At 46.8% G+C, this 144,179-nt stretch overlaps 1 protein-coding gene across 2 annotated transcripts; it reads left to right on the forward strand.

Annotated features, from left to right (window-relative positions):
• The first annotated feature begins 485 nt into the window (after positions 1-485).
• LOC136614127 (keratin-associated protein 12-1-like) lies at positions 486-118,523 on the forward strand. Of its 2 annotated transcripts, none has more exons than XM_066594101.1 (6): positions 486-664; positions 47,946-48,062; positions 53,745-53,867; positions 87,214-87,336; positions 91,090-91,221; positions 118,345-118,523. In XM_066594101.1, exons 1-6 carry the CDS (start codon positions 584-586, stop codon positions 118,432-118,434), a joined length of 666 nt encoding a protein of 221 aa, XP_066450198.1. In that variant the 5' UTR covers positions 486-583; the 3' UTR covers positions 118,435-118,523. The 2 variants fall into 2 exon arrangements, with proteins under 2 accessions (XP_066450198.1, XP_066450197.1); XM_066594100.1 differs by lacking the exon at positions 118,345-118,523 and adding an exon at positions 94,804-95,001 and having other exon boundaries at positions 487-664.
• Positions 118,524-144,179: the final 25,656 nt, after the last annotated feature.

Here is a 144,179-nt window from a genome sequence, read left to right on the forward strand (position 1 = left end):
ATGGCTCTGAATGGCTGAGCAGCGCTCAAGAACCAATCAATGCAGCGCTATCCAGTGCTGCTTTGATTGGCTAAGCATCGGTCGAAGAACTAATTACGACTATCGTGCTGTGGAGGCGGGATTTTTAAATTGGCCAATCAATGCCGCTGCTCAGCACATCAGAGCTCCGGAGAGCAGCGGGAGGGACCTGGACCAAGCATGCTAGGTAAGTATGATAAGACATCCCCTGAAAATAAGACCTAGTGCCTCTTTTGGGGTAAAATAACATAAGACAGGATTTTATTTTCAGGGAAACACTGTATAAGTACACGTGGCCATTAAGCTTCACGTTTTTCTGTTTGCCCAGTACGTACATAGCCAAGAAATCTATAGACTTTAGTAAATGGATGAGGAGGCTGGATGCAGCTTGTGACAGTAAGCTCCGGGGCGTTTACCTTCTTCCTCATCATATATCTTTGCAACGTGTGACTGAGGGAACTATATATGTCCCATCTACACCCAGCATTCTTCAGTCTCCCTGTCTGCTTGCTGGCTCGCTGGGTAAACGCTCCAATCTTCTGCTGCAGCTTCCATCACTACAGATATGGCACAGCATAGCATTATGTCCATCTTGCTGTTTGTGTGCCTATCGCTCTGCTTTGAGGTCACACAGTCTCAATTTCGGGTAAAGTGAATTCTTTATATCAGATTATGTATTTTCTATGTTGTGTATTTGCATTTCTGTAGATATTTCAGGCTTCTATATGCAGCTTCTCTCTGTTAACAATAGGGGATATTTCTTGCAAAAAACCTATTTTTCATTTCTCTACTCTACCAGCTATAAACCTTCCTGAGCAGATTACCATTTCTGCATTGAGCAGATCCCTCCACTTGTAGCTGCAGGACATTACATTTGCTAATATGGTTTCAGGCAATGCTATGAGGTCTCTGGTGGAAACGTCCACTTACTGCAAGCCGTCTGCTGGTAACACTATATTATATGCTTCATCCTGTCATCCTATTCATGTGTGTATTAGTGTCCCAGTGGGAGAATTGCTGCGTGACAAGCAAAATTGTTCCTCTGATTTGGCTTACCAGATGGAGGAACAATAAGTTATGGAGAGATTACAGCATCACAATTACCCACAATGGATGTTTTGGGGCCCAAAAATTTCTTCTGAAAAAAATTATACTGGCTTGTTGAGAGTTAAACCACATCCATGGGGGGCATGATGATCTATTCACCCCCCTATAGTGTAGAATATCCCTCTATCTGTCAGATTATGCAGAAATATCTTCGTTTATTGCATGCTGATGGGGATTTTGCCATAATTTTTGATTTCGGCTGTAAATTTGTAGCTATACAAGCCCACAGTTGTCACTGGGGGCAAGTAAAGTCCAAAATGTTATGTGCAACTCTTCACTGTTAGGACTTTAAAACATAACCTTTAATAAAGCAATTAAAATTTAAAATAGTACTCATAAAGACTGACACACATAATACACAAAGAAAAATATTAATAACTCTGGAAGTGTATCTCAGAGGGTTCTTGAAAATGTAGATGCCATATATCGTGTTTTCTAGGTATAGTGCGATGCCTTAACTGGTATCTATTCGAGGCAACGAATAACCGTTTTAGGGTGATAATACACCCCCACAACGGTAGTATCTATAGTCTTGGGAAACTGATAGTGCCCAAGACCGAGATAATTTGTGCTTGGTATTAGCACCAAGAAGGCTTAATCAATATCTGGTCCTTGGTCCGACGCGTTTCGCTCAACTTGAGCTCCTCAGGGACCTCTTGTGAATATTTAATATGCCTCTCAGGATCTTAACAGCAATTGCATAATAACCAAATAGTGAGCATTCAGTTGGTCGCAGGTAAATATCTATCTTGCAGATCAGATGTTATCTGCAATGAAGTATATAATACCTCTTAATATGGTAAAGAAAATTTAAAAAAAAAAATTTTCTTTAAAAAATTTTTTTTTCTGAAAAGTTCAGAGTAAGCCATGTATCAGAGTCTCGCGTTGTGCATGAGACAGTGCTGCATGGACTTTACACACCCATGCCTTGCATCTACCTTGATAGCTTGCTGGCCCCTATATATTTACTAATTCCTATCTACCAGTGGTAACGATGTTGCCTAATAGTTTTTAGGTCACACACTGGAGAATTTCTAAGTACTATCTCTCTCCGCTAATTAGATTCTATTAGTGCCTTATTCCTAATGCTTCTCTGATTACAAGATAGCCTAAAGTATCGCACTAAGTAGCAGGTAGATCAGTAAAACAAAAAAGGATAGAGCAACAGCAAGCCAACCACCCTGATGGTGAGTGATTGGTATCAATGAGCAAAGTGAAAGGAGCTCTCTTAAATAGGAGCTAAAGTGCCCGCCTTAGAGAGGGTGTGTGTCTCCAAACTCCAATCAGGGTGCAGAGCTTGATTACTATAGGAAATGTTACCAAGGCAACCTACAATGTTTTCCTACACTGATGGTTCAATCACGATCGTGGTTACTTAGAAGTGGATCAATCATTCCCTTTATTAAGGGTGTGTTGACAGATTATGCCTCATCCAATTGCATCATCTTAGGGACTATAGATATGGTAGAATCACTTGTTCAATAAGGCCGAAGTGAGGCCGCCGGCTCCAAGGGGGAGCGTCACCAATGACGCGTTTAATCCCGCCCCTACGTGATGACAGCACTGTGATACGGCGTTGTTCTATCTGCCGGTATCCCCGCAGGCGCATTAATATATTAATCTGGAACGCAGCGTCGGCCCTGCGTGTCGCCGCTGCGTCTTCACGTTAGTCCGCGTCATTGACGTGCTTGCGCATGCGCTGTGGAGTCGATTTGATCCGTAATAGGATATCTCCCTACGCAGGCGTACTGATGTGAGTTTGCATTCATATGAGCGGCACTTCCTCAGGCATGTATATTAGATTAACCCCATCACCCCATCAGATATATTCCTCTTTGACACGATGTGGCTAGGGCGACATAACTTCACCGGTACGTATCCATATTCTAACTGCATGGCTTGCCCATTTATACTCAAGAGCTCCTCCTTTAAGTGTGTATCAACATCAAAAATATACACAAACCGCGAATTTATCAATTGTAGGAGTACAAACGTTGTATATTTGGCTACCTGCAGTTGCCCATTAAATTACGTCGGAAAGACGGTACAACAATTCCGCCGACGTATTTTAGGGCATATTGGTACAATACGGAGGAAGGAAAACACTCCGGTCGCCAATCACATGTGGGAAAAACATCAAGGAGACGAGACTCAACTGAAATTCCAAGGAATTGAGACCATTCGCACCTTTGGCCGTAAAGGTAACATCGATAGACGACTTCTCCAAAAAGAAGCGAACTGGATTTACAGATTTGATTCAATTCACCCGACTGGACTTAACGAAAACCTGTCATTCAACTGTTTTATTTGAAGAGACCATTCGTAAGGAACCGTTCCTTTCCCACTATAACTTGGGTAGCATCATTACCATCGACACTATTGTCATAGATTTGATACACTAACCGATTTACTTGTGTGGATCATCATGCGTTTATATACAAACCTCATTTAACATGCTCCAATTCTATATATTAACTATAATAATCTTGGTATTTGTACAGCGCCAACTTATTACACAGCACTTTCAGGTGATTATTGCTTATTACCCCACACCAAGCTGGGTGCTCATTTTGCCGACCTCTGAGGGATGGAGGGCTGAGTCGACCCTGAGCCGGCTGCCTAAGTCATGCGGGGATCGAACTTGCAACCTTCAGGTCGTAGGCGAGAGCTTACACTCAGCACCACACGAGGCTCATACAGCACAAGTGAGGAGAAATGGGATGTATTATATGTATCCTTACTAATATAGTATATAAATAAAATTGATGTATACTATGTGGGCTTTATGTGCCAATGATACCTGGGACAGTACTATATTTACATCCTCATAGACGCTTGTGCCCTGATGGGGTTAATCCAATATACATGCCTGAGGAAGTGCCGCTCATATGAATGCAAACTCACATCAGTACGCCTGCGTAGGGAGATATCCTATTACGGATCAAATCGACTCCACAGCGCATGCGCAAGCACGTCAATGACGCGGACTAACGTGAAGACGCAGCGGCGACGCGCAGGGCCGACGCTGCGTTCCAGATTAATATATTAATGCGCCTGCGGGGATACCGGCAGATAGAACAACGCCGTATCACAGTGCTGTCATCACGTAGGGGCGGGATTAAACGCGTCATTGGTGACGCTCCCCCTTGGAGCCGGCGGCCTCACTTCGGCCTTATTGAACAAGTGATTCTACCATATCTATAGTCCCTAAGATGATGCAATTGGATGAGGCATAATCTGTCAACACACCCTTAATAAAGGGAATGATTGATCCACTTCTAAGTAACCACGATCGTGATTGAACCATCAGTGTAGGAAAACATTGTAGGTTGCCTTGGTAACATTTCCTATAGTAATCAAGCTCTGCACCCTGATTGGAGTTTGGAGACACACACCCTCTCTAAGGCGGGCACTTTAGCTCCTATTTAAGAGAGCTCCTTTCACTTTGCTCATTGATACCAATCACTCACCATCAGGGTGGTTGGCTTGCTGTTGCTCTATCCTTTTTTGTTTTACTGATCTACCTGCTACTTAGTGCGATACTTTAGGCTATCTTGTAATCAGAGAAGCATTAGGAATAAGGCACTAATAGAATCTAATTAGCGGAGAGAGATAGTACTTAGAAATTCTCCAGTGTGTGACCTAAAAACTATTAGGCAGCATCGTTACCACTGGTAGATAGGAATTAGTAAATATATAGGGGCCAGCAAGCTATCAAGGTAGATGCAAGGCATGGGTGTGTAAAGTCCATGCAGCACTGTCTCATGCACAACGCGAGACTCTGATACATGGCTTACTCTGAACTTTTCAGAAAAAAAAATTTTTTAAAGAAAATTTTTTTTTTTTTTTTAATTTTCTTTACCATATTAAGAGGTATTATATACTTCATTGCAGATAACATCTGATCTGCAAGATATATATTTACCTGCGACCAACTGAATGCTCACTATTTGGTTATTATGCAATTGCTGTTAAGATCCTGAGAGGCATATTAAATATTCACAAGAGGTCCCTGAGGAGCTCAAGTTGAGCGAAACGCGTCGGACCAAGGACCAGATATTGATTAAGCCTTCTTGGTGCTAATACCAAGCACAAATTATCTCGGTCTTGGGCACTATCAGTTTCCCAAGACTATAGATACTACCGTTGTGGGGGTGTATTATCACCCTAAAACGGTTATTCGTTGCCTCGAATAGATACCAGTTAAGGCATCGCACTATACCTAGAAAACACGATATATGGCATCTACATTTTCAAGAACCCTCTGAGATACACTTCCAGAGTTATTAATATTTTTCTTTATGTATTATGTGTGTCAGTCTTTGTGAGTACTATTTTAAATTTTAATTGCTTTATTAAAGGTTATGTTTTCAAGTCCTAACAGTGAAGAGTTATAAAAGCCCACAGCATGCGATATTTATCATCAATCAGTATGATTATTGACCATCAGTTTGAACCGTCCTCCAGGCTTCACTATTCAGGGTGGGTTCACACGCGCGTGTTTTTTGTGCGTTCATACGCACGCACAAAAACACGCTGGTATTTACAACAATGCATTCCCTATGGTGTGTTCACATGTTCGTACTTTGCAGTTGCGTGCCTGCAAAGATAGGACATGCATGCACCATTGGAAATGCACGCATTGTTTTCAATGGAGGCACGGCTGCTGCCGCCGTCTCCATTAAAAACAATGGTCTGCCGGCTCCCTGCATTTTTTTTCAGGGAAGGGCTTTACATATAAGCTTTTCCCTGAAAATGAAACATTTTTGTGTAAAAAAACAAACAACAAAAACAAAACTTACCTCTCCGCTGCTGCCGTGACCCCTGTGGGCATGAAGAACACATCTGTGGCAGATGCAGCAGAGGAATTCTTCAATTCTCAACAGCACATGACAGCTGCGGTAGAGAATCCTGCTGCCGGCATCCCCGTCAATGGCTTTTCTGGGAAGGGATTCATAAGCTCTTCCTTGAAAAGCGATTTAAAAAAGTGTATTAAAAAAAAAAAAATCAATACTCACCTCTCTTCAGCTGCCGGGGCTCAGTCGCAACTTCTGGCGCTGTCCCCGGCTCTGTAGTTCTAAGCTATCAGCAGCTGGGAATTTAAAATCCCCAACAGCTGGTAGCTCTGATTGTGATTGGCTGAGCAGTTCAGCCAATCACAATCAGAGCTACCAGCAGGCAGAGATTTTAAATCCCCGTCTGCTGATAGCTCAAAACAGCAGTGCAGAGTCTGGGACAGCGGCAGAAGCCGCGGCTGAGCCCCGACAGTGGAGTATTATTATTTTTTTTTTTACAGTATTCATAAGCCCTTCCCTAAAAAGCCATTGAAGGCTATCGGGGCTCAGCGGCAACTTCTGCCGCTGTCCTTGACTCTATAGTTCTCAGCTATCACTGCTGTTTTGAGCTATCAGCAGCCGAGGATTTAAAATCCCTGCCTGCTGGTAGCTCTAATTGTGGTTGGCTGAGCGTTTCTGTGGTTTATCTCATCACGTCTGTCCTGCCAAGTGCAACATGTGCAAAACTAAAAACTAGGATAAGGAGACACAGATCTGATAGTGAACACGCTGGAAGGAAGAATGTATCTGCTGTTTCATCACATTTCTTTTTGGTTCATAAAGGAGATTTTTCCTCTCTACAAGTCTGCAGTATTGAAAGAGTTAACCGCCCATTATGGGGTGGAGATCATCTTCCCAAGCTTCTTGTCAGAGAGGCATATGGATGCATATTTGAACCGCCGACTGGACTTTTCATTGTTACTTTGTTTCCTTCTAATTGTATTTTGCCTCTGGGGTCATGTGTTCTTGTTCCGAGCACCCCATTGGCTGTCTATTGTGACATATGCATTACTCTCATGTGCCTTGATGGCAACATGTCTTTATACGTCACTGTATGCGATTCCCAGTCACATGATCGGCATTATTCATCATTAGTGATGAGTGAGTATACTCGCTAAGGCACATTACTCGAGGGAGTAGTGCCTTAGCAGAGTATCTCCCCGTTCGTCCCTAAAGATTCGGGGGCCGGTGGGGAGCGGCGAGGGAGAGCGGGGAGGAACGGAGGGGAGATCTCTCTCTCCCTCTCCCCCCTGCTGCCCCCTGCTCCTCGCCGCAACTCACCTGTCACCCGCGGCGGCCCCCAACTCTTTACTCGAGCGAGCAGTACCTTGGCCAAGTATCTCCCCGCTTGTCTCTAATGTGCCTTAGTGAGTATACTCGCTCGTCTCTATTCATCATGTAAAAGTAAAGAAAAAAGTGTAAATGCAGAAAAAAAAAGTTTAAGTTTCCTCTTCCGTTACGGATCATATCCATAAGGGGAGATGAAATTCCCCACTTAAGACCCTCAGATTTATCCACGGACCTTAACTTGGCATGTGCAAAAGCCGTGAATTGCCGGAGTAATTTAAAATCTCCCTGCTCCTGGTTACCAAACGTATCCAAAAGCCTGAAGATTTCATGCGGGGCCGCATTAGGCAGTAGGAAACCCTTGGTCACGTGATCGTCGCTATCCAATTGATAACAGCGGTCACGTAAAATTAAAAGAAGCTAAAGTTTCATCTCCCGACACAGATACAAACCGTGAGGAGAGGTGAAATTACTTACCCCAGGCCTCTGGTGATGTCCCCTGATGGGATCCTTATTAGAGATGAGCAAGCAGACTAGCTAAGGCTAACTACTCGAGCGAGTAGTGCCTTATTCGAGTATCTGCCCGCTCGTCTCTAAAGATTCGTCTGCCGGCGGAGGGCGGGGAGCGGCGGCGGAGAGCGGAGAAGAACAGAGGGGAGATCTCTCTCTCCCTCTCCCCCCCCCCCCCCGTTCCCCCCTGGTCACCGCCGCAAATCACCTCTCACCTGCGCCGGCAGACGAATCTTTAGCGATGAGCGGGCAGATACTCGAATAAGGCATTACTCGCTCGAGTAGTTAGCCTTAGCGAGTATGCTTACTCATCTCTAATCCTTTTAACAAACCTCTCCCCAGCTTGGATGCGACCCATTTACCCATCTGCAAAATGGCAGATGCAAGCGCAGAAGCTGGCGAGGACTCGTGAAATTTAAAATGTCCTGGCTACTGGGCCCTGGGGCAATGACCAAGGACCGCTGTGAGTGGTCTCTGATCACGTGATCGCCATTATCCAATAGATAACTAACTAATCCCCCATTCATAGTATGAGGAGGAAAATAAACCATCCTGTTTGCCATGCCCATAGACATGACCCGGGTATAACAGACTGGTTCCTTTACTTGCTGTAGCTTGAATTCATAACAATGCACCTTTCTTTGGATAAGCAGACAATTTTATTACAAGACAAAAACATTTATTTACTCATTACTAATAATCATAACCCTGAATTAATCTTCCCCTCCAATATGAGGGGAGGTCCTTGGAGTCCAGACATCTGTCACCTTCTCATTCCAACACCAAAAAGATACACAGATTAGAAATATATAAAAAATCTTTATTTACCAGTCATTTAATAATATTTCCTCGGAGGCTACAGACCCAATATTAACCAGAGATAAACCAAGGGGGATGGTGGCTATCCAGCCCCTACCCCCCCATCCCAACCAATAATTTGTGACTAAATCCAAGGACCCGCCACTGCAAACACGATATGCCCACCTCATGTTCACCATTTAGGTGAACACCATCAATCTCTCAAAAATTGCGTTGGCCTTTTTCTAAATCCACATACCTCATTTCGACTCGCCCATTTCTTGCCACAAAACTGGAAACTTCCCTATTCAGTTTAATTCACACTTTATTTAACCTGACCAAATAACCACCGACCCTGGAAATGTAGGATATCATACCGGATATCTCAAGATACCTAGCGAAAAGGCCTCTTACCTAAATTGTTCCTGCCTGCATGCAGCACCAGATTATTTGTTGCCCTGTCCAAATCCACAAAATGATGAAACTCATGCAAAACCCTCCATCACAACACTCCTTGTATTCCTATTCATCGCAACACCGCCGATCTTTCTTCAAAACCCAACTGTCTCCTTTTTGATCATACTTTTGCTCTCTCCCCACCCCAATTCACATACGAATGCCCCAGAATCTCTACTAGGGCCTGTTGCTGATCTGAAAGGGAAAACAAAGGCAACCATAGCAACATTAAAAATTCCTCTGCCCCTAAATAAACCTTACTCATTAAATTCCCAGACCACTTTATAACCACCGTGGTCTAAATATAAGATTTAAACCTTCCCGACTGCCATCTCTCACTCCTGTTAATTACATCAACACTCAGATCCCCTCTTGCAGCCTCTGTCGCCACCCCAATCCAAAAAGAATGGGGCCCAAAACTAGTACTGTCCCAGCCGAGGTGCTATGGGGCCTTTTGAAAAACCACCACAAACTGAAACCTGGATAGGAAAGACCTATGTCCTAAAAAACTGCCCCATCCTCACCCTGGCCAACTCGTCATAGTGCTTTCAACATGCAACAAGGCTCATCTATACCCTATGAACCTGTCAAATCAATACCCTTCTTCCTTTTTCTTTTAGGTCTGTCTTAGACCTTCATATAAAAGACTCGAGCTGTTCTTCCCCAACTCTCACATCCTCTGTTAGTAGTCTCCTCCCTTTTTTCTTGCTAGGCAAAACCAATTCGCCCAACCTTAATGCTCAAAAAAATGCTAACATAAAAGCCAAATAGAACAAGGCCCCCTCGAAACGCCACGCACAGATTATTTCCAATGCAACCATCACCTCTTTCAAAAACTGAAAACGACACAGGCCTACGTTTATCCTGGCTCACTTTTTTCTTTTGAAAGCCTTCTAAGGCCTATCACATCCCAAAACATCGTAAGCTTAAAACCAAGAGACAGGCTGGCCAAAAATTGATTTACCATAGCCACAGATATACCCAACATATGCACAATCCCAAACCACTACAAAACCGCACCTTCTTTATCCTTATTGGTCCTTATGTCACTTCACATCTCGACCCGCTGTTTCTACTCCCTCCACGCAACTTTGTATGCTCCCCTTGTACTCTGTCCTTTCTTCATTACTTGCTGGTCCTTTTCCCTTTCTTCACTTAAAGCATCTGGCTGCACCATGTGATGTGCCACTGCAATGCCAGCATATATGCTTGAATTTGCAGATCCCTTTTAATTTTCACTGACTCTCATTGAATTTCCAGCAGATGCCCAATTTATTCCCTCCCACTTGTCCATATTGACCCACTCACTAAGACGTGCTGCTTTGTAACAAACATAAACACTGTCACACACCATCTTTTCCTCTGCCACTGGAACATCTCCCATCTGGACTCCGAAACAGCTGCAACCTATTCTCCTCCTGGAACTGTCATCAAACTCCCTGCAGATGGAACCGATCTCTGCACTGCTGGACTGTCAAGCTTTCGTCCAGATGCTGCAAACTCGTCCCCTGGATCCTCTCTCTCTGGACTTTCATTCCCAGCATCGTTCTCAGATAGTGTACCACCGCAGCGAGGATGCTCACCGAATGGTGTATTGCCAGGTAAGCACCACCCCACACCTAATACTCCTCTCTGGTGTCAGCTCCCAGTAAATCCCCACCACTTTTAACGAGCGAGCTCTGGACCGCAGCCCAGGGCCCTGCCATCTAGTGGGATTCTTCCCAGGCATGCCTGCAGCGCTGGAAGGTGGACCAGTAGAAGGCTGGCCTGGAGGGACCGAGGATGGGCTCCCTAGATGGCATCCGTGCCTGGAAACGGTGTCAGGGCTCAACCGCAAGGTGCCAAAATCTCCTGCCTCTTCTCTCCCTCACTGCCAGCATCTTGGATGCTGTCTGTGGTCCTGAAAGGGCTTTCCCTATCTCTCTCCCCACTCTACTCTCACTCCTCTCCATCCATCTTCCTTCTCCTCCTGTTCTTCTTCTCAGCTGTCTGTGATGTTACTTAACTGCTCTTCCATTTTCCTCCTCTTCTTTTAACCCCTCCTTATTTTCCTCATTAATCCCCTTACATTCCCTCCCTGTTAAACCTGTCATGTCTGGCCTCCACTTACAGCCCTGCAGTCTTAGTTACGGCCCTTACTTTACATGAAGCTTACCTATTGGCCATGGCCAAATATCTAGGATGCCAGACAGCTGTCATCTAAAACTCAGGAGATCCTACGTTGTGGCCCAATTTTCTACCATGTTATGTTGTCCCACACAATGATAGCATACATGATACACTAAGGTCCTACGGTTCACTGGCCCTGAGTGAACATTCATGATTAGAGATGAGCGAGCGTACTCATCCGAGCTTGATGCTCGTTCGAGTATTAGGGTACTCGAGATGCTTGTTACTCGTGACGAGCACCACGCGGTGTTCGAGTCAATTCTATTTCCTTCCCTGAAAGATTTGCACCATTTTCTGGCCAATAGACATGCAGGGAAGGCATTACAACTTCCTCCTGTGACGTTCCAGCCCTATCCCACCCCCCTGCAGTGAGTGTGGGCGAGATGAAGTGACTGCCGAGTATATAAAGTGGGGCCGCCCGCGGCTCGCCACAGACTCAAGCTGGCAAAGATTAGGGACAGTGCTGCTGCTATAGGGAGAGTGTTAGTGTCTACAAGAACCCCAACGGTCTTTCTTAGGGCCACAGCTCACCTAGTGCACTAATGTTGTGGCTGCTGGGAGCAGTTTTGCACTTTTTTTTTTTTGTATATCGGGCGTGCAGCCCCATTACAGCTATAGCATTCTCAGGCTGTACTACGTAGTATAGGGGAAGTATTGGTGAGGCAGGGACAGTGGTAGTGTGGAATCCTGTCTACAACAACCCCAACGGTCCATGTTAGGGCTACCTGTGACCGTGTGCATTTAACTCCATGGTTGCTGGGAGTTGTAGTACCTCAGTATTGCACAGCAAGGCCTGCATTCAGCCTTCAGTAAAAAAAATTTCTGGGTGCAGTTAGCATAACATAAGTGCTGTCTGCCTCCAAGTGCACGCCAAGAAACCACACATTTTTTACACCGCTCTGTGTTACCCGTCAGCTGCCAGCACAGTGTACTGTGACAGACACCCATAGAGGGAAATTCCAATACACGCTCTATAGCCTGCATTGCATTAAAAAAAAAACACATTTTAAAAAGGAAATCCTTTTTACGGCTACCTGTGACCCAGTGCATTTCACTGCGTGGCCTGTGGGACTTCAGGTGCATCACAATTGCATATTGCACAGCTAGTCCTGATTGCATCCTTCCTTATAATTTATCTCTGGCTTCATTTTGCGTTATATAACCGCTGGCAGCCACCAACTGCGCGGCAATAATTCACAAACATTTTTACACAGCTCAGTGTCTGCTTGATTCTTAATCCACCATGCTGAGGGGTAGGGGTAGAGGACGTGGACGCGGTCGAGGACGCGGAGTTCCACGTGAGGGTGTGGGCATAGGCCCAGTTCCTGGTCCAGGTGAATTGCAGCAGGCTGCTGCGGGATTCGGAGAAAGGCACGTTTCTCCGGCCCCCAGCTTCATATCACAACTTTTGGGTCCACGTGGTTGACCTTTATTAAAAAATGAGCAGTGTAAGCAGGTCCTGTCGTGGATGGCAGAAAGTGCATCCAGCAATCTATCGACCACCCAGTCTTCTATGCCGTCCACTGCTGCAACTCTGAATCCTCTGGCTACAGCTCCTCCTTCCTCCCAGCGTCCTCACTCCATGAAAATGACACATTCTGAGGAGCAGGTAGACTCCCAGGAACTGTTCTCGGGCCCCAGCCCAGATTGGGCAACAATGGTTCCTCTCCCACCTGAGGAGTTTGTCGTGACCGATGCCCAACCTTTGGAAAGTTCCCGGGGTCTGAGGGATGAGGCTGGGGACTTCCGGCAACTGTTTCAAGAGCTTTCAGTGGGTGAGGAGGACAATGACGATAAGACACAGTTGTCTATCAGTGAGGCAGTAGGAAGGGCAGTAAGTCCGAGGGAGGAGCGCACAGAGGATTTGGAGGAAGAGCCGCTGAACGATGAGGTGACTGACCCCACATGGTGTGATAAGCCAACTGAGGACAGGTCTTCAGAGGGGGAGGCAATTGCAGCCACAGGACAGGTTGGAAGAAGCAGTGGGGTAGCCAGGGGTAGAGGCAGGGCCAGAGCGAATAATCCACCAGCTGTTTCCCAAAGCACCCCCTCGCGCCAAGCCACCGTGCAGAGGCCAAGGTGCTCAAAGGTTTGGCAGTTTTTCACTGAGACCACGGACGACCGATGAACAGTGGTGTGCAACCTTTGTCGTGCCAAGATCAGCCGGGGAGCCACCAGCATGCGCAGGCATATGATGGCCAAGCACCCCACAAGGTGGGACAAAGGCCGTTCACCGCCTCCGGGTTGAACCACTGCCTCTCCCCCTGGGCCCCAACCTGCCACTGAGATCCAACCCACCTCCACAACACAGGCACGAGCGTCTCCTGGCCTGGACCCACACTCTCACCTCCGCTGTCCTCGGCCCCATCCAGCAATGTGTCTCAGCACAGCGTCCAGCTGTCACTAAGAGAATCGTTGAAGCGAAAGCGCAAATATGCCGCCACGCACCCGCATGCTCAAGCTTTAAATGTCCACATAGCCAAATTGATCAGCCTGGAGATGCTCCCGTACAGGCTTGTGGAAACTGAGGCTTTCCAAAACGTGTTGGCGGTGGCCCCGCACTACTCTGTCCTCAGTCGCCACCATTTTTCACGGTGTACCCTCCCAGCCCTGCACGACCACGTCTCCCGCAACATTGTTTGCGCCCTCACCAACGCGGTTACTGGGAAGGTCCACTTAACAACAGACACGTGGACAAGCATAGCCGGGCAAGGCCACTATATCTCCCTGATGGCACATTGGGTGAATTTAGTGGCGGCTGGGACCGAGTCAAAGCCTGGGACCACTCACGTCCTACCCACCCCCAGAATTGCGGGCCCCAGATAGGTGCTGGTATCTGCGGCGGTGTATGCCACCTCCACTAAACCTTCCTCCTCCTCCTCCTCCTACACAACCTCTGCCTCGCAATCCAGATGTGTCAGGTCCTGAAAGTGATCTTCCTAGTGAGGACAGCCATGTGTTGCGTACACGTACCCTGGCACACATGGCTGACTTCATGTTAGGATGCCTTTCTCGTGACCCTCGCGTTAGATGCATTCTGGCCACAACGGATTACTGAGTTTACACACTGCTCAACCCACGGTATAAGGAGAACCTTTTCACTCTTATTCCCGAAGAGGAAAGGGCTTCGAGAGTGATGCTATACCACAGGGCCTGGTGGACAAACTGATGGTAAACTTCCCATCTGACAGCGCTAGTGGCAGAAGGCGCAGTTCCAAGGGCCAAGTAGCAGGGGAGGCGCAGAGATTAGATCAGCGCAGGCAGGGGAATACTCTCCAAGGCCTTTGCCAGCTTTATGGCTCCCCAGCAAGACTGTGTCACCACTCCCCAGTCAAGGCTGAGTTGGAGGGAGCACTGTAAAAGGATGGTGAGGGAGTACGTAGCCGATCGTACGACCTTCCTCCATGACGACTCTGCTCCGTACAACTACTGGGTGTCAAGCTGGACACGTGGCACAAACTCGCGCTTTATGCCCTGGAGGTGCTTGCTTGCCCTGCGTTTTGTCAGAGAGGGTGTTTAGTGCAGCTTGGGGAATCATCACAGATAAGCCTTACCCGCCTGTCAACTGACAGTGCCGACAGGCTTACACTCATAAAGATGAACAAAGCCTGGATTTCCCCAGACTTCTCTTCTCCACTAGCGGACAGCAGCGGTACCTAAAGATTATTTTCGCAGCAACCGCAGATAAAAGCACTCTTCTCTATCACCGGAAAAAATGGGGACCTTTACCTTTGTCAATCTGTGTATAATATTCGTCGTCCTCCTCCACCTACTCCTCCTGAAACCTCACATAATCACCCCGAATGGGCAATTTTTCTGTGGCCCAAAAGGCTCATATAACTTTTGTAAACAATATTTATACGTTTCAATTCTCATTAAAGCATCCAATTTTTATTTTAACTGGGCTGCCTCCATGCCTAGTTACAAATTAAGCCACAGTAAGCTAAGTGATTAATGGGTTTCACCTGCCCTCTGGGTTGGGCATGGGCAATTTTTCTGGGGAACATTTGTACTGTTGGTACACCAATTTTTTGGGCCCTCGCCTACAATGTAATCTAAGTAATTTTTATGATCTTCGCCTGCACTCATGGTACACCACTGTGTCTGGGGTTGGCCTACACTTTTGCTACAGAAATGTAACTCTGTTCGGCCTACCTATACTTCTGCCACAGTAATGCTAGAGGGGTCTGCCTATACTTCTGCAACAGAAACGTAACTTCGGTCTGCCGATACTTCTGCTTCTGAAATGTTACCTTGGTTTGTGTATACTGTTACTACTGTAATGTTACTAATACTGGCCTCTGCCTATACTGCTGCAACGGAAATGTTACTGGGGTCTGTCTATACTGCTACTACTACTGAAATGTTACTAACACTGGGCTCTGCCCATATTGCTTCTACGGAAATGTTACTGGGGCTTGTCTATACTGCTACTACAGAAATGTAACTAATACTCTGCTCTGCCCATACTGCTGCTACGGAAATGTTACTGGGGCCTGTCTATACTGCTACTACTAATGTTGATGAAGTAGTGGAAACAGCAGATCAAGGTGCAAAGCAATGAAGTTTCTTTATTTCTTTCCTCCCAGACAGAAAAACACGACGTTTCGACTACAAGAGTCTTTGTCAAGTATGGACAACAAGTGAACAACATACAAATATATAGTGTGTCTAATATCACATTTCCCAATCACAATAGATCACATGATAAAATTCACCTGCATTCATTGATGTCATTATGGCACACACATGCTGCGGAGTTTGTAGCTATGGTGGAGCGTTGTAGCAACCTTTCACTTCCTCTTGTGGCTATGTCGCCATGGAGACGTGTTATGCAAGACTCCTACTGGCTGGAATCTGTATGAGTCTCCTCCCATCCACCGTGACATCATCACATCACGTCTGTATAGCGTGGTCACATGACTGGAGCGTGCAGCGTCATTGGGCATATATCCTGTTCACACCCTGCTCCATAGAGCTACTACTAGACATAAACGTGTGGGCTCCTCCCCAAGGGGTGTGGCCTCCATGTGAAAAATACCATTGCATATTTTAAAACGCACAGAAAAGAGTACTGCATATCTATACATCAGAATATATTGTATAGTTGCAGTGTCATAGCTGCATGTGTGGGCTCCTCCCCAAGGGGTGTGGCCTCCACGTAAAAAATACCATAGCATATTCTTTAACTTTTAAATATCACTATCCAGAAAAAAAAAATAGATATTTGGAGGGCATCATGAATTGGCATGAGATAATCAGGTAAAAAATCAGATATAGCATATCGTGCATATATAATCATGTTAATAGGCCAGTAATGATATTCATAATACACATAGATGTCAAAGTGGCTCATCATGCATTCATCAATATTCACATGATGCTATAACATCTCCATACAAGACTACCACCAGTAATTGCATATAAATAATACACAAAAATTGGCTATTCGTTCGCATAACACTGCGATGCAGTATAGATTTCTTTAGTGCCATAACGACATCATAAATGCACTGTGAAGACATAAAAATACAAATAAGTAAGTGAATTAAAATCCATATAAATGGCATAAACAATGCAGAGAAAGCAGAACAACTACAGGAACATATGGGTATCGTATTCGTGATTTAGACCCTTTGGGGTCATTGTATCAAGTGTAAAAATCCAATATAATTCTTTCTTTAATAACATTCGTGTTCTATCACCCCCCCTTAGATGTTTCGGGTACAGAATCAATGATGCGGAATTTTAATTGGCATACCGAGTGTCCACTGTCATAAAAATGGCGTGGTACTGGCTGATCTAATTTTTTGGTGCATATCGCGCTCTTGTGGCTCGAAATTCTACTCCTCACCTCCTGTGTTGTTTGGCCGACATATTGTAGGCCACACGGGCAGGTGAGTAAGTAGATGACATGTGTCGATGAACATGTGTGACGTCCCTTGATATGAAAACTTTTCCCGGTCTGTGAAAGAAAAAATTGACTACCCTTGATCATGTTTGAGCAACTGGAACAACCCAAACATGGATAACTGCCTGTCCCGAGCGATAAAAAGGTTCTAGATGTCCGAGAGATAGTTTTTCATAAGTTGACCGTACCAATTTGTCGCGCAGACTAGTGCAGCGTTTCTATGACATAATTGGCCGTTCACGGAATGCATTCGCCTGTGGAGCTAGCTGCAATAATGGCCAATGTTTACGTAGAATGGAAGATACCTGTCTACTTCTGGTGGTAAAAGTAGAAACAAAAGGAATGCGTTCATTTTTATTAGTTCTACCTTTAGAGATTAATAGTTCATCCTGTGTGAGTACTCTTGCTCATTCCATTTTCTCAGTCACTAGCTTTGTGGGATATCCACGATCAGGAAATTTTTTACACATGTGTGTAATAGGCATCATTGGTGACTCGCATAGGCGTGTCTCCACATATGCATCATTGGTGACTCGCCTAACCCGTAGGAATTGACTCCACGGAAGCGAGTCAATTGTGGTTTTAGGATGGAAACTTCTGTACTCAAGAAGATTTTTTCGGTCAGTTGGTTTGACATAGAGATCAGAGGAGAAGCCAGTACTGGTTTTAATAATTCTTACATCCAAGAATTCTATGCTGCTGTTAGAATATTTAAGAGTAAATTGCAGCTCTGGCCTGATGCTGTTGAGTTCCTGATGAAACAGTAATTCCTCAACAGAACCAGATCAGACAACAAATATGTCATCGATGTATCGCAGCCAGGAGACCGCCTGGGGCCAATATGCAGATGTATAGACAAACAGATCTTCAAATATGCCCATATAAATATTTGCATAACTTGGAGCCATATTGGCCCCCATGGCGGTCCCCTGGCGCTGACGATAGAACCTCCCACAAAACGAAAAATAACTCCTGGTGAGTACAAATTCCAAAAGGGTCAGAACTACATGTTCACATTCAATAGATACCAATGCTGATGACATTTTTTGTCTGACTGCCTCTAAACCAAGTTCGTGAGAAATTGATGTGTAGAGAGCAGTGACATCAAGTGTGGCCAATATTGTATTCTCATGGCAAGGGATGGATCTCTATTTGGTTAGAAAATCGCTTGTATCCTTAACATAAGAGCAATTACTTGTAGAGTACTCACGCAGGATGTAATCCAAAAAGATGGAAATATGGTTAAACATGGAATTCCGTCCTGACACAATTGGACGTCCGGGAGGCTCAGTGAGATATTTGTGTATTTTAGGTAATACATATATAGTAGGTATATTTGGATGTTGTATATACAGATATTTAGATAGAGCTAAATCAATATTACCTTCACAGAGGGCCTCATTCAAAATGCTTCTCAATTCTGTCTGGTAATTATCAGTAGGATTACATGTCAATAATTCATATACAGTTGTATCATTTAACTGTCTATAGATCTCTTGTTCATACTTGACAGAATCCATCACTACCACCGCGCCGCCCTTGTCGGCCGGTTTGATAGTGATGGATCTGTCAAGTGAAAGCCCTGAAAGAGCTTGACGCTCCGCATAATTCAAATTGTTGTAGTATCGTGCATTAGTGTATGATGATCTTATTTTCTGTATATCCCGATTTACAAGATCTACGTATGTCTCAATGGCATGTACATTGTTCAGTGGCTGAAACATGCTTTTGTTATGTAGACCTGTGTCTTGTAATGTGAATGCTGCCTTGTCTGTAACTGATACAGTGGGTGCATCAACACTAGATGACGTCACATTAGAAAAATATGCTTTCAATCTTAATTTCCTATAAAACCTCCTTAAATCAAGGTCCAAAGAGAACCAATTTGTCATAGGAGTAGGGCAGAATGATAGACCTTTACATAATACCTTCATCTCAAGGGTAGTCAGAGTCCTTGATGAAATGTTCACAACCGTATTTATGTCATCGCTTGTGGAGATGGCCTCTTGTTGGTAGATCGCGTCATCATTGATTGTGGTCCTTTTGCGGGATCGGTGATGTTTATGGCCCCCTCGCCGTTGGTGCCATGGCCGTCTCTTCTTGGTTTGGAGGGTCTCGTATGGCGTGTTCCTAAAAAATTCACAGATTTCATAGATGTTTGTGAGGAATCATCTGTAGAATCTGATGTCGCAGATGTAAACCCAAATTTGTTAGTATCCATCCGATGGTTCCTTCTATTAGGTCTCCGTGTGCGTCTATTCATCGGATTGTCACAATTACGGGACATCTGCCAGTTATAGACTCTCCCTTTCTCGTAATCCTCGAGGTCCCGGTGCCATTTCGTTCTTTTTGTTACTTCAATGTCACTTTTGAATTTCTGCAATAATATATCAGTTTTAGTTGATATATCAGTCCATTCATTAACGGGCACCTTCTCTGAGATCTGTGCTTCCAATTTAGTAATATTTGCTGTACATGTAGAAACTTCCAATTGCAAAAATTCGATATTCAAGAGGATGATATCCAGTGAATAGCGATTGGATATCTCCTCAAACCATATGGTACTCATATTGTGCTGCTGACAACTTCTTGCAAAATGTTGCATTCCCTGGCATGAGGGTGGGACGCAAATGTGACCGTGACCCACGGGGAATACGATTAGATTTGAAATACTCAAAAAGTGTTGCCATATGGATATTAAGTGAAATATATCTCTTTTTCTCACCTTCCCATTCGCGGCGTAGAACATCAGTAGTTGGAATATTCAAGAAAGTACCATCATACGTCATTCCTGCAAATATCCGTGCTTGGTCTGCATTGGAGTACCAAACTGTCTGGGAGGTGCCCGGAGCACCCCCTTCCGGGTTTTCAGATTCCATAACTGTTTAGACGTTTATGTGCACGCTGATCAGGATCAACGAAATATCCAAAGGCAAAGAAGTTGTCAGCAGCACAATATGAGTACCATATGGTTTGAACAGGTATCCTGCATGCCCACTGGGTTTGGGATCCAAGCCAAGCCGCTCTTTAGTACAAATGTTGATGAAGTAGTGGAAACAGCAGATCAAGGTGCAAAGCAATGAAGTTTCTTTATTTCTTTCCTCCCAGACAGAAAACCACAACGTTTCGACTACAAGAGTCTTTGTCAAGTATGGACAACAAGTGAACAACATACAAATATATAGTGTGTCTAGTATCACATTAAACCAATCACAGTAGATCACATGATAAAATTCACCTGCATTCATTGATGTCATTATGGCACACACATGCTGCGGAGTTTGTAGCTATTTTTCACGTGGAGGCCACACCCCTTGGGGAGGAGCCCACACGTGCGGCTATGACACTGCAACTATACAATATATTCTGATGTATAGATATGCGGTACTCTTTTCTGTGTGCTTAAAGTTAAAGAATATGCTATGGTATTTTTCACGTGGAGGCCACACCCCTTGGGGAGGAGCCCACACGTGCGGCTATGACATTGCAATTATATAATATATTCCGATGTACAGATATGCGGTATTCCTTTTTGTGCGTTATGTACGCAGCAATGCCTCATATACTTGTCTTTGTGTCCACTAAAGATGTTGATTTATCTATGTAGGATCACATAGTGGGACTTGGCTCATCTCGGACACGTGACCACGTCTCACTGGCGTGGCTTGATTGCGTCATGGTGATTACTAAGAAACACTGACATTTATTTCTAGTAGTAGCTCTATGGAGCAAGGTGTGAACAGGATATGTGCCCAATGACGCTGCACGCTCCAGTCATGTGACCACGCTATACAGACGTGATGTGATGATGTCACGGTGGACGGGAGGAGACTCATACAGATTTCAGCCAGTAGTAGCCTTACATAACACGTCTCCATGGCGACATAGCCACAAGAGGAAGTGAAAGGTTGATACAATGCTCCACCATAGCTACAAACTCCGCAGCATGTGTGTGCCATAATGACATCAATGAATGCAGGTGAATTTTATCATGTGATCTACTGTGATAGGTTTAATGTGATACTAGACACACTATATATTTGTATGTTGTTCACTTGTTGTCCATACTTGATAAAGACTCTTGTAGTCGAAACGTTGTGTTTTTCTGTCTGGGAGGAAAGAAATAAAGAAACTTCATTGCTTTGCACCTTGATCTACTTCATCAACATTTGTACTAAAGAGCGGCTTGGCTTGGATCCCAAACCCAGTGGGCGTGCAGGATACCTGTTCAAACCATATGGTACTCATATTGTGCTGCTGACAACTTTTTTGCCTTTGTATACTGCTACTACTGAAATGTAACTAATACTGGGCTCTCCCTATACTGCTGCCACGGAAATGTTACTGGGGTCTGTCTATACTGCTACTACTGAAATGTTACAAATACTGGGCTCTGCCCATACTGCTTCTATGGAAATGTGTCTGGGGCCTGTCTATACTGCTACTACGGAAATGCTACTAATACTGGGCTCATTCTATACTGCTGCTACGGAAATGTTACTGGGGTCTGTCTATACTGCTACTCCTGAAATGTTACAAATACTGGGCTCTGCCCATACTGCTTCTACGGAAATGTTTCTGGGGTCTGTCTATACTGCTACTACTGAAATGTTACAAATGCTGGGCTCTGCCTATACTGCTTCTACGGAAATGTTACTGGGGCCTGTCTATACTGCTACTAGTGAAATGTTACTAATACTGGGCTCTCCCTATACTGCTGCAACGGAAATGTTAATCTTGCCTATACTGCTTCTACGGAAATGTTACAGGGGCCTGTCTATAATGCTACTACTGAAATGTTACTAATACTGGGCTCTGCCTATACTGCTTCTACGGAAATGTTACTGGGGCCTGTCTATACTGCTATTACTGAAATGTAACTAATACTTGGCTCTGCCCATACTGCTTCTATGGAAATGTTACTGGGGTCTGTCTATACTGCTACTACTGAAATGATACAAATACTGTGCTCTCACTATACTGCTGCAACGGAAATGTTAATCTGCTGCTTTGCCTATACTGCTTCTACGGAAATGTTACTGGGGCCTGTCTATACTGCTACTACTGAAATGTAACTAATACTGGGCTCTGCCCATACTGCTTCTACGGAAATGTTACTGGGGTCTGTCTGTACTGCTAATACTGAAATGTTACAAATACTGTACTCTTCCTAAATTGCTGCTACGGAAATGTTACTGGGGTCTGTCCATAGTGTTACCACTAAAATGTTACTAATACTGGGCTCTGCCTATACTGCTGCTACTGCTATGTTACAGGCTTGTGGAAACGGAGGCTTCCCAAAGACATGATGGCGGCGAGGCCACGCTACTAGGTCCCCAGTCGCGACAATTTTCCACCAACGCGGTTACTGGGAAGGTGCATATAACCACGGACACGTGGACAGGACACGTACTGCCTCAAAAACATCCCCCTCCTCCTCCTCCAACAATGAAAGCATTCTTGGCAAATGCTTTCGCAGTGGTCCGTCTGGCGGCGGTCCAAGAATTTCACCTAAACGACACATTCCGAAAACCAACTAAATAAAACAGCGGTAGTATTCCATTATCCCTAGCTGAAGCTTTCAGCCAACTGGTAGAGCAATGGTGGCTTCCAACTTGTTGGTACTGCTAAGTCCAAAGATAAGCGTACAGGTGACTAAAGAACACAGCATCCCTGCAGGGCAAGGGACAGAGTAGCAGCAGGCACTAATCCTTGGTGGAAGCAGGCCAGCTGAGAACCACATACTCCCTGAATGATTTTGGACTAATTGATGATGAGGCCTTTACTTGTGATAATCTTTGGTAATTCCTAAGAAAGATGCGTGGTAGTAGTCGGAAACTTGGATTGCTATTTGCTAACGCTTTGAAATGGACAACAGAAAACATATGAATGAAGCCTTTCCATATTTCAGCTTGAGATGAGGAGTGCAGACTTTCAGTACCTTGAATATCCTTTTCATTGCAATCAAATGCTCCTCTCTTGTCTCAGAAAATACTAGCTTTTCCATATAGGTGTTGTCAATCTGTCTATACTGTTACTACTGAAATCCCACTAATACTGGGCTCTGCCTATACTGCGGTTACGGAAATGTTACAGGGGTCTGTCGATACTGTTACTACTGAAATGTAACTGATACTGGGCTCTGCCTATACTGCAGCTACTGAAATGTTACTGATGTCTGTCTATACTGTTACTACAGAAGTGTTAATAGGGTCTCCCTAGACTTCTGCAGCATAACTGTTAGTGGGGTCTGCTTATATCTTTGCTACAAGAGTATTACAGGGGTCTGCGCATACTATGGGTGCACTAAGTGTTCCCATCGCGTTGTTCAACGTACATGGCCCCCAAAAAAATAACCCAGACTGACTAGTGCATGCAGTGTGGGCCGAAGCCTACCTGCATTTTATCTCCCGTTACCTTAGCTATTTGGGGCACTGCAATGTTATGAATAATTCACAGAAAAAGCCAAAAATCCAATACCCCTTACTCTTCAAAGCAGACACGGTCGCCATAGGCAGTATCGCCACAAGGCAAGCACAATCGCCATCGGCAAAATCGCAGTAGGACAGGCGCAACCGCCATAAGCACTACAAATATGCCGGCAGCCAGACAATGCTGTGGAGGACAAACTTGTCCATGGCAGGCTAATATGCTGTCACTCACTCAACCCACCCCCCGTCGGTGGGTTCCAGGGAGCCACCCATACTGTGGGTGCACAAAGACTTCCCATAGCGGAGTTCTACGTACCTGTGACAATGTAAATTACCCATACTGACTGGAGCATGCAGTGCGGGCCAAAGCCAACCTGCATTTCTTATCGCGTTACCTCAGCTTTAAGGGAGGCACTGCAATGGGATTTATTTATGTGCCGCCAGTGGGTTCCAGGGGCCACCACTGCTGTGGGTGCACACGGAATTCCCATAGGGGAGTTGTACCTGCCTGTGTGTATTTATAAAAAAACCCAGTCTGACTGGGGCATGCAGTGTGGGCCGAAGCCTACCTGTATTTAATCTGATGTTAGCTCTGCTGTCCGGGGCACTGCAATGGGATATATTTATGTTCCGCCAGTGGCTTCCTGGGACCCACCCATGCTGTGGGTGCACATGGAATTCCCATAGGGGAGTTGTACCTGCCTGTGTATACTTATAAAAAACCCCAGTCTGACTCGGGCCTTGCTAATGAGGGTTTGTCCGAAGTAAAAATTGTTATGGGGGGGGGGGGCACTCTTGCCGCTATTGTGGCTTAATAGTGGGACCTGGGAACCTGAGATGCAGCCCAGCATGTTGCCCCTCGCCTGCCCTATCCATTTCTTTGTCGTTTCCATCATTTTCTTGGGTTTTCCAGATTTTCACAAATATAAACCTTGGCGGAGCATGGGTCATATACAAAAATGCTCGAGTCGCCTATTGACTTCAATGGAGTTCGTTACTCGAAACGAACGCTCGAGCATCGCGGAAAGTTCGACTCGAGCAACGAGCACCCGAGCATTTTGGTGCTCGCTCATCTCTATTCATGATACATATGACATATCCAATCTCTTTTATCCATTCTTTTTCACATTGTACTAGACATAATAATAGCATAACGGTAATCCTCGTTCTTGTGCCGTATGTGGGCTAGTCAACCTCTGGGAGTGACTAGAGTAGGGCTGAAGATCTACCTCTTCCACCCATGCAAACCCTCAAATTTCAGTCATGAGTAGAATTACAAGCGTCCAGAAATATGGCCACAGCAGGGTGGAAGTGTCATCTGTGGCACCCTCCTATCGCCTGGTGAAAGTCCTAGGTCTGTTGTCTGACTCTTTGGTTGTGTACAGTCAGTTTGCAGGGGTTATAAAGGTATAATTCACGCTGCCATCAGTAAATTAACTCCTGATATAAAGCACTTGCATATAAGTGAGATTTTCATGCTGGGAAAGTATAGACCTATTAGGGCCCCTACTAAACAAAACTCCATAGGGACTTATCTAAAGGCCTGTTTACATGCAAAGATAATCTTTCAAACAATGGAAAGATTGACAGTTTCAGCGATCATTTTACATAAAGTGGTAATAGAAACTAATGTCTATTAGCAGTTTATTACCTTCATTTGAGTGTAAAAGAGCCTCCAATGGCTGTTTGCAGAGCCCAGCATGTGGGCTACACTTTGGACAAGGCTGCATTGTCTTTGCATGGGCTGCTGGCAGAATACAATGTAATCTCCAGCACCCCACAGCTTGCGGTCTTGCTTATCTCCCTCCAGCTGAAAGATGGATTTTAAGCTCACCTTAAAATAATCATTCAGCCGAAAAGTGTACGATAGAAGTGTTTACACACAATGGTTATCGCTTATATGCCATCGCTTGAACAAATTTTGAGCGATAATCATTGCGTGAAAAGGGGCTTTTATTCTTTTGAGAAACCATCATGTGGAAGCATGAATGTGGCATGTGTGAGCGGACAAGAGTACAGAATCCTGTTTTATGCAATGCAAGCCATTTGTAAGCCTTATCTCCGCACACAATGTAGATACCTAGAGGCAGAGCTACAATGGTATTACTCAAGCTGTTCATCACCCAATTCATTTGGGCTCCTATTCTTCTGGAAGGATCTATACTCTTGCAAAACATGTAAAATTTATTTTATATGCTACTAGCGTACCCGTCGCACGTTGCTGCGAAGACAGACATACATTCGTTTTTATATATCTAGATGACGGCAGCAGCGACCACTGAGATTTTGTAGGCCGCTGCTTCCCCCTTGCAGGCTGAATAAAATAGCCGTTGTGTGGAACATCCAATTTATCCGGCTGCTGTGGCTTCTTGGGAAGATAGCCTAGTACATGTTTGCCCACTTCCAACTCCAATGGAGACTGACTGTAAATGGCTGGCGTGCTCTAGTTTTTATGGTTCCAAGCTGTACGTGTCATTGCATACAGTCTATCTATCTATCTATCTATCTATCTATCTATCTATCTATCTATCTATCTATCTGGGTTATTGCATACAGTCTATCTATCTATCTATCTATCTATCTATCTATCTATCTATCTGGGTTATTGCATACAGTCTATCTATCTATCTATCTATCTATGACATCAGGAAATGAGAGAATTAGATTCCGTACGTAAAATTTGAACGCTAATTCTTTGCCGCTTTGAATTGAATAATCAAGTTGGGACCCATTAGCTTTTCCCATTTATGACATAACTAGCGTACCCGTCGCGCGTTGCTGAGAAGACAGACATACATACAATAGTTTTTATATTATCTAGATAACAACCAATCACAGCGCAGCTTTCAACTTACCTCAGCGGTATAATATATAACAAACAATCACAGCACAGCAGCTTTCATGTTACCTCAGCAGTATAATATATAGCGACCAATCACAGCACAGCTTTCATGTTACCTCAGCAGTATAAGAAATAGCAACCAATCAGAGCACAGCTTTAATTTTACCTCAGCAGTATAAGAAATTGCAACCAATCACAGCACAGCTTTCATTTTACCTCAGCATTCTCAATATCCAGGAATTGTCTTGCAAAACGTTCGGCGGATGCATCATTTTGTAGTTGAACACTCATCCCGTTGCTCGTAATGCCTTTTGCTTTTGTGCTTGAGATGGAAATCAAACGATCTTTGTCTGGGGGGCATAACTGTCGACGACGCTCGCAGGATAGATGTACTATGCCAGTAATCTTCCCAGGAGTGTACTCAACAACTTCCCATTAACTTTTCCTATTTATGACATAATCAATGCTCATGCCAAATTTCAAGTTTCTATGACATTGGGAAGCGAGAAAATTACATTCCGTACGTAAAATTTGGACGCTAATTCTTTTGCGCCTAGAATTGAATAATCGAGTTGGGACCCATTAACTTTTCTATTTATGACATAATCAATGCTAGTGTCAAATTTCGAGTTTCTATTACATTGGGAAGCAAGAGAATTCGATTCCGTACGTAAAATTTGGACGCTAATTCTTTTGCGCATAAAATTGAATAATCGAGTTGGGACCCATTAGCTTTTCCTATTTATGACATATTCAATGCTCGTGCCAAATTTCGAGTTTCTATGACATCGGGAAGCGAGAAAATTAGATTCCGTACGTAAAATTTGGACGCTAATTCTTTTGCGCATAGAATTGAATAATCGAGTTGGGACCCATTAGCGTTTCCTATTTGTGACATATTCAATGCCCGTGCCAAATTTCAAGTTTTTATGTGAGAAAATTACATTCCGTACGCAAAATTTGGACACTAATTCTTTTGCGCATAGAATTGAATAATCGAGTTGGGACCCATTAACTTTTCCTATTTATGACATAATCAATGCTCGTGCCAAATTTCAAGTTTCTATGACACCGGAAAGTGAGAAAATTAGATTCCGTACGTAAAATTTGGACGCTAATTCTTTGGCACATAGAATTGAATAATCGAGTTGGGACCCATTACCTTTGCCTATTTATGACATATTCAATGCCCGTGCCAAATTTCGAGTTTCTATGTGAGAAAATTAGATTCCGTACGTAAAATTTGGATGCTAATTCTTTTGCGCATAGAATTGAATAATGGAGTTGGGACATTAGCTTTTCCTATTTATGACATATTCAATGCTCGTGCCAAATTTCAAGTTTCTATGACACCGGAAAGTGAGAAAATTAGATTCCGTACGTAAAATTTGGACGCTAATTCTTTGGCGCATAGAATTGAATAATCGAGTTGGGACCCATTACCTTTGCCTATTTATGACATATTCAATGCCCGTGCCAAATTTCCCGTTTCTATGACACCGGAAAGTGAAAAAATTACATTCCGCACGTAAAATTTGGACGCTAATTCTTTTGCGCATAGAATTAGTATATGAGGAGGAGGTCATCTGTGTAATATATCAGTATATGAGGAGGAGGTCGTCTGTTTAATATATTAGTATATGAACAGGAGGTCTCACAATGCAGCTTTATAGAACATGTTGGGGCATGTTCAAGGGCGTCCGATGTTGATGACATCAGTGATGACATCACAATAGCAGGTGGCTTACTTATTCGATCTACGTGGGGGGGGTCGTAACTTTCGACGATGCTCGCGCGCGCGCCATTTATCGTAGGATAGTTGTACTATGCCTATAATCTTCCCAGGAGTGTACTCAACAACTTCCCAAAGTTTCATGGCGATCGGATGAATGGTGTAGTAGCGCATAAAGGACAGACAGACAGACAGACATTCAATTTTATATATATAGATCAATGCCCGTGCCAAATTTCAAGTTTCTATGACATTGGGAAGTGAGAGAATTAGATTTCGTACATAAAATTTGGACGCTAATTCTTTGGCGCTTTGAATTGAATAATCAAGTTGGGACCCATTAGCTTTTCTAATTTATGACATAATCAATGCCCGTGCCAAATTTCAAGTTTCTATGACATTGGGAAGTGAGCGAATTAAATTCCGTACATAAAATTTGGACGCTAATTCTTTTGCGCTTAGAATTGAATAATCGAGTTGGGATGAGACATAAGGCCTTGCCCATAAGCATTCTCCAACCTCCAAGAACTGAACCTACCTACCTGAATGAGATTTTGTAGGCCGCTGCTTCCCCCTTGCGGGCTGAATAAAATAGCCGTTGGGTGGAACATACAATTTATCCGGCTGCTGTGGCTTCTTAGGAAGATATCCTAGTACTTGTTTACCCACTTCCAACTCCAATGGTAATTGGCTGGCGTGCTCTAGTGGTTCCAAGCTGTAAGTGTCATAATAGAGCCTTAATGACATCACAATGCAGCTTTATAGAACATGTTGGGGCATGTTCAAGGGCGTCCGATGTTGATGACATCAGTGATGACATCACAATAGCAGGTGGCTTACTTATTCGATCTACGTGGGGGGTCGTAACTTCCGACGACGCTCGCGCGCGCGCCATTTATCATAGGATAGTTGTACTATGCCTATAATCTTCCCAGGAGTGTACTTAACAACTTCCCAAAGTTTCATGGCGATCGGATGAATGGTGTAGTAGCGCATAAAGGACAGACAGACAGACAGACAGACAGGCACGCACGCACACAGACATACATTCAATTTTATATATATAGATTTCAAGAATGTTCCATTATCTAGAATTAAGAGGCCACATTCACAGGTCTGTAAGTGGAGCACAACCTCCATAGGCGCTACAATAGCTTCCCTTAAGGCTTGTCACTCCTATTACCCAGGAGATTAAGGCAACCTGGAAATAGAATAGAATAACAGCAGATGCTATTGTAGATATTTCCGCTATTATTGTACAGTCCCCCTGACAGATCCTCATGTGTGCCCACAAGATCCTATATAGGCCATACGCCCTTATAGCAAGAAAATCAACTGTTCATCCACCTCAGAGCCCAAGGTAACAGCACCGGCGGGGGAGAAGTGGATAGCGGCTTGTAAGGCCTGGAGCACATCTGCAGTGATGCTGACCAGGAATTGTGGTAGAATCTTATGCGCAGGGAGACGGTCGATTTCTGCATTAGGAATAGGAGTTTAAACACGTTTTCAAGCCCCCTAGTTTCAATTCAATTAATTCTAGACAATCATACGCTTAACCGCTTAAGGATATGGACTTAGAGATGAGCGAGCACCAAAATGCTCGGGTGCTCGTTCCTCGAGACGAACTTTTCGCGATGCTCGAGGGTTCGTTTCGAATAACGAACCCCATTGAAGTCAATGGGCGATCCGAGCATTTTTGTATATCGCCGATGCTCGCTAAGGTTTTCGTTTGTGAAAATCTGGGCAATTCAAGAAAGTGATGGGAACGACTCAGAAACGGATAGGGCAGGTGAGGGGCTACATGTTGGGCTGCATCTCAAGTTCCCAGGTCCCACTATTAAGCCACAATAGCGGCAAGAATGCCCCCCCCCCCCCCTCCCAACAACTTTTACTTCTGAAAAGCCCTCATTAGCAATGCATACCTTAGCTAAGCCTGCATGACACTCCGCTGCCACTTCTCCTGGGTTACATGCTGCCCAACCCCCCCGCACGACCCAGCGTCCACATTGCACACCAAGCTGTCCCTGCCCAGCCTTCAGCTGCCCTCATGCCACGCCACCCTCATGTATATTTATAAGTGCGTCCGCCAGAGGAACCGCAGGCACACACTGCAGAGGGTTGGCACGGCTAGGCAGCGACCCTCTTTAAAAGGGGCGGGGCGATAGCCCACAATGCTGTACAGAAGCAATGAGAAATAGAATCCTGTGCCACCACCATCAGGAGCTGCACACGTGGGCATAGCAATGGGGAACCTATGTGCCACACACTATTCATTCTGTCAAGGTGTCTGCACGCCCCAGTCAGACCGGGCTTTTTAATTCATAGACACAGGCAGGTACAACTCCCTATTGTGAAGTCCCTGCTCATAGAGCCTGGCCAACATGTGGAGCGTAGAGCTCCACTGTGTGGGCACGTTGCACAGCAATCGGTGCACTGGCAGATGAAACCGATGTTGCAGGGTGCGCAGGGTGGCAGCGTCCGTCTTGGAGTTGCGGAAATGTGCGCTGACCCGGCGCACCTTTCCGAGCAGGTATGACAAGTGTGGGTAGCTTTTCAGAAAGCGCTGAACCACCAAATTAAAGACATAGGCCAGGCATGGCACGTGCATGAGGCTGCCGAGCTGCAGAGCCGCCACCAGGTTACGGCCGTTGTCACACACGACCATGCCCGGTTGGAGGCTCAGCGGCGCAAGCCAGCGGTCGGTCTGCTCTGTCAGACCCTGCAGCAGTTCGTGGGCCGTCTGACTCTTCTCTCCTAAGCTGAGTAGTTTCAGCACAGCCTGCTGATGCTTGCCCACCGCTGTGCTGCCACGCCGCACGACACCGACTGCTGGCGACGTGCTGCTGCTGACACATCTTGATGTGCGAGACAGAGGTTGCGTAGGAGGAGGGTGGTTTAGTGGAGGAAGCATACACCCCCCGCAATTCGGGGGGTGGGTAGGACGTGAGCGGTCCCAGGCTCTGACTCTGTCCCAGCCTCCACTAAATTCACCCAATGTGCCGTCAGGGAGATATAGTGGCCCTGCCCGCCTGTGTTTGTCCACGTGTCTGTTGTTAAGTGGACCTTCTCAGTAACCGCGTTGGTGAGGGAGCGTACAATGTTGCGGGAGACGTGGTCGTGCAGGCCTGGGACGGCACATCGGGAAAAGTAGTGGCGACTGGGAACCGAGTAGCGCGGGGCCGCCGCCATCATGCTTTTGAAAGCCTCCGTTTCCACAAGCCTATACGGCAGCATCTTCAGGCTGATCAATTTGGCAATGTGCACGTTTAACGCTTGAGCGTGCGGGTGCGTGGCGGCGTACTTGCACTCGCGCTCACACAGTGGCGCTAGCGACGTCTGGACGCTGCGCTGAGAGACATTGCTGGATGGGGCCGAGGACAGCGGAGGTGAGGGTGTGGGTGCAGGCCAGGAGACGGTAGCGCCTGTGTCCTCAGAGGGGGGTTGGATCTCAGTGGCAGGTTGGGGCACAGGGGGAGAGGCAGTGGTGCAAACCGGAGGCGGTGAACGGCCTTCGTCCCACCTTGTGGGGTGCTTGGCCATCATATGCCTGCGCATGCTGGTGGTGGTGCCTCCCCAGCTGATCTTGGCACGACAAAGGTTGCACACCACTGTTCGTCGGTCGTCAGGCGTCTCTGTGAAAAACTGCCACACTGTAGAGCACCTTGACCTCTGCAGGGTGGCATGGCGCGAGGGGGCGCTTTGGGAAACAGTTGGTGGATTATTCGGTCTGGCCCTGCCTCTACCCCGGGCTACCGCACTGGCTCGGCCTGTGCCCACACCCTGACTTGGGCCTCTGCGTCCTCGCCCGCGTCCACGTCCTCTAGGCCTACCCCTACCCCTCAGCATGCTGTATTACCAGTAGTGCAGAAACAGAACGCTGTAATTAAATGTGCCGCTTATTGGCCTGTGGTTGGAGGCTGACTTCGCTTACGGAACGCCAGGAAATAATTTTGCGCAAGCCTGCTGTAACACTTAGCTGGCTGCGTATGAATTTGGAGAACTACTACACCCAGCACAGACCCAGAACACTGAGGACAGTCACAGGCAGCCCAAATAGATTTTTTTCCACAAATTTTTTTACAAAGGCCCACTGCCTATATTCAATCAATATGTCTTCTGTCCCTGCCTAAGCGCTTCTGGCCCTGGAGTATTACTGCAGGACGCAATGCTCTGCACGGCCGATATACCAAAAAAAAAAAAAGTGCAACACTGCAAAAAGCAGCCTCCACAGTACTGCACACGGTTAGATGTGGCCCTAAGAAAGACCGTTGGAGTTCTTGAAGCCTAAAATACTCCTAACACTCTCCCTATAGCAGCTCCACCAAGATACTACTTTCCCTCCTCTATGTCAGAACGCATCTGTGGCGAGCCGCGGGAGGGGCCGATTTTTATACTCGGGTGACACCTGATCTCTCCAGCCACTCACTGCAGGGGGGTGGTATAGGGCTTGAACGTCGCAGGGGGAAGTTGTAATGCCTTCCCTGTCTTTCTATTGGCCAGAAAAGCGCGCTAACGTCTCAGAGATGAAAGTGAAAGTAACCCTAACATCGCGTGGTACTCGTTACGAGTAACGAGCATCTCGAACACGCTAATACTCGAACGAGTATCAAGCTCGGACGAGTACGTTCGCTCATCTCTAGATATGGTCTATTTTGGCCATGAGGACGCAAGGATTTTTTGGGGATTTTTATCTCCACTTTTCATAAGCCGTAACTTTATTTGCCCATCGATATGGCCCCATGAGGGCTTGTTGTTTGTGATGCAAACTATAGTTTTTTATTAGTACCAATTTTGAGAAAACACTTCATTTCTGCCATTGTTTCAAAAACATTTTTTAGTGCGTTAATCAAGCAACATAAATGACACGATACATTTTTTTCTGCAGGTTGGTACAATTATGATGATACAAAAATATTACAATTTTTTTAGGTTTTCCCACTTTTGTTTCTCATGAATTTTATTAGATTTTGGGTAGAGTAAAAATATACATTGGAACATCTATAAACAATCCAGTCATTATTCAATGAACATCGGATATAGAATGCCTCACGGAAAATTAGACTCCTGATAGAAAGTCATTCACATCTGATAAAACTGTAAGAGCAAACTACTTCCTTTTACCAATTCAAAAGTGTTATTGAGATATGACTGCCGAAACATAAGCGGGATGGAGTGGGGGGGAGGGGGTTGTCGGGTCAAGACACAAGGGTTGTAGGGAGGGGGAGATCGTTTACAGTTGGGCGTCTTCATGTCTGGCCTATGGAATTCTTTCAATCTTATGGTTTCTCTTGAGCCGCTTCCTGTTAAACAGGAGGTGTAGAGGAAACACTAAGAGTCGGTTTTTCCACTTTTGCACTATAAAAAAAATATATATATTATTTTTCAAACTGAGCTCCTTGAAGTCTTGTTTTTTGCGTGACCAGCTGAAGTTTTTAATTGTACCATTTTAGGGTAAATACAGCTTTTTGATCACTTTTATTGTGTTTTTTTGTGAGGTAAAACGAACAAAATAAGCATTTTGCTGTCCATGATAAAAAATGTGTTCAATTTATAGAACAGGTGAATAGGAACATCATAATACCAAATATGTGGGGTTTTTCTTAAATGTAAATTTTTTTTACAACCAGGGAAAATGAGCAAAAAAAGTTTAGTTTTTTTGTTTCTTTTACATGTTTTTTTTAACACTATGTTCCTGTAGTGGACCAGAACCATAGCAGCTATGATCACTGTGATAAGGCATTGCAGGATTTCTGTTCTGCAATGCCTTATCGCTTGTAATAGCGATTATAGGCAATGGCAAGCAGGGACGCTAGTATCTAGTGTCCTGTTGCCATGGCAACCCATCAGCCCTCTGCGATTATACCACTAGTGTCCATTGATGCGGCATATGTGGGGTTAACAGCGGGCATCGCTGTCTTCATGTGCAGTGGGAAGCTGGCTATTAGTAACAGCCAGCTCCCGCGGCGGGATGGCACAGGCTCAGCTCCTGAACCAGGGAGTAAGTTTACGTCCTGTTGTGTTAAGTACCTCACGGCCAGGACGTAAGCATATGCCCTGTGGCATTAAGGGGTTAATATCTGCTCTTACCACCCTTACCTTTCCTCTCACTTTTCGCAATTCAGCGGAAGGAATGAAGCTGTATTTAGCACTATTGTGATTGTGATGGGAGGGTGATAGCGGGGCGGTCTTATACTTAGTAACATAGTAACATAGTATGTAAGGCTGAATGAAGACAATGTCCATCTAGTCCAGCCTGTCCATCCTACTGTGTTGATCCAGAGGAAGGCAAAAAACCACAAGGCCAGAAGCCAATTAGCCCTTTTGGGGAAAAAATTCCTTCCTGACTCCCTAATGGCAATCAGACTGTTTCCTGGATCAACCCCTAATAGTTCCTACCTGCCTGTATACCCGGATTGACAATTAACCTAAGATTTATATCCTGTAATGTCCTTCTCCAGAAAGACATCAAGTCCCCTTTTAAACTCCTCTATGGATTTTGCCATCACCACTTCCTCCGGTAGAGAGTTCCACAGTCTCACTGTTCTCACAGTATAGAACCCCCTTCTATGTTGGTGATGAAACCTACTTTCCTCTAATCGTAGCGGATGTCCTCTTGTTACCGTCGTGGTCCTGGGTGTAAACAGACCCTGGGAGAGATCCTTGTATTGTCCCCTCATTTACCGTATACATGGTTATTTGATCGCCTCTTAACCTTCTTTTTTCTAGAGTAAATAGTCCCAATTTGGACAGCCTCTCTGGGTATTCCAGTCCCGTCATTCCATGTATTAGTTTAGTTGCCCTTCTTTGAACCCCCTCAAGCACTGTGACATCTTTCCTGAGCACCGGTGTCCAGAATTGTACGCAGTATTCCATGTGAGGCCTGGCAAGTGCCTTATATAGTGGAAGGATAATGTTCTCGTCCTTCGCCCCTATACCTCTTTTAATGCACCCCAAGACTTTATTTGCCTTTGCAGCAGCTGACTGGCATTCGTTACTCCAGTTTAGTCTATTATCCACTAATACCCCCAGATCCTTTTCCATATCACTTTTCCCTAGTGGTACCCCATTAAGTGAATCTGGTAGCTGAGGGATTTTTAATTTGTTCTCAGTGCAGAGTATCCATGCATTCCATGACATTAAGGCCTCATTCAGACGAGCGTGGATGATTTAACGCTGGCCGTACGCAGCAAAAAAAAATCATAATAAAGAAGAATAGCCACAATCTAATCCTGAAATTAATTAGTGTTTTCTTGTCCACATCTCTCTGAGTGTCTGAGAAGCAAGGAAACTATTAACCCTCTCTAGTCAGGGCTCTATACAAGACTGTATTTCCACCCATTTTTGCAAATATACACTTATTCATTCTTAGACAAAAAAACCGTGGTCATCTGCAAAGTTCTCATGAAGGAAAATGTCAAAAATATGACAGACCGATGCATACAATATAGAGGATAGATACAAAATGGATACATATCTGTTGCTCTTCCCTCCCTTTCCTTACATTATCTAGCTCCACCCCTTGGAGTTTGGCTAATTGTTTAAGCATATTGTTCATACTTCCGATCAAGAGCTCCCACAGTACACATCTCATATATATATATATATATACACACACTAGGGTCCCTTCACACTAACGCACACAAAGTCACGAAACTAACTATTACATCCCAATTTTTAAATTACTGTACATAAACATCCTTTCAATTCAATTTCCTTGTAGCCTCCATCATAAACATGCTGACACTTTAATTCACTGTCTTTTCTCAAACATGCCTCTTTCTTCACCTGATTCATTGTACACCATAAGCTCCCGCTTTTTTGAAATTCTTATGAATTCATTGTAGATTTAGACGGGTTAAGACGAATTCTTCCATGCTTAGTTATAACCTCAAGATATAGACAGAGTAGGGTGTGGTTATGGAAATAATGTAAGAGGGTTCGCAGGGGGTCCGGAGTGAATATAGACATACAACAACCAGACACAATTGTAACCATAGAATGTCTGTGTTGATAACCCAAGAACAACAGATGTTCCTTATTGCTAAGAGAACACACGACAAAATAGGAAGACAAACATATCTCTTCTACATAGAAATAACAGTCTTATTATGACATTAGTGTTTAAGCATTAAACCACCACAAGTAACTCAATACACTGCACAGCTCTATTCAACTTAAGCAAGCAGTGTGTAGTTCCCACGGGAGACTCATACATCACCCTCTCACCACAATATTACTCTTTCCCCTCCCTTAAGAATGTGGAGTCCAGTGTTTCACCAGTGGCAGTGTAGTAAAATGTAGATGCATTGTAGGAACTTTTAACTATCTACATACAATAGCCTTTTCAGCACTGCTACATCTGCACAAGCAATTAGAGAGGATACAGAACTGATACAGCAAAAAATATTACATGCCATATAACAAATGCAATGACAATGCCAGTTAAAACACATATATATGTACTCGTACACACATATGACTCTGCTCTATCAGTTATTCTAAGTTACTAATTCCAACCCTGCCAACGTTCCCATACAGAACAAGGCTTCGCCAATGAAGGTTACTAAAAGAAGTCAGTTTTTAAAAGATGATCGGTCTCTTACTTCTACCGTACCAAACAGTAGGTCCCCTACCTTACAATGTGAATTCCCACCTGTTCGTCTATGATTTCCATGCCTCTGACGGTTCCTATACGTCGCAGTTACAGTCTGAATCTTTGGGAGTGTGTTTTCCCGCTATGAAGCAAATATCTCTTTGGCACCCAAGTGGATCTTCACTCTCAGTCAATCAGTCTTAAAACCTATGAGATAGCAGGAGGTGAAATCACCCTCTTCTGACCCTCCAAATTCCGGTTGATCCCCCAGAAATGTTGTAGAGTCCAATGACACCAGGCTGTTTCTAGAGATGAGCGAGCACCAAAATGCTCGGGTGCTCGTTACTCGGGACGAAATTTTCGCGATGCTCGAGGGTTCGTTTCGAGTAACGAACCCCATTGAAGTCAATGGGCGACCCGAGCATTTTTGTATTTCGCCGATGCTCGCTAAGGTTTCCTTGTGTGAAAATCTGGGCAATTCAAGAAAGTGATGGGAACGACACAGCAACGGATAGGGCAGGCGAGGGGCTACATGTTGGGCTGCATCTCAAGTTCACAGGTCCCACTATTAAGCCACAATACCGGCAAGAGTGGCCCCCCCCCCCCACCTACCAACAACTTTTACTTCTGAAAAGCCCTCATTAGCAATGCATACCTTAGCTAAGCACCACACTACCTCCAACAAAGCACAATCACTGCCTGCATGACACTCCGCTGCCACTTCTCCTGGGTTACATGCTGCCCAACCCCCCCGCACGACCCAGTGTCCACAGCGCACACCAAATTGTCCCTGCGCAGCCTTCAGCTGCCCTCATGCCACGCCACACTCATGTCTATTTATAAGTGCGTCTGCCATGAGGAGGAACCGCAGGCACACACTGCAGAGGGTTGGCATGGCTAGGCAGCGACCCTCTTTAAAAGGGGCGGGGCGATAGCCCACAATGCTGTACAGAAGCAATGAGAAATATAATCCTGTGCCACCGCCATCAGGAGCTGCACACGTGGGCATAGCAATGGGGAACCTATGTGCCACACACTATTCATTCTGTCAAGGTGTCTGCACGCCCCAGTCAGACCGGGCTTTTTAATTCATAGACACAGGCAGGTACAACTCCCTATTGTGAAGTCCCTGTGGACCCACAGCATGGGTGGCTCCCTGGAACCCACCGGCGGTACACAGAAATATCCCATTGCATTGCCCAACACAGCTGAGGTAGTAATGTCGTGCTTAATGCAGGTGGGCTTCGGCCCACACTGCATGCCCCAGTCAGACTGGGGTTCTTTACAAGTGGAAACAGATGCATTTATAATTCCCTGTGGACCCACAGCATGGGTGGGTGCCGGGAAGCCACCGGCGGTACATAGAAATATCCCATTGCATTGCCCAACACAGTTGAGGTAGTAATGTTGTGCTTAATGCAGGTGGGCTTCGGCCCACACTGCATGCCCCAGTCTGACTGGGGTTCTTTACAAGTGGACAGATGTAGGTTAAACTCTGTGTGCACCTACAGCATGGGTGGCTCCCTGGAACCCACCGGCGGTACATAAAAATATCCCATTGCATTGCCCAACACAGCTGAGGTAGTAATGTCGTGCTTAATGCAGGTGGGCTTCGGCCCTCACTGCATGCCCCAGTCTGACTGGGGTTCTTTACAAGTGGAATCAGATGCATTTATAATTCCCTGTGGACCCACAGCATGGGTGGGTGCCAGGAAGCCACCGGCGGTACACAGAAATATCACATTGCATTGCCCAACACAGCGGATGTAACGTCAGCTGTAATGCAGGTGGGCTAAAAATTCATTTGATTACACTGTAGGCGAGGGCCCACAAATTGCTGTATCAACAGTACTAATGTACATCAAAAAAATTGGCCATGGCCAACCAAGAGGGCAGGTGAAACCCATTAATCGCTTTGGTTAATGTGGCTTAAGTGGTAACTAGGCCTGGAGGCAGCCCAGTTTAACTAAAAATTGGTTCAAGTTAAAGTTTCAACGCTTTTAAGAGCATTGAAACATATAAAAATTGTTTAGAAAAATTATGAGTGAGCCTTGTGGCCCTAAGAAAAATTGCCCGTTCAGCGTGATTACGTGAGGTTTCAGGAGGAGGAGCAGGAGGAGGAGGAGGAGGAATATTAGACACAGATTGATGAAGAAGAAATGTCCCCGTTTTGGATGGTGAGAGAGAACGTAGCTTCCATCCGCGGGTGCAGCCTACGTATTGCTTACGTATCGCTGCTGTCCGCTGGTGGAGAAGAGAAGTCTGGGGAAATCCAGGCTTTGTTCATCTTGATGAGTGTTAGCCTGTCGGCACTGTCGGTTGACAGGCGGGTACGCTTATCTGTGATGATTCCCCCAGCCGCACTAAACACCCTTTCCGACAAGACGCTAGCCGCAGGACAAGCAAGCACCTCCAGGGCATACAGCGCTAGTTCAGGCCACGTGTCCAGCTTCGACACCCAGTAGTTGTAGGGGGCAGAGGCGTCACCGAGGATGGTCGTGCGATCGGCTAGGTACTCCCTCACCATCCTTTTACAGTGCTCCCGCCGACTCAGCCTTGACTGGGGAGCGGTGACACAGTCTTGCTGGGGAGCCATAAAGCTGGCCAGGCCCTTAATGACTGTTGCACTGCCTGGGCTGTACATGCTGCTCGATCTCCGCACCTGCCCTATTACCTGGCCCTCGGAACTGCGCCTTCTGCCACTACCGCTGTCGGATGGGAATTTTACCATCAGCTTGTCCGCCAGGGTCCTGTGGTATAGCAACACTCTCGAACCCCTTTCCTCTTCGAGAATGAGAGTGGGAAGGTTCTCCTTATAGAGTGGGTCGAGCAGTTTGTACACCCAGTAATCCGTAGTGGCCAGAATGCGTTGAATGCGAGGGTCACGAGAAAGGCATCCTAACATGAAGTCAGCCATGTGTGCCAGGGTACCTGTACGCAACACATGGCTGTCCGCACTAGGAAGATCACTTTCAGGATCCTCCTCCTCCTCCTCCTCAGGCCATACACGCTGAAATGATGACAGGCAAGCAGCATGGGTACCGTCAGCAGTGGGCCAAGCTGTCTCTTCCCCCTCCTCCTCCTCCTCCTCATGCTCCTCCTCCTGAACGCGCTGAGATATAGACAGGAGGGTGCTCTGACTATCCAGCGACATACTGTCTTCCCCCGGCTCTGTTTCCGAGCGCAAAGCGGCTGCCTTTATGGTTTGCAGGGAACTTCTCAAGATGCATATTAGAGGAATGGTGACGCTAATGATTGCAGCATCGCCGCTCACCACCTGGGTAGACTGCTCAAAGTTTCGAAGGACCTGGCAGATGTCTGCCAACCAGGCCCACTCTTCTGAAAAGAATTGAGGAGGCTGACTCCCACTGCGCCGCCCATGTTGGAGTTGGTATTCCACTATAGCTCTACGCTGCTCATAGAGCCTAGCCAACATGTGGAGCGTAGAGTTCCACCGTGTGGGCACGTCGCACAGCAGTCGGTGCACTGGCAGATTAAACCGATGTTGCAGGGTGGCAGCGTCCGTGTGGGACTTGCGGAAATGTGCGCAGAACCGGCGTACCTTTACGAGCAGGTCTGACAAGCGTGGGTAGCTTTTCAGAAAGCGCTGAACCACCAAATTAAAGACGTGGGGCAGGCATGGCACGTGCGTGAGGCTGCCGAGCTGCAGAGCCGCCACCAGGTTACGGCCGTTGTCACACACGACCATGCCCGGTTGGAGGCTCAGCGGCGCAAGCCAACGGTCGGTCTGCTCTGTCAGACCCTGCAGCAGTTCGTGGGCCGTGTGCCTCCTATCTCCTAAGCTGAGTAGTTTCAGCACGGCCTGCTGACGCTTGCCCACCGCTGTGCTGCCACGGCGCGCGACACCGACTGCTGGTGACGTCCTGCTGCTGCTAACACATCTAGATTGCGAGACAGAGGTTGAGGAGGAGGAGGAGGAGGAGGAGGAGGGTGCTTTAGTGGAAGAAGCATACACCGCCGAACATACCACCACCGAGCTGGGGCCCGCAATTCTGGGGGTGGGTAGGACGTGAGTGGCCCCAGGCTCTGACTCTGTCCCAGCCTCCACTAAATTCACCCAATGTGCCGTCAGGGAGATGTAGTGGCCCTGCCCGCCTGTGCTTGTCCACGTGTCTGTTGTTAAGTGGACCTTGGCAGTAACCGCGTTGGTGAGGGCGCGTACAATGTTGCGGGAGACGTGGTCGTGCAGGGCTGGGACGGCACATCAGGAAAAGTAGTGGCGACTGGGAACTGAGTAGCGCGGGGTCGCCGCCGCCATCATAGCTTTGAAGGACTCCGTTTCCACAACCCTATACGGCAGTATCTCAAGGCTGATAAATTTGGCTATGTGGACGGTTAGCGATTCAGCGTGCGGGTGCGTGGTGGCGTACTTGCGCTTGCGCTCCAACAGTTGCGCTAGCGACGGCTGGACTGTGCGGTGCGAGACATTGGTGGATGGGGCCGAGGACAGCGGAGGTGAGGGTGTGGGTGCAGGCCATGAGACGGTCGTGCCTGTGTCCTGAGAGGGGGGTTGGATCTCAGTGGCAGGTTGGGGCACATGGGGAGAGGCAGCGGTGCAAACCGGAGGCGGTGAACAGCCTTCGTCCCACCTTGTGGGGTGCTTGGCCATCATATGTCTGCGCATGCTGGTGGTGGTGAGGCTGTTGGTGGTGGCTCCCCGGCTGATCTTGGCGCGACAAAGTTTGCACACCACTGTTCGTCGGTCGTCAGGCGTCTCGGTGAAAAACTGCCAGACCTTAGAGCACCTCGGCCTCTGCAGGGTGGCATGGCGCGAGGGGGCGCTTTGGGAAACACTTGGTGGATTATTCGGTCTGGCCCTGCCTCTACCCCTGGCCACCGCACTGCCTCTTGCAACCTGCCCTGCTGCTGCCCGTGCCTCCCCCTCTGAAGACCTGTCCTGTGTAGGCGTTGCACACCAGGTGGGGTCAGTCACCTCATCGTCCTGCTGCTCTTCCTCCGAATCCTCTGTGCGCTCCTCCCTCGGACTTACTGCCCTTACTACTACCTCACTGCAAGACAACTGTGTCTCATCGTCATCGTCCTCCTCACCCACTGAAAGGTCTTGAGACAGTTGCCGGAAGTCCCCAGCCTCATCCCCCGGACCCCGGGAACTTTCCAATGGTTGGGCATCAGTGACGATAAACTCCTCTGGGCAGCAGTGGTTCCTCTACACCAATCTGAGCAGGGGCCCGAGAAAAGTTCCTGGGAGTGTTCCCGCTCCTGAGCATGTGTCATTGTAGTGGAGTGAGGAGACTGGGAGGAAGGAGGAGCAGCAGACAGAGGATTCGGATTTGCAGCAGTGGACGGCGCAGAACTGTGGCTGGACAATAGGTTGCTCGAAGCACTTTCTGCCATCCAGGACAGGACCTGCTCACACTGCTCATTTTCTAATAAAGGTCTCCCGCGTGGACCCATTAATTGGGCGATGAATGTGGGGACGCCAAAAACGTGCCTCTCTCCTAATCGCGCAGCAGTCGGCTGCGACACACCTGGATCAGGAGCTCGGCCTGTGCCCACACCCTCACTTGGCCCTCCGCGTCCTCGTCCACGTCCTCTAGGCTTACCCCTACCCCTCAGCATGCTGTATTACCAGTGATTTGATTTCCCAGGCAGGAAATAAATTGGCGCAAGCATGCAGGCCAAATATAATTTTTTCGCTTTTTTGCAAAGGGAAGGCCCCAGTGCGTATATTCAATGAACAATACGTTTAATAACTGTGGTGTGGCCCTGAAAAAGTGTCACACAACTTTAGTGTAGCAGAGTTATTAACTCTGGCAGAGCAGGTATTTGCCAGTCAGGAAAGACAATGGCGCAAGCCTGCAGTAAACCGTAGCTGGTTGCGTCTAATTTTTGTACGTTCTCCACGCAGCACACACGTACACGGAGACCTTAGGACTGACACAGGCAGGCCAAATATAATTTTTTCGCTTTTTTGCAAAGGGAAGGCCCCACTGCGTATATTCAATGAACAATACGTTTAATAACTGTGGTGTGGCCCTGAAAAAGTGTCACACAACTTTAGTGTAGCAGAGTTATTAACTCTAGCAGAGCAGGTATTTGCCAGTCAGGAAAGACAATGGCGCAAGCCTGCAGTAAACCGTAACTGGTTGCGTCTGATTTTTGTACGTTCTCCACGCAGCACACACATACACGGAGACCTTAGGACTGACACAGGCAGGCCAAATATAATTTTTTCGCTTTTTTGCAAAGGGAAGGCCCCACTGCGTATATTCAATGAACAATAACTGTGTTGTGGCCCTGCCTACACAATTCTGTCCCTGTAGTATCAATGGAGGGTGCAATGCTCTGCACAGACGATTTTTAGAAAAAAAAAAAAATGCAACACTGCTAACAGCAGCCTGCACACAGGTAGATGTGGCCCTAAGAAGGACCTTTGGGGTTCTTGAAGCCTACACTAACTCCTAACGCTCTCCCTACAGCAGCTCAGGCACCAGCAGCACTGTCCCTCACTAACTCACAAGACATCTGAGGCGAGCCGCGGGAGGGGCCGACTTTTATACTCGGGTGACATCTGATCGCCCCAGCCACTCACAGCAGGGGGGTGGTATAGGGCTTGAACGTCACAGGGGGAAGTTGTAATGCCTTCCCTGTCTTTCAATTGGCCAGAAAAGCGCGCTAACGTCTCAGAGAGGAAACTGAAAGTAACCAGAACATCGCGTGGTGCTCGTTACGAGTAACGAGCATCCCGAACACCCTAATATTCGCACGAATATCAAGCTTGTACGAGTACGTTCGCTCATCTCTAATAGACACTTTATTGCATCCATATATATGTGTCCAGTTGGAATAGTTTCCAAAAGACTGAACCAACAACAGAAGGAATCCACACAGAGACATTCTTCCATCTAAAAGCAAACTAATTGGTTACATTTCACTAGAGTGTTAAACAGGCGCAGTAATTCTTTAACTATACAATTGCTGTCATCTCCTACTCTAAAATAGACATACTTCTGCCCTCCTTTTTACAACAACCCAGCTTACTTGCATTAACTCTGAGCCGCCGTAGCTCAGTCAACCAGAAGTGGCGCAGGCTGCTCAATGCCGCCAGATGGAGAATGGAGGTTGTCCTGTTAATGTCACCAGCAGCTGCAGAGTGTGAGAGAAAACAAACAGGGCGCCTCCGCTATAGGAGGCCGAGCTCCATGGTCAGGACTCTGAGGGGGCTCGGTCTCTCGTGTTAGTGTTGGGGAATCAGCCGACCAGGATGGGGAGCAGTCAGAGAGCCGAGTGGGATCACAGCAGAGAGAGGCAGAGGAGCTTGGTGAGGTCACTTCAGAGTAAAAGACCCCACCACTTCTAGTCCAGAAAATACAGTGTATGTCACACACGCATGTATACATATCGCACACTGTATATACCATACACACATATACCAAATAGATGTTGTTAAACAGCACTAAAATTGTATGAAAATGAAACTTTAGAGAAATGCACATGTTTCATAGCAGTCATTTACAGTGTTTAACCCTTTCCTGACATTTACCCTAATGAAAAATGTCAGATTAAAAAAAAAACTGTGCTGTCAATAAGATCAAAGCAAGCTGCGAGAGGAAGGAGTTAAAAGCTAAAAAGAAAAACCTGCAAGAGCGAATAGGCAGCGTCACACACCCTTTTTGGAAGCATTTTTGACCCTAAAAACATAACTAAAAAAGCTTGAAATTTCCTCACTTGTGTTTTTTATGACGGCTTTTTTGGGTGTCTTTTTAAGGTCACATTTTTACTTGTTTTTTTTTTTTTTTCTACAAAGAAGCCTACACGAAAAAAGACCAGAAAAATTCTTAAACCTGCAGCCTGCCATGATTGCAAAAAATGCTTCTGACCCCTAAATTAGAAATGAATGGTCACAAAACATGTAGTGTTTGTATTAAATTTCAATATTGACCTACAACTAACAGGTACTGCTGTATCTTGTCTCCACTTGAAATACGGCTGAAGATATGGGTTGGGTGACAGGGAATGGGCAGGTAACGCAGATGTGCTTCCCGCCCTTGTCAAGCCTCCCCGCCCATGTTCTGTGTTTCTCTAGCCGGCTTTGCAATCTCCAGTGGCGAGGCCGCTGGCAATTTGCCTGGTGATACAGCAGAATATCGCCCTTTCCGGATTCTGTGACTGTCCCCGGCCTAGGTCTAGCATAATCTCTTTTCCCGACTCCTGTAAATCTTACTGTCCTGTCCTACTACCATAATTTCCCCTCCCGATTCCTGTCATTCATGCCACCGATCTGCCTTGTGCAGTTGTAGCTCCTGCGATGTTACTGTCCCCATTGCTCTGCGCTGTGCCATTGCGCTCCTGTGCACTCGCTGTCCTCGCCGCTGTGGTCTGGTCACTCTGCAGTGCCCCATGAGCCTGCCCCGCTGTCACCATTGTTGGATGGATAAACGGCTCCACCGATGTAAACTGCAGGAAGATTAGCGGCACTGCGGTCCCCCACTGTGAATTTCCGCGCCGGCCTCCATTCTCCCCTGCAATGTGTCCTGCTGCCATTCCCCACTGTCACTCTTGCTGTCACTGTCTAGCTTCCCCTGGACCAGATTACCTTCAAACTCTGGCAGAGCTGTGATCTGACATACTGCCACAGGAAGAGACACAGCCGCAAACAGGTTGGGAGCTGAGGGGGGCATTATCAGGGCAGTAACAAGGCATTATCTCTCTCTAGGCAGTTCTCCACCCATATTTGTGGTGGAGACAAGATACAACAGTACCCAACTGACTGCAGCAAAATGGGGCATTTGACAGCCCGTTTCACCAAAACACACTAAAAATGTGGCATTTGATATCCCGGTTGATGAAGCGACGCGCACACGCTGTACAATTATTGTAATTATTGCTGCTCTATGCAAAAAAAGTAATATTGTTCAACTGGAAGCACCCTAAAAACCGCCACTAGAGCATCCCGATAACCAGTGTCACCCCTCTATATAAACTGACATACATGGTTAGAGGTTGCCCGGCTAAATTTCATAAGATATGGGAGGGGTGGATTGAACGCCCTAACACTGCATCAAATATGTCTGATTCTTCTAGGGTACGTTAAGGTTTTTTTTTCCTTCTCTTCTTGACTTTTTAATCAAGGTGGGGTAAAGTTATGTTGTATTTTTTTATTTTAATAAAGACAAGAGGGTATTATAAGCTTTAAGGGATTGACACAAATATGATGATTCAACACTGAAATATTACTGTTGAATCTCTTTCTGCTCTTTTTGTATTGTTATGTATAAAACACCCAATAACATAAATGTGGCATTTTTCATAAAATACCATTTGTAGGATAACCCTCTCCCATGTTTTTGGTGGTGTTTTGGATGATGGTTTTCTGTCTTTTCTCAGTAGCTTTCTCTATAGAACTTCAAAAATGGCAAGTAATGCAGAAAATGACTCTAGATAAAAAAAAAAAAAGCACCATAGAAACGCCTGAAACCTCAGATAGTGTTTCATGTGTTTGAGGCCTCGGTCACACGGGCGTTTTTTCCCGCGATTTGCGGATCGCATAACGGATGCGCATCGCAAATCGCGTGACTGGGGCTGACGATATGCTGAAAAAGCTGCACCTAGCAGCGTTTTCAGTGAAACCGGCCCGCACTGCCCTCTATCCTCTGCCACAGCTGTGGCAGAGGAGAACGATGTTTGCCCATTGAATTCAATGGAGCCGGCAATACAGCCGGCTCCATTGAAAGCAATGGGCTGCCGGTGAGTGCGGGATGAATTTTCGGGAAGGGCTTAAAAATATAAGCTATATCTTAGCTATTCATGAATGAATAGCTAAGAGCTATGTGTGATTGGCTGAGCGCTCAGCCAATAGCTAAGCAGTAGCTGCTATTGGCTGAGCCCTCAGCCAATCTGCACAGCCCTTTCAGAAGGCGGGGATTTTTAAATCCCCGACTGCTGAAAGAGCTCAGTAGCAGTGGCAGAGAGCCAGCAGGAGGACGCGGCTGAGAGCAGGAGAGGTGAGTATAATTTAAAAAAAAAAATTTTCACACTTAATGATGATTATTGGGGAAGGGCTTATATTTCAAGCCCTTCCCCGATAATCATTCCACAGGGCTTGCTGAAACCATTGATTTCAATGGGATCGGCAGCAGTGCCGATCCCATTGAAAGCAATAGAATAGAATGCTGCGGACTTCTGCCACAGCTGTGGCAGCTGTGGCAGAGGATTCCTTCATCCCTGCGGTCCCAACGGGGATGAAGGAACTCCTGCCATAGCTGTCACAGCTGTCGCTAGCCCCATTGAAACCATTTGCGATATGCCGGTTCTATACCGGCCTCTTTCTTGCGCTATGATGCGAGATTTTTCTCGTGCTCTCGCAGCGCAAGAAAGAAAATATCACCAGTGGGTGGGAGCTCTTACAGGGGAATCATACATCTTGTGAGATGGAGGCCTAATAGCCCAAACCCTTTCAGAACGCTTGGCAATTCTCCGGGGACTCTGATACGTCTCCTTTTTTCCAAAGAGCCTCCTGGGTTTTCTGGTAGAGTTGGCGTCTACAGATGTAGCAAAGTTTAACTTGTCTGTAATAACTTTCTGCTACAAGTTATGTTGTTTTCAGCCATTAAAAAGCTATTGTTCTCTTATAGACGCCAACACTTGTGTCAGTTACTAAATGTGGCAGCAGCAGCTTCTGTATTGTGTTATTATGGAATGTAATGACCACTTGTCTGTTTGTATGAGTGCGAGTGCTTGGCTCCCTAGCGATTTCATAGCCCCACCCCTGGTGACATCATAGCCTTGCTCCTGGCTACGTCATAGCTTCGCTCGCTGGCGCCATTACGGCAGGTCCTAAAACACTGAGAATACAACTAAGCCACTATTATGTCAGACACAACTCAGCGGTCTTGACAGAACACACTGACCTACCTCCACCACAGAGATCCGGTAGGCTGAAGGACCTGTGGGGATGTCCCTGCTGTGTTTGTCCCAGCTGTGTTTGTCTTGTGTGGTAATCAAGCTGCTGTGTGTGTGATGTGCCACCAGAAACACTGCTGCTATAATGTCCTAATAATTACTAGTCTTCTATAAAAGGCTTCCTTCCAAGATACTTCAGCAGCATGCGGTAGATTTGACAACTGCGAATCCCAGAGATCTCCCCTAATCCTGAAAATCTTAAGGATATTCCGGGGTGACAAGTATGAATCGTCTTTACTTCCTCATGTGAAATAAATGTGAAAACTTATAAACAAATTCACTGAATATTTATTTTCTCTGTTTTACATTTAGCCCTTCTCAAATCAATGTACGAGAAGTTCTCAATGTAGCAGCCGATGTTGCACCAGATATCAGGGCGTCGCTCTATGTGTTTCACGCGGCTCGCCAGATATCAGCTGTTACGGCCTGGTGAGTACCTGTACCCAGTTGTTATACGGTGCGCAGAGGACATACTAGTACGATTCCCCGTTCATGCCGGCCTTAGGCCACTCTCACACACGTGCTTTATACTGTTATTAATGCAGCGTTTTGAACGCCCCGATAATTGAGATACAACACTCCCCTTGATTTCAATGGGGCCCTTCAGACCTGCGCTCGAATACATTTTCTAAAACATGATTTTTGTGTGCTGACTGCTCTATTTTGACGCGTTTTCAAACTTTTTGGTTCAACTGGTTTTATTGAGAAATAATATGCAAATTATTACGAGCTGTTCAGCTAGAAAATTCCCCTCGCAGGGGGTGCAATAAAGAAATATCACTGTGAAAACAAAACAATTAACTTCCACTGGTCAGTTTATAGGAAATCTAAACTATTTCCGTCACATTTTTTTAGAAAATTAGAAAACCTTAATCTTTCAGTATTTAACCCCTTCCCGCTCCAGGACGTACTGGTACATCCTGGGAGCCTGGTACTTCCCGCAACAGGACGTAGCGGTACGTCCTGGGGATAGCGCGAGATCACATATGATCCCACGCTATCCCGCAGCGGGAGCCGGCTGTCAGTCACAGCCGGCGTCCCGCTGCAACAGCGGGGGGACATCGGAGATGCGCCCCCCGCTGTTAACCTCTTCCCTGCCGCGATCTAAGTAGATCGCGGCAGGGAAAGAGTTCACAGAGGTAGCGCGCTCTCTCTGTGTCTCCGGCCGGCTCTCGCGATGACAACAGTCCTGTATTGCCTATGCCTATGCTTGCTGTATAAGCGATAAGGCATGGCAGAGCAGTAGCTCTGCCATGCCTTATGACAGCGATCATAGGCACAGTGCTGCAAGTCCCTCAGAGGGACTCAAATACTGTAAAAAAAAGAAAATAAAAATGTAAAAAAAAAGGTAAAAAAAATGTAAAAAACACCCTTTTTTTAGGATTTTTCTAATATAAGCATAAAAAAAGGTTAAAAAAATTTAAAACTCCACATATTGGGTATTGACGCGTCTGTAACGACGTGTACAAAAAGTTGAACACTTTTTTTATTTTGTACGGCCAAAAGCTAAGCAAAAAATGCTAAAAAACAGAGGCAAAAGGCTAATTTTTAGCATTTTGCCTCCCAAAAAATGCAATAAGTGATCAAAAAAGCCATACATTCCCCAAAATGGAACCAGCATAAACTACAGCTCGTCTCGCAAAAAATAAGCCCTTATAGAGCTCCGTACATAGAAAAATAAAAAAGTTACAGGACTTTGAATGCAGCTATAGATAGAAAAAAAGATTTCCAAAAAAAAGGGGTTTTATTGCAAAAAAAGTGTAAAAACCTAAAAAAAAATATAAGAATTTTGGTGTCGTTGTAACTGTACCGACCCGCAGAAAAAAATTAGTGTGTCATGTATGCTGCACGATTAACGCTGTAAAAAAAAAAAAATCTATGGCAGAATTGATGTGTTTTCTCTCCCTGTTATCATAAGAAAATAATAAAAGTTTTACAATATAGTCTATGTACCCAAAACTGGCACCGATAAAACTACAGCTCGCCACGCAAAAAACAAGCCCTTATACGGCCGCGTCGACAGAAAAATAAAAAAGTTATGGCTTTTGAAAAATGGAGATGGAAAAATACCAAAAATGGCTTGGTCCTCAACGCCAAAATAGGCCATGTCATTAAGGGGTTAAACAAAGTCTGTTCATACATATCTTGTTTCAGAGGTTCTGGTTGTGTTGCAGTGGAACTGGCTTATTTCAGCGTGGTCTTTTGACTTTTGTCCAGGTGCAGGTTGGCCGTTGAGGGCTAGGCGGTGGGTTACTGCCAGGATCGTAGGGAATTCCTTCCTCTTCTAGCATGCATTTCCCTTCCTCCAGGTTGATGCGAACAGATGCAAACGGGAAGTTCCATCTATACTTTATGTTCACCTGTTGTAGTGCTGAGGTGATGGGTTTCAGGATCTTCCTTTTTGCAAGGGTAGAGGAAGCAATGTCGGCGTACAGCTGGATCGAAGGTGGAACGCCTGGAAGCGAGGGTGCGTTGCGAGCGGCGGATGGGATTTGGTCCTTCATCTCGGAGTACTGGAGCTTCAAGATAATGTCTCTTGGGAGGTCAGAGTTGGGCAGGCTTAGTAAGGAAATGAGGAATTCTGTCCATATGGAGGGTTTCCTTGTCAGACGGCGGAGGAAGTGCAGAGAAGAGGTTGGTGGCCACTTCTTTTAAGTTAGTGATGCTCTCGGGGACGCCTCGAATCCTTAAATTTGAACTTCTGCTCCTGTTTTCGAGGTCTTCACATTTCAGCTCAAAAGCTTCAACCCTTGTTGATTGTTCATACCATTTGGCTTGCTCTTGGTCCAATGCATCGATTATCTCATCCATTTTTTGTTCAAGGTCATTTGTACGATGGCCTAGGTCAGAGATTTGCTTAGAGATATCATGAAATGCTGATTGCAGCTCGCCCTGAAACATTTTTTTTTATGTGGTTAAAGAGCGTTGAGTCTGCAGTGGAGAGGTCTGTAATTTGGGTGTTTTTCACTGGTTCACTAGCTTGGAATCAGAGTTTTGAGGAAATAGGCTGAGATCCTGAGAACAGTCCTGGAAGGGTACTTTCAGCTGACATTGTAAGCATTTTTTTCTGTTCGCTGTTTTTGTCATTCTGAAGCCATAACCTGGAGGGAATAGCTTGGGGAGTGATGATTGAAATATTCCAGTCAGCTGTCTAGGACAGAGTCAGGGCACAGCTCAAGGGAGGATGGCAGTAATCCCAAAGGCCATGTATGAGCTCATCCCACGGGGTGATGGAGGGGCTCAGGCCAATTACAGCATGGTTTCCTCTATTATTTACAAGATTTTTACTTGTTGCTTTACTGAGTGATGAGCGGAGGCGGGAGCCTGATATGTACATGGTGGTTATTGGATTATTTTTCTGGAGAGTAAGGGAGGGGGGGTCCCACTGCTTTTTCAGGAGGCAGTCCTGCACTGATTTATTTATTTATGTCCTCTCCTGTACATGTTCGTGTGTGTTGCCGATGATGGGGGTCTATTCTTGCAGGCCACTTCAGTCTAGCAAGAGTATATTGTAAGATGTTGTTCCCTTAGTTGGCCACTAGGTGGTAGCAGAGAACAACAAAGTCCTGCCAGCTGAAGACCGGGTTTCTATTTCTCCCCTCACTATTAAGGGGAGGCCAGGCAGCTTCACCCCTCTGGGCTATGGGTGTTGTATACCCAGGGACACTTCACTGAGGACTGCCCACCTTCCCTAGTTCCTCTCCCTGCTACTTCCTTTCACTTTTTGTGCCCTCTCTATACCCCCTGCAGCTGCAGGGGTACAACAGGAGGGATGCTGTCCCCCGGCTCAAGATTGCGGCCGCCTGACGGGGAGGGGGTGGGGAGTGTCTGATCGCCCCACGGTCAGGCTCTTCCTGGGGATGCAGCGATTTAAGGAAAGCCGGTCCCGCTTTGCAGGGGGCTCACACTAGATGGTGTCTGCTCGGCTGGTGATGATCATCTTAGCTTCCTGGGGTACAGGGTTGTCCAGTAGGATGCAGTGAGCTGCACAGGGGGCCCGCGGTGGCCGAGGGCTCACAGGGCAGAAGCTGTCGGATGGAGCTGCCGCTGGCGGCAGTGTCACCCGGCCACGAGGAGCTAGGAGCAGGCTGCAGTTTCAGCAATCTAGGAGCCTCTAGCTGGTCCCCACTCTGGACCACCTGATGAGGAAGGCTTAGGCTGGGTTCTCCTCGGGTGTTAGCACCCGGTGCTCGCCCTTGCGGGGATGTTCGGGCCTTGCTGGCGCAGTGGATCTCCGATCTGTTTGGTCTCTAAATGTTCCCCTAAGGCCTCATGCCCACGGCCAGGTCAGATCTCGCTGCGAGATTCATGCAGTGGGAGGCGACTTGTGCCTTGGCATTGACCTCAAACTCACTCGCCCGGTATCTTCTCCTCCGCTCTGCAGAGCGGAGCCGGCACATCATCAGTGACATTTTTGTGTGGGCTTCTGCGAGGCCCGCACAGAAATAGAACATGCCTCCATTTGTTTACCGCACGGATTTTCATGCGGTCAAATCGGGGCAGTGAGCATAGGATGGCATTAAACTAATGCCATCCTATGTACAGCGTGCCATGGCGAGATTTCAGTGGGAAAAAATGCTGCAAAATTTCTGTCCATGGGCATTGGGCCTAACGCTGGAGGGTAAGATGCAGGGCTTTGGGAGCCTGGCTCAGGTCCAGCAGAGGCAGGATGCTGATAGATCTTGTAAGGCAGGGACAGAGCTCTTGGAAGCCCAACTGTTCCCATTCAGACTAGGCCACGCCCCCGTTCATTTTCACAATTTTTAGCATACCTCATCACCCTCACAATGGTGGGGTGCATTCAGAAATCATGGTAAAATATCCCGGCAAAATGCGATGCCGTGTGTGAGAGTGACCTTAAACTGTCAGATTAGCGCCATATTTTCCTGATGCGGCTCTGACAATTTAACCCATGAAAGATCTCTGAGACTGAGCTCTAGAATTCTGCTGCAGATTCTTGTGTGCATTCGCACGTGGATGTAACCTCTGTTACGGGACAGATCCATGTGCGGCCGCCTGACGTGGTTTCATCACCAAGAAATGACGGGTCAATTATCTTTCCCGTAGTGCAGACTTGAAAATTTGCACAAGGAAACATCTGAATGATCCGCCTCCTGACTGTCTGTTTAACAACTAGTTAAATTGTCCATAGAATGTAAATCCAGGAGCGTCTTATCTTATAACCCTACAGCTGTTCCTCCTTTACTCCTCCTGGAACTGTATGATAAATACATCCTCGGTGCTGGTACACATAGCAGTAGTGCGCCGCTCTTTACTGCTAATCATGTTTTGGGACGCACGGGTTCCACAGGTAACCTTTACCGCCTCGTGTTTTATCTGTACGAGCCTCACCGACAAACTGAATTAAACAACTGATACAAATTGAGGTAAAACAGCGTGCGGCGGGAGATGTAGCATCAGACGGGACATTCTCGGACCCTGAACCTCCGGCCTCACGCTGCGTCTATTTACAGATAATTTACTGAAAAGGAATGAAATCCATAAAGATCCTGGTGTCAGTGATTATACACTTCCATTATAGGAATCCCTACTGCTCCCTACAGAAGTAACTACTGGATGACAAGAATTCTCCCCCCTTCTCTGTCTTGGAGATGATACTCCAGCCGGGGGATTAGCTGATGCCTTCACTTACTGATAGGTTTATGCCCAAACATGAAATGAAAAAGACACACTTCTACTGCACCTCCGGGCACACAGCACCGCTTACTGAGGGCCTCTGCCTCACTCATCATGATGTACTGGTGTTTCTATGGGATCTGCCTGCAGGGGCGCCACTGATCTCCAAAGGGAGGGCAGGATTTATGTGCAAACAAGGTCAGCAGGATGTCAGCATGTCCCTGGCTGCCTGCCATACATCCATCGGTCCGGGGGAGAGGAATATTTTTGTATAGGGTCCCTTCCAAAAGACTTCAGTGACATACGGCAGATTTGACAACTATTCCGGTAATCAGGTCTCCCTTCTGCCTGGGAGTCTCCCGGATGTTACTGGAGAGTTGGCAAGTCTGTAACAGTCTTTACTTCCTCCTGTGATGTAAATGTGACGCCTTAGAAACAAATTCACTAATCATTTATTTCCTCTTTTACATTAAGGACATCGGAGATGAATGTTCTAACAACAGTGAATGTAAAAGCGGGTGTTGTGGAATTCGGATTCAGGATTCCATAGCCAAATGTATACCAAAAAGAGGACCGAATACGAAATGCATCGGCCCGGTGAGTACCTGCATGCCGCTGCTGTCCTGGTTTCTCCTCCGCATACAGTACAAGGTCTCATTCGCACGGTCTATAATCCGTCAGATCCGGGTCAGATTTATCCACGTAGATCTGACAGTTTAACCCTCGGTGGAATATTGCGGCTGAGCTTTGGCGTTCTGTGATCTTTTTGCATACAGATGGAATTATCTCCTGTCGGCGGGACAAATCCGTGTGCGCCAGCAGATCTCGTCTCTGCGTGAATTGTCAGGACAATTATTTTTGCCGCATTACGGGTTTGATGATCTGCATGAAGAAAAATCTACTATATGAGCTACAGCTCAGATCTGGGGAGCAGCGATAGAACACTAAAATGGCGCATTTCACTGCAAAATTGGGTGCGGAATCTGTGCTCAATTCAGTGGCAACATTCTGCCATGAGAAGGAGACCCGAGAGCTGTCCGTCCGTCTGCAGACAGATCTAAGTAACTATTTGTATTGGCCATAAAATAATAATCCAGGAGGATCGTAGATGATGATGATCCTCTATTACTCCTCCTGGAAGTGGATGAATAAGTGCACACTCTGGGTACTTGTACACATAACAATGGTGTATGACGCTTTTTTTGCTGCATTTTCAATGCAGTTTTTGGGCACATGGGTATCACAGATAAAACAACTTATAACCGCGTGTTTCATCTGTACAAGCAATAAGCCTTAGTGTTAGCCAGTAGAGATGAGCGAATGTACTCGTCCGAGCTTGATATTCGTGCGAATATTAGGGTGTTCGGGATGCTCGTTACTCGTAACGAGTACCACGCGGTGTTCCGGTTACTTTAAGTTTCCTCTCTGAGACGTTAGCGCGCTTTTTTGGCCAATTGAAAGACAGGGAAGGCATTACAACTTCCCCCTGTGACGTTCAAGCCCTATACCACCCCCCTGCTGTGAGTGGCTGGGGCGATCAGATGTCACCCGAGTATAAAAATCGTCCCCTCCCGCGGCTCGGCTCAGATGCCTTGTGAGTTAGCTGAGGGACAGTGGTATCGTGTTGGAGCTGCTGTAGGGAGAGCGTTAGGAGTGAGTGTAGGCTTCAAAAACCCCAACGGTCCTTCTCAGGGCCACATCTAATAGTGTGCAGTACTGTGTTAGCACTGTATTTTTTATTTTTTTTTTCAAAATTGGATCTGCAGAGCATTGCGCCCTGCAATAGGGACAGAAGTGGTGGTTAGGCAGGGAGAGTGTTAGCAGTGAGTGTAGGCTTCAAGAACCCCAACGGTCCTTTCTAGGGCCACATCTATCCGTGTGCAGTACTGTCCAGGCTGCTGTTAGCAGTGTTGCATTTTATTTTTTTTTTCTCAAAACCGGCTGTGCAGAGCATTGCACCCGGCATTAATACTACAGGGATAGAATTGTGTAGGCAGGGCCAGAAGACATACATTATTCATTGAATAGACGCAGTGTGGCTTTTAATTTGAAAAACAAGGGAAAAAATTCTATTTCGCCTGCCTCTGACAGTCCTCAGGGCTCTGGGTACGTGTGTGCTGCGTGCAGAACATTAAAAAAAATCAGACGCAGCCAGCTACGTTTTACTGCAGGCTTGCACCAATTTCTTTCCTGCATGGGAAATCCCTGATCTGCTGGAGCGAATAACTTTGCATCACTGCAGTTCTCTGACACATTTGCAGGGCCACAACACAGTTATTAAACTTAGTAGTATTCATTGAATACACGCAGTGTGGCTTGTCCTTTGAAAAACACGGGAAAAAAATTCTATTTTGGCTGCAGGCTTGCGCCACTTTCTTTCCTGCCTGGGAAATCAAATCACTGGTAATACACCATGCTGAGGGGTAGGGGTAGGCCTATAGGACGTGGACGCGGGCGAGGACGCGGAGGCCCAAGTCAGGGTGTGGGCACAGGCCGAGCCAGTGCGGTGGCCAGGGGTAGAGGCAGGGCCTGACCGAATAATCCACCAACTGTTTCCCAAAGCGCCCCCTCGCGCCATGCCACCCTGCACAGGTCAAGGTGCTCTATGGTGTGGCAGTTTTTCACAGAGACGCCTGACGACCGACGAACAGTGGTGTGCAACCTTTGTCGCGCCAAGATCAGCTGGGGAGGCACCACCAACAGCATGCGCAGGCATATGATGGCCAAGCACCCCACAAGGTGGGACGATGCCCGTTCACCGCCTCCGGTTTGCACCACTGCCTCTCCCCCTGTGCCCCAACCTGCCACTGAGATCCAACCCCCCTCTGAGGACACAGGCACTACCGTCTCCTGGCCTGCACCCACACCCTGACCTCCGCTGTCCTCGGCCCCATCCAGCAATGTCTCTCAGCGTAGCGTCCGGACGTCGCTAGCGCCACTGTTTGAGCGCAAGCGCAAGTAAGACGCCAGGCACCCGCACGCTCAAGCGTTAAACGTGCACATTGCAAAATTGATCAGCCTAGAGATGCTGCCGTATAGGCTTGTGGAAACGGAGGCTTTCAAAAGCATGATGGCGGCGGCGGCCCCGCGCTACTCGGTTCCCAGTCGCCACTACCTTTCCCGATGTGCCGTCCCAGGCCTGCACGACCACGTCTCCCGCAACATTGTACGCGCCCTCACCAACGCGGTTACTGCCAAGGTCCACTTAACAACAGACACGTGGACAAGCACAGGCGGGCAGGGCCACTATATCTCCCTGACGGCACATTGGGTGAATTTAGTGGAGGCTGGGACAGAGTCAGAGCCTGGGACCGCTCACGTCCTACCCACCCCCCGAATTGCGTGCCCCAGCTCGGTGGTGGTATCTGCGGGGGTGTATGCTTCCTCCACTAAACCACCCTCCTCCTCCTCCTACGCAACCTCTGTCTCGCAATCAAGATGTGTCAGCAGCAGCACGTCGCCAGCAGTCGGTGTCACGCGGCGTGGCAGCACAGCGGTGGGCAAGCGTCAGCAGGCCGTGCTGAAACTACTCAGCTTAGGAGAGAAGAGGCACACGGCCCACGAACTGCTGCAGGGTCTGACAGAGCAGACCGACCGCTGGCTTGCGCCGCTGAGCCTCCAACCGGGCATGGTCGTGTGTGACAACGGCCGTAAGCTGGTGGCGGCTCTGCAGCTCAGCAGCCTCACGCACGTGCCATGCCTGGCCCATGTCTTTAATTTGGTGGTTCAGCGCTTTCTGAAAAGCTACCCCCACTTGTCATACCTTCTCGGAAAGGTGCGCCAGCTCTGTGCACATTTCCGCAAATCCCACACGCACGCTGCCACCCTGCAACATCGGTTTAATCTGCCAGTGCACCGGCTGCTGTGCGACGTGCCCACACGGTGGAACTCTACGCTCCACATGTTGGCCAGGCTCTATGAGCAGCGTAGAGCTATAGTGGAATACCAACTCCAACTTGCGCGGCGCAGTGTGAGTCAGCCTCCTCAATTATTTACAGAAGAGTGGCCCTGGTTGGCAGCCATCTGCCAGGTCCTTGGAAAATTTGAGGAGTCTACCCAGGTGGTGAGCGGCGATGCTGCAATCATTAGCGTCACCATTCCTCTGCTATGCATCTTGAGAAGTTCCCTGCAAAGCATAAAGGCAGACGCTTTGCGCTCGGAAACAGAGCCGGGGGAAGACAGTATGTCGCTGGATAGTCAGAGCACCCTCCTGTCTATATCTCAGCGCGTTCAGGAGGAGGAGGAGGAGGAGCAGCATGAGGAGGAGGGGGAAGAGACAGCTTGGCCCACTGATGACGGTACCCATGCTGCTTGCCTGTTATCCTTTCAGCGTGTATGGCCTGAGGAGGAGGAAGAGGAGGAGGAGGAGGATCCTGAAAGTGATCTTCCTAGTGAAGACAGCCATGTGTTGCGTACAGGTACCCTGGCACACATGGCTGACTTCATGTTAGGATGCCTTTCTCGTGACCCTCGCGTTACACGCATTCTGGCCACTACGGATTACTGGGTGTACACACTGCTCGACCCACGGTATAAGGAGAGCCTTTGCACTCTCATTCCCAAAGAGGAAAGGGGTTCGAGAATGATGCTATACCACAGGGCGCTGGTGGACAAACTGATGGTAAAATTCCCAGCCGACAGCGCTAGTGGCAGAAGGCGCAGTTCCGAGGGCCAGGTAGCAGGGGAGGCGCAGAGATCATGCAGCATGTACAGCGCAGGCAGGGGAACATTCTCCAAGGCCTTTGCCAGCTTTATGGCTCCCCAGCAAGATTGTGTCACCGCTCCCCAGTCAAGGCTGAGTCGGTGGGAGCACTGTAAAAGGATGGTGAGGGAGTACGTAGCCGATCGCACAACCGTCCTCCGTGACGCCTCTGCCACCTACAACTACTGGGTGTCGAAGCTGGACACGTGGCCTGAACTCGCGCTGTATGCCCTGGAGGTGCTTGCTTGTCCTGCGGCTAGCGTCTTGTCAGAGAGTGTGTTTAGTGTGGCTGGGGGAATCATCACGGATAAGCGTACCCACCTGTCAACCGACAGTGCCGACAGGCTTACACTCATCAAGATGAACAAAGCCTGGATTTCCCCAGACTTCTCTTCTCCACCAGCGGACAGCAGCGATACCTAAGCAATACGTATTATGCACCCGCGGATGGAAGCATCGTTCTCTCTCACCATCCAAAACGGGGACATTTCTGCTTCATCAATCTGTGTCTAATATTCCTCCTCCTCCTCCTCCTGCTCCTCCTCCTGAAACCTCACGTAATCACGCCGAAAGGGCAATTTTTCTTAGGGCCACAAGGCTCACTCATATAATTTTTCTAAACAATTTTTATACGTTTCAATGCTCTTAAAAGCGTTGAAACTTTAACTTGAACCAATTTTTCGTTAAACTGGGCTGCCTCCAGGCCTAGTTACCACTTAAGCCACATTAACCAAAGCGATTAATAGGTTTCACCTGCCCTCTTGATTGGCCATGGCCAATTTTTTGGATGTACATTAGTACTGTTGATACAGCAATTTTTGTGGCCCTTCGCCTACAGTGTAATCATAGCAATTTCTATGTTCTTCGCCTGCACTCATGGTACAGAAAGGTGTATGGGGTTAGCCTACACTTTAGCTACATAAATGTAACTTGTGCCTTGTCTATACTGCAGGTACTGAAATGGAACGAAGACTGCGCTCCCACTATACTGCTGCTTCGGAATTGTTACTGGGGCCTGTCTTGAGTGCTACTATTACTGAAATGGAACGCATACTGTGCTCCCCCTATAATGCTGCTAGTGATATGTTAGTGGGGCCTGTCCTAATGCTACGGCTGAAATGTTACTAATTATGGGCTCTGCCTATACCGCTGCTAATGGTATGTCTCTGGGGTGTGGAAACAGAGGCTTTCCAAAGACATGATGGCGGCGAGGCCATTTCCCACCAACGCTGTTACTGTTAAGGTGCATATAACCACGGACACGTGGAGAGGACACGTAGTGCCTCAAAAACATCCCCCGCCACAGCCCACTTAATCCTGGCCACATTCCGAAAACCAACAAAATAAAACCGTACTACTAGGTCCGCAGTCACCAACACATTACCACCAACGCGGTTACTGTTAAGGTACATATTACCAGTCTGACTGGGGCATGCAGTGTGGGCCGAAGCCCACCTGCATTAAGCATGACATTAGTACCTAAGCTGTGTTGGGCAATGCAATGGGATATTTCTATGTACCACCGGTGGCTTCCTGGCACCCACCCATGCTGTGGGTCCACAGGGAATTATAAATGCATCTGTTTCCACTTGTAAAGAACCCCAGTCAGACTGGGGCATGCAGTGTGGGCCGAAGCCCACCTGCGTTTAGCACGACATTACTACCTCAGCTGTGTTGGGCAATGCAATGGGATATTTTTGTGTATCGCTGGTGGGTTCCAGGGAGCCACCCATGCTGTCGGTCGACAGGGACTTCACAATAGGGAGTTGTACCTGCCTGTGTCTATGAATTAAAAAACCCGGTCTGACTGGGGCATGCAGAGACACCTTGACAGAATGAATAGTGTGTGGCACATAGGTTCCCCGTTGCTATGCCCACGTGTGCAGCTCCTGATGGCGGTGGCACAGGATTCTATTTCTCATTGCTTCTGTACAGCATTGTGGGCTATCGCCCCGCCCCTTTTAAAGAGGGTCGCTGCCTAGCCGTGCCAACCTCTGCAGTGTGTGCCTGCGGTCCCTCGTCATGGCAGACGCAATTCTAAATAGACATGAGGGTGGTGAGGCATTAGGGCAGCTGAAGGCTGCGCAGGGACACTTTGGTGTGCGCTGTGGGGGGGGAGGGGGGGCGGTTGGGCAGCATGTAACCCAGGAGAAGTGGCAGCGGAGTGTCATGCAGGCAGTGATTGTGCTTTGTTGGAGGTAGTGTGGTGCTTAGCAAAGGTATGCCATGCTAATGAGGGCTTTTCAGAAGTAAAAGTTTTTGGGAGGGGGGGGCCCACTCTTGCCGCTATTGTGGCTTAATAGTGGGACCTGTGAACTTGAGATGCAGCCCAACATGTAGCCCCTCGCCTGCCCTATCCGTTGCTGTGTCGTTCCCATCACTTTCTTGAATTGCCCAGATTTTCACACAAGGAAACCTTAGCGAGCATCGGCGAAATACAAAAATGCTCGAGTCGCCCATTGACTTCAATGGGGTTCGTTACTCGAAACGAACCCTCGAGCATCGCGAAAAGTTCGTCCCGAGTAACGAGCACCCGAGCATTTTGGTGCTCGCTCATCTCTATTACAGATGAAACATAGAATTAAAATTAGGAATATGAAAAGAGGTTTTTTATCATTGGCCCCAATAATCGTTATCTAATGAGCCAAGTAATATTAATTTGCTCGCATGCTCTCCCTTCACAATGCTCCTTCGAGGAGACAGAATTTCACCAGCTTGACCGGGAGTGCAGAAAGATGATGGCGGTAAACACACTGAAACCAGGTCCTGCCAGAGACAAGGAAGCCAGAAGCTGGCCGCTGGACCTGACGGGATGTGAGCATGATCTCTGTGTGTTTGTGGGGCTGCATGCCCTGCATTTTTTCAAGTTGCCGCTGAGGGACCAACGGTCTCCATGGCAACTTGCAAGCAATGCAGGGCCTGGTAAGGCAAAGGCAGTGCCCCGAATGCAATTGTGATTGCGCTAGACGGGCCTCCTATCTTTTCTATGGGCACTGCGTTGGCGTTAGACGCTGAGCGCACGACATGTCGCGTCTCCTTTTCTGGACGCAACCTTTGCACGTTCAGCGCAGCCCTCCATCTGCATGTGGAAATGCTTTCATTTAGAAAGCTTTGCCCACAGCCATCGAGTTAGACGCAAGCGTTCAGAGCCTGCGTCTAACGCAATGAACAAACGCTTGTGGAAAAGGGGCCGAAGACCCCACTATTCTGAGTCGTTTTGCCTGGAGCAAACCTTATTGGTGACAGTCACCTCACACTTTCCAGAAGTTTCTAGAACTTGTTTAGAAGTTCATTAGTGCCGACAGCAAAACTACATCCTGTGCCAACACAAAGGGGGCAGAATGTAAAGAAAGAAAGCATGGTCACCGGACCACAAGACATGTTTCTTCTTTACAAAAATTGATATCGCCATAAACGATCGATGTTACCGATATATCGGACATACCAATATCGATGAAAAGTATCGCCAAAGCATTAGTGATATTTCGATATATCGGTTTTTGATGTACCAACCTTACCTGAAGGAGCTTTCTGAACGTTGTTTGCACAATTGGATCTTTAAGCGATTAATGGTGTGGAAAGAGGCTGCATAACTGATACAGACATACTATGCATCCAGGAAACGCATTAAACAAAGAAGATGTATTTAAGCTAACACACAAGTGGTTTCCCCATGTTTTTCCTCTTCTGCAATACATAGTGAATGTGGAGTGTCCATAGCTATCAAGGATACAATTGTATTTTCTGTCCATTAAGTGATCTTGGATATCAATCGGCGTTACGCTATACTGATATGCTCTATTAACAGCACTAAATATGCTCTAGCCTCAATACATGCCCCTAATTCTAAGCAGCATACTATCATTAAAAACTATAGACCAGGTTAAAGTTGGTCTATTAGGACTATTGGGTGACTTCAATAAAACTCTATGGCCCTTAGTGAACACATCATCCACTACTCAAATTACAGACCAACCTGCTTCCATTGTTCCCCTACTAAACAGTAAGAATCTCTTTGATATTGGGCATCTACAGCATCCAACTAAGTGCAATTATACCTTATTTAATTTCAATAAATCTTTGGTATGTTGTTGGGTAGCGTAGCATAGTAACAGTTTTACATTGTCATAGAGTTGTAGGCCTAAACATCACATTTTCCTCGTTTTCCATACCTTAACATAAACATATCAAACAACATAAGGAGCAGGGAAGTAGAAAAGAGGGGTGGGGCAAGGAGGTATGTACGTTCGGAAAACTGCATACATTCTAACCCAAGAAAGCTCTCCAATTGCCAAACCTATATAGAAGCGTATTGTAACAAGTCGTGGTTGACTCGCGTCTGGATCGGCGTCCACACGGTTAGGAAGTGGCGCACCTCACACGAAAATAGGCTCCAGCCGTCTGAAATTTCTTTAAATCTGGCTCCTGCCAGCCTTTATTCGCAGCACATCACAAATCATAAACAGTCCATATAGGCCTTTTCCCCAGTCTCTGCTACCTTAGTGGCCTGCTCTGCTTCAGCAGTTTCACCTTCTGCCTTCTCGTTGGCCTCTTGTAATTCAGAGGATTGCTCACCCTCCATCTGTAGCTCAGCTCTCACTTTCTCAATGACTTTCCAGTTGGACACCATCTGCCATTGATAACCAAGCTCCACACTAATGTCTTCTACTTCCTGCTGAAGACTCACTGTAAATGTTTCAATTTCATCATAGATATCAGTTTGAAGAAAAAACAACTGATTTATCACTTTCACTTCTTCTAGGATTTCACTGTCTTGCTCTTCAACCGTGACCCAGCATGCAGGGTTCTCATCCAGTTTCTTTTCCAGAACTGACACCTGCGCCTGAAGTGATGCAATCTGTTGTGACAGATTCCTCTTAGTTTCTGCATCTTTCTCTTACTGCTTGAGGAACACATCTCTCTCATCTTGCATAGTCTTCAGGCGTGCACTAAGACCAAGCCTCTGCTGAGTCTCCTCTTGCACCAGCCTCTGAGACTTCTCAGTCTGAGCTTTCAACTCCACCTGCAGTCTATTCACCTTCTCAGACAGCTCTATCTGCACTTGGTCACTTTCAGTAACTTTTACTTGTAGCTCTTGAAGCAGCTTCTCTACTGCATTTTTCTTGCATTCAAATTCATGTTGGTCTTCCAACAATCCCTTCCCCTTTTCGGTCAGCTTAGAACACTCGCTTTCCCTTCGTCATCATGACAGCATACGCTTGGAGGTTGCTCACCTGCTGACCTGATGGGACAGGAAAAGGCAGAGCATAAAAGAAACCTCCCCTCCACCAAACACCAGTGTTTTTCCTGTCCCTTCAGGACAGCAGCGGCAGAGCTCCAGCGATGCTGTCCCATGCCGGAGGTTCCAGGGCTTACCGGTGAGCGGCGGCATCTCTCCTGGCAGGCCCCGGCACCCCAGTGGGAAGTACCTCATCTGGGAGCTTACCGGGGACTGCGTGGGCCTGGGTCCAAGTACGGGCTTTCCGGCACCACTGCGGCCGTCATTTCGGCGGCGGCCGCCATCTCTGGGTCCAGGGCCGAGCAGCAGCGTTCCTCAAGGGGGCGTGGCCTCAGCGGGGCTCCGGGAGTGACGCGGTGACGTCAGACGCTCCGCAAGGGGGCGTGGCCTAGCGTGAAAGTGGGCGTGGCTTAGCGCGGCTGGCGCCGGATTCAAATTTTTAAAGCTCCTCCACACCAGGGAAGCAGCTGGTGTTTCTTTACGCCGGGAATCAATCCTAAGTACAGGAGTTGATCCCACAAGCAAGCGCAGGATGTCGGCCAGAGAGGACCCAGAGAATCTCCAAACTGTAAGTGGTCCAGTGGGCCAACCTACAGACACCTGCACTACATACACTTCCTTACTAACAGAGTTCTCCCATGTCATTTCAGGACAGGGATACTCAAAAACCTAGGGAGGCTAGGAGGAGGAGTAAAAAGTGTCCAGTGTGCTTGGCCAAACTCGACGACTTCTACACCAAAACATTATGTGCCGTTTGTTCTGCAAAAGTTCTGCAGGAGGAAAAATCTTCCCTCATGTCCGAAATTCAGTCGGTCGTCCGGGAAGAAGTTCAGTCCTCCCTCTCGGACCTCCAACCTGGGCCCTCACGGGTTACACGAAGGTCTGCTCCGGCTGTGTCAGAGTCCGACTCTGACATGGCGGAAGATTTGGAGTTTGGTAATCTTGGGGAAGTGTTGCAGGAGGAGAAAAAGTACCTTTTTTCCACCGCTGACATGGATCAACTTTTAAAAGCTGTACGTAGAACCATGCAGGTGGAGGAAGATGTGCAGCAACCCCGCACAGCACAAAACGAATATGTTTGCGGGATTGCTTCCACAACGGAAATCTTCGTTTCCTGTAAATGCCACACTTAAACAACTAATCCTGAACGAGTGGGATTGTGTGGATCAGACTCCGCTAATCCCTAGGGAGTTCAAGGAGCGCCTTTTATTTGCGGGAGACGAGGTGGCGTTTCTGGACGAAATGCCGAAAGTAGATGCGGCTATCGCTATGGTGTCCAGGAAGTCTGGATTACCATTTGAAGATACGTCCCACTTAAAGGACTCCTTGGATAATAAAGTGGACATGACCATGCGCAAGGCCTGGTCCACGTCCAGCCTTATTATAAAATCCAATATCGCGGCCACTTCGGTGGCTCGCTCCATGGCAGTCTGGCTGGATCAGCTTGTGTCCCTAATCGACCAAAAAGCCTCCAGGGAAGAGTTGGCGAGCGGCATCCCTCTGCTACAGATCGCAACGGGGTTTCTGGCGAGTGCCTCTATGGAAACGGTCTGCTTCGGAGCTCGCACGGCAGCCCTATCCAACACCGCCAGAAGGGCAGTCTGGGTAAAGGAGTGGTCGGGGGACTTAACATCCAAAAACAAGCTGTGTGCCCTACCCTTTCGGGGTGCACACATTTTTGGACCGGACCTGGGACAAGAACCAGGGACTGCCAGCCATCAGACCGCCCAAAAGACCCTTCACTCCACGTCCCTCGTCTACATACGCTGGGAAAGGGAAGACCGGAAGATGGTCTTATCCGAAGGGTGGAAGGGGTAAGACTCTTATTATCGTCCCTCAGCCCGCATCTTCGTGCCCGGTGGGCGGTAGACTGGCTCGTTTTGCCACTAGTTGGCATAATATAACGACTAACGAGTGGGTGCTACACCTGGTGGCGGAGGGGTACAAGAACTAGAATCTCGCCCCCCTGACAGATTTATTGTAACCCCAATCTAGTCTCCAGCCCTAGAGCAGGCTCTGTTGAGAGGTGTACAGAACCTGCTGGATCTCGGCGCGGTTATCCCCGTCCCCAAAAAGGAACAGGGGAAGGGATTTTATTCCCCCCTTTTTCTGGTTCCCAAGCCAGATGGCTCCCACCGCACAATAATTAACCTCAAAGAATTGAATAAATTCATTGAGTATAGAAAATTTAAAATGGAGACTATCAGAACTGCAACTCCCCTAATTGCCAGGGATAATGTAATGGCTACAATTGACCTAAAGGATGCTTACTTTCACATCCCTATTTACACCAACGCGCAAAAGTTCCTGAGGTTTGCGCTGAGAATGGAAGGGGAAATCTGTCACTTTCAGTTTATTTGCCTCCCATTTGGAATTTCCTCCGCTCCGCAAATTTTTTCCAAGGTGGTGATAGAAATGGTTGCCTTTTTGCGCAATCGTGGGACTATTATCGTCCCCTACTTGGACGACTTCCTGTTGGTGGCAGATTCCCCGACTATTCTGAGGTCACACTTGGGTTCCACACTTCAACTGTTTAAGGACCTGGGTTGGATTATTAATGATCTAAAATCCAACATGGAACCAGAAACCAGGAAAAAATTCCTGGGAGTCATTCTGGATTCCAGTCTCCAAAATTCATCCCTTCCTCCTCTAAGGAAACAGCATATTTTAGAGGAATGCTCCACTCTCTATAAAAAATCTAGAGTAACAGTAAGAGACGCAATGCGGATCCTGGGGCTAATGACTTCGTGTATTGGCGTAGTTCCCTGGGCTCAGTTCCATAGTCGCGGTCTCCAGTCACTAATCCTTCAGAATTGGGACAAGTTACAGTCCTCACTCGACCAGACAATCGAGAGATCTGGTTCGTCTAATTTTAGAGAACTTAATGCGGTGTGGAAATCCCTATGTAGCCTGCAATCGCTCTTAGGGTTGAAGCATGTGAGGATCTTTTCAGATAATATGTCAACAGCGTCACTCATTTGCCACCAGGGTACCACCAGGAATCCTCTACTGCAGCAGTTGGCGGGAAGGATCATTCAGTGGGCGGAACTCACAACCAAGTCACTGTCGGCCTTTCACATAAAAGGAGCCGAGAATTCACCCGCGCACTTTCTAAGCAGGAAGAAAGTGGACCCAGGAGAGTGGGAACTCCATCCCGAGGTGTTCAGCCTGCTTGTGACGAAATGGGGGGTACCGGAAATAGACCTATTTGCGTCAAGCGCAAATACCAAGTGCCGGCTTTTCTTTTCCCGAGGCGCGGAGAAACAGGCCTTGGGCACGGACGCTCTCTCTCACCCCTGGGTTTGGGACTTGGCGTACGCTTTTCCCCCTTACCATTAATTCCGCTCCTACTAAGGAAATTACTGCGGTCAAGCATGTCAGTAATTCTGGTAGCACCTTATTGGCCCAAAAGACCTTGGTTTCCCCTCCTGAGATCTCTGTCAGTAGGAGAGCCTTTCCACCTTCCACCAAGACCCGACCTATTGCTGCAGGGCCCTCTTCTTTACCCGGAGGTTCACAGGTTCAGGCTTACGGCCTGGATCTTGAACGGGTAAAATTCTTGGGGAAGGGTCTTTCTCCTAACGTAATTTCCACTATTAGTGAGAGCCTTAAACCCTCGACAAAAAAGATCTATTCCAAAGTCTGGGAAAATTCTCAGAGTGGATAGGCCAGGACATCCAGCAGTTAGATCAGCCAGACATCCGTAAAATCCTAGATTTTCTCCAGGCGGGCCTGGATAAAGGGTTGAGTCCGAATTCCCTCAAAGTCCAAGTTGCGGCTTTGGGGGCATTTATTGATCTCGCGCTTGCGGAGCACAGGTGGATTAGGAGATTTCTTAGAGGGGCAAGTAGATTGCATCCATTTACAAGGCTTACGGCACCCCCCTGGGATCTGACCATAGTCCTTCAGGCCTTCTGCGATCCCCCTTTTGAACCTATTAGAGATCTATCCATCGCCTTGCTGACGTATAAGGTAGCCCTCCTTGCGGCAGTCACGTCGGCCAGACGCGTGGGTGAAATCCAGGCCCTCTCACGAAGGGCCCCATATATGACTATTCACCCAGACAAAATAGTATTTTCTTTAGACCCGTCCTTTCAGCCTAAAGTCTTGTCAGATTTCCACAGAGGCCAGCCAATAGTTATTCCAGCCTTCTGCCAAAATTTCAAAAACGAAAAGGAGCAGAAGCTCCATAATCTAGATGTCAAAAGAGCTATACTAGCGTACCTTGAGGCACCGGAAAGTTTCAGGAAGACCGATAAACTTTTTGTTCAATTTCAGGGGCAGGCCAAAGGAAGGGCCGCTTCTAAAGATGCGATCGCCCGGTGGCTCAGGAGAGCGGTCCAGGAAGCTTAGAAGGCCAAGGGCATCCCTCCTCCAGAAGGATTGAAGGCCCACTCGACGAGAGCGGTGGCATCTTCTTGGGCAGAAAGAGCGCACGCGTCAATCGAGCAGATTTGTAACGCAGCCACGTGGACTTCTGGCCATACTTTTATTAAACATTACAGGCTGGACTTTAAATGTAGTCAGGACGCAACCTTCGGTAGGAAGGTGCTCCAAGCGGTAATCCCTCCCTAAAAAAGCCCATGCCAGTTATTTGGTATTCCTCCAAGCATATGCTGTCATGATGACGAAGGGAAAACGGGAATTTTTCTTACCAATAATTCCCTTTCTTGAAGGCATCATGACAGCATACGGGCTTTTTCCCCCCCTACCGACATGGTTACCCTTATTTTGTCCAACACATGAGGTAATGTGTATGCTTATGTTTCTTTGTCTGAGGTGTGTGATGTCAATAAAAACACACCTTCTGCTTAAGTATTCTGTCACTGTGGTTATTTGGAACACACTGGTGTTTGGTGGAGGGGAGGTTTCTTTTATGCTCTGCCTTTTCCTGTCCCATCAGGTCAGCAGGTGAGCAACCTCCAAGCGTATGCTGTCATGATGCCTTCAAGAAAGGGAATTATCGGTAAGAAAAATTCCCGTTTTTCAATGTTTCTTTCACTTTTTCAGTTTGCTCCAACTGCTTGGACACTGCCCCCATAACTAGAGCATGACTCCGTTCCAGCTCCCGGATCTGGGTTTCCTGTAGTTCAGCTTTCTCATCCAAGCTCATCTGTAGCTGCGACACCAGTCTCTCATGGAGCGCTTCCTGGTTTTCTTTGTAACCCAATCTGTCTTTCAAGATCTCTGCTTGCTTCTCTGCCTGACTGCAAGCAGCTTACTCTATTTCCAGCTTTTTCTTGAGCTTTTTCTTTTTCCTGAATATTAAGCAAGCGTTCTATTTCTATCTCACTCTGGACCTCAAGAACTGCACTGAGAACCTCACCTGTCCCATTAGGAGCAGCCCTTTTTTTTTCTTTTTTGCACCTTTAGTACGTGCGTAGAGCCGATTAAAAGCTTCCGCTATATCTGTTGGGTTGCAAAGCTTATGCTCTGAGCCTGGTTCTTTTATAAATGGAATCTTGGATTTGATCCTTATTTGTTTTACTCTCCGAGCCATATAGCTATTAAATTTGTTGTTAGCTGTATAGTAGGTAGTTTTTATAGGCTTTGAGTTGTTTTTCATGTTCCAATAGTAAGTGGTCCCTCAGTTGTTGTCTTACACAGAGTAGTTTCCTATGTATGCTATCTGTCGGATCTTTCTGTACCTTTAGTTCTAGATTTTTTAATTGTGATAGCAGGTCGTTTAGGATTTTATTTTTTGTATTTTGTAAAGTCCCCTAATTACTGATTTATGAGCATTCCACACAGTAAAAGGTAGATCATTAATTGCAAAATATTCTTGGATAGCTGTACACAATTGACTTTTGCAAGGGTCAACCTTCATTAAATAGGAGTTAATCCTCCAAACTTTTTGTATATACTCAGAGTGAGACAATCCCAAGGATAGAAATCTGGTGCGTAATCAGACCAGGAGGTGGTTCCAATCCAAAAATGTGGATAGGATCCTTCATAAATATTGGTATATCCTACTTAAGGATAAGGACTCGGCGGATTGCCCGGGAAGTAGGCCTTCTATCACATACTGAAGAGGTAGAAATCTCAAGGACCATCTGGTTCATAGTCATTTCACCCCTGAGTCCCCTAAGAAAACATGGTTAAACTCCAAAAAAATTAAGGGGTCGTACCCTTGCTCCGACTGTGCAGCGTGCCAATTTATAAGGAAAAGCACTACATTTGCAGGTTCCAATACAAAAAGACGTATGAGATCAGTGATTTCATAAACTGCAAAACGTCAGGGGTGGTATATCTGGCCACCTGGCCATGCCCCATGGAATATGTAGGCAAAATGAAACAACAATTGAGAAGAAGAATACTGGCTCATGTGGGAAATGTGCAGAGAAATGAGCATACCAGTTTAGCGAACCATGTGAGAGACCACCATGATAACAACCCTAGTGTCCTGAAGTTTCAGGGCATAGAGCTGATCAGGTGCAATGGAAGAAGAGGGAATATTAATAGAAAATTACTACAAAAAGAGTGCATGTGGATCCATAGATTACAGACCTGCTCCCCCAAAGGCTTGAACGAACAAGTTTCTTATACGTCATTTATCAGACTAATTCCAGTGGGAATAATCATGTGACAAAAAGAAGTATAAAGCTTCCTATCTCCCACTAAGATCTGGAGGAGAATGAGATTAAAGGAAAAGAAAAAGAAGGAGGGAGAAGAAAAGAAGGAAAAAGAGAAAAGTTCAAGATCAAAGAAAAAGAGAAATTCCTGAATGAAAAATGACTTCCTCTAATTGATCTCCACCTCTTATAAATTTTGAAATTTTGGATTTGGTGTACATGCTGGGTTTGACCAAAAATTAAAAGACACACATAGACTTTTATGCTTCCAGTGTTACTAACTCAAACAATCCCTCTAGAGTATTTAAATAGCCCCCACCATCTAATGATCCTGATGAGAGAATTTATGGCATCATAAAAAAACTTCTTAAAAACCCCTGAAGCATGGGAAGGTGCTCATTATGCCTATACATTGCATTTTGAGTGTGGGAGCTGTCCAGCACTGATTATTAAAGGAGATGTCTCGAGGAAGCAGTTAATTTTTTTTTTTGCCCAGTCCCCCTTATTCAGCATACAAAACTAAGCACCCGTTTAAATGACTTTTAAAGCCGGTTTCTACTCACTGTTCCAGCGTTTCAGCAACTTTTAAACACTTTTCCAAAGATGGCCGCCGGTTCTTCTCCCAAAGTGTACAGCCCTTGCTTCAGCCCGACGTGCGCGCTCCCGAGACGCCGCCAGCTGTGTCTCCATGGCAACCGGACGCATCGCAGCCGCCGACCAGACGCCCACCGCCAGGCAGCAGGTAAGCGGCGCTAGCCCCCGGCTCCCCAGCGCTAGTTCCCCCGGCGCAGCGACAGCCCCCCCGGCCTAGCGACAGCCCCCCCCATCGCAGCGACAGCCCCCCCGGCCTAGCGCTAGCTCCCCCGGCCTAGCGACAGCCCCCCCGGCCTAGCGACAGCCCCCCCCCATCGCAGCGACAGCCCCCCCGGCCTAGCGCTAGCTCCCCCGGCGCAGCGGCAGCCCCCCCGGCCTAGCGACAGCCCCCCCGGCCTAGCGACAGCCCCCCCCATCGCAGCGACAGCCCCCCCGGCCTAGCGCTAGCTCCCCCGGCGCAGCGGCAGCCCCCCCGGCCTAGCGACAGCCCCCCCCGGCGCAGCGGCAGCCCCCCCCGGCGCAGCCCGGCGCAGCGGCAGCCCCCCCCCGACCCCCCCCCCGACCCATCACTTACCTGGGAGGCTTCTCGGGGCGGCTGGGCTGGGCTGGGCTGGTCTTCTCCGCTGGGCAGCTCCAGTTTCTACACCTTCCTCTAACAGAGGATGGTGCAGAATGGCCGCTTCAGCGCGCTCCCGAGCAGTGACAGCTCGTCTGCGCATGCGCAGAAGAGCTGTAGCGGGGCGCACACTGAAGCGGCTCGTGCTGAATGGAGAAGACCGGACTGCGCAAGCGCGTCTAAAAAAGCAAGCTGCCAGCGAATTTAGACGGAACCATGGAGACGAGGACGCTAGCAACGGAACAGGTAAGTGGAATAACTTCTGTATGGCTCATATTTAATGCACAATGTACATTACAAAGTGCATTAATATGGCCATACGGAAGTGTATAACCCCACTTGGTTTCGCGAGACCACCCCTTTAAGCACTACCACCCTGCTGTCTGATAGCGTAACAGCAGGGGGAGCTGTCCAGTGCTGAACTTCTGTCAGAGAACACACTCCCTGCAATATATCGCGAGGGAGCAAAAGAGGGGAGTGTTTCAGATCTCAATCAGGATAGGGGATAGATGGAAAAAGGGGAGTAACTCTGGGAATGAGGGAAGGAGGGGTGTTTCACATATAAGCGCTGTCAGTTCCTGACGCGTGGCACTCACTATTGGGAAAGCCGCCGTTCATCACGGCCGCTCAAGCTAATGAATTTAAACACATCCTGATGACACAGTCTGCCGTAGCAGAGTGTAGAAACGCGTTGATGTTATAAGAGTAGTGAGTCAGTTCATCTCCAAAGCGAGTTAGCTAGTACAGTGTTAGCTGGCTGCCCGGTACCTTTCATCGGGCGGCTACAACAATGCCCAGACAGTCAGCTATCTCCTATTACGGCAATTAATGCCAGAATACTTAGCAGGGAGTTCCATTTAGCAATTTGGGTGAATTTATGCATCAAAACCCATTTACTGCAAGGAATGGAATACACTGCTTGAGATCGGAGAAGCTGATTCACATTCAGATACATAGGGGAACTTTAACCCCTTGTGCACTGGACCCTCTTTTTTCTTTTAAGAAAACATACACTTTGCAATATATTGATGGCACTGTGTTTGGACTGTGGGGCAACATATGTACAATTCTAAAAGGACTATATGTGTGCCTGCTATAGCTGTCCTGCTTATAATTAACCCCGTCCTTTCCACTACTACATGCCATTTAAGGGAATCATTAGGAGTGTTTTATTTTCTATCTAGCACACCTTGATTCCCTAATTCTGGGTCACACTTGCTCAGTGGGCCGTATCTGTGGACATAGAGGGGTCAATATTATGCATCTCTTTCCCCGTTTTGCAATATCATATACAGAGGTAATGAAGTATTAAAGAGGTGCATTTTTTAATGTATCTAAGAGTGTACATATTCAGTAGTCATCACACATTATCTTAACTCCCTTTTGTGACTATTACTAATCTAGGAGACCGCAAAGAGGCTCTTAGATAAACTTTAAAAGGGAATGACCTTCCCGATCTGTTGATCTTACTGAATTAACACCTAGGGGGTGTCTCCACCTGTGGTACAAACACTAATAATAAAGTGGATTGATACTCTGTATTTGGAACAATAGTACGATCAAAGAGAATGGGTTTCTTTTTGGGGTAGGGGAATTTTCTGGCCACAAATTATCAATAAATTCCTCTCATTTTTGAAAAATATATGTTTCAGTCTGTCCATTAATAAGTTTTTAAGAATTTTCAATAAAATCAGTAGTTTTAATTAAATTTCTTCTTCGGTGAGTGGTTCCAATCGAGGCCTCCTTCACTCTTGGTAACAAAAAAAAAATCCACTAAGATCATGTCAGTCTTAGTCCAGGTTCTATGTCTTGTGGAGTAGAAGGAGTAGTTTTTTGCGTTTGCGTTGTATCATAGAGTTCCTCTTTTAGCAGCCATGGTGCTAGTGTAGGTGCTACCGTTCTGCCTCTGCTGTTGGTGTCTATACTTCTATCAGAAATTAAAACCTTTCTCATCACCTTATTAAGAAATCGTATTTGAGCATTGTTCAGTACATACATGTTTACCAATGTTACAGGAAACCCATTACCATCACAAATTAGTATTATATATCTCCCCTTTTCATCTATTTTGGATTTAACAAGTTTGAAATCAATAGAATCTCTAATTGCTATAAGAACACCTGCTTTTTTCTTTTCCGTATTTTTTTTTTTTTTCAAATCCAATTTTTTTATTAATTTTAACACAGCCAAACATACAATAACAAATTGCCTGAAACCTTAATTACATCACATGTGATCCTGGCAAGGACGGCGCCACACAGGCAGTAATGCAAACCGTAACAAAGGTCTATCTAGCATAGTGTGGTGACATCCTACTAACAAAAGAAGACGGGGGGATACATACATCGGTTCGTGGGTGTGGTGGGGAGGGGGGGGGGAAGGACAAGAAGGGGGAGGGGTCCAAGTGAGCTCAGCCACGGCGCTGCCGAGCCAGCCAGCCTTTTGAGGTGCTCAGTGGCCTACCTGATCACGTACCTCCCTCCACAGACCCCAGACCTCCACGAATTTTTCATGGGAGCCAGTGGCCCAGCCAGAGAGCTCCTCCAAGTTGTAAGTCAGGTCCATTCTGTCCCTCCACTGACTCAGGAGGGGGGGAAACTTTTGCAACCAGAGAAGAGGGATAAGTGCCTTGGCCGCATCAATTGCGTGGGCCAGCAATTTATGCTTGCGAGGATTAAAGCTACTCGTGGGCCTCCACAGAAACAAAACCTCAGGTGAGAGTGTAAAGCCTGGCGAAATCTTTTGTAACGACACCGTGATCTCCTGCCAAAAAGCCTCCAGTACCGGACAACTCAGTACCCACGCAAAATTCACCAAATGTGTAAAAAGGTGCCCGTGTCGCCCCCACATCTCCAGCACTTATTGTCAGGGGAAAGTTTGTGGTCAGCGAGCCACTGGGGTGTCCTATACCACCTGGCAAGGAGCTTATAATGGGCTTCCTGCGAGGTGATGCAGGGGGAAAGCCCGTAGGCAAATTTCAAGATTATGTGTGTTTCGTGGGGTGACAGTGTGATATGTAGCTCTTTTTCCCAGGAGTATAGAAAAGCTGGCTTTGCAATTTGTAAGGAAGAATAACAGGATTTGCGAATGAACGCAATTTTATTGCTGCCTGTTCTACTGTCTTTCACTGCCCTCTCAAATGCGGTAAGAGGTCTGGAAGACGTGAAGGTCTGGTTAAATTTCTTAATCACTCCCTCAATCTGAGCCCGTTGGAGGAATGACAGTGGCTGGGCGGGCAGCAGGGACTCCACTATCTCTCTCGGTCCCAAGTGTCTCATAGCCTGGAGCTCGCTGAGAGGTCTATTGCTAAGTGTCATCCAGAGTCTCTTCGTACAGGGATCCGGTGGCAGTCCCAAGAGAGCTGGGATAGAGCCTATGGGAGTAATGGGAGAGGGCGTGGGCGCCAGTGTCTCCCTCCGCAGGTCCCACGCCTCACAGGGTCCTCTCAGCAAAGGATTGAACCCTTTGCTCCTATATGTATTCTTCCTAGTGAACCACAGATCCGCCAATGCAGAGGTCCCATACAATTCTGCTACCAACTGATATAGGAGAGGGTCCTCTCCAGTCAGGGTGAGTCTCTGCCAGTTACTAATGTGGGAGGCTATGTAGTAATCATATACGTTCGGCATTCCTATTCCCCCCTCATCTCTTCCTCTGATCAGGAGACTATACGCCAACCGGGGGCTCCTCTGTCTCCAAATAAACTTTATGAACAAGGATCTAAGGGTGTCAAAGAAGCTGGCGGGCAAGTGAACCGGAAGGGATCTAATCTGGTATAGGACGATGGGGAGTATGTAGGTCTTTATGAGGTTTTTCCTCCCAAACCAGGAGATGTACGGTACATCATAGTTCTGGAGCAGGGACTTTATTTTAGCTAGCAGCGGGGGAAAATTTGCAGGGTAGAGATCCTCTATCCTCCCAGTTAGCTTTACTCCCAGAAAAGTTATTGATGAGCTGGACCAGGAGAACGGGGAGCCCACCCTCAGCCTTTCATACCTAGCTTTTGGAATCGCGACGCCCAGGACTGTTGATTTGTTGAAATTAATTTTGAAGTTCGAGAGTGCTCCAAATTGCTCTAGGCAGGTGATCAGTCTCGGTAGCCCACTCTCCGGATTCGTAATTGTAAAAATAACATCATCTGCGAACGCCGTCGCCGATAATTCACAGTCTCCTACTCTTAGTCCCCAAATCTCCTGGTCCAGTCTCACTTCCTGCAGGAGGGGTTCCAGGGCTAATATAAACAGGGAGGGGGACAACGGACACCCCTGGCACGTGCCATTACTTATTTCAAATGGAGGGGAAAGGGTGTTATTAATTTTTAGCCTAGCATGAGGCTCAGCGTATAGAGTAAAGATGGCTTCTACAAAGGAGGGAGGGAAGTTGAAATGTAGCAAGACAGATCTCATATATCCCCAATCAACTCTGTCAAAAGCCTTTTCGGCATCAGTACTGACCAGAGCGAGGGGGATTTTCTTTGCATTAGCATACTGGATTGCATGGAGAATACGTGTGCTATTGTCCCTTCCCTCCCTGCCCCTCACGAAGCCAGCCTGTTCTCTATTTACCAAGAGCGGGATATAGTTCTCCATTCTCCTGGCGAGAAGTTTAGCCCACATCTTGACGTCCAAGTTTATCAAAGAAATGGGCCTATAGCTGCCACACATCTCCGGGTCCTTGCCCTCTTTATGAATCAACGTGATGTGGGCTTCCTGGGCCTGCCTTGGTAAAGAGCCGCCATTCATGAGATTATTAAACAGTTCTGTTAGTCTCGGGACAAGAATGGGACGTAGGGATTTATAATATATGAGGGGGAGGCCATCTGGACCGGGGCTTTTACCCGGAGGGGATGAATCAAGGGTTTTGTTTACTTCCTTTTCTGTTACTGGGGCAAGGAGAGAGTTAGCTGATTCCCTCTCCAATCCGGGGAGTTTAAGTTTTTGTAAATAGTTTGCGATCTGGGTGTTAGATTTAAGGATCTCTTCCAGATTCCTCCGAGGTCGCAAATTGTATAGCTGGGAGTAGAAATGTTGGAATTCAACCGCAATGTCAGTGGAAGAGGTGACTTTAGTTCCCGAACGGGCCTTTATTATATCAATCTGGTTTTTTGCGCGGGCTTTCTTTATCTGTGATGACATATATTTACTTCCTCTGTTGCCTTGGACGTACACTATATGTTTTAGATGAAGACATCTTTTGTTAAATCTAGACCTCAGGCATAAATTTAGTTCCTTCCTGAGCACCGTCAGCTTATTCAGGTTTTCTTTACATTGCTTAAGTTTAGTGGAGTGCTCTAGTTTCGCGATTTGCCCCAGCAAGTTGTCTATTTCCCTTTGTTGTAACTTCTTTTATCTGGAACCTAAAGCTATTAAATGGCCTCTGATAAACGCTTTATGCGTTTCCCACACAAGGGCCGCCGACTGGTCTCTTCCAGAGTTAAATCTGAAAAATTCCTCCAGTTGTTTGGAGAGCATCATCCTGTCGTCCTCAGAGTCTAAAAGGGCAGGATTTAACCGCCACCTCCACTCCTTAGGGGTGTTGGAGAGCATTGTAAGGTTCACATATAACGGAGCGTGGTCAGAAATAGTGGTGGTAGCAATCACTGAATCTACCAAAAAAGGCAGGAGTTCAGAGGCTATTAGGACATAATCGAGCCTCTGAAAAGAAGCATGGACCTGAGAAAAATAAGTGTAATCCCTTGCGGAGGGGGAACACTGGCGCCAGGCGTCCACCAAGCCCAACTCAGAAAGGGCTCGATGTAGCCTCTTCAGTTTAATTTGTGAGATCTGCGAACGTCCAGTTGACGAGTCTACTAAAGGGTTCATCGTCAAATTTAGGTCACCCCCTAAGATGATGGGGCCCACAGCGAATTCCTTAAGGGTCTCTAACTGCCCGACCAGCCAGGGAACCTGACCCGAATTCGGGGCGTAAAAATTGGCCAGGGTAATCTTAAAGTTTTGGATGTGTCCCCTCAAGAGAATCACCCTACCCTCCTCGTCGGTGTGTTGTGCTTCGCATGTGAAGGGGACAGAGCTATGGAAAAAGATAGAGACCCCCTTAGAAGCTGAGGTTGTGTGTGAACTGTGGAAGCCCAATGAGAACTGTCTGCCCGGAAGGGCCAAGCACTTACCCCTCTTGTAATGCGTTTCCTGAAGAAAGGCGATTTTTGTGCCATATTTTCGAAGAAGCTGAGCCACACTGTGACGCTTGAATGGGGAGTTGATCCCTCTCACGTTAAATGAGGAGACGCGGAGGAGCTCATTCGTCTTCGGCTGTTGAGAGAGAGGCATGGCAGACTAAAAGGGTGACCTAGAGTAGAGAAGGCTGACACGTGAGTAATTCCTTAGTATTTTATATGAGCTTTCTGTATCGTAAGGAAAGCGAGATAGGGGGGGGGAGGATACACAAGGAGGGGGAAAGAAACACAAGGAAAGAGTAATACGAACTCTGAATATGTGAACAAGTGATCAACAAGACCAGTCAGTCCAAGGACGGTCAGTGGAGGCGGTGTGCAGTACGATAAACTCCTCCAGGGGAGCGATACCGGCAACAAACGCCACCAGGCAGAGAAGCCGCACTGCACCAAGCCTGCCCTGACAGACATCCCTGGAGGTCAGAAACTTAAAACGAAAGCAAGCATTTAAACTTTCAAAGGGTATGGTTATCATGAGTCGAAACGAGAGGGTCAACCGCGATCCCTGCGAGCCGCACGAGCGGCTGGACAACTATAAGTCCAAACAAGTCCACCCGATACTCTTTACGGAACCTCAAGTCCAAACACAAAGACTTCCCGGCCTGATCCTAAGCCTGTCGTAGATACAAAACGTTTTCAAGCATTTTGGGATAGCTTAGAGAGGGTGAATCACCAAACTCTCCCTAAGGGCTCTGGGTAAAAGCATCCAACTGAAAGACTGCTGCTTAAGGTTCAGTCACCCGCGGGTGTGTTGTCACGACTCTTCTTTTTTTTGTTTCTGGGAGATTTAGCGGGTCCAACTGATGTCCAAGCAGACGGGGAGGGAAGCTTTGGTAGGTCAGGCAGCCCCGGGAGTGGCAACCAACTCGGGAGATCCAGCGGCTCTATTTCAAGTAGTCGCCAGCACGCCTGCAGGTCTCCAGGGTCTCTGATATTTATCCTGTGACCCCTGTGGGAGAAACCCAGGCCGAATGGAAACAGCCAAGCATACTTAATACCCTTTTCCTTGAGTATCTCCAGCAGTGGCCGAAGCAGGCGACGTTTGGTTAGGGTGGTAGGGGCAAGGTCCTGAAAAATCTGCAGAGGAGCCTCGGCATATTTTAAATTTTTGTAATTTCTGGCGGCTCTCAAAATGGCGAACGCGTCCTGAAAAGACAACAAACTGCAAATTATGTCCCTTGGCGGGTCAGCGTTCGCCGGGAGGGGCCTGAGGGCTCTGTGAATCCGTTCTATTGATATTGGGGCGGCCCTCTCTGGGCCAAGCAGGGAAGAGAAGATTTCTTTAGCTACCTTAGAAAGACTTTCCGTGGCCCAAGACTCCGGAAGCCCCTTGATGCGAATATTACATCTCCTATTCCTATTTTCCAAGTCCTCCTGCATCAAGAGGGCTCTGTTAAGGTGATCCTGATGCAGCTGCAGAATCTGGGCCATTTCAGAAGCGTGGCTTGTTAAAGAGGACGTGGATGTCTCCAGTTCCTCTACTCTTCTCCCCAGGTGTCTTATGTCTTCTTTTATCTCCCCCAGCTCAGACATTATCGGTTGCAGGGCTTTCATGATTAAATCCTTCATGAATCCCTTTGAGACTGTTTCCCCATCTTCATTATCGGAGCTAGCTCCCTCCTCCCCCTCCTTACTGTGAGCTGCAGCCGGCGCCATCTTGGCTGGGAACAGCGGTGAACGGGGGCTTTTTTCTTTAAGGAAGCGCTGCATACCGGCTTGTCCTCCGCTTCCCCTCGGCGTCCCAGCGTGTTCCGCGGCTCTCTCCCTCCCGACTCTTCTCATTTCGTTGCTTTAAGAAGCTGCTGTGACCTCCAGAAGGTGTCTTGCCGCCGGAGCTCTGCTCTCAAGCGGCCATTAAGCACAGCGGTCAGGCTCCGCCTTCTTTTCCGTATTTGACATAAACATCATTGGAAACTTGGGGTGGGACAACCTTAGGTGTCTCTCTTTTGTAAAGTCAGTCTCTTGCAAACAAATGATGTCTGCCCAAGCTGCTTAAGCATCTTTCTATAGGAAGGCTCGTTTGTATGGAGAATTAAGCCCCTTCTCATTAAAGGACATAAGTTTCATACTCATGATGGCAGGTCTGTTTACCGTTTTATATATGGGTTTTTATTACCTAGTTCCAAACAGTTCCAAATGGTCCGGCGGGAAGAAACTCTCTCAGGTTCCCATTCCAGAATGTGCTCCAGTATTACTGAGGAAAAATTAGCGGTCAGAATATACCTCAAAAATAGGGGAAATTGACAGGATAGGGGAGAATCACCTGACCAGGTGTGGAACCACAAACTTTGGAGAATCTTAGCTACAATGTCCTTCTCTGAATGCTCAAACGTCATCAAAAAAGGACACCCTTCTTTGTTTTAGGGGGAAAAATGTCCAGCCATTGCAAGACTCAGGACCTTCTTAAATCAAACCTTAAAGAAAGGAACCTTAATATTTTCAACAGGCGACTCCTCATAGTGAGAGACCATGAAGCAAGGAGCACATTGAAAGGCTCTCCTATTAATAAAGGGTTAAGGATTTTGACCCAATCTGGATTAAGGCGTGACAGAGCGCTCAGGTTTTACAATTGAATTTTCCACTTTTGCAAGAGTTGTTGTCCATCTTCAGGATTTTGTATAAAATGAACTCTTTGGCTATAATCATTTTAGGTGGGAATCTCCATTTGTAAGGGATCTTGTTGTCCCGCAGGGCCAGGGTGATATTGCAGAACGTTTTCCTAGTTTTAATAGTCATCTGGGAAAGATCTGTAAAAAGTTTTATTTGCTCATATGGTACAGGCAGGGATGCATTCTTCCTAACTGTGAACAGTATGGTTTCCTTGATATGGAAAAAATGAATCCTCACTATAACGTCTCTAGGTAGATGATCAGGCTGATTTTGGATGTGGCAGTCTATGCGCTCTGTCGATTATTCTTTCCTCTGAGGGGGTGCCTGGCAACAGATGTTTTATGAGCTGCTGGATAAATTCTTTTAACTCAGATCGCGGGATTGACCACGCAATTCCTCTGATTTTTAGATTGCTGTGCCTGTTCCTGTCTTCTATATCTGCCACTTTGCACTTTAATGCTTCTAACTCTCCCACCACATTATAGTGTGCATCAATAAGATCGTTGTGTGATTTGCACCATTTTACTTTCCAGGTGTTCTACTCTATTTCCTAGCTCTGCCATGTAAGAGTTTAGTAATGTTGAGATAGATGATAAATCTCTTTGAAGCGCCCCCCTCAGGGCTAGGATCATTTCTTTTATAAACAGTTCTGATGCTGCTTGTTCAGAGCAAGAAATACTTAGAATGGGGACTTCAGGGTCTCCTGAGACTGCATCAGAGTCTCTTTCCTTCAGCTCCAGGTTTTGGGTGGTTTGCAGGAGACCCCATCGCTGTGGAGTGTCGCTGCTGTAATTAAAGGGCGGGAGTTTTACTTGCATCAGAGAAAGCAGGCACCATTTTAGAAGTTCCTGCCTGCGCCTCTCTGCTGTGACCTGATCCCCAATTTTCTGCTGCAGCCGCATTATGGGATCCCGAAAGTGGGGGAATGGGAGAAGGTCTCCTACCCTTGTTTTTCTTCAAGATGTCCTCCGGTCCACTTCTCCTGTGTGCCGGCAGTCTATTCTTCTCCTCCGCTTGTACGAGTGGTGCAGAACGATGTGAGCCCCTGCAGTCTGGTTTTCATTCTCCTCCTTGCAGCCATCGCCAAAGGGAGTCTCTGTAAGCTTTCCCTTTCTCAGGTCTCCTTCTCCTTGTCGCTTTGCAGGGCCGAATCTCACAGAGCTCAGAGACCTGCGAATGCTCCAGTCTCCATCCAGACCACTAATACATTATATATTTAAAAATTATACATTTTTTTCCACATCCTCAAAAAGTACACAGCAGAATTGATTTTACTCTAATAGACATAAACCCTTATAAAAAAAAATGTTATATTTACGACAGTAGCGACCATAACCTGGCCAAAGCATGCCGGGGTAGCATGGACACTTTAAGAATAATTTAATCAACCACCCACTGCTACTTGGTGCCTGAATAATTACATATTACAGCACCCAAAATATATACCTTAAGGTGCATTTACACTGTAAGATGATCGCTCAGATGACAGTTTCAGTGACAGTTTTGAGCGATCATCTTTGCATAACTCTTAAGTAGCTAATTAGCTACTTAAAGAGTTAAATGCAGGTGGAGCAGGACACCGCTGATACTCTGAGAACAGCAGCTGCTTTGTATATGCAAATATCTGCTTTGCTCTCGGAGTTATCAGCGGTATCCCGCTGAGCTGATAGCTCTAAGAAGCAGCGGGAGTGCTGACAGCAGCTTAGTTCTCAGAGCTTGCAGCTGGTATTCTGCTGAGAAGTCCCAGCGGGATATCAGCTGAAAGAATGGTATCAGCGCTGTCTGCTAAGAAAATCAGCGTGCAGCACTGATAAGAGTTATTGGTGATTTCTAGCTTGCTAGAAATCACCGATGAATGAATTGTGCACGAACAGTGCATAATGGCCGCGTGTTTAGACACAGCGATTATTGCTTAAAAGATCGCTTTTGAGTTAATTTTGGCCGATAATCGTTTTGTCTGAATGGGCTTTCAGTCACTGCAGGACCTCCTGGATTACTTAAATCTCAATGGCAATGCTGAGGTTTCTAACCCAACTCTGGTGCGCACATAAAGCTACTATCAAGGGTCATTTTATCAAGCAAGCATCTTACGATAAAAAACATAGCAATGACTTATTACTGTCCTCACAACTATGCACATTGCACTGATTAAACAAAGCATCCTACTCCTTGGATAGAGCTAGAGAGATATTGGCCCTACATGAGCTGCTCCAGGAGCTTCATGCCTATGAACATGACCTAGCTCTAGGGGAATTACTATTAATAGAGATCAACGAACATACTCGTTTAGGGCAATTTCGAGCATCGCTTTTTTCAAGTAACTGACTACTCGGGTGAAAAGATTCGGGGGGCGGCGTGGTGGAGCGGGGGTTAGTGGGCAACAGGGGGGAGCTCTCTCTCTCTCTCTCTCCTCCCCCCCACTCCCCTCTGCAACCCCCCGCTCACCCCCGGCGCCCCCCGAATCTTTTCGCCCGAGTAGTCAGTTACTCGAAAAAAAGCGATGCTTGATTGCGAAATCGCCCTAAACGAGTACGTTTGCTCATCTCTAACTATTAACATACTACTGGCAAGGCGATAAAACTGGATCTACATTAGTGAAACAAGCAAAAACTCGTACAGCTAAAACATGCAAACTCTTTCTTCATGATGCTCAGGTTAAGACATCTGACCCTCAAGGCATTGTTGATGTATATAACTTAACCCCTTAATGCTCCAGGATGTACATTTACGTCCTGCAGCGTCGGGGTAAGTATGAAGAGAGATCGCAGGGTGACCTCTCTTCATACAGCGTGGACTACAGCTATTTATTACAGCTGACAACTGCGGGCAATAGCTGCAATTAGCCGAGTAAATGATCAGCGCTATTAACCCTTTAAATGCTCTGCACTTTAAAGAGTTAGTAGGAGAATTAGGCTAAATGACTTACATGAAGAGGAGGGGGTACAGACCCTAGCTTAAGAATATCCCCCCCCCCCCCCCCATTCCCCACCCCCTTTTCTTAGACCAAACACATCAGGGAGAAGTCTAAATGATCAGTGATAAAATTCTGTAATCCGGTAACAAGGAGTGGGGTAAGGAGCACAAGGTTAGATGCAACACGTTCTGGTGCTAACATGCACCTTTATCATGAATAATTTGACATAAAGGAGAGAGAGATATTTATAAAGACTCACCACAATGGTGGAACCATCAGGCGGCACACCCCACCGAATGACACCGGTGGACATGGACAAGTTATCAAAGGCAGCCACACGGAGCATGGATGCTAGTGTCTAGCACACCATGGCACCGCAGACTAATTGTGTTCCATCTGGGGGCAAGTGCCCAGTGTGCACAGCCGTGTGAGGTCCAAGAGCGTGATGATGTCACCGCAGCACCACGCAGGGTCATAATACATCATGGGTGCATGAAAGGAGTCATGTAAAAGATATAAAAAACATAATATTGATAGAAATATATAAATATATCGGGAACATGATAAAAATAACAATACATTACTATTTCTCTAGGACTTCATTAAGAAATTTGGAACAAAAGTATAAATTCTGAAAATCCAGGACATTTCTTTTGACTTTAATCGTGAGAATAACCTTGACTTTACATATTTTATTGGGGTGACACAGAGTTTTGTCTCGTATCTGTCGAGGACATGTAAAAATTATCGAGAAACACTATCTTTTATATATCCGTTAGAAATGATGAAATGTGTTCTTAAAGCATTTATAGTTCTTCCGATATACTTAAGGCCACAGGGGGCTCAACAAGATAAATGACATCGCTTACTCCACAGTTTAAAAACTGCCATTATTTAATTGGGTCCTGATCCGGGTTTATAGGAATCTCCTTTCTTCCATGTTGCACATACGGACAGCAGTTGCACCTTTACAAGCCACATCTAAGGAGCCTATGAAGGGTTTCAGAAATGTGTTTTTCAAAGTAGGTAGATTAATGTGAGAACACAAAGTGTCAAGGAACCGGGATACTGGAAGTCCCTGAAAACCGCCCGCAACCCCTGTCCCTACCTACTTGCCCCCTGGGCTAAGCCCCAGGGCGACAACTGGGCGATGGTCCCTACACTCACTAGGGAAGTGGGACATGGGGACAGACAACAGACAGACACTGGAACAAACGAAACACTCAGGCAAGCCAAGCTATCCAGGTCGGCAACAGGAGGGTACGCAGTACAAAGGGTCAGGCAAAGGCAAGTTGGGTCCAGAAAGCAGAGAATCAAAACGGGAGTCAAATACAAGGAAACGCGGGTACAGCAGGAAGACCACACTAACACTGGCAAGGTCAGGAGCACACAGACGTTTAAATGCTGGGTGACAGGATCGGAGATGTGGGCACGGAGGACCCGCGAGCCGCGGATCCTGACACAAAGTTGCAAGGATGTTTTTAGGGTTCTTTTTGTGGAAAACAACTTTAGGGTTATCTGGGGTATCATTAAGTAAAAATGGGTCTCCTTTTAGGATTCCACATTGCTTAAAAAGCATGTATTTTATAGAGGCATGCTGGGAGTTGTAGCGGGTAATGAACAGAGTTTTCAAACTAAAGTCATTTTTCTTCGGAATCATGTCTTTTCTATTTTTGTCACCATGGTGATCTTCTTCCAGGGCTTTTGTATATGCCGATGCAATAAGTGTTTTAGGATACCCCTTATTCTTAAATCTTGTTTTCCTGATTTTCGCCTGTTCACTGTGCGTTCGGGTAGAAGAACAGTTTCTCTTAATCCATTTAAACAGTCCATACTGGATATTAGTTTTCCAGTTCTTCGCTGCAAGAGTTTCGGTAACTATTTAAATCAATGGTCTTAAAATGGGATTTACTTCGGGTGTTACCTTTAGGAATAAATAATTCCAAGTCTAAGAAGGCCGCACTAACAGGGTTCATAGTACCAGAAAACCCGAGGTCAGTTGTTTTTATTCAAATTAACAATAAAAGATGCTAAATCCTCCAAGTCCCCATTCCAGGTCAATAAGATATTCTCAATAAATCCCCTAAAAAATACAATGCAGGAATCATTAAAATTACTTTCTTCAGATGCACCCAGAAAAAGGTTGGCATAGCCGGGTGCAAACTTGGTAAATAAAAAGTTTTTGTTGGTGCGATGTTAGAAAATCTCCACTCAGAAAGTGTTCAACTGCCTTAATCCCTAGATCATTTGGGATATTAGAGTAGAGAGACTTAAGGTCTAGTGTGCATCATATATTGGAGTCTTGCCAAGGGACTGGGTTGATCAGGGTAATTAGGTGCCCTGTATCTTTACCCCTTAGTGACCAGTTGAGAAAAGTAGAAGTGGAGAGGAGCTGCTACCATTAAAAAATATATGTCCTTTATTGAATAGAAAGCATACAGCTCAGAGGTCCGCGCTGAACGTATTTCGGCTACGATAGCCTTTGTCAACAGCTCTGAGGTATGAGATACGCAAAACATTTATAGACAGAATAGAAATTAAAGTCAAAAAAGCAATACCTGTGTATGCTAGCTTGTGAAGAGGGGGAACGACTGGGGAATGGTGTGGTGGGTGCGTTCAGACGTTAATTGCATCACGTTATGACTAGCAAGCAGAGGTTTGTTACAAAAAAGTTAAAACAGACAGAAGGAAAGGCAAATAATTACAATAAAGTAACTGTATTACACGTATCTACATGGAGATTATATGATGGGTTTATGGTAACTGATTATCTGACTCTGCTCCTTATACAATACATTTTTCCTCTCCTATATACTTTTCAATCATAATACAATTACTTTACTAGAATTATTTGCCTTTCCTTCTGTCTGTTTTAACTCTTTTGTAACAAACCTCTGCTTGCTAGTCATAATTTAGCCAATCTCTTGCTGGGAGGCGGGGTGTGTTTTCTGGAATGTCTAGAACAAATTAATTGGATTTACATTGATTGCTATGGAAACAATTACCTTGACTTTCATTGGTTTCAAGTTTGGCTGATTGCTTTCAGACGGATTACCAACAAATCTAGAGATTTAACTGTAATTGGTTTTGCAGTGACCGACTGACCCGATTTAAAAAAAATAATTGCCAAATTGAGACTCCCTCTTCCAACCTTCATTAAAATCAAAGGCAGCAAAAATCGGGTTCTCTAATTTGGCCTTCAAAATGTCCCTGGAACAACAGTGAAGGTGGTGGTGGCCCAGTGGGCAGCACTGCTGATGGAAATCTAGATCTCCAGCACTGCAAGGCAGCCACACGGCACCAGCACACCCGTCCCCTCTCCTCTAAGTAGGAAGTTAATAATTTGGCAATTTTTGCAAAAATTAGATCAGGATGATCCAATCCAATTTAGCAAAACTGGACCCAATTTTATCGCCCAGCCAATCACGATGATTAACACAAGTTATAAAGAGCATTCCTAAATCACAGTGTGTGCCTGTCAGCTCTGCCCACTATCAGCTGGGCTGAGTGGTAATTAGGGGATGTTTACACATAGCGGCTCAAACAGTTCTCCCTCTCACCTCGCACTTCCTTGCACTGTAGCGTACCCCTTCATTCGGCGGTCTCTAGTGGGCTCAGCGCCGCTGGTCAGGTGATGCAGCATTTCCGCTATGTGTAAATGTACCCTCAATGTGCAAAATAGTTCCCCTGGATGCGAATACTCTTCAGCGATGTGAGAACCCATTCACACCGGCGTTTAGGGCTTCTGTCACAATTCTGTTTTAAGAGCAGAGAAACAAATTGAAAATGTAAATAAAAGTTCCCTTTTTTTCTCTTTGATTTCAATTGGTTTTCAAAAAACGGAAAGCTTTCTATCTGCTTCTGTTTCGTTGTTTTTTTCCCCCACTGGCACGTCTGCAGCGCTATTTGTTAATTTTACAAAAATGTAAACCTAATGATATGGAGGTAACATAGAGTTTTCCGTTTGTTTTCCTTTAATTTGAAAACCCAATAAAATCAATAAGAAAAAAATGGAAATGATTATTTCCATTTTAATTTCACTTTTCCGCTCCAAAAATGAAAGAGAAACAGAATTGTGGCTGAAGCCCTAAATGCAGGTGTGAATGGGCCCTAAATGGGATTTCATATAGTTTTGTCATTACATATGGACTTGTCAAAGGTTTCTGTACACTGGGGGTCTGAGTGCCGAGACCCCAACCCATCACTAGAACAAGTCAGCTAAAGCGCTCATCAGTGCTGTCCCTGCTATCTGGCTGAAGACGGGCTCAATATAAAGACTAAGGCCCATCCTCAGCTAACCAGCAGTGACAGCGCTGGGATGAGGCTTCAGCTGCTTTATTCTAGCAATCAGTGGGGTCTCAGCATCTGCACCCCCAGCGATCAAAACTTTTTGCGTGTCCCTATGATGTGTCAGTAATTTTTAGAAAGCGCACTTCTTTATGTGACATAAATGTGAGACCTTATAAATGGATTCCTAAAACTTATCTTCCCCTGTTTTATATTTAGAACGATGGAGATTCATGTTATTCTAGTGACCTGTGTAATAGCGGGTGTTGCTTCAGGAGTACCTCTCGCAGGGCAGTTGATGAATGTGGACCAAAACGACGACCTCAGGAATGTCTCGGCCCGGTGAGTACCTGTCACCAGCTGCTGTCCTGGTTTCCCCTCCACATATTTAGTATATGGTCTCATTCACACGGGCTTTGAATTTTTACATTTTACACCATATATTTCCGATATGGATTTCACAGCTAAATGCTTAAAACAACAAAATGAAAAAATGAAAAACTTGAGCTTCTTCTATCAAGAAAGGCACAGGGTGGTGCTTTGCCCCAGAACAATGCCCGGGGAACACTTCATGGCCTATGTTCTAGCTGTGGCTAACGCTCTAACTTGGCATCTGGGACACAGACTGGATCTATCATACATGACACATGGATGTAAAAGTTTTGTTTAGTAGTTTAAAACACAAAAAGCAAATAAAATAAAAGAGTGTTCACTGCTGAGCGATGGTGAGAGTAAGTAAGTACAGGGCCGGATCGGGGGCCCAATGGGGAGGCCCTACATAACAGGGATCAGAAGTAGATCATCTTCTACACCGATATCTTCTTGTAGCCTCGACAACCGCAGGGATAACCCGCAGAAACGCGTAGCGTACGAATCAATAAATTATTTAAAGTTATTCACGGACATTGTGTTCTCTATTTCTGCTGGAACCGACGAGCGCCGGGGAAATTTTTTCCATTTGACAAGAGAGGTATGCAAACAGCCTGTCACGGCTGTAAACCCCAGAGACGCTCTCTGGTAATCGGATCCAGGACTCCAGAGACGTTACAAGCCAACTTGGATATAAGGTGCCGGTCAATCTCCTGGACAGGAGTTTTGGCCGAGCACCAGGTGAGTACTTAAAAGTAACTCACATTCTTTTGAAAATCGTTGTGTGTGAGTAGGCGCTGATTTTTGTTTTCTTGTATTAAGTAGGATTTAACATACAAACATCCCCCCCCCTTTCTTGTTCCCATGGTCACTTCTGAAGAGATTGTAACCCTGTAAATTCACCCCAATCGCACTTATCATCAGGCCATGTTTCCGTTATTTCTACTATGTCTTAATTTTCATCAGACATTCTCGCTTAACACTCACCCGCTTTACTAATAAATAACCCCCCATATAGCTTCTAATATCACCATATGGGGACTAAATAACCCCCATATAGCTTCTAATATCACCATATGGGGACTAAATAACCCCCATATAGCTTCTAATATCACCATATGGGGACTAAATAACCCCCATATAGCTTCTAATATCACCGTATGGGGACTAAATAACCCCCATATAGCTTCTAATATCACCATATGGGGACTAAATAACCCCCCATATAGCTTCTAATATCACCATATGGGGACTAAATAACCCCCCATATAGCTTCCAATATCACCATATAGGGACTAAATAACCCCCCATATAGCTTCTAATATCCCCATATGGGGACTAAATAACCCCCATATAGCTTCTAATATCACCATATGGGGACTAAATAACCCCCATATAGCTTCTAATATCACCATATGGGGACTAAATAACCCCCATATAGCTTCTAATCTCATGGGGACTAAATAACCCCCTAAATAGCTTCTAATATCACCATATGGGGACTAAATAACCCCCATATAGCCTCTAATATCACCATATGGGGACTAAATAACCCCCTAAATAGCTTCTAATATCACCATATGGGGACTAAATAACCCCCATATAGCTTCTAATATCACCATATGGGGACTAAATAACCCCCATATAGCTTCTAATCTCATGGGGACTAAATAACCCCCTAAATAGCTTCTAATATCACCATATGGGGACTAAATAACCCCCCATATAGCTTCTAATATCACCGGGACTAAATAACCCCCCATATAGCTTCTAATATCACCATATGGGGACTAAATAACCCCCATATAGCTTCTAATATCACCATATGGGGACTAAATAACCCCCATATAGCTTCTAATATCACCATATGGGGACTAAATAACCCCCATATAGCTTCTAATATCACCATATGGGGACTAAATAACCCCCATATAGCTTCTAATATCACCATATGGGGACTAAATAACCCCCATATAGCTCCTAATATCACCATATGGGGACTAAATAACCCCCATATAGCTTCTAGTATCACCATATGGGGACTAAATAACCCCCATATAGCTTCTAATATCACCATATGGGGACTAAATAACCCCCCATATAGCTTCTAATATCACGGGGACTAAATAACCCCCCATATAGCTTCTAATATCACCATATGGGGACTAAATAACCCCCCATATAGCTTCTAATATCACGGGGACTAAATAACCCCCATATAGCTTCTAATATCACCATATGGGGACTAAATAACCCCACATATAGTTTCGGAGTGACCTCCCATATAGCTTCCAATATCACCATATGGGGACTAAATAACTCTCCATATAGCTTCCACTATCACTATATGGGGACGAAATAACCCCCCATATAGCTTCCAATATCACCATATGGGGACGAAATAATCTCCTTAGAACCATCCACCCATGTAGCACCGCCATCTCTCATCAGGGTCCGGCCCCCGAGTATTTCTCTTATGTTTTACAATGGCGGAGGAGCAGCTGGAGGGAAGCATTACTCCATGACCCCCATATACAGGCATCTCTCCTCCAATCCCATTATGTTATAACTATGCACCGAATGCCCCTTTATTAGAGACCCCCATCTAGTAACAGTAGAGCTATAAGCCCTGACAAAATAATCTGGGTGCCGTTCTCATACAGCTCTTAGTGGGGTTTCTCATGGGCGGTAAAATCGCACTATTTCAGTCCAACGTGGAGGGAGTAAAATAGCAGAATTATGAAATCAATGATTTTCAATGGTTTCCTTCATATCGGTAAGGTTTTCACTCTGCGATGTTGCATTAAAAAAAAATATTTCTTGTTTTTTTAAACCTCCCGTGTTTCCCTATGGAGCCTCCTTTTTATTGCATCGCAAAGCACAAAACTGTTATTTTCATGCGATGTGTTTTTAACATTAAAAGGTACTATTGACTTTTGCGCTATTAAAAAATCGCCACAAAGCCCGTGTGATCGCGCCTTATTCCTGTTTATGGAGGCGTTGTTCCCAACAGAACCTCTATAGGAAAAGAAGAGCCATAACCCTAAATGATAGAGGTCTAAGTGTGCGCTCAGACGGATGCTTGTGAGGTATCCCATGTAGTAATCAGCGAGTAGCGGCATACATGGAGCTCGGCAAAGACCAAGGCCGCCGAATCGGCGCAATTTTAGTGGAGGAATAAAGATAGTTTTAATATTTGCGCCATTCATGCTGCCACTCGCTGATCACCGCATTGGATGACCCCTACAGAGGTTCGGGGTTCTGTCCTCTTGCTGGCTTTTGCATACTTTTATTATTGCCTCAGCCTATTTGGCATTTAGGCTTTTGGTGTGCTGCAGACCTTGCTACATATATTGGTAGGATGTTTGTGAGTTGTGTGTGACAATCTAGGGCCCAACTCGCAGTGGAGCGCACGCGGATGTACGTCCATGTGATGTCTGAGCGGCGGGTAGCGGACATTACATATCCTGCTCATCCATGACACGGACCGGAACAGGACAGGATCCACGTGAAATAACACTCATGTGAAGAGCCTGATTGTCATATATGGGTCCGTGTGCCGTGAAATACACGGACAGCACAGATGGGGAAACAACCGTCTGAACTGTCCCTAACAGCCTCTCCTTCCCGGTGTGAAGTAATAATTGTGGCCGATCTCAGGAAGGAGAACAGCGAGACAAAGAGAATTCCAATCACATCACATTTATGTCTCTCTTTTATATTTAGGACGATGGAGATTTCTGTACTCTAAGTACAGCATGTGACAGTGGGTGTTGTCGTAGGACATCCACAGGGTTCCGTGTTCCTACAAATAAATGTGAACCAAAAGCAGCAAAAAATGCGACCTGTAACCCTCTGGTGAGTATCTGTAAGCAGCTGCTGTATCTGCTTCTCCCTTCGTTGTGCCCAGAATTCCCGGGTGCCGCTCCGATCACATGGGCGCCCCATCCATGTGTTGTGTGATGTGCGGGCACCACAGATTACATGTCCTGTTCTCATGTGACACGTAAATAGAACATGTGGTGATTCTTCAGCCCCCACTCCTAATAGCACAAATACGGTTATTTCCCTTCATTGTCGGCTTTACTAAATATTTGCATCGCCCACAAAATAAGCCTCCTGCAGCCTCTTATCTTAGAGCTCTACATGCTGCGGTTCCTCTGTTACTCCTCCTGGCAGTGCATGAATACCTACACACTCAGGTACTTGTACCCGCAGCAGTGAGGTGACAGGAGCCTCTACTACAAATTACCACAACCTGTGGCACCCCGTAAAACCTTGTGTTCCGTCTCTACAAGCTGTGCGGCCAAAACCTGCGCTGAGGAGCCGTGATATTATTCACACGGAGGAGGTTAATGCTGAAGTGTGAAACGGACAGAATTTGGACAAACTTTGGAGCAATCAGGGCCCCTTCACACCGCCGTATCCCCTGTCCGCACAACACGGCTGATCTGCATGGGTGGAGTCAGATGTAGATATGTGATGCGGATGTCCTGCTGTCACCCCGATTTACAGACCAAAATCACCAGGAAAGAGCGTTTTTTAAACTTGTTGCAAGGAAGTGCGGAAAAAATGACATCAGTTCATCTTTCTTGCGTTTTGTTTTTTTGCGCATCTGGAAACCACAGTGAATACAGACGCAATATGCAAGCAGAGAAACGCGCAAAAACATCCAACATACACGGGAGGAAACAACGGTGCGCTCTTCATGGACTAATACTGCGTGCGCCCGCGGGAGTCCTTAAAGGCGATGAGTTTATTTATGTGCGGTTTTTTTATATTCATTTTAACAGGTTGAATGTCTTATTTTTTGATTCTATGTAACAAAAAGAAAGTCCCCCAGCACCCCTCCGTATGCACAAAAAAGAGGCCACGGAAGAGATGGGATGCAACAGCCACTTAAGGGACCTCGGATCCTTAGTCCCCAGCGTAGTACATCCAGTGGAGAAGCAAATGGCAGCATCAGTGGTGGAGCGAAGGCATATAAAGTGTTATTGCTCCATACAGCAGGCGACGCTCCGACTTTAGCAGGGTCATTCCGTGTCAGTTCAACCAACGCTCCCGGTCGACCATCTCAGATTTCAATGAAACTTTGCACAAAGATAGACCCTGACCCTAAACTAAGATAGCCAGAATATTAGGCTTCAAAGTGCTGTGGTTCACGAGCTACAGGTCTTAATCTAGGGGGTTGTCATGTGATTACAGCGCGCAACCTGAAAAAAGTGGCGATTTCAATCCATTGCCAAGCCAGTTCCAATGACTCTAGAGCAATGAAACTTCACACACTAGGAGAACTTTTGGTGCTGAATCCAGCTAAGCTACTCAGACTGCCACTCTTATCATCATTCTGCCACCATTGCATGTCAAAGTAGCTGAAAAATTCTATCGCGCAAAATAAAACTCATATTTTAAGCAGTAATAACTCATAATCAATGCAATCCAACTCAGCTCTGAATTTATCAATGTGTACTCCATAGAAATGTTTCTCATTATTCCCATTATGGACCCAAAAGGATGCATAGCTCTTAAGATACAATGAGTCAAAAATGGCAAAAAACACTTTTTTGCTAATTTTTCCCTTTTTCAAAGGCGAAAATCGGAATGTACTCCATTTTTATTTTTTTTCATTTTTGTTCTATTTGGAAGAGAATTTTTTGCTCTACAAGATTCGATGTTTTTCATTTTGTTCCCAGACCTTATAGATGGGAAAATATCAATGCCTGTGAAGGTCCTATGCACTCGCGGAGGTCAAATAATAAAATAAGTGTAAGTTTTGCATGGATGTATAATTAGTTTAGAAATCATGAGAAGGTAAATTATTTTTGGAATTAGACAACTTTTTGTGCTCAAGAAACTTATGTGATCAAAAATTGCATGGCGAGTTCAGATGAGCCACAAGCTTTGGCTTAAGATGGTCAGAATATCATTGAGTGTTGCATAATGATTGTGGTATATTCCAGTGATCACTGGGCTTATTTAGCACTCTATCCATATTGGATACTAAGATTATCTAAGGCTAGCATTTGTGTAATAAATAACTAGTTATGTGATCAAAAATTGCATGGCGAGTTCAGAACTAGTTATTTATTACACAAATGCTAGCCTTAGATAATCTTAGTATCCAATATGGATAGAGTGCTAAATAAGCCCAGTGATCACTGGAATATACCACAATCATTATGCAACACTCAATGATATTCTGACCATCTTAGGCCAAAGCTTGTGGCTCACCTGAACTCGCCATGCAATTTTTGATCACATAAGTTTCTTGAGCACAAAACGTTGTCTCATTCCAAAAATAATTTACCTTCTCATGATTTCTAAACTAATTATACATCCATGCAAAACTTACACTTATTTTATTATTTGACCTCCGCGAGTGCATAGGACCTTCACAGGCATTGATATTTTCCCATCTATAAGGTCTGGGAACAAAATGAAAAACATCGAATCTTGTAGAGCAAAAAATTCTCTTCCAAATAGAACAAAAATGAAAAAAAATAAAAATGGAGTACATTCCGATTTTCGCCTTTGAAAAAGGGAAAAATTAGCAAAAAAGTGTTTTTTGCCATTTTTGACTCATTGTATCTTAAGAGCTATGCATCCTTTTGGGTCCATAATGGGAATAATGAGAAACATTTCTATGGAGTACACATTGATAAATTCAGAGCTGAGTTGGATTGCATTGATTATGAGTTATTACTGCTTAAAATATGAGTTTTATTTTGCGCGATAGAATTTTTCAGCTAATTTGACATGCAATGGTGGCAGAATGATGATAAGAGTGGCAGTCTGAGTAGCTTAGCTGGATTCAGCACCAAAAGTTCTCCTAGTGTGTGAAGTTTTGTTGCTCTAGAGTCATTAGAACTGGCTTGGCAATGGATTGAAATCGCCACTTTTTTCAGGTTGCGCGCTGTAATCACATGACAACCCCCTAGATTAAGACCTGTAGCTCGTGAACCAAAGCACTTTAAAGCCTAATATTCTGGCTATCTTAGTTTAGGGTCAGGGTCTATCTTTGTGCAAAGTTTCATTGAAATCTGAGATGGTCGACCGGGAGCGTTGGTTGAACTGACACGGAATGACCCAGCAGTCTTTATCAAGTCTTTATTTTTTGATTCTCGGACCAGAATCGCACATTAATATCAATGAATGTATTTAAAATAAACGCCCCTGTACGGCGAGGGAGTAACTTCTGTTTTATTTACGCACCCATTGAATTTAATGGGAGGTTTAAATGACATCATCTTGACCGCCTTCCGTTTTTTTCTCCCCCATAAAAAACACTGATTGCAATCAGATGACATTTGTGCGTTAAAAACACAAACTCTGATGTAAGACGCCCCACAGCGACATCAGTCCGTCTACATGGACTAAAGTCATGGAGATGTGGTTAGGAGTCACAAGTGTCTTCATTAACCCTATCATCTCTTTCTTCAGATTATTAATGGGCTCTACCCGGATTACTGCCCGTGTGCGAGTGGTCTTACATGTGAGAGGGACCGGAACGACCGTTACTTCTGCAAGTAGCCAAACAGCAAATAACTAAGTCTAAGATGAGAAAGTATCCGGCGGTATCTACACGGATCTACAAGAAGTTGTGAATCTTATGGAAATAAAGCTTCTACAACTTCCTTATATGTTTTGTCTTTCTTCACTGATTTCAAAATCTCTGCTTGCTGTCAGTTAAAGAAAACATTGACATTCAGAGGCTGAGAAGCCGTCCTCTTGTCTGGCTCACACAGCAGCAGTTTGTTACAATGTAGCAGTCAGGAGTCTAGAACAGGAGTAATAGGAGGACTGCTGATGTGTGGAGCTCATAGAGGAATCTATAAAGGGCTTACCCAGACGGACTGGTTCTCACATCCGTGTGCTTAGCGTGTTTACAACTGACTTCATACTTACATTACACTGACCTGTTACAGTCAATGTGACTCTGCAGACGGGTAGAATTTATTATGCTGTTCTTTCCTGTAGTCCTAACAGCAGCACATATAGACATGGGGATTTATTCCCCTACCACATGCTTTGGAGAGTTAATTCAAATTTTGTACAAACCCTATAAGAAGGGGGACCTAAGCTCCTCCCCCTTGTCTGTTTTTTTAAAGACTACAAAGAGATGTAGAGAAAAATACTTTATTGGTTGGGTAGATATGTGCTGCTGTTAGATCTGCAGGAAAGAAGTATAGCATAATAACTTCTGGCTTCCTGGGGTATCCTCACACAGCAGCCATATACATACGGGGGGAGAAGGATTTATTAGGGGTGGGAAAGACCAGAAATAAAAACTGAAGGACAGGAGGAAAAGACTTCTCCATAGAGAGGTTCTTCTTACACAGAAGGTATGTTGTGTGCTCCATGTGCAGATGCTCTCAGCCAGATACCGCATCTTCTGCCCCTGATGTTGCTGTGGCTCCGGTATAGCGAGTCTGATGTCTTCTGGATGGAGACTTTCACTTTTATATAAAGTAATAACAGGGTCTCTCGGTCACCTAGATATGGTGGGCTGGGGGGATTTCTCCCTTTCTTTGGGATCTGTGTGAGCACAGACAACTGATCGGTCCAAACTCTCAGCTGTGATAGGTCTATTCTCGGACACTGCCCCACATCTGGTGTCTACGAGCACCTTTCTTCCTCCCAGGTAGGTTCAGAATAGAAGGCCGGCAGGACAATTACCTGATTCATATTGAGAAAAAATAACCAATTGGGCCTGAAAAAAAACCAGAGTCCTTAATATCACTTTATCCTCATGGAAGGATAAATAAGGCTCTTTGACAGTCAAGGCCCATAGATCACTGATCCGTTTGGCTGATGTAAGCGCCACCTTTCCTGATAGGAATAGCAAGTCCGTTTCCTGTAAAGGTTAGGAGTGCTCACATAGCTTTCAATTTTGGGAAAGGGTTGACTTTAGCTGTCTTCAGTCTCTGAATGGCCATTATGAACCACTTTGTCAAAGGGTCTTTAGTAGAGATGAGCGAACCTATTCGTTTCGAGTAATTACTCGATCGAGCACCGCGATTTTCGAGTACTTCAGTACTCAGGTGAAAAGATTCGGGGGGCGGGGGGAGGCGTGGCGGGGGGTAGCAGTGGGGAACAGGGGGGAGCCCTCTCTCTCTCCCTCTCCCCCCCACTCCCCGCTGCAACCCCCCACTCACCCACGGCGCCCCCTAAATCTTTTCGCCCGAGTACGGAAGTACTCGAAAATCGCGGTGCTCGGGCGAAAAAGGGGCGTGGCCGAGTAGGTTCGCTCACCTCTAGTCTTTAGCTAAAGTCTTACCTTAAACTTTCTTAAATCCATCCTGTGGAATATGTTGCATCACTCCTCAATATGGGTCTTCTCTGCTAAAAGCCTTCCTCCCTCACACTATTTATGAAGATGGACACTATACAGCAGTGTTTCTCAACTCCAGTCCTCAGGACCCCCAAACAGGTCATGTTTTCAGGATTTCCCCAGTATTGTGCAGGTGATCTAATTATCAGTTCCTCAGACATTGCCACATGTGTTCTTCCTATAGGATACCGTGAAAACATGACCTGTTTGGGGGTCCCGAGGACTAGAGTTGAGAAACACTGCTATACAGGTATAGGCACCTTTTGTTCAGGTTTCTACCTCTGATTGTTATATCTGTGCAAGCCATGGGAACAATGACCTAGATGAACGTAACCCAAATAAAACAGGAGGGAAAGAATATGCACTCCAACACCAATAACATACAAAAATCAAACATGCATACAAACAACAACAGACTCCAAAATATTTACCTATAGTACAAACCCACATAGGCAGCTGGAATTGCTAATAAGTACGAGATATTGGTTTGTATTTTGGCCAGAATATGTAACCTCACAAGCCCACATCATGGGTCTTGTGAGTGTCTAGGGAACCTTTGCCTGCAAATGGGGCGATTGTCTTAATTGGTGCGATTGTCTCAATAAGAGCCTCGTGTGGTGCCGAGTGTAAGCTCTCGCCTACGACCTGAAGTTCAATCCCCGCATGATTCGGTAGCCAGCTCAAGGTTGACTCAGCCTTCCATCCTTCCAAGGTCGGTAAAATGAGAATCCAGCTTGGTGGGGAGTAATAAGTAATAATTACCCGAAAGCGCTGCAAAATAAGTCGGCGCTATACAAATACCAAGATTTATTTATTTTTTTATTTTAGGGATGGCTCCACATTGGAACCTAGGGGCCAGCTCATCCAAGATGGTAACAGACAGGAAAACCAAGCAGGGGAGATACAACAAAACACACACTGAGCAGGACAATTCACACCAAGTGTAGTCAACACCTACAGACATACACAGAACACGACCTTGTTCACACCAAGTGACTGCAACACAGAGGGAACACCACACAGAACATGTCATTGTACACACCAAGAGCAGTCCACTCCTTCAGACCACACTGAAGAAGTGATTGTTACCACATGAACTCTGCTCACCTCACAGAGGAAAACCCCACTCAGAACTTCATGCATGCAGAAATATGTTATGGACAATGAGTGTGGACCCACTGTGCCAACCAACCGGTTTGGCCTTGGCCTGGGCTAATCCTAAGGGTATTATCCTGATGGTTCCCCGGTATTCACTCTTTAACCACTGTACAGGGATCTAGAATTTACTGTAGGAAACCGAGCAGACTGCTACTTCCTGGAGTAGTCCTGGTGTGGTTGGCAGCTGATCAATGGAGGTCAGAGGCACCGGTGCAAAGCTCGGCAAAACAGGCCAAACTGCAAACAGAATCTGGTGCAATGTCTGGGCAGGCAGAGAACAAACATCCAGGTAAAAGGAATCAGGGCGAACACAGAAGTCATAGACAACAACACTCAGGCAAAGCAGGAGAATCTCCAGCTCCACTAAATAGGTGGGCAATAGCCTATTACCCTGCAGCTGGGCTGGGAGTGCTGGGGAGGATTACCTCCTGCAGTGCCAATGGAAAGTACACAGCTAAGAATCCATTCATATAGAAGGAGCAGAGCAAAGCCTGCATCTGCCCAGAATAGCAAGAGGGCGGCAGACACAGGTAGCTGGCCTAACAAATAAAACAGGAGTTAGTTTAAGTGTTCACACATCAAGAAAGGGGCAAGAGCGTCAGACACCAAACTGACATAAGAGGAACATTTCAGATATCACCCACCGTACAATGTATAGGACATCAGATGTCTGGAGGCCACATCTGATAAAAGGGAAGGGAGGAGGGGCCACAGAACCTGCAGACAGAAGATCTGGTGTGCAGACCATCTTCAGTGAAAGCAACTCAAAATAGCAACATGCATAACACCAAGCACTGAGTTGGAAAAGGATAGTGGATAAATGACCAGCACCCGCTAGTAAGAGGCTGATATTTATGTGTGCATCATGATGGTGATTGGCTGGCTGGAGAGCTCCACACCATCAGCCAGCCAAATCACCTATACAGCAGTGTGATCCTGGAAACCCATAGTACTACAAATCACAGGAGCACAATGTGACACAGTTAAACCTATTTTTCTTAGCAAGGACCTTATAATTCTCACGCTAACAGGCTGACTACCTTCAGGCTGGTGAAAGCCTGCCATGGTTTACATGACTAATCCCTTAAAACAGAAATCACGCTTCCTTAGGTCAGAATGGTATGATTAGTTTTGCCCAAAGTCCCAACTGTAGGTTGAGCAAACATCTTTGGATGAAGAATTGTCTGGAAATGGCTTAAATGATCTACCCACAAGTTTCTCTGACATTTTTGAGGAAACTCTCACATGACTTGAAGTATGGTAAGTCGTCTTGCAGGACAGAAAGAAAGCATATTAGAGGCTAACCCGTCCTCTCCGCTATTGAGTCTTGGCATCAGAATTTACCTACTTTCTTCCTGGTTCATCTGTATAAATTGCCCTGGAAAGGAGTTAGAATACTATTATTAGAGATGAGCGAGCACACTCGTCCGAGCGTGATGCTCGTTCGAGCATTAGGGTGCTCAAGATGCTCGTTACTCAAGACGAGCACCACGTGGTACTCGAGTCAATTCCATTTCCTTCCCCGCATGTTTAGCGCCATTTTCTAGCCAATAGGCATGCAGGGAAGACATTACTACTTTCTCCTGTGACGTGCCCGCCCTATCCCACCCTCCTGCAGTGAGTGGTTGGCGAAATCAAGTGACCGCTCGCCTCAGACACATGCTGGCAGAGGTTAGGGAAAGTGCTGCTGACGAGATAGGGAAAGTGTTAGTGTAGGATCCTGTCTTCAAGAACCCCAACGGTCCTTCTTAGGGCCACATCTGACCGTGTGCATTACTGTTGTGGCTGGCTGGGAGCAGTTTTGCACAATTTTTTTTTTTCATCTGGGGCTGTGCAGGCTATTACAGCTATAGCGTTCTAAGTCTGCAGTCTGTAATACAGAGTATAGGGAAAGTGCTGCTGAGATAGGGACAGTGGTAGTGTAGGATCCTGTCTACAAGAACCCCAACGGTCCTTCTTAGGGCTACCTCTGACCGTGTACATTTTACTGGGTGGCTGCTGGGAGTTGTAGTGCTTCAGTATTACGCAGCTAGGCCTGTTTGCAGCCTTCCGTATAATTTTTTTCTGGGTGGAGTTTGCGTTACAATACCGCTCTCAGCGTGAAAGTGTACGCAAATAATTCCATAATTATTTACACCGGTCTGTGTCTGCAGTGAATTAGACTGCGGTCTCACAGCTAAACAGTACTGTAATATTACCGGGGCCACTGCAAAGTATTTCAGCTCAGCCGCTGTGCAGAGCATCTCACAATACCATTTCCATTGGTGGGGTTGAGATCCCCGCAGTTACCAGCACTATCCACTGGCTTTACAGTCTTCTCCCACTCCACACAGCCTCTATAACCTACAAGTCTCTGCGAGCAGTAAATTACCCCTAGGTAACAGCGCGAGACAGTGGCTTACTTTTTCCTAGTCACAGCATAGAGCCTCCGCTATCTACAAGTCTCTGTGTGCGGTGAATTAAGGCCCAGTTGTCAGTGCTGTACAGTGGGGTAATTTATTTGGCCCCTGCTCTATTCGTAATCTGCCATGATGAGGGGTAGGGGTAGGGGTCGTGGACGCAGACGAGGACGCGGAGGTCCAAGTGAGGGTGTGGGCACAGGCCGAGTTCCTGGTTCAGGTGAATCACAGCCAGCTGCTGCGGGATTAGGAGAGAGGCAAGTTTCTGGGGTCCCCAGCTTCATATCACAATTTATGGGTCCACGTGGTAGACCTTTATTACAAACAGAGCAGTGTGAGCAGGTCCTGTCGTGGATGACAGAAAATGCATCCAGCAATGTCTTCTATACAGTCCACTGCTGCAACTCTGAATCCTCTGGCTGCTGCTCCTACTTCCTCCCAGCCTCCTCACTCCATGAAAATGACATATTCTGATGAGCAGGCAGACTCCCAGGAACTGTTCTTGGGTCCCTGCCATGAGTGGGAAAAAATGGTTCCTCTCTCACCTGAGGAGTTTGTCGTGACCGATGCCCAACCTTTGGAAAGTTCCCGGGGTCTGGGTGATGAAGCTGGGGACTTCCGGCAACTGTCTCAAGAGCTTTCAGTGGGTGAGAATTATAATGATGAAGAGACACATTTGTCTATCAGTGAGGTAGTAGTAAGGGCAATAAGTCCGAGGGAGGAGTGCACAGAGGACTCGGAGGAAGAGCAGCTGGACGATGAGGTGGCTGACCCCACCTGGATTGCTAAGCCTACTGAGGACAGGTATTCAGAGGGGGAGGCAAGTGCAGCAGCAGGACAGGTTGGAAGAGGCAGTGGGGTGGCTAGGGGTGGAGGCAGGGCCAGAGCGAAGAATCCCTGAACTCTTTCCCAAAGCACCCCCTCACGTCAAGCCTCCGTGCAGAGGGCTAGGTGTTAAAAGGTGTGGATGTTTTTCAGTGAGAGCGCGGACAACCGACGAACAATGGTGTGCAACCTGTGTCGCACCAAGATCAGCCGGGGAGCCACCACTACCAGCCTCACCACAACCAGCATGCGCAGGCATATGATGGCCAAGCACCCCACAAGGTGGGACGAAGGCCATTCACCGCCTCCAGGTCACACCACTGCCTCCTTCCCTGTGCCCCACCTGCCACTCAGATCCAACCCCTCTCTCAGGACACAGGCACGAGTGCCTCCCGGCCTGCACCCACACCCTCACCTCCACTGTCAGTAGCACAAGCGTTGGAGCGAAAACGCAAATACGCCGCCACGCACGTGCACGTACAATCTTTAAACATGCACATTACCAAATTAATCAGCCTGGAGATGCTGCCGTACAGGCTTGTGGAAATGGAGGCTTTCAAAAATATGATGGCGGCGGCCGTCCCGCGCTACTTGGTCCCCAGTCGCCACTATTTTTCTCAGTGTGCCATCCCAGCCCTACACCAGCACATCTCCCGCAACATAAATCGTGCTCTCACCAACGCGGTTACTTGAAAGGTCCACTTCCAAGTGGAGGCTGGGACCAAGTCAGAGCCTGGGACTGCTCACGTCCTACCCACACCCAGAATAGAGGGTCCAAGCTCGTTGCTGGTATCTGCGGCATTCTATGCCACCTCCTCTAAACCCTCCCCTGCCTCCTACACAACCTCTACTTCTCAACTAAGTGTGAGCAGAACGTCGCCAGCAGTCGGTGTGGCGCTGCGCGGCAGCACAGCGGTGGGCAAGTGTCAGCAGGCCGTGCTGAAACTACTCAGCTTAGGTGACAAGAGACACACGGCCCCCGAACTGTTGCAGGGTCTGACAGAGCAGACCAACCTCTGGCTTTCACCGCTGTGCCTGCAACCGGGCATGGTTGTGTGTGACAACGGCCATAACCTGGTGGCGGCTCTGCAGCTCGGCAGCCTCACACATGTGCCATGCCTGGCCCACGTCTTCAATCTGGTGCTTCAGCGGTTTCTGAAAAACTACCCGCACTTGTTTGACCTGCCCGGCAAGGTGCACCGTGTCTGCGCACATTTCCGCAAGTCCACCACGGACGCTGCCACCCTGAGGACACTGCAACATCGGTTTAATCTGCCAGAGCACCGACTGCTGTGCGACGTGCCCATGCGGTGGAATTCTACACTGCACATGTTGGCCAGGCTCTATGAGCAGCGTAGAGCAATAGTGGAATACCAACTCCAACATGGGCGGCATAGTGGTAGTCAGCCTCCCCAATTCTTTACCGAGGAGTGGGCCTGGATGGCAAACATCTGCCAGGTCCTTGGAAACTTTAAGGAGTCTACCCAGATGGTGAGCGTCGATGCTGCAATCATTAGCGTTACCATCCCACTGCTATGCCTGCTGAGAAGATCGCTGCAAGGCATAAAGGCTGACGCTTTGCGGTTGGAACAGGAGCCGGGGATGACAGTATGTCACTTGATAGCCAGACCACCCTCATGTCTATATCTCAGCGCGTTTTGGAGGAGGAGGAGGAGGGGGAGGAGGAGCAGGAGGAGGAGGGGGAAGAGACAGCTGGGCACACTGCAGAGGGTACCCATGCTGCTTGCCTCTCATCTGTTCAGCGTGTATGGGCTGAGGAGGAGGAGGAGGAGGAGGATCCTAAAAGTCATCTTCCTAGTGAGGACAGCCATGTCTTGCGTACTGGCACCCTGGCACACATGGCTGACTTCAGGTTAGGCTGCCTTTCTCGTGACCCTCGCGTTAGACACATTCTGGCCAACACGGAATACTGGGTGTACACCCTTCTTGACCCACGGTACAAGAAGAACCTCTCCACTCTCATTCCTGAAGAGGAAAGGGGTACGAGAGTGATGCTAAACCACACGGCCCTGGTGGACAAAGTGATGCTAAACTTCCCATGACAGCGCTAGTGACAGAAGGCGCAGTTCCGAGAGCCGAGTAGCAGGGAAGGGGCGGAGTTCAGGCAGCATGTTCAGCGCAGGCAGGGGAACACTCTCCAAGGCTTTTGCCAGCTTTATGGCTCCCCAGCAGGACTGCGTCACCACTCCCCAGTCAAGGCTGAGTCAGAGGGAGCACTGTAAAAAGATGGTGAGGGAGTACGTAGCCGATCATACCACCGTCCTCCGTGATGACTCTGCTCCATACAACTATTGGGTGTCAAAGCTGGACACGTGGCATGAACTTGCGCTGTATGCCCTGGAGGTGCTGGCTTGCCCTGCTGCTAGTGTCTTATCAGAGACGGTGTTTAGTGCAGCTGGGGGAATCATCATGGATAAGCGTACCCGCCTGTCAACTGCCAGTGCCGATATGCTTACACTCATAATAATGAACAAAGGCTGGATTTCCCCAGACTTCTCTTCTCCACCGGCGGAGAGCAGCGGAACCTAAAGATTGTTTTCACTGCAACCACAGATAAAAGCATTCTTCTCTATCACCGGAAAAAAAGCTCATTTAGCTTTGTCAATCTGTCTCTGATATTAGTCCTCCTGCTACTCCTCCTCCTGAAACATCATGTCATTACGCTGAACTGCCAATTTTTCCGCGGCCCAAAAGGTTCATCTAACAATTTATTTCCAATTTTTCAAAGTTTCAAAAGTATTGATACTTTAACATGAACCAATTTTTTGAACAGGGCTGCCTCCACGCTGTGTTACAAAGTAAGCAACAGAGAGCTATATCTTTCAAAAAATATTTATGGGTTTCACCAGCCCTCTCGGTTGACTAATTTTTCAGGGGTATATTTGTACTCTTGGTACACAAATTTTTCTGGCCCTCGCCTATACTCCTAACTAACTAATTTTTCCGGCCTTCGCCTACAGTCATGGTACCTCAATTTTCAGGGGTTCGCCTATACTCTTGCTACAGAACTTTTACTGGGGTTTGCCTAAACTTTTGCTAGATAAATGTTACAGTGATCTGCCTATACTTCTGCCACATAAATGTTACAGGGGTCTGCTATATTGCTGCTACAGAAATGTTTCAGGGGTTTGCCTATACTTCTGCTACATAAGAGTTACTGGGGTCTGTCTATACTGTTACTACAGAAATGCTACTCGGGTCTGCCTATACGTTTACTACAGAAATGTTACTGGGGTCTGTCTATATGTTTACTACAGAAATGTTACAGGGTTCTGCCTATACCTGTATTACAGAAATGTTACAGGGGTCTGCCTATACTTCTGCTACAGAAATGTTACAGGGATCTCTTTGTTCTGTTACTACAGAAATGTTACTGGGGTCTGCCTATACTTCTGCTACAGAAATGTTACAGGGGTCTGTCTATACATTTACTACAGAAATGTTACAGGGGTCTGCCTATACATTTGCTACAGAAATGTTACAGGGGTCTGCCTATACATTTGCTACAGAAATGTTACAGGGGTCTGCCTATACTTGTGCTACAGAAATGTTACTGGGGTCTGCCTATACTTGTGCTACAGAAATGTTACAGGGGTCTGTCTATACTGTAACTACAGAAATGCTACTGGGGTCTGCCTATACTTTTACTACAGAAATGTTACTGGGGTCTGTCTATACATTTACTACAGAAATGTTACAGGGGTCTGCCTATACATTTGCTTCAGAAATGTTACAGGGGTCTGCTTATACTTGTGCTACAGAAATGTTACTGGGGTCTGCCTATACTTGTGCTACAGAAATGTTACAGGGGTCTGTCTATACTGTAACTACAGAAATGCTACTGGGGTCTGCCTATACTTTTACTGCAGAAATGTTACTGGGGTCTGTCTATACGTTTACTACAGAAATGTTACAGGGATCTGCCTATACATTTGCTACAGAAATGTTACAGGGGTCTGCCTATACATTTGCTACAGAAATGTTACAGAGAGGGTGTTTAGTGCAGCTGGGGGAATCATCATGGATAAGCGTACATGCCTGTCAACTGCCAGTGCCGACATGCTTACACTCATAATGATGAACAAAGCTTGGATTTCCCCAGACTTCTCTTCTCCACCAGCGGAGAGCAGCAGAACCTAAAGATTGTTTTCGCTGCAACCACATCTAAAAGCATTCTTCTCTATCTCTAAAAAAAAGGGCATTTAGCTTTGTCAATCTGTCTCTGATATTAGTCCTCCTCCTGCTGCTACTCCTCCTCCTGAAACATCATGTCATTGTGCTGAACTGCCAATTTTTCTGCGGCCCAAAAGGCTCATCTAACTATTTTTTTTCAAAGTTTCAAAAGTATTGATACTTTAACATGAACCAATTTTTTGAACAGGGTTGCCTCCAGGCTGTGTTACAAATTAAGCAACAGAGAGCTATATCTTTCAAAAAATATTTATGGGTTTCACCTGCCCTCTCGGTTGACCAATTTTTCAGGGGTATATTTGTACTCTTGGTACACAAATTTTTCTGGCCCTTGCCTATACTTTTAACTAACTAATTTTTCTGGCCTTCGCCTACAGTCAGGGTACCTCAATTTTCAGGGGTTCGCCTATACTCTTGCTACAGAAATTTTACTGGGGTCTGCCTAAACTTTTGCTAGATAAATGTTACAGGGGTCTGCCTATACTTCTGCCACATAAATGTTACAGGGGTCTGCTATATTCCTGCTATAGAAATGTTTCAGGGGACTGCCTATACTTCTGCTACATAAGTGTTACTGGGGTCTGCCTATACTTCTGCCACATAAATGTTACAGGGGTCTGCCTATACTTCTGCTACAGAAATGTTACAGGGGTCTGTCTATACTGTTACTACAGAAATGTTACTGGGGTCTGCCTATACTTCTGATGCAGAAATGTTACTGGGGTCTGTCTATACCTGTACTACAGAAATGTTACAGGCGTCTGCCTATACTTCTGCTACAGAAATGTTACTGGGATCTGTTTGTACTGTTACTTCAGAACTGTTACAGGAGTCTGCCTATACATTTGCTACAGAAATGTTACAGGGCTCTGCTTATACTTGTGCTACAGAAATGTTACAGGGGTCTGCCTATACTTGTGCTATAGAAATGTTACAGGTGTCTGCCTATACTTGTGCTACAGAAATGTTACAGGTGTCTGCCTATACTTGTGCTACAGAAATGTTACTGGGGTCTGTTTATACCTTTGCTACAGGAATGTTACAGGGGTCTGTCTATACTATGGAAGCACTAAGTCTTCCCATCGCAGTGTTTTACCTATCTGGCACAAATAATACAGTGACTGACTAGGCCAGAATTGTGGGCCGAGGCCAAGTTCCTTGGAGGGGTGAAACTCTTCCATGGTTGGGCACTCTGATTTCTTCCTATTTAATACCATCTTTGTGCACTTACAGCATAGGCAAGCCCAAGGAACTCAAAGACTTCCCCTTGCAGTGTTAAGCTATCTGTGTTGGGACACATGGATTTCCCATTGGTATGCAACTCAGGTCACCTTGGGTCACACAAGGTGGAGGCTGGGACCGAGCCTGACCCTGGGCCCCCTAACGTGCTTCCCACATAGACTATAGCGGGTCCTGGTCATGGTGTCTTGGCCTTGTATTGCCACCACCTCCTCCTGCTTGGGGTCAGGGGATCAGCACTGGGCATCATGCATTTTCTCCCGTGTTACCACAGTTATCTGAGACACTGGTTTGGGCCAAAGAAGAGGAGCGTTACTGCATTAATGAGACATTCACAACTGTACTAGCATCGGAGTCCACTCTATGGCCACGATTGCTGAGGGTGCGTGCAGAGACCTATGTCCTCGGTGCAGTGAAAGTCTGCCATGTTTGGGCACTGTCATTTCTTCATGTTTATTACTGTCTTTGAGTCCTTCAGCTCGCCTGTGCTGTGTGTGCACAAAGACTTCCCATAGCGGTGTTTTACCTGTCTGGCACAAAGACACTGACTGACTTGGGTAGGGTGCAGAGTGCAGATGGCTTTCCCCTTGCGGTGTCGATTGAGCTATCAAACACCTACACAGAATGAATAGTGTGTGGGCACATGGATTTTCCCATTGCTATGTCAGTCGCGGCACCTTGGGTCACACAAGGTGTGTGCTGGGACCGAGTCTGACCAAGGGCCCACTCACATACTTCCCACATAGGCTACTGCGGGTCCTGGTAATTTTTTCTTGGCCTTGTAATGCCACCTCCTCCTCCTGCTTGGGGTCAGGGGATCAGCACTGGGCATCATGTATTTTCTCTCGTGTTACTACAGTTATCTGCGAAACTCATTTGGGCCAAAAGGAGAGGAGCGGTACCGCATTAATAAGACATTCACAGCTGTACTAGCATCAGAGTCCGCTCTATGCCTGCGATTGCTAAAGGTGTGGGCAGAGGCCTATGTTCTTGGCGCAGTGAAAGTCTGCCATGTTTGGGCATTGTGATTTCTTCATATTTAATACTGTCTTTGGGTTCCTTGGACTCGCCTATGCTGTGGGTGCACACAGACTTCCCATAGCGGTGATTTACCTGTCTTGCAGAAAGTCACTGACTGACTTGGGTAGGTTGCAGAGTGCAGATGGCTTTCCCTTGCATTGCCGATGAGGTATCTGGCACCCAAACAGAATGACTAGTGTGTGGACACATGGATTCCCCATTGCTATGTCAATCGCGGCACCTTGGGCCACACAAGGTGTTTGCCCGGACCGAGCCTGGCCCAGGACCCGCTCACATACTTCCCACACAGGCTTCACATACTTCCCACACCAGGTCCTGGTCATGGTTTCTTGACCTTGTAAGGCCACCTCCTCCTCCTGCTTGGGGTCAGGGGATCAGCACTGGGCATCATGTATTTTCTCTCGTGTTACCACAGTTATCTGAGACACTGGTTTGGGCAAAGAAGACGAGCGTTACTGCATTAATGAGGCGTTTACTGCTGTACTAGCATCGGAGTCCGCTTCATGCCCGTGATTGCTGAGGTTGTGGGCTGAGGCCTATGTCCTGGGGGAAATGTAACTGCGCCAGGTTGGGCCTGTGGAACTTGTTCCTGGTTAATCCAGTCTTTGGAGCGGTGAAAGCAACCGCAACTAATTTAATGAGATGTTCACAGCTGTACTAGCATTGAAGTCTGCTTTATGCCCACGATTGGGCCGAGGTCCTTGGCGTGGTGAAACTTTGCCATGTTCAGGCGCTGTGATTTCTTTATGCGTAATACCATCTTTAAGTTCCTGGGGCTTGCCTATGTTGTGGTTGCACAAAGACTTCCCATTGCGGTGTTTTACCTGTCTGACACTAACCCACTGACTAGGACAGAAATGTAGGCCGAGGCCCCTCGCAGGGTGAAACTCTGCCATGTTTGGGCACTCTGATTTCCTCATGTGTAATACCATGCTTGAGTTTCTTGGGCTCGCCTATGCTGTGAGTGCACAATGAGTTCCCATTGCGTTGCTTTACCTGTCTGGCACAAATACACTGACTGACTAGGGTAGAAATGTGGGCCATGGTCCTTGGCGGGGTGAAAGTCTGCCATGTTTGGGTGCTCTGATTTCTTGTGTAATACAATCTTTGTGCACTGACAGCATAGGCAAGCCCAAGGAACTCGAAGACTTTCCATTGCGGTGTTGAGCTATCTAACACCTACACAGAATGAATTGTGTGGGGACACATGGATTTCCCATTGCTATGCAATTCGCGGCACCTTGGGTCACAAAAGATGGAGGCTGGGACCGAGCCTGACCCTGGGCCCGCTCTCGTGCTTCCCACACAGAAATTGCTGCATTGTGGAGATGTGTGGAAGTGCTGGCACCTAAGTCCCCTTTATGCCCACGTTTGCAGCTCCTGACTATTTTGCGACGGAGGTGGCACGGGAAATGATGATCGTACGCCAATTTATCATCGATTCTCAACAGCATTGTGGGCTATAGGCCCCCCTTTTTAAAGAGGGTCGCTGCCTGACCCTGCCAACCCTCTGCAGTGTGTGCCTCCGGTTCCTCCTCATGGCAGACGCACTTGGAAATAGACATGAGGATGGTGTAGCTATGAAGCGAGTGTGTGGCATGAGGGCAGCTGAGGGCTGTGCAGGGAAACTTTTGTATGCGCTGTGGACGCAGGGTCGTGCGGGGGGGGGGGGGGGGGGTCAAGCAGCATGTAACCCAGGAGAAGAGGCAGCGATGTGACCCACAGAGCTAGCAGCTCAGCAGGACACTGCGAGAACAAAGCAGCTGTTTGCATATACAAATAGCTGCTTTGTTCTCAGCTTTTACAGCAGTGTCCCCGCCTACATAACTCTTTAATCAGCTAATTAGATATTTAAGAATTATGCAAATATGATTGCTCAAAACTGTCACTCAAAATGCCGTTTGAGCGATTTTTGAGTGATCATCTTTCAGTGTAAATGCACCTTTACTCTTGAGACTATCTGCTGAAAACACACAGAAGTCATCAGCACAATACAGTTATGGGTGACACAGTACTAGGTGCTGCAGCGATATGGAGGTTGATTACCACAACTGGAAGAGGATCAATACTTGTAAAGGTTCTTCTGAGATCTGAACCCGGGACCTCTTGTACCAAAAGAAAAAATCATAACCATAGACCAATGAGCTGATCCTTTGATGCTCTATAGGAATGCTTTGCAGCAGAAGATCCAACTACAATTTTGATAGGAACACCAATCCCATATGTTCTCTATAAGTTGTGTTCTGGGCCCAGCAAAGTTCTAAACTCAGGATCATCTCTTGGTGGGTGGCTAAAACTGAGATTCCCAGTTTCCATCTCTACAGTCTCTACAAAGTTGGTCATCACATTCCTCAGGAAGTGATTCTCATTTCAGCAGGATAAATGGTGACATTTAGAAGATCCTCCTGCTGAAAGCTCCCCGAGTTCTCATCAGACATCATCCTAGTGAAGGCAGTATAAATATATTTATATACAGTGAGGAATAGAACAGCTGACCACCAGCTCCAATTACAGTAGGAACTGTCCAGGACATTAGACCCCTTTTTACCAATGGGTAAATATCCCCTTTAAGGGCTTGGTCAGACGAGCGTGTAAAACCACGCTTCTATAGCAACCAGTAAGTCTCTGCAATCTGCTATTTTTGTAGCCATGTTTCCCTATGGAGCCTCCTTGTTTATCGCATTGCATAGCAGAAATTAGCGATTTTCTTGCTATGCACTATATTTTTAACATTAGAAACTCCTATTAACTTTCTTGCTGTAAAATCATGGGTGCCAGCAACGCAATGCCTGATTTTTCACAAGAAAAAGCGTGTAATAGAATCGCGTGTACAAAGCTGTGATACCGCTGTCGCCCATGTGATAGAGGCCTGAATGACAGGGTATTTTGATAGGAGCTGACAAGGCCCCCCGTCCCAGATAAGATGCGGTCTCATATAAGGGGTTGTGCACTGAGCATTGTGCATGTCAGACTGCTAGAAGTGGCGCAGAGAGAAGGTAAAGCTACCACAAGCTTTCGCATTACATGTATGATCTACATCTCCAGCCGTGTTACATATCAGATACACGGATACAGCAATGGGCTGTATCGGATGAGATACAAATACTCTGCAGTGTCTGGAGGACGGCACGCTGTATATGACGGGGGGGTGTAGGAGGACGGCGCAGCGGCCACAAGCTGTCAGTGCGAACGCATCTAACCAGTAATTCCATTTGTAATGATCAGCAATCATAATATCCGTCAGCAGCTTTGTTATAGACAATACAAGGATACAGCGACGGCTCTAACAGGCTGAGGGCAGGGATAGAGGAAACCTACTTACTGTGCAGTAGTTACTTCTCAGCTGCCGCAAGCTGTAGGGGCTGCACCAATGATGTCACACAACCAACCACTACAGGTAGCGTCCAGCCATAGAACACTGCAGACCAGGGAAACTCAGAAGGAGTTACAGCTGAGCAGCCATGTCTGTGTGTCAGTGCAGTGTGTACAGGAGCTGCACAAGCGTTCATGGGACAATCACCTGCATAAAGGCTGCTTTATAGATACGTATGCACAATTGCACATGCTTAAGCACAACACATCGGCACATTTTACTGTAGTTTTTGGGCACGCAGGGCATGTTCACATCACACAGGATCTTCCAGCTACTGAATGTTACAGATAGTAGACTCTATATCCCTTCCATAATGCTCAGTGATATATACATATAAGAGGCGGATACCGGACTGTACAAGGATTATATGTGATACATGAACGGGCTGAAGGTATAACTGAGTAATACTGGCGACAGAGCGCCACCTGCTGGCTATATAATCCAAGACAATGAACATGCTACAAGTTATAATGACGGATCCGGCACTGAATGTAAGACCTTGAACACACTGAAGGTTTGTGTGGATTCAGTACCAAAATCCACATTGGAATCCAAGTCACTTTTACATCCCATAGAAGTCCTTGGGATCGGTGACGTAGTTCATGTGACGCGGGTTTCTACACAACGATTTATAATCCGCGTTGTGGAATAAAAACCTGCATGGAATCTGCATCAGAAGATCTGTACGAGGGTAAGCTCCATGGAATGGGGGGTAATCTGTGAGCGGGTGTGCAGAGGGGTGCGCCTGCCCCTCCTGCAGCCTGAGGCGAACAGCTAAATGGCGCCACCCCATATATGGTATACACATACAATCTTACTGAGGTGTTGCTGCTTGTGCTTTTTCAGCTCACTCTGGAGTCATTTTCTTACCTCCCGATGGCTTCTTGCTGAAGGTTTTGTGTGCAACCAAGTAAGAACACAGAGTCAAGGGAGCGCTCCATAGCCTACGAGTGTTCTAACTTCTAGCTTCGGCGCTGCCTGGTAAAGTTGTTGTCCAGTAGTTTAAAAAAGATGTCACTAAGAACAGCAGGTGACTCCTCCGGTCGGCGACTAGCTGTAGCACGTGCTGTTATTCCCTTTTGCCCTATAACCTGTACAGCTGACAGTCATTGTAATAATTCATTCTGTTCCACCTATTTAAGCTGGTCCCACACTCTACTCAGATCATACCACTGACGGAGGCTCTGTGCAGCCGATACGCGTCTGGTTTAGAGATGTGTATATCTGGCAATTTTAAATATGTCTAAATAAAGGAAGATTATATATTTTATTCTGCAAGCAAGCGTGGATGACACTTTTTCCTGCATGGAATTCTCGCTGGCCGACTATATGCACAGACCACCGGGGCATCTGTGCTGGATCAGGGAGACTGAGGAGGCAAGGGTGGCTTTTTTACTCTAGGTTATTATCTGCTCTTTAACCCCTTAAAGCTACAGGACGTATGGTTACATACTGCAGGTTCGGGGTATGGATGAAGGGAAATTGCAGGCCTATCACGCTCCATACAATGTGAGTGTCAGCCGTTTTTTACAGCCAACACCCTCCCGAAAATGCTCTGATAAGCCACGCCACTGATCGGAGCTGTTAACCCTTTAAATGTTGAAATATAATTCACAGAGGCAGAGGGATATAGAAGAAAGGCTTTTTCAAAATATTCACTGGGTATATCCCTTAAAATATAACTTTTATTAACAAATAAATATAAAATAATTGGGCCTCACAAAAAACAAACAAACTAGAACTAACACACAGAGCAAGAATTTAAACCCTGGAGAGAAACCAAAGAAAATGTATATAATTGACACCTCTTATTAGAGTGCAGGGGTAACCTGCAGAATGAGACACTATTATGCACTCTTATTCAGTCACCATTGGGGATGGATGCCACCCAACACAGATTAGAGGACCATATTAGGATGCGTCCTTTGCGAAAAGATACAAGGAGGGTGATCGTTCCGTCAAGGTAAGTGGTTTACAGAACACCTCCAATGGCGACGTGCAATCGGGTGTCTATTGTGTCTCATCAAAAAGGACCAGGATTCATTAGAGGTGAAAATGACAAAAAGGCCATAAGGTCTATGTCTGCTTAGTACACAAAACCTCTTAGATAAGAGAAAAGGTCTGGTTCTGACCAGGTAACTGCCCTATCTGGGTAATAGCACCGGGTAAAAAATGTTGAAACAGAAGGACACCAGCAGAAGTTTATGATAGATTTTTGTCCATGATGGAAACAGGAACTGTATATAGCTTAGTTGTGAGTGGATAAACCACAAAGCCTCTGCTGATGCCTCCCGAGGAAGAGTACACAAGTGGCTGATGGATAATCGGCCACAGGTTACTAGTCAAAAAAAGAGTCAGATTCTGCTAGAAATAACCAGAGAACCACCATAAAAATACTGATGCGTTCTAATGCAGAATATGGCTTCAGTAACCATACAGGACAAGTTTCAGAAAACCCTTCTGAAAGAATTATTATTACAAAAATTGATTCATACTGGTTCGTTTATACTGGTTCGTTTATACTGGTTCGACGCGTTTCTGTCATACACAGACTCATCAGGGACCGTAATGCATAATGGTGTCATAAGACACGAAAAAGAATTGTCCTTAATAGTTGTAACGTTTCTCTATTACACGATTTGACTGACCAATAACGGTGCCCTAGACTAAAAGTAATGCTGTTAGTAGGCAATAAATATTGAATCCTGAGCTTCCCTAAATAAATAAGTCCTCCTAGATAGAAAAAGAGGAATTTGCTCCTCTAGATAGACCTAACCGGAAAGAAGGGGACACCAATAGAGGATAATGTGTCCCAAACAACCCCAAAAATTGATTAAACCCCAAAGAAGGGGGGGTTTTAGGGATAAAAATGAAAGACTGGAAATAATGTCCACAGGAGATCAGCAACTCCACGATGTGTGGAGAAAGCTGCTCACATACAAAAAAATGAACCCTAATCCGGTTAGAGACAGAGCAAAAAGTAGGAAGAGAAGAGTGAGAACAGCAACTCCTGTCTTGATGGTAGACAGGAGGGAAATCTGTTGTATTTTTAGAACCATGGAGATTCATGTTATTCTAGTGACCTGTGTAATAGCGGGTGTTGCTTCAGGAGTACCTCTCGCGGGGCAGTTGATGAATGTGGACCAAAACGCCACCCTCAGGAATGTCTCGGCCCGGTGAGTACCTGTTACCAGCTGCTGTCCCGGTTTTCCCTCCACATATTTAGTATAAGGTCTCATTCACACGGGCCTAGAATTGTTACATTTTACACCATATATTTCCTATATGGATTTCACAGCTTAATGCTTAAAACAACAAAATGAAAAAATGAAAAACTTGAGCTTCTTCTGTCAAGAAAGGCACAGGGTGGCGCTATGCCCAAGAACAATGCCCGGGGAACACTTCATGGCCTATGATCTAGCTGTGGCTAACGCTCTAACTTGGCATCTGGGACACAGACTGGATCTATCATACATGACACATGGATGTAAAAGTTTTGTTTAGTAATTCAAAACACAAAAAGCAAATAAAATAAGTGTTCACTGCTGAGCGGTGGTGAAAGTAAGTAAGTACAGGGCCGGATCGGGGGCCCAATGGGGAGGCCCTACATAACAGGGATCAGGAGTAGATCATCTTCTACACCGATATCTTCTTGTAGCCTCGGCATTAAGTAGGATTTAACATACAGACATACCCCCCCCCCCCTTTCTTGATCCCATGGTCACTTCTGAAGAGATTGTAACCCTGTAAATTCACCGCCCAATCGCACTTATCATCAGGCCATGTTTCTGTTATTTCTACTATGTCTTAATTTTCTTCAGACATTCTCGCTTCATGCTCACCCGCTTTACTAATAAATAACCCCCCATATAGCTTTTAATATCACCATATGGGGACTCAATAACCCCCCATATAGCTTCTAATATCACCATATGGGGACTAAATAACCCCCATATAGCTTCCAATATCACCATATGGGGACTAAATAACCCCCATATAGCTTCCAATATCACCGTATGGGGACTAAATAACCCCCCATATAGCTTCTAATATCACCATATGGGGACTAAATAACCCCCATACAGCTTCTAATATCACCATATGGGGACTAAATAACCCCCATATAGCTTCTAATATCACCATATGGGGACTAAATAACCCCCATATAGCTTCTAATATCACCATATGGGGACTAAATCACCCCCATATAGCTTCTAATATCACCATATGGAGACTAAATAACCCCCATATAGCTTCTAATATCACCATATGGGGACTAAATAACCCCCATATAGCTTCTAATATCACCATATTGGGTCTAAATGACCCCCCATATAGCTTCTAATATCACCATATGGGGACTAAATCACCCCCATATAGAGCTGTCAAGACAACATGAAATGCACTGTTAGTAAAGATTTCCTTTACTTCTACACACAGTACCATATGGCTCCATACTCTCTGCGCTCCTTAGGACCATCCACCCATGTAGCACCGCCATCTCTCATTGGAGTCCGGCCCCCGAGTATTTCTCTTATGTTTTACAATGGCGGAGGAGCAGCTGGAGGGAAGCATTACTCCATGACCCCCATATACAGGCATCTCTCCTCCAATCCCATTATGTTATAACTATGCACCGAATGCCCCTGTATTGGAGACCCCCATCTAGTAACAGTAGAGCTATAAGCACTGACAAAATAATCCGGGTGCCGTTCTCATACAGCTCTTAGTGGGGTTTCTCATGGGCGATAAAATCGCACGATTTCAGTGCAACGTGGAGGGAGTAAAATTGCAGAATTATGAAATCAATGATTTTCAATGGTTTCCTTCATATCGGTAAGGTTTTCACTCTGCGATGTTGCATTAAAAAAAAATATTTCTTGTTTTTTTAAACCTCCCGTGTTTCCCTATGGAGCCTCCTTTTTATTGCATCGCAAAGCACAAAATTGTTATTTTCATGCGATGTGTTTTTAACATTAAAAGGTACTATTGACTTTTGCGCTATAAAAAATTCGCCACAAAGCCCGTGTGATCGCGCCTTATTCCTGTTTATGGAGGCGTTGTTCCCAACAGAACCTCTATAGGAAAAGAAGAGCCATAACACTAAATGATAGAGGTCTAAGTGTGTGCTCAGACGGATGCTTTTGAGGTATCCCATGTAGTAATCAGCGAGTGGCCGCATACATGGAGCTCGGCGAAGACCAAGGCCGTCGAATCGTCGCAATTTTGGTGGAGGAATAAAGATAGTTTTAATTCTTGCGCCATTCATGCTGCCACTCGCTGATCACCGCATTGGATGACCCCTACAGAGGTTCGGGGTTCTGTCCTCCTGCTGGCTTTTGCATACTTTTATTATTGCCTCAGCCTATTTGGCATTTACGCTTTTGGTGTGCTGCAGACCTTGCTACATATATTGGTAGGATGTTTGTGAGTTGTGTGTGACAATCTAGGGCCCAACTCGCAGCGGACCGCACGCGGATGTACGTCCATGTGATGTCTGAGCGGCGGGTAGCAGACATTACATATCCTGCTCATCCATGACACGGACCGGAACAGGACAGGATCCACGTGAAATAACACTCATGTGAAGAGCCTGATTGTCATATATGGGTCCGTGTGCCGTGAAATACACGGACAGCACAGATGGGGAAACAACCGCCTGAACTGTCCCTAACAGCCTCTCCTTCCGGTGTGAAGTAATAATTGTGGCCGATCTCAGGAAGGAGAACAACGAGACAAAGAGAATTCCAATCACATCACATTTATGTCTCTCTTTTATATTTAGTACAATGGAGATTTCTGTTCTCTAAGTGCAGAATGTGACAGTGGGTGTTGTCGTCAGAGATTCTTACTGAACGGTACTGATATAAGTAGATCTGAACCAAGAGCAGCAAAAAATGCGACCTGCAGCCCTCTGGTGAGTATCTGTAAGCAGCTGCTGTATTCGTTTCTCGCTTCGTTGTGCCCAGAATTCCCGGGTGCCGCTCCCATCATATGGGCGCCCCATCCGTGTGTTGTGTGATGTGCGGGCACCACAGATCACATGTCCTGTTCTCATGCGATACGTAAATAGAGCATGTGGTGATTCTTCAGCTCCCACTCCTAATAGCACAAATACGGTTATTTCCCTTCATTGTCGGCTTTACTAAATATTTGCATCGCCCACAAAATAAGCCTCCTGCAGCCTCTTATCTTAGAGCTCTACATGCTGCGGTTCCTCTGTTACTGCTCCTGGCAGTGTATGAATACCTACACTACTTGTACCCGCAGCAGTGAGGTGACAGGAGCCTCTACTATAAATTACCACAATCTTTGTCGCCCCCTAAAACCTCGTGTTCCGTCTCTACAAGCTGCGCGGCCAAAACCTGCGCTGAGGAGCCGCGATATTATTCACACGGAGGAGGTTAATGCTCAAGTGTGAAACGGACAGAATTTGGACAAAACTTGGAGCAATCAGGGCCCATTCACACCGCCGTATCCCCTGTCTGCACAACACGGCTGATCTGCATGGGTGGAGTCAGATGTAGATATGTGATGCGGATGTCCTGCTGTCACCCCGATTTACAGACCAAAATCACCAGGAAAGAGCGGAAAAAATGACATCAGTTCATCTTTCTTGCGTTTTGTTTTTTTGCGCATCTGGAAACCACAGTGAATACAGACGCAATATGCAAGCAGAGAAACGCGCAAAAACATCCAACATACACAAGAGGAAACAACGGTGCGCTCTTCATGGGCTAATACTGCGTACGCCCGCGGGAGTCCTTAAAGGCGATGAGTTTATTTATGTGCGTTTTTTTTTATATTCATTTTAACAGATTGAATGTCTTATTTTTTGATTCTATGTAACAAAAAGAAAGTCCCCCAGCACCCCTCCGTATGCACAAAAAAGAGGCCACGGAAGAGAAGTGATGCAACAGCCACTTAAGGGACCTCGGATCCTTAGTCCCCAGCGTAGTACATCCAGTGGAGAAGCAAATGGCAGCATCAGTGGTGGAGCAAAGGCATATAAAGTGTTATTGCTCCATACAGCAGGCGACGCTCCGACTTTAGCAGTCTTTATCAAGTCTTTATTTTTTGATTCTCGGACCAGAATCGCACATTAAAATCAATGAATGTATTTAAAATAAACGCCCCTGTACGGCGAGGGAGTAACTTCTGTTTTATTTACGCACCCATTGAATTTAATGGGAGGTTTAAATGACATCATCTTGACCGCCTTCCGTTTTTTTCTCCCCCATAAAAAACACTGATTGCAATCAGATGACATTTGTGCGTTAAAAGCACAAACTCTGATGTAAGACGCCCCACAGCGACATCAGTCCGTCTACATGGACTAAAGTCATGCAGATGTGGTTAGGAGTCACAAGTGGCTTCATTAACCCTATCATCTCTTTCTTCAGATTAATAATGGGCTCTACCCGGATTACTGCCCGTGTGCGAGAGGACTTACATGTCAGTTTGACCGGAACGACCGTTACTTCTGCAAGTAGCCAAACAGCAAATAACTAAGTCTAAGATGAGAAAGTATCCGGCGGTATCTACACGGATCTACAAGAAGTTGTGAATCTTATGGAAATAAAGCTTCTACAACTTCCTGATATGTTTTGTCTTTCTTCACTGATTTCAAGATCTCTGCTTGCTGTCAGATAATGAAAACATTGCCATTGAGAGGCTGAGAAGCCGTCACCTTGTCTGGCTCACACAGCAGCAGTTTGTTACAATGTAGCAGTCAGGAGTCTAGAACAGGAGTAATAGGAGGACTGCTGATGTCTGGAGCTCATAGAGGAATCTATAAAGGGCTTATCCAGACAGACTAGTTCTCACATCCGTGTGCTTAGCGTGTTTACAACTGACTTCATACTTACATTACACTGACCTGTTACAGTCAATATGACTCTGCAGACAGGTAGGATTTATTATGCTGTTCTCCTTTCCTGTAGTCCTAACAGCAGCACATATAGACATGGGGATTTATTCCCCTACCACATGCTTTGGAGAGTTAATTCAAATTTTGTACAAACCCTATAAGGAGGACCTAAGCTCCTCCCCCTTGTTTGTTTTTAAAGACTACAAAGAGATGTAGAGAAAAATACTTTATTGGTTGGGTAGATATGTGCTGCTGTTAGATCTCCATAATAACTTCTGGCTTCCTTGGGTATCCTCACACAGCAGCCATATACATACGGGGGAGAAGGATTTATTAGGGGTGGGAAGGACCAGAAATACAAACTGAAGGACAGGAGGAAAAGTCTTCTCCATAGAGAGGTTCTTCTTACATAGAAGGTGTGTTGTGTGCTCCATGTGCCGATGCTCTCAGCCAGATACCGCATCTTCTGCCCCTGATGTTTCTGTGGCTCCGGTATAGCGAGTTTGATATCTTCTAGACGGAGACCTTCACTTTTATATGAAGTGATAACAGGGTCTCTCGGTCACCTAGATATGGTGGGCTGGGGGGATTTCTCCCTTTCTTTGGGATCTGTGTGAGCACAGACAACTGATCGGTCCAAACTCTCAGCTGTGATAGGTCTATTCTCAGACAGTGCCCCACATCTGATGTCTACGAGCACCTTTCCTCCTCCCAGGTAGGTTCAGCACAGAAGGCCGGCAGGACATTTACCTGATTCATATTGAGAAAAAATAACCAATTGGGCCTGAAAAAAAACAGAGTCCTTAATATCACTTTATCCTCATGGAAGGATAAATAAGGCTCTTTGACAGTCAAGGCCCATAGATCAGTGATCCGTTTGGCTGATGTAAGTGACACCAGGATCTCCACCTTTCCTGATAGGAATAGCAAGTCCGTTTCCTGTAAAGGTTAGGAGTGCTCACATAGCTTTCAATTTTGGGAAAGGGTTGATTTAGCTGTCTTCAGTCTCTGAATGGCCATTATGAACCACTTTATCAAAGGGTCTTTAGCTAAAGTCTTACCTTAGCCTTTCTCAAATCCATCCTGTGGAATATGGAGCATCACTCCTCAATATGGGTTTTCTCTGCTAAAAGCCTTCCTTGTTCACACTATTTATGAAGATGGACACTATACAGCAGTGTTTCTCAACTCCAGTCCTCAGGACCCCCAAACAGGTCATGTTTTCAGGATTTCCCCAGTATTGTGCAGGTGATCTAATTATCAGTTCCTCAGACATTGCCACATGTGTTCTTCCTATAGGATACCGTGAAAACATGACCTGTTTGGGGGTCCTGAGGACTAGAGTTACGAAACACTGCTATACAGGTATAGGCACCTTTTGTTCAGGTGTCTACCTCTGATTGTTATATCTGTGCAAGCCATGGGAACAATGACCTAGATGAACGTAACCCAAATAAAACAGGAGGGAAAGAATATGCACTCTAACACCAATAACATACAAAAATCAAACATGCATACAAACAACAACAGACGCCAAAATATTTACCTATAGTGCAAACCCACATAGGCAGCTGGAATTGCTAATAAGTACGAGATATTGGTTTGTATTTTGGCCAGAATATGTAACCTCATAAGCCCACATCATGGGTCTTCGGTGTCTTGTGAGTCCCTAGGGAACCTTGCCTGAAAATGGGGCGATTGTCTTAAATCGGGGAGATTGTCTCAATAAGAGCCTCGTGTGGTGCAGAGTGTAAGCTCTCGCGTATGACCTGAAGTTCAATCCCCGCATGATTCAGGTAGCCGGCTCAAGGTTGACTCAGCCTTTCATCCTTCCAAGGTCGGTAAAATGAGAATCCAGCTTGGTGGAGAGTAATAAGTAATAATTACCCGAAAGCGCTGCGAAATAGGTTGGCGCTATACAAATACCAAGATTTATTTATTTTTTTATTTTAGGGATGGCTCCACATTGGAACCTAGGGGCTCAGCTCATCCAAGATGGTAACAGACAGGAACACCAGGCAGGGGAGATACAGCAAAACACACACTGAGCAAGACAATTCACACCAAGTGTAGTCAACACCTACAGACATACACAGAACACGACCTTGTTCACACCAAGTAACTGCAACACAGAGGGAACACCACACAGAACATGTCATTGTACACACCAAGAGCAGTCCACTCCTTCAGACCACACTGAAGAAGTGATTATTACCACATGAACTCTGCTCACCTCACAGAGGAAAACCCCACTCAGAACTTCATGCCTGCAGAAATATGTTATGGACAATGAGTGTGGACCCACTGTGCCAACCAACCGGTTTGGCTTTGGCCTGGGCTAATCCTAAGGGCATTATCCTGATGGTTCCCCGGTATTCACTCTTTAACCACTGTACAGGGATCTAGAATTTATTGTAGGAAACCGAGCAGACTGCTACTTCCTGGAGTAGTCCTGGTGTGGTTGGCAGCTGATCCATGGAGGTCAGAGGCACCGGTGCAAAGCTCCGCAAAGCAGGCCAAACTGTAAACAGAATCTGGTGCAATGTCTGGGCAGGCAGAGAACAAACACCCAGGTAAAAGGAATCAGGGCGAACACAGAAGTCATAGAAACCAACACTCAGGCAAAGGAGGAGAATCTCCAGCTCCACTAAATAGGTGGGCAATAGCCTGTTACCCTGCAGCTGGGCTGGGAGCGCTGGGGAAGATTACCTCCTTCAGTGCCAATGGAAAGTACACAGCTAAGAATCCATTCATATAGAAGGAGCAGAGCAAAGCCTGCATCTGCCCAGAATAGCAAGAGGGCGGCAGACACGGGTAGCTGGCCTAAGAAATAAAACAGGAGTTAGTTTAAGTGTTCACACATCAAGAAAGGGGCAAGAGCGTCAGACACCAAACTGACGTAAGAGGAACATTTCAGATATCACCCACCACACAATGTATAGGACATCAGATGTCTGGAGGCCACATCTGATAAAAGGGAAGGGAGGAAGGGCCACAGAACCTGCAGATAGAAGATCAGGTGTGCAGACCATCTTCAGTGAAAGCAACTTCAAAATAGCAACATGCATAACACCAAGCACTGAGTTGGAAAAGGATAGTGGATAAATGACCAGCACCCGCTAGTAAGAGGCTGATATTTATGTGTGCATCATGATGGTGATTGGCTGGCTGGAGAGCTCCACACCATCAGCCAGCCAAATCACCTATACCTACAGCAGTGTGATTCTGGAAACCCAAAGTACTACAGGTCCCAGGAGCACAACGTGACACAGATAAACCTATTTTTCTTAGCAAGTACCTTATAAATCACGCTTCCTTAGGTCAGAATGGTATGATTGATTTTAAGTAGGCTTAGTTTTGCCCAAAGTCCCAACTGTAGGTTGAGCAAGCATCTTTGGATGAAGAATTGTCTGGAAATGGCTGAAATGATCTACCCACAAGTTTCTCTGACATTTTTGATTAAACTCTCACACGACTTGAAGTACGGTAAGTCGTCTTGTAGGACAGGCAGATAGCATATTAGCGGCTAACCCGTCCTCTCTGCTATTGAGTCTTGGCATCAGAATTTACCTACTTTCTTCCTGGTTCATCTGTATAAATTGCCCTGGAAAGGAGTTAGATTATTATTATTAGAGATGAGCGAGCACACTCGTCCGAGCTTGATGCTCGTTCGACCATTAGGGTGCTCCAGATGCTCGTTACTCGAGAAGAGCACCACTACTCGAGTCAATTCCATTTCCTTCCCCGCATGTTTAGCGCCATTTTCTAGCCAATAGGCATGCAGGGAAGGCATTACAACTTCCTCCTGTGACGTGCCAGCCCTATCCCACCCCCCTGCAGTGAGTGGCTGGCGAGGTCGAGTGACCACCGAGTATTTAAAGCGGTCCCGCCCGCGGCTCACCTCAGACACATGCTGGCAGAGGTTAGGGAAAGTGCTGCTGACGAGATAGGGAAAGTGTTAGTGTAGGATCCTGTCTTCAAGAACCCCAACGGTCCTTCTTAGGGCCACATTTAACTGTGTGTATTACTGTTGTGGCTGCTGGGAGCAGTTTTGCACAATTTTTTTTTTTTCATCTCGGGCTGTGCAGGCTATTACAGCTATAGCGTTCTCAGTCTGCAGTCTGTAATACAGAGTATAGGGAAAGTGCTGCTGAGATAGGGACAGTGGTAGTGTAGGATCCTGTCTACAAGAACCCCAACGGTCTTTCTTAGGGCTACCTCTGACCGTGGTCATTTTACTGGGTGGCTGCTGGGAGTTGTAGTGCTTCAGTATTACGCAGCTAGGCCTGTTTGCAGCCTTCCGTACAATTTGTTTCTGGGTGGAGTTTGCGTTACAATACCGCTCTCAGCGTGAAAGTGTACGCAAATAATTCCATAATTATTTACACCGCTCTGTGTCTGCAGTGAATTATACGAAGAGCGTAGGGCCAAAACAGCCACTTATAGAGGGAAAGTGATATACACTATACAGCCTGTATTCTTTTTAAAAAAACAAAACAAAAGCTCCTTCATTGGGCTGCATCTGACCGTGTGCATTTTACAGGGTGGCTGCTGGGAGTTGTAGTGCTTCAGTATTAAGCAGCTAGGCCTGATTGCAGCCTTCCATATAATTTTTTTCTGGCTAGAGTTTGCGTTACAATACCACTCTCAGCGTGAAAGTGAACGGAAATAATTCCATAATTATTTATACCGTTCTCCGGCTGCAATGAATTAGACCGCGGTCTCACCACTAAACAGTACTGTAATATTACCGGGGCCACTGCTAAGTATTTCGGCTCAGCTGCTGTGTAGAACGTCCCACAATAACATTTCCGTTGGTGGGGTTGAGATCGCCGCAGTTACCAGCACTATCCACTGCCTTTACAGTCTTCTCCCAATCCACACAGCCTCTATAATCTACAAGTCTCTGCGAGCAGTAAATTACCCCTAGGTATCAGCGCGAGACAGCAGGTTACTTTTTTCCTAGTCACAGCATAGAGCCTCCGCTATCTACAATTCTCTGTGTGCGGTGAATTAAGGCCCAGTTGTCAGTGCTGTACAGTGGGGTAATTTATTTGGCCCCTGCTCTATTCGTAATCCGCCATGATGAGGGGTAGGGGTAGGAGTCGTAGACGTGGAAGAGGACGCGGAGGTCCAAGTGAGGGTGTGGGCACAGGCTGAGTTCCTGGTCCAGATGAATCACAGCCGGCTGCTGCAGGATTAGGAGAGAGGCAAGTTTCTGGGGTCCCCTGCATCATATCACAATTTTGTGGTCCACGTGGTAGACCTTTATTACAAACAGAGCAGTGTGAGCAGGTCCTGTCGTGGATGGCAGAAAATGGATCCAGCAATGTATTGGCCACCCAGTCTTCTATGCAGTCCATTACTGCAATTCTGAATCCTCTGGCTGCTGCTCCTCCTTTCTCCCAGCCTCCTCACTCCATGAAAATGACATATTCTGATGAGCAGGCAGGCTCCCAGGAACTGTTCTCGGATCCCTGCCTTGAGTTGGAAAAAATGGTTCCTCTCTCACCTGAGGAGTTTGTCGTGACCGATGCCCAACCTTTGGAAAGTTCCCAGGGTCCGGGTGATGAGGCTGGGGACTTCCGGCAACTGTCTCACGAGCTTTCAGTGGGTGAGGAGGATGATGATGATGAGACACAGTTGTCTATCAGTGAGGTAGTAGTAAGGGCAGTAAGTCCGAGGGAGGAGCGCACAGAGGATTCGGAGGAAGAGCAGCTGGACGATGAGGTGACTGACCCCACCTGGTTTGCTAAGCCTACTGAGGACAGGTCTTCAGAGCGGGAGGCAAGTGCAGCAGCAGGACAGGTTGGAAGAGGCAGTGGGGTGGCTAGGGGTAGAGGCAGGGCCAGGACGAAGAATTCCCAAACTGTTTCCCAAAGCACCCCCTCGCGCCAAGCCTCCGTGCAGAGGGCTAGGTGTTCAAAGGTGTGGATGTTTTTCAGTGAGAGCGCGGACGACCGATGAACAGTGGTGTGCAACCTGTGTCACACCAAGATCAGCCGGGGAGCCACCACTACCAGCCTCACCACAACCAGCATGCGCAGGCATATGATGGCCAAGCACCCCACAAGGTGGGACGAAGGCAGTTCACCGCCTCCGGGTCACACCACTGCCTCCTTCCCTGTGCCCCAACCTGCCACTCAGATCCAACCCCCTCTCAGGACACAGGCACGAGTGCCTCCCGGCCTGCACCCACACCCTCACCTCCACTGTCCTCAACCCCATCCAGCAATGTCTCTCAGCGCAGCGTTCAGCTGTCGCTAGCACAAGTGTTAGAGCAAAAGCGCAAATACGCTGCCACGCACCCGCACGTACAAGCTTTAAACGTGCACATTACCAAATTAATCAGCCTGGAGATGCTGCCATACAAGCTTGTGGAAACAGAGGCTTTCAAAAACATGATGGCGGCGGCGGTCCCGCGCTACTCGGTCCCCAGTCGCAACTATTTTCCCGGTGTGCCATCCCAGCCCTACACCAGCACGTCTCCCGCAAAATAAATCGTGCCCTCACCCACGTGGTTACTGGGAAGGTCCACTTAACCACGGACATGTGGACAAGTACTGGCGGGCAGGGCCACTATATCTCCCTGACGGCACATTGGGTTAATTTAGTGGAGGCTGGGACCAAGTCAGAGCCTGGGACTGCTCACGTCCTACCCACACCCAGAATAGCGGGTCCTAGCTTGGTGCTGGTATCTGCGGCGGTCTATGCCACCTCCTCTAAACCCTCCCCCTACTCCCACGCAACCTCTACCTCTCAATTAAGTGTGAGCAGCACGTCGCCAGCAGTCGGTGTGGCGCGGCGCGGCAGCACAGTGGGGGCAAGCGTCAGCAGGCTGTGCTGAAACTACTCAGCTTAGGTGACAAGAGACACACGGCCCCTGAACTGTTGCAGGGTCTGACAGAGCAGACCGACCTCTGGCATTCGCCGCTGAGCCTCCAACCTGGCATAGTCGTGTGTGACAACGGCCGTAACCTGGTGGCGGCTCTGCAGCTCAGCATCCTCACACATGTGCCATGCCTGGCCCACGTCTTCAATCTGGTGGTTCAGCAGTTTTTGAAAAACTACTCGTACTTGTTTGACCTGCTCGGCAAGGTGCACCGCGTGTGCGCACATTTCTGCAAGTCCACCACGGACGCTGCCACCCTGAGGACCCTGCAACATCGCTTTAATCTGCCAGCGCACCGACTGCTGTGCAACGTGCCCACACAGTGGAATTCTACGACGCACATGTTGGCCAGGCTCTATGAGCAGCGTAGAGCAATAGTGGAATACCAACTCCAACATGGGCGGCATAGTGTTAGTCAGCCTCCCCAATTCTTTACCAAGGAGTGGGCCTGGATGGCAGACATCTGCCAGGTCCTCGGAAACTTTGAGTCTACCCAGATGGTGAGCGGCGATGCTGCAATCATTAGCGTTACCATCCCGCTGCTATGCCTGCTGAGAAGTTCGCTGCAAAGCATAAAGGCTGACGGTTTGCGGTTGGAACAGGAGCCGGGGATGACAGTATGTCGCTTGATAGCCAGACCACCCTCATGTCTATATCTCAGCGCGTTTTGGAGGAGGAGGGGGAGGAGCAGGAGGAGCAGGCAGAGGGGGAAGAGACAGCTGGGCACACTGCAGAGGGTAACCATGCTGCTTGCCTCTCATCTGTTCAGCGTGTATGGGCTGTGGAGGAGGATCCTGAAAGTCATCTTCCTAGTGAGGACAGCGATGTCTTGCATACTGGCACCCTGGCACACATGGCTGACTTCATGTTAGGCTGACTTTGTTGTGACCCTCGCGTTAGACGCATTCTGGCCAACACGGAATACTGGGTGTACACCCTTCTCGACCCACGGTACAAGGAGAACCTTTCCATTCTCATTCACGAAGAGGAAAGGGGTACGAGAGTGATGCAATACCACAGGGCCCTGGTGGACAAAGTGATGCTAAACTTCCCATCTGACAGCGCTAGTGGCAGAAGGCGCAGTTCCGAGGGCCAAGTAGCAGGGGAGGCACGGAGATCAGGCAGCATGTTTAGCGCAGGCAGGAGGACACTCTCCAAGGCCTTTGCCAGCTTTATGGCTCCCCAGCAAGACTGCGTCACCACTCCCCAGTCAAGGCTAAGTCGGAGGGAGCACTGTAAAAAGATGGTGAGGGAGTACGTAGCCGATCCTACCACCATCCTCCGTGATGCCTCTGTTCCATACAACTATTGGGTGTCAAAGCTGGACACGTGGCATGAACTTGCGCTGCATGCCCTGGAGGTGCTGGCTTGCCCTGCCACTAGCGTCTTGTCAGAGAAGGTGTTTAGTGCAGCTTGGGGAATCATCACGGATAAGCGTACCCGCCTGTCAACTGCCCGTACCGACATGCTTACACTCATAAAGATGAACAAAGCCTGGATTTCCCCAGACTTCTCTTCTCCACCGGCGGAGAGCAACAGAACCTAAAGATTCTTTTCGCTGCAACCATAGATAAAAGCATTCTTCTCTATCACCAGAAAAAAAGGGGCATTTAGCTTTGTCAATCTGTCTCTGATATTAGTCCTCCTCCTCCTACTCCTCCTCCTGAAATATCATGTCATTACGCTGAACTGCCAATTTTTCTGCGGCCCAAAAATCTCATCTAACAATTTTTTCCAATTTTTCAGTTTCAAAAGTATTGATACTTTAACACGAACCAATTTTTTTTAACAGGGCTGCCTCCAGGCTGTGTTACAAATTAAGCAACAGCGAGCTATATCTTTCAAAAAATATTTATGGGTTTCACCTGCCCTCTCGGTTGACCAATTTTTCAGGGGTACATTTGTACTCTTGGTGCACTAATTTTTCTGGCCCTCGCCTACAGTCATGGTTCCCCAATTTTCAGGGGTTCACCTATACTCTTGCTACAGAAATTTTACTGGGGTCTGCCTAAACTTTTGCCGCATAAATGTTACAGGGGTCTGCTAATAGTTCTGCCACATAAATGTTACAGGGGTCTGCTATATTCCTGCTACAGAAAGGTTACTGGGGTCTGTTTATACTGTTACTGCAGAAATGTTACAGGGGTCTGCCTATACTTCTGCTACAAAAATGTTACTGGGTGTGCCTATACTTCTACCACATAAATGTTACAGGGGTCTGCCTATACTTCTGCTACAGAAATGTTACTGGGGTCTGTCTATACTGTTACTACAGAAATGTTACTGGGTCTGCCTATACTTCTGCTACAGAAATGTTACTGGGGTCTCTATACGTTTACTACAGAAATGTTACAGGGGTCTGCCTATACTTCTGCTACAGAAATGTTACAGGCGTCTGTTTATACTGTTTCTACAGAAATGTTACAGGGATCTGCCTATACTTCTGCTACTGAAATGTTACAGGGTTCTGTCTATACTGTTAGTACAGAAATGTTACTGGGGTCTGCCTATACTTCTGCTACAGAAATGTTACAGGGGTCTGTCTATACTTGTGCTACAGAAATTTTACAGGGGTCTGTTTATACCTTTACTACAGGAATGTTATAGGGGTCTGTCTATACTATGGGTGCACTAAGTCTTCCCATCGCGGTGTTTTACCTATCTGGCACAATTAATACAGTGATTGATTAGACCAGAATTGTGGGCCGAAGCCAAGTTCCTTGGCGGGGTGAAACTCTCCCATGGTTGGGCACTCTGATTTCTTCCTGTTTAATACCATCTTTGTGCACTTACAGCATAGGCGAGCCCAAGGAACTCAAAGACTTCCCCTTGCAGTATTAAGCTATCTGTGTTGGGACACATGGATTTTCCATTGGTATGTAACTCAGGGCACCTTGGGTCACACAAGGTGGAGGCTGGGACAGAGCCTGACCCTGGGCCCGCTAACATGCTTCCCACATAGACTATAGCGGGTCCTGGTTATGGTTTCTTGGTCTTGTATTGCCACCTCTTCCTCCTGCTTGGGGTCAGGGGATCAGCACTGGGCATCATGTATTTTCTCCCGTGTTACCACAGTTATCTGAGACACTGGTTCGGGCCAAAGAAGAGGAGCGTTACTGCATTAATGAGACATTCACAGCTGTACTAGCATCGGAGTCCGCTCTATGCCCACAATTGCTGAGGGTGTGTGCAGAGGCCTATGTCCTCGGCGCAGTGAAAGTCTGCCATGTTTGGGCACTGTCATTTCTCCATGTTTATTACTGTCTTTGTGTTCCTTCAGCTCGCCTATGCTGAGGGTGCACAAAGACTTCCCATCGCGGTATTTTACCTGTCTGGCACAAAGACACTGACTGACTTGGGTAGGGTGCAGAGTGCAGATGGCTTTCCCCTTGCGGTGTCGATTGAGCCATCAAACACCTACACAGAATGAATAGTGTGTGGGCACATGGATTTTCCCATTGTTATGTCAGTCGCGGCACCTTGGGTCACACAAGGTGTTTGCTGGGACCGAGCCTGACCAAGGGCCCACTCACATACTTCCCACACAGGTTACTGCTAGTCCTGGTCATTTTTTCTTGGCCTTCTGAGGCCACCTCCTCCTCCTGCTTGGGGTCAGGGGATCAGCACTGGGCATCAGGTATTTTCTCTCGTGTTACCACAGTTTTCTGAGAAACTCATTTGGGCCAAAGGAGAGGAGCGTTACTGCATTAATAAGATGTTCACAGCTGTACTAGCATCGGAGTCCGCTCTAAGTCCGTGCATTGCCGATGAGGTATCCGACACCCAAACAGAATGACCAGTGTATGGACACATGGATTCCCCATTGCTATGTCAATCGCGGCACCTTGGGCCACACAAGGTGTTTGCTGGGACCGAGCCTGGCCAAGGACCCGCTCACATACTTCCCACACAGGCTACAGCGGGTCCTGCTCATGGTTTCTTGGCCTTGTAAGGCCACCTCCTCCTCCTGCTTGGGGTCAGGGGGATCAGCACTGGGCATCATGTATTGGCTCTCGTGTTACCACAGTTATCTGAGACACTGGTTTGGGCCAAAGAAGAGGAGCGTTACTCCATTAATGAGACGTTCAATGCTGTGCTAGCATCGAAGTCCGCTTCATGCCTACGATTGCTGAAGCTGTTGGCCGAGGCCTATATCCCGGGGGAACTGCAACTGCGCCAGGTTGGGCCTGTGGAACTTTTTCCTGGCTAATCCAGTCATTGGAGCGGTGAAAGCAACCGCAACTAATTTAATGAGACGTTCACAGCTGTGCTAGCATCGAAGTCCGCTTTATGATTGCTGAGGGTGTGGGCCGAGGCCCTTGGCGGGGTGAAACTTTGCCATGTTCGGGCGCTGTAATTTCTTTATGCGTAATACCATCTTTAAGTTCCTGGGTGCATGTATGATAATAATAATATAATAATAATCTTTATTTGTATAGCGCCAACCTATTCCGCAGCGCTTTCAGGCATGGATAAATGCAAAACAATACAGCAATTACAATATAAGGTACATTGGGTTAGACACAAATGGGTTGAGGGTGGTACAGGAGGTGCAGGGGGTGGGGAACACAGGCAAAAGGACATTTTATGTACAGATCATTTATCAGAAGGCAAACAGGGTGGAGCACCATAGGGAGGGGCGAGGGACTAGGTCAGGAGATTTGGTATGCTTCCCTGAAGAGGTGCAATTTTAAGGCACGTCTGAAATATCGTGCATCAGGAATTGTCCGGATGCCTTGGGGGTAGAGCATTCCAGAGGATGGGTGCTGCTCTAGTGAAGTCCTGTAGGCGAGTATGAGAGGTTCGTATTACAGGGGTGTTTAGTCTGAGGGTGTTAGCCGATCGGAGTGAGCGGGCTGGCTGGTGCACTGACAGTAGGAAGGCGATGTATGGTGGCGCAGCGCCATGCAGAGCTTTGTGAGTGAGTTAGAGGAGTTTAAATTTAGTTCTGCAGTGGATGGGCAGCCAATGCAGCGACTGGCATAATGCAGAGGCGTCTGAATAACGACTGGATAGAAAAATGAGTCTAGCTGCTGCATTTAGTATGGATTGGAGCGGAGCGAGTCTAGTGCGGGGGAGGCCAATGAGTAGCGAGTTGCAGTAGTCAAGCCAGGAGTGGATGAGCGCAACCACAAGCGTCTTTAGCGTGTCCGTGGTTAGGAACGGACGTATTTTAGCAATATTTCTGAGGTGCATGTGGCATGTTTGGGCCAGAGATTGGATATGGGGGGCAAAGGAGAGGTCAGAGTCCAGTGTGACCCCAAGGCATCGGGCATGCCGTCGGGGGGGTTATGATGGTGCCAGACACTGGAATGGAGATGTTGGATGTATGATCTACATCCCCAGCCGTGTTACATATCAGATACATGGATACAGCAATGGGCTGTAACAGGATGAGATACAAATACTCTGCAGTGTCTGGAGGACGGCACGCTGTATATGACGGGTGGCTATGGGGGGTGTAGGAGGACGGCGCAGCGGCCACAAGCTGTCAGTGCGAACGCATCTAACCAGTAATTCCATTTGTAATGATCAGCAATCATAATATCAGTCAGCAGCTTTGTTATAGACAATACAAGGATACAGCGACGGCTCTAACAGGCTGAGGGCAGGGATAGAGGAAACCTACTTACTGTGCAGTAGTTACTTCTCAGCTGCCGCAAGCTGTAGGGGCTGCACCAATGATGTCACACAACCAACCACTACAGGTAGCGTCCAGCCATAGAACACTGCAGACCAGGGAAACTCAGAAGGAGTTACAGCTGAGCAGCCGTGTCTGTGTGTCAGTGCAGTGTGTACAGGAGCTGCACAAGCGTTCATGGGACAATCACCTGCATAAAGGCTGCTTTATAGATACGTATGCACAATTGCACATGCTTAAGCACAACACATCGGCACATTTTACTGTAGTTTTTGGGCACGCAGGGCATGTTCACATCACACAGGATCTTCCAGAAACTGAATGTTACAGATAGTAGACTCTATATCCCTTCCATAATGCTCAGTGATATATACATATAAGAGGCGGATACCGGACTGTACAAGGATTATATGTGATACATGAACGGGCTGAAGGTATAACTGAGTAATACTGGTGTCAGAGCGCCACCTGCTGGCTATATAATCAATGAACATGCTACAAGTTATAATGACGGATCCGGCACTGAATGTAAGACCTTGAACACACTGAAGGTTTGTGTGGATTCAGTACTAGAGATGAGCGAGCGTACTCGGAAAAGCACTACTCGCTCGAGTAATGTGCTTTATCCGAGTATCGCTGTGCTCGGGTCTGAAGATTCGGGTGCCGCTGCGGCTGACAGGTGAGTCGCAGCGGGGAGCAGGGGAGAGAAAGATCTTACCTCCGTTCCTTCCCGCTCTCCCCTGCAGCTCCCCGCTCCGTGCCGGCACCCGAATCTTCAGACCCGAGCACAGCGATACTCGGATAAAGCAAATTACTCGAGCGAGTAGTGCTTTTCCGAGTACGCTCGCTCATCTCTATTCAGTACCAAAATCCACATTGGAATCCAAGTCACTTTTACATCCCATAGAAGTCCTTGGGATCGGTGACGTAGTTCATGTGACGCGGGTTTCTACACAACGATTTATAATCCGCGTTGTGGAATAAAAACCTGCATGGAATCTGCATCAGAAGATCTGTACGAGGGTAAGCTCCATGGAATGGGGGTAATCTGTGAGCGGATGTGCAGAGGGGTGCGCCTGCCCCTCCTGCAACCTGAAGCGAACAGCTAAATGGTGCCACCCCATAAATGGTATACACATACAATCTTACTGAGGTGTTGCTGCTTGTGCTTTTTCAGCTCACTCTGGAGTCATTTTCTTACCTCCCGATGGCTTCTTGCTGAAGGTTTTGTGTGCAACCAAGTAAGAACACAGAGTCAAGGGAGCGCTCCATAGCCTACGAGTGTTCTAACTTCTAGCTTCGGCGCTGCCTGGTAAAGTTGTTGTCCAGTAGTTTAAAAAAGATGTCACTAAGAACAGCAGGTGACTCCTCCGGTCGGCGACTAGATGTAGCACGTGCTGTTATTCCCTTTTGCCCTATAACCTGTACAGCTGACAGTCATTGTAATAATTCATTCTGTTCCACCTATTTAGCTGGTCCCACACTCTATTCAGATCATACCACTGACGGAGGCTCTGTGCAGCCGATACGCGTCTGGTTTAGAGATGTGTATATCTGGCAATTTTTAATATGTCTAAATAAAGGAAGATTATATATTTTATTCTGCAAGCAAGCGTGGATGACCCTTTTTCCTGCATGGAATTCTCTGCTGTTATAGCACATCATCGCTGGCCGACTGTATGCACAGACCACCGCGGCATCTGTGCTGGATCAGGGAGACTGAGGAGGCGAGGGTGGCTTTTTTTTACTCTAGGATATTATCTGTTCTTTAACCCCTTAAAGCTACAGGACATACGGTTACATACTGCAGGTTCGGGGTATGTATGAAGGGAAATTGCGGGCCTATCACGCTCCATACAATGTGAGTGTCAGCCGTTTTTTACAGCCAACACCCTTCCGAAAATGCTCTGATAAGCCACGCCACTGATCGGAGCTGTTAACCCTTTAAATGCTGCCATCAATTCTAACAGCGGCATTTAAAGGCTCCGACCAATGTTCAGAGGTCTCGTACAGGCTAGAGATGAGCGAACGTACTCGTCCGAGCTTGATGCTCGCTCGAGTATTAGCGTATTACTCGGCCCGCCACAGATCCTTTTCCAGGATAGACTTATGCCTTGTAAATAGAGCACTATTATCCGCTGTGTCATCTTCTAAATTAGGAACAGCATGTGGTCTGACCACGCTCCCAGTGTTACCACCCTTTGTCTGGGACCTCAGTATTCACATCCTAAACCTTGGAGAATAAATACATTCCTGATGAAAATACCCAAATGTAGAGAATACAGAAGAGCGAACGTACTCGTCCGAGCTTGATGCTCGCTCAAGCATTAGGGTACTCGAGATGCTCGTTACTCGAGACGAGCACCAAGCGGTACTCGAGTCAATTCCATTTCCTTCCCTGCATGTTTAGCGCCATTTTCCGCCCAGTAGACATGCAGGGAAGGCATTACATCTTCCTGTGACGTTCCAGCCCTATCCCACCCCCCTGCAGTGAGTGGCTGGCGAGATCAAGTGACTGCCGAGTATATAAGGCAATCCCGCCCGCTGCTCGCCTCAGACACAAGCTGGCAGAGATTAGGAAGAGTGCTGCTTTGCTATAGGGAGAGTGTTAAGCTACTGTCTGCGTCTGCAAGAACTCCAATGGTCCTTCTTAGGGCCACATCTTACTGTGTGCATTACTGTTGTGGCTGCTAGGAGCAGTTAGCACCAAAATTTTTTTCTTCATCTTGGGCTCTGCAGACTATTGCGTTCTCAGTCTGAAGCCAATTATACAGAGTATAGGGGCAGTACTGGTCAGGCAGGGACAGTGGTAGTGTAGAATCCTGTCAACAAGTACCCCCAAAAAGCTCCTGCTTACGGCTACCAGTCACCGTGTGCATTACTGTTGTGGATGCCTTGAGTTCTAGTGGCTCACTATGAGCCAGCTTGGCCTTTCTGCAGGCAACCGTAGAATTTTTTCGGCCCACAGTGTGCGTTACAGTACCGCGGTCAGCCTCCCAGTGCAGGCCAATAATTGCCTAATTTTTTACACCGCTCCGTGCGTCCCGTCAACTTCACGCACAGCGTACAGCCCCAGCTGCTGATAGAGGGAAAGACATATACATGCTATCTAGGCTGCTGTTAAAAAAATACTGAAAAAAAATCCTGCTTAGGGCTACCTGTGCATTACTGTTGTGGCGGCTGGGAGTTGTAGTGGCTCACTATTAGACAGCTAGGCCTTGCTGCAGGCCAGCGTATAAATTTTTTCGGCCTACAGTGTGCGTTACAGTACTACTGTCAGCCTCCAAGTGCAGGCCAATAATTGCCTTATTCTTTACATCGCTCTGTGTCTGCTGTATTCAAAATACACCATGCTGAGGGGTAGGGGTAGGCCTAGAGGACGTGGCCGTGGACACGGGCGAGGACGTGGTGGTCCAAGTGAGGGTGTGGGCACAGGCAGAGTTCCTGGTCCAGGTGAATCGCAGCCAGCAGCTGCGGGATTAAGAGAGAGGCAAGTTTCTGGGGTCCCCAGCTTCATATCACAATTTTGGGGTCCACGTGGTAGACCTTTATTACAAAATAAGCAATGTGAGCAGGTCCTGTCGTGGATAGCAGAAAATGCATCCAGCAATGTATCGACCACCCAGTCTTCTACGCCATCCACTGCTGCAACTCTGAATTCTCTCGCTGCTGCTCCTCCTTACTCCCAGCCTCCTCACACCATGAAAATGACACATTCTGATAAGCAGGCAGACTCCGCTGTCCTCGGCCCCATCCAGCAATGTCTCTCAGCGCAGCATTCAGCTGTCGCTAGCGCAAGCGCAAATATGCCGCCACGCACCCGCACGCTGAAGCTTTAAACGTGCACATTGCCAAATTGATCAGCCTGGAGATGCTGCCGTACAGGCTTGTGGAAACAGAGGCTTTCAAAAACATGATGGCGGCGGCGGTCTCACGCTACGCGGTCCCCAGTCACCACTATCTTTCCCAGTGTTCCGTCCCAGCCCTACACCAGCACGTCTCCCGCAACATCAATTGTGCCCTCACCAACGCGGTTACTGGGAATGTCCACTTAACCACGGACACGTGGACAAGTACTGGCGGGCAGGGCCACTATATCTCCCTGACGGCACATTGGGTGAATTTGGTGGAGGCTGGGACCCAGTCAGAGCCTGGGACCACACACGTCCTACCCACACCCAGAATTGCGGGTCCTTCCTCGGTTGTGGTATCTGCGGCGGTCTATGCGACCTCCTCTAAACCCTCCCCCTCCTCCTCCTCCAACAATGAAAACATTCTTGGCAAATGCTTTCGCTTTGGTCTGTCTTGCGCCGGTCCAAGAATTTCACCTCTACCGGCAGAATACGAATGACCCCGGCCGTCCCTCTTAATCATGGCCCCAGTTCCGAAAACCAACAAAATACAACCGGGGTCCTATTCCATTATTCCTTGCTGAAGCATTCCATGGACCGGTAGAGCAATAGTAGAATACCAACTCCAACATGGGCCGCGTAGTGGGAGTCAGCCTCCCCAATTCTTTACCAAGGAGTGGGCCTGGATGGCAGACATCTGCCAGGTCCTCGGAAACTTTGAGGAGTCTACCTAGATGGTGAGCAGCGATGCTGCAATCATTAGCGTCACCATTCCTCTGCTATGCCTGCTGAGAAGTTCGCTGAAAAGCATAAAGGCTGACGCAGATAAAAGCACTCTTCTCCATCACCGGATAAACGGGGCATTTAGCTTTGTCAATCTGTCTCTGACATAAGTCCTCCTCCTGCTACTCCTCCTTCTCCAGAAACATGTCATTGCGCTGAACTGCCAATTTGCTCTGCGGCCCAAAAGGCTCATCTAGCAATGTTTTTACAATTTTTCAGTTTCAAAAGTATTGATACTTTATAACATGAACCAATTTTTTCAACATGGCTGCCTACAAATTAAGCACCAGCAAGCTGTATCTTTCAAAAAATGTTTATGGGTTTCACCTGCCCTCTTGGTTGATAAATTTTTCAGAGGTACACTTGTACTCTTGGTACAATTATTTTTTGGGCCCACGCCTACACTCTTATCCAACTAATTTTTCCGGCCTTCGCCTACGCTCATGGAACCCCCAATGTTTCAGGGTTTGGCCTATACTATTACTACAGAAATTTTACTGGGGTCTGCCTGCCTATACTTCTTCTACAAGATTGTTACTGGAGTCTGCCTATACTTCTGCCACGTACATGTTACAGGGGTCTGCTTATACTGCTGCTCCATAAATGTTACAGGGGTCTGCCTATACTGCTGCCACGTAAATGTTACAGGGGGTCTGCCTATACTTCTACTGCAGAAATGGTGCTGGGGTCTGCCTATACTGCTGCTACATAAATGTTACTGGGGTCTGCCTATACTTCTGCCACGTGAATGTTACAGGGGTCTGCCTATACTGCTGCTCCATAAATGTTACAGAGTCTGCCTGTACTTGTACAGAAATGGTACTACTGGGGTCTGCCTTTACTTCTGCTACCGAAATGTTAGACGGGTCTGCCTATACTCATGCTACCAAAATGTTACAGGGGTCTGCCTATACTTCTACTAAAGAAATGGTACTGGGGTCTGCCTATACTACTGCAACCGAAATGTTACTGGGGTCTGCTTATACCTTTTCTACTGGAATGTTATAGGGGTCTGTTTATACTATGGGTGCACACAGACTTCCCATCGCAGTGTTTTACCTATCTGGCCCAAAAACACTCACTGACTAGGGCATGAATTGTGGGCCGAGGCCAATATGTATTTTCTCTCGTGTTACCACAGTTGTCTGTGAAACTCGTTTAGGCCACTGAAGAGGAGCGTTACTGCCTTCATGAGACATGCACAGCTGTACTAGCATCGGAGTCCGCTCTATGCCCGCGTTTGCTGAGGGTGTGTGCAGTGCCCTATGTCCTCGGCGGAGTGAAAGTCTGCCATGTCTGGGCACTGTCATTTCTTCATGTTTATTACTTTCTTTTGGTTCCTTCTGCCCGCCTATGCTGTGGGTGCACAAAGACTTCCCATTGCGGTGTTTTACCAGTCAGGCACAAAGTCACTGGCTGACTTGGGTAGGGTGCAGAGTGCTGATGGCTTTCCCCTTGCGGTGTCGATTGAGCTATCCGACACCAACACAGAATGAATAGTGTGAGGGGACCCAGATTGCCCATTGCTATGTAACTCGCGGCACCTTGGGTACCACAGTGTGTTTGCTGGAACCAAGCCGTACCAAGGGCCTGCTCACATACTTCCCACACAGGCTACAGTGGGTCCTGGTCATGGTTTCTTGGCCTTGTAAGGCCACCTCCTCCTCCTGCTTGGGGTCAGGGGATCAGCACTGGGCATCATGTATTTGCTCTCGTGTTACCACAGTTATCTGATACACTGGTTTGGGCCAAAGAAGAGGAGCGTTACTCCATTAATGAGACATTCAATGCTGTGCTAGCATCGAAGTCCGCTTCATGCCTACGATTGCTGAAGCTGTTGGCCGAGGCCTATGTCCCGTGGGAACTGCAACTGCGCCAGGTTGGGCCTGTGGAACTTTTTCCTGGCTAATCCAGTCATTGGAGCAGTGAAAGAAAAGGTAACTGATTTAATTTTGGTGCTCGCTCATCTCTAGTACAGGCCCCTGTGATGAGATTGCAAGTTGCCATGCGGTTGTCATGGCAGCTGGGGCCTTGGGCAGCCATTCCAGAGTGTCTATCAAGCCACGCCTGTGGCATGGCTTAATAGAATGCCTGTTTGATTGCAAAATAATATAATGCTATGGCATTACACAATGCTACAGAAGAAATCAAAGTATTGCAAGTTCTTGTCCCCTATGAGGACTAAAGAAAAATGTAAAAATAAGTTTTATAAACTTTTACTAATTCTGAAAATAAAAGGTAGTAAAAGTAAAAAAAACACAACACCTTTTGCCATATATATATATATATATATATATATATAAAGGTGAAAGCCCTCACTCACTAAGTCCCTGACTGACTGTCTGACTTACTGACTGACTCACTGACTGACTCGCCACTAGTTCTCTAACTTACCAATGTCGTACAAACATGAAATTTGGCAGGTGCATTCTTTACGTCCTAAATAGGAAAAGTAAAGAAGTCACAACTCAAAAATTCAATGCTAAGTGCAAAAGCATTGACGCCCTGTGTAATGTACTAAATCTAATTCTCTAACTTCCCGATGTTGTATAAACATGAAATTTGGCAGGAGCATTCTTTAGGTCCTAAATAGGAAAAGTAAAGGGGTCACAACTCAAAAACCCAATGCTAAGTGCAAAAGTATTGGCAAAACTTTCCGTGCAAACACCTGTATCAAATTAACTTGGGTGAGGCCCGGGTGTCACGTCCGTGCGGCTCACAAGCACCACGTTCAGCACGGATGCAGGATGATGTTCATAACTACTGTAGTAGATAGATATGCACCGAAGAACAGTGCGCACCACAACTGAAAAACGTAACCCAGATGACAAGTCTGTGCAACACCAGAGTACAACACTCAGCACGGCAACAGGGAACGTACACACTGTAGGAACTAGCTGCACACCATGCCATGCTGAGCAGTAGCACCACTCCAGGGAGGAGGAAGCCTGACCCTAACCTAGCAGGGGGGGTGAAAGGTCCCTGCCTAGAAGCGAAGTATTCGTCTCATTAGAGACAGCCCCACGATCTCCATCCTGGGCCCTGACTGTCCCTCAAAGGACCCCTGGAGAGATGAACTAAACAGCAAAGCAAAATGGAAATGAAAAGGACAAATGCAACTGAAAAGGAACCGGCAACAACTTATATGCAAGTAGAAATACACCCAGCACAGAAGAGCTCTAAACTCTAGGGTCTCCACTATGGAACAGATTAAGAAGCACTGAGCAAAGGGAGGGGTGAGAATATATAGCACCTGGGAACTGGCAGAGTGAATGGAAAACCACATCTCCACCCTTCTTCCAGGCATGACTAATCCAGCATGCATCCATGCAACAAAGACAGACAGCACCAGCAGTCTCTGCACATGGTGCATTAACCCTTGTCCTGCATAACAAGGTGACAGATATTGACCTGTGTTGATGCCACCATGTCATGATGCTGTCGTGACCGACAAGCTACAACAGTGGGTATATCAGCTAGTCTTTAATAATGTGTAAGAATGGGTTTCATATTTGTGTGTCTCACAACGCACAAATCTCGCACGATTTTCTCGGCTGTCTGGGTCCCTGAGTCACGCAGCCTGGAATTTCATCACCGATGTCAGCCTGTGAGAGGTGCTGGAATGCTGTGATGAAATGCTGCATCACTCGAGGCTCGGGTGGTCCACCTCTGAGCTTATAAGAGGGAGTTATTAAAAGTGAGTTTTCACTAAAATACAATGCTTGTACTAATAAACATGCAGATTTTGTGTAATCTGCCAGAGAGCTATGGGGCTCATGTAAATTATTCTTAACCCCTTCAGGATGTGACCCAGTTTGATACGTTGGTGCAAAGACCAATTCCCAGCATGCAGGAGGAAAATACTGTAGCAGGGGACGTAACAGTGGCAAAATACTGCTGAACAACCACTAATAGAGCTTGTATAGGGGCCACTGCCACAAGTACATGGAGGGCTCTGTACAGGCTTACAGCACCATTAGCTTCACCCATACTATTAGATAAAAGGACATTCCTCCATTGGTTTTTGTATTTCATTGTTACCTCATTCAGCATGCAGAATAAACAATGTGATAACCTTATTCTCGGGGTCTGCAGGATTCCAGCGATACCAAGTTTGTGTAGTTTATGTTTTGCTATTTGTGTGCACTAAAACAATATATTTTTTAAAGATTTGCTTTTGTGTCGCTGCATCACAAAAGATCGAACATTGTTCTTCTCCCATCAACGGAGCGCTAGGAGGGCTTATTTTTTGCAGGATGAGCCCTAGTCTACATTGATGCAATTTTTAGGAACATAAAACATTTCTTCCCTTTTCAATCAGAGGCAGCTATTAACATAGCTCAGTTCGAGTTCGGCCCAGAGTTTACTGCCGGAGAGATGAGTTAGCGCAGTAATTCGGGCTCAGTGTAAAACACCTCAATGGGAAGTCTGTGTGCACCCACAGCATGGGTGGCCCCCCAGGAACCCGCAGACGGTACAGAAAGAAATCCCATTGCAGTGCCCCGGATAGTTGCGGTTGCGTGAGAGGAAATACATGTTGGCTGCCGCCCACACGCCATGCCCTAGACATTCGTGTTTTTTTTTACAGTGCCAGGCAGGTACAACTCCGCTATGGCAAGTCTGTGTGCACCCACAGCATGGGTGGCTAGCAGGAACACACAGACGGTACAGAAGGAAATCCCATTGCAGTGCCCCGGATAGCTGCGGTTGCGTGAGAGGAAATACATGTTGGCTGCTGCCCACACGCCATGCCCTAGTCAGTCTGGGTTGTTTTTCGGGCCAAATAGGTAGAACACTGCGATGGAAAGACTCAGTGCACCCATAGTATACACAGACCCCTGTAATATTCCTGTAGCAAAGGTATAAGCTGACACCAGTATCATTTGTGTTGCAGAAGTCTAGGGAGACCCCATTAACATTTCTGTAGTAACAGTAAAGACAGACCCCAGTAACATTTCATTAGCAGCAGTATAGGCAGACCCCTGTAACATTTATGTAGCTGCAGTATTGCCAGACCCCTGTAACATTTGTGTAGCAGCAGTATAGGCAGACCCCCTGTAACATTTACGTGGCAGAAGTATAGACAGATCCCAGTAACATTCTTGTAGCAGAAGTATAGGCAGACTCCTGTAACATTCAAGTGGCAGCAGTAGAGGCAGACCCCTGTAACATGTAAGTGGCAGCAGTATAGGCAGACCCCTGTAACTTTCTTGTAGCAGAAGTATAGGCAGGCAGACCCCAGTAAAATTTCTGTAGTAATAGTATAGGCCAACCTCTGAAACATTGGGATACCATGAGCGTAGGCGAAGGCCGGTAAAATTAGTTGGATAAGAATGTAGGCGTGGGCCCCAAAAATTAGTGTACCAAGAGTACCTCTGAAAAATTTATCAACCGAGAGGGCAAGTGAAACTCAGACATTTTTTTTAAAGATACAGCTCACTGTTGCTTAATTTGTAACAGAGCCTGGTGACAGCCCTGTCGAAAAAATTGGTTCATGTTACAGTCTCAATACCTTTGAAACTTAAAAAAATTGTTAAAAAAATTGGTAGAGGTAGATAAGCCTTTTGGGCCGCAGAAAAATTGGCCGTTCAGCGTGATGACATATTGTTTCTGGAGGAGGAGTGGCAGGAGGGGGACTAATGTCAGAGACAGATTGGCAAAGCTAAATGCCCCATTTTACCGGTGACTGAGAAGAGTGCTTTTATCTGCGGTTGCAGCGAAAAGAATCTTTAGGTTCCGCTGCTCTCCGCCGGTGGAGAAGAGAAGTCTTAGGAAATCCAGCCTTTGTTCATCTTTATGAATGTAAGCATGTTGGCACTGTCAGTTGACATGCGGGTACGCTTGTCCGTGATGATTCCCCCAGCTGCACTAACCTCCCTCTCTGACAAGACGCTAGCGGCAGGGCAAGCCAGCACCTCCAGGGCATACAGCGCATGTTCGTGCAACGTGTCTAGCTTTGACACCCAATAGTTGTATGGAGCAGAGGCATCACGGAGGACGATGGTGCGATCGGCTGCGTACTCCTTCTCCCCTGCTACTTGGCCCTCGGATCTGCGCCTTCTGCCGCTAGCGCTGTCAGATGGGAAGTTTACCATCAGTTTGTCCACCAGGGCCCTGTGGTATTGCATCACTCTTGAACCCCTTTCCTCTTCAGGAATGAGAGTGGAAAGGTTCTCCTTATACCAGGGGTCGAGAAGGGTGTACACCCAGTAATCCACGCCATACATGCTGAACAGATGGGAGGCAAGCAGCATGGGTACCCTCTGCAGTGGGCCCAGCTGTCTCTTCCCCCTCCTCCTGCTCCTCCCCCTCCTCCTCCTCCTCCAAAACGCGCTGAGATATAGACATGAAGGTGCTCTGACTATCAAGTGACATACTCTCTTCCCCTGTCTCCTGTTCCGACTGCAAAGCTTTAGCCTTTATGCTTTGCAGCGAATTTCTCAGCAGGCATAGCAGAGGAATGGTGACGCTAATGATTGCAGCATCGCCGCTCACCATCTAGGTAGACTCCTCAAAGTTTCCAAGATCCTGGCAGATGTCTGCCATCCAGGCCCATTCTTCTGTAAAGAATTGAGGAGGCTGACTCCCTCTACGCGGCCCATGTTGGAGTTGGTATTCCACTATTGCTGTACGCTGCTCATACAGCCTGGCCAACATGTAGAGCGTAGAATTCCACTGTGTGGGTACGTCGCACAGCAGCCGGTGCGCTGGCAGATTAAACCGATGTTGCAGGTTGGCAGCGTCCGTGGTGGACTTGCGGAAATGTGCGCAGACGCGGCGCACCTTGCCGAGCAGGTCTGACAAGCACGGGTAGTTTTTCTGAAACCGCTGAACCACCAGATTGAAGATGTGGGCCAGGCATGGCACGTGTGTGAGGCTGCCGAGCCGCCACCAGGTTATGGCCGTTGTCACACACGACCATGCCCGGTTGCAGGCTCAGCGGCGAAAGCCAGAGGTCGGTCTGCTCAGACAGACCCTGCAACAGCTCGGGAACCGTGTGCCTCTTGTCACCTAGGCTGAGTAGTTTCAGCATGGCCTGCTGACACTTGCCCACCACTGTGCTGCCACGCCGCGCGACACCGGCTGCTGGCGACACGCTGCTCACATTTCTTAATTGAGAGGTAGAGGTTGCATAGGAGGAGGAGGAGGGAGAGGGTTTAGAGGAGGTGGCATAGACCGTCGCAGATACCAGAACCGAGGAAGGACCCGCAATTCTGGGTGTGGGTAGGACGTGTGCAGTCCCAGGCTCTGACTCGGTCCTAGCCTCCACCAAATTCACCCAATGTGCCGTCAGGGAGATATAGTGGCCCTGCCCGCCAGTACTTGTCCACGTGTCCGTGGTTAAGTGGACCTTCCCAGTAACTGCGTTTGTGAGGGCATAATTGATGTTGCGGCAGACGTGCTGGTGTAGGGCTGGGACGGCACACCGAGAAAAATAGTGGCGACTGGGGACCGAGTAGCGTGGGACCGCCGCCGCCATCATGTTTTTGAAAGCCTCTGTTTCCACAAGCCAGTACGGCAGCATCTCGAGCCTGATCAATTTGGCAATGCGCACATTTAAAGCTTGAGCGTGCGAATGCGTGGTGGCATATTTGCGCTTGCGCTCCAACGCTTGCGCTAGCGACAGCGGGACAGCGTGCTGAGAGATATTGCTTGATGGGGCCGAGGACAGCAGAGGTGAGGGTGTGGGTGCAGGCCGCGGGGCGCTCGTGCCTGTGTCCTGAGATCGGGGTGGGATCTGAGTGGCAGGTTGGGGCACAGGGGGAGAGGCAGTGGTGCGACCTGGAGGCGGTGAATGGCCTTTGTCCCTCCTTGTGGGGTGCTTGGCCATCATATGCCTGCGCATGCTGGTGGTGGTGAGGCTGGTACTGGTGGCTCCCCGGCTGATCTTGGCGCAACACAGGCTGCACACCACTGTTCGTCAGTTGTCCGTGCTCTCACTGAAAAACATCCACACCTTTGAAGACCTAGGCCTCTGCAGGGTGGCATGGCACGAGTGAGTGCTTTGTGAAACAGTTGGGGGAGTCTTCGCTCTGGCCCTGCCTCTACCCCTGCCCACCCCACTTCCTCTTCCAACCTGTCCTGCTGCTGCACTTGCCAGAGAGAAGCAGGTGGGGTCAGTCACCTCATTGTCTAGCGGTTCTTCCTCCGAATCCTCTGTGCGCTTCTCCCTTGGACTTACTGCCCTTACTACTACCTCA

The sequence above is a fragment of the Eleutherodactylus coqui genome, chromosome 1, assembly GCF_035609145.1.
Source record: "Eleutherodactylus coqui strain aEleCoq1 chromosome 1, aEleCoq1.hap1, whole genome shotgun sequence".
Classification (NCBI taxonomy): Eukaryota; Metazoa; Chordata; class Amphibia; order Anura; family Eleutherodactylidae; genus Eleutherodactylus; species Eleutherodactylus coqui.

Coding starts and splice junctions, on each gene's coding strand:
- LOC136614127 (XM_066594101.1), top strand. CDS start 584: ATGGCACAGCATAGCATTATGTCCATCTTGCTGTTTGTGTGCCTATCG. Junction 665..47,945: donor TCACACAGTCTCAATTTCGG/GTAAAGTGAATT, acceptor TTTTACATTTAG/CCCTTCTCAAATCAATGTAC. Junction 48,063..53,744: donor ATATCAGCTGTTACGGCCTG/GTGAGTACCTGT, acceptor TTTTACATTAAG/GACATCGGAGATGAATGTTC.